A 124,831-nucleotide genomic window follows, 5' to 3' on the forward strand; every position below is an offset into this window, starting at 1 on the left:
AATGACAAGACCATGAAATTCTCCCCGGAAGAAAGGTCAAAAAAGAAATCACAGTGAGGGACTAGCTCAAAACAGATTTAAGCAATAGATCTGAGTAAGAATTGAGAACAACAATCCAAAAACTACTAGCTGGACTTGAGAATTATATAGAGAAACACTCGCTATAGAAATAAAGACTGAAAATTAGGCTGAAATAAAAAATATAACTGATACATAAAACTAACTAGATATAATCACAAGGAAGATTGAAGAAGCAAAGGGAGAATAGGTGATATAGAAAATTATGGAAAATAATGAAGCCAAAAGAAGAGAGAAAGGAAACTATCACAAAGGGACTCTTAGGGATCTCAGCGATTCCACCAGTGAAATACCATATCATAGGAGTCCCAAAAGAAGAGCAACAGGGGAAAAGTGCAGAAGGTTTATTTGAACAAATTACAGCTGAGAACTTCCCTGATCTGGGGAAGGAAACAGGCTATGAAGCACAGATAACTCTCCTCAAAAATCAACAGAAATAGGGCAACATCATGACATATCATAGTGAAACTTGCAAAATACAAAGATGAAGAGAGAATTCTGAAAGCAGCTGGGGACAAAAGGCCCTGCAACCCCAACAGGAGATGCATAAGTTTAGCAACAGACCTGTCCACTGAAACTTAGCAGGCCAGAAGAAAGTGGCAGGAAATATTCAAAAGCCTAAATGGGAAAAAAATAAGCAGCCAAATATGCAGCAAAGCTGTCACACAGAATAGGAGAGAAAAAGAGTTTCCAATATTAAAAAAAAAAAAAAAAAAAACACAACTAAAGGAGTTTATGAACACTAAACCAGCTCTGCAAGAATAACAGTAAAAATTATTTTTAGAAAAATAGTAAAAATGTTACCGGCCAGCTACATTAAAGGAGACATTAAAAAATGATTTCAGGGGGCGCCTGGGTGCCTCAGTGGGTTAAAGCCTCTGCCTTCGGCTCAGGTCATGATCCCAGGGTTCTGGGATCGAGCCCCGCATCTGGCTCTCTGCTTAGCAGGGAGCCTGCTTCCTCTTCCCTCTCTCTCTCTGCCTGCCTCTCTGCCTACTTGTGATCTCTATCTGTCAAATAAAATAAATAAAATCTTTAAAAAAAAAAATGATTTCAGGCTAGAGAATTTGATCCCAGGTAGAAACACAGACATGAAAGAAGGAATAGGAAAGAATAAATGAAATGATCCTATGAATAAATGATCCTATGAACAAATGAAAGAACAAAAACAAATGAAATGAATCTAACTATAAAAGCAAAGGCGTGTGGGGTTTAAAATGCATATGTAACAAAAATATTTGCCAATAACACATAAATCAGATGAGATGTAAATGGGCTCAAAGTATGTTAAGGTCCTAAGAAGTATGTTAAGGTCCTAAGATTGTCAGCTAAAAGGTAAAAGTATCAGTTAACATTAGCTTTCCAAATCATAGGATTCAATGCAGCCCCTCTCAATCTAAGTCTCAGCTGCCTTTTTTTGTGGAAATCAAATCAAGCTGATTTTGAAATTCATGCAGAGATACTCAGATTAGCCAGAGCAACTAGGAAGAAGAACAAAGTTGGAAGGCTAACCTGTCTGATTTTGAGACTTTATCATGAAGTGACAGTGATCAAAACAAGACAATGGAATGAAGACAGACAAGCTCAATGGAACAGAATAGAGTCCAGAAAAGCTCACATACATATGAACTGAGTTTTTAAAACACAATGTGCCAAACTAATGCCTTGGAGAAAGGATGGTCTTTTCAATGATCCTGAAACAACTGGATATCCATTCGAGCAAAATTCTTGCATACATACCTCAAACTCAAAAATCAATCATAGAACCAAACACTCAATCTAGAGGAAATCCTAAAAGAATATGTGACATTGGATTAAGCAAAAATGTCTTAAATATGACATCAAAAGAATATAGAAGAAACAAAAATTGGTAAATCAGACTTCAAAATGAAATACTCCTGTTCTTTGTTGAAAGAATGAAAAGACAACCCACAGGATGGAGGAAGAGCTTTACAAAGACTATTCGAAAAGAATTTGTAGTCAGAAAACATGAAGAACACTCAGAACAAAGAAATAAGAAAATCTAATTTTTAAGATCAGCTAAAGATTCAGATAGACACTTCAGCAATGAAGATCTACAAGTAGCAAAAAAGCATATGAAAAGATGGTCAACATGATTAGTCATTAGAGAAATGAAAAACCACAGGACACCACTGGGGACCCCTGCGTTGCTCTCTGTGGAGAAACTGGAACTCTCATACTCTACTGGCAGGAATGAAAAGTAGTAGGACTGCTTTGGAGAATAATTGGTCATCTTCTTAAAAAGTTACACACCAGGGCGACTGGGTGGCTCAGTGGGTTAAAGCCTCTGCCTTCGGCTCAGGTCCTGACTGAGCCCCACATCAGGCTCTCTACTCAGCAGGGAGCCTGCCTCCCTCTCTCTCTGTCTCTGCCTGCCTCTCTGCCTATTTGAGACCTCTGTCTGTCAAATAAATCAATCTTAAAAAAAAAAAAGTTACACACCTATAATATAATCTAGCCATTCATTCTTATCTCTCCAAGAGAAAGGGAAATATTGGTCTATATAAGAATATGTACATGAACACTTTAGAATAGGTTTTTGGAAATAGATAAAAATTGGTGGGGTGTTCAGTCTGTTATGTGTCTGCCTTCAGCTTGGATCATGATCCGGGGGGTTCTGGGATCAAGTCCCGCTCTGGGCTCCCTGCTCAGCTGGGAATATGCTAATCCCTCTCACTCTGCTGTATTCTCTTACTCGTCCCTCTCTCACACTCATGTCTCCCTCTCAGTCGTCTCTCAGATAAATAAAATCTCTATTAAAAATTTTAAAAGGAAATAGCTAAAAACTGGAAACCACCTGAGTGTCCATCTCCGGGTAAATGGACAAGTAAGAAATGCCATCTATAGTGACAGAAAACAAATCATTGGTTGCTTGGTGTTGGGGAGTGGTGGAGGAAGTACAAAGGGACAGGAGGACACTTTCAGGGATGGAGATGTTAACTTGACTGTGGTCATGGTTTCACAAGTATATTCACAGGGCAATATTTATTAGGTTCTAAAACTAAATGTGTGCATTATTTAGGTCGATCATACCTCAAAGTTTTGAGGTTTTGGAGGGTTGCTTTGTTGTTTGGGGGGGGCTGTCTTGTTTTGCTTTTAACTGCATGGAGCCACCATTATTGACTATTAAATGGGAGATCATTGAAATCTGACAGAACCCCAGAGACGAGACTGCAGAAATAGGAACTCAGGTAAAGAGCAGCCTCTACAAAGAAAGATTTGATGCTAATGATCAAAACTGACACTAATGATCAAAATTACAGATGCACCTACAGATGCACTCAGACTTGCAATGTTACTTCTAGGAACTCATCCTGTAAAAGAACTTAAATACACGTGAAAATATATTATTTATTGAAGCATTGTCTCCATTAGCAAATAGAAATAACTTCAATGTCAATGGGGTCTAATTAAAATTAAATGAACTAGAGTAAAATCCTAGAACACAATGTACCTTTAATAAGGGAAGAGACTTTATGTAATGGGAAGAGCTCCAGGATAATTCTTTCAAAGAAAGGTATAAAAGACTACTTAAATTGCTAGAAGTGATACATAAATTCAGCAAATCGCAGGATATAAAAATCAATGCACAGAAATCAGTTCCATTTCTATACACTAACAATGAGGCAGAAGAAAGAAATCAAGCAATTAATCCTTTCTGCAACTGCACCAAAAACCATAAAATACCTAGGAATAAACCTAACCAAAGAGGTAAAGTATCTGTACTCTGTAAACTGAAGAACACTTACAAGAGAAATTGAGGAAGACACAAAGATATGGAAAAGCGTTCCATGCTCATGGATTGGAAGAACAAATATTGTTAAAATGTCTTTGCTACCCAAAGCAATCAGCATTTTTCATAGAGCTAGAATAAACAATCCCAAATTTGTATGGAATCAGAGAAGACTCAATAAGACCCCACGAATAATGTTAAAAAGAAAACCAAAGCTGGATGCACCACCCATCCAGACTTCAAGCTCTATTACAAAGCTGGAATCATCAAGACGGTATGGTACTGGCACAAAAAAAGACACATAGATCAATGGAACAGACTAGAGAACCCAGAAATGGGCCCTCAAATCTAAGGTCAACTAATCTTTGACAAAGCAGGAAAGGATACCTAATGGGAAAAAAAGACGTTTTCTTCGACAAATGGTGTGGGGAAAATTGGACAGCAACATGAAGAACAAAACTAGAGCACTTTTTTACATCATACACAAAAATAAACTCAATATGGATGAAAGACCTAAATGTGAGACAGGAATCCATCAAAATCCTACAGAAAAACACAGCAACTTCTCTCTAGACATGTCTCCAAAGACAAGGGAGACAAAAGCAAAAATGAACTATTGGGATTTTATCAAGATAAAAAGTTTTTCAAAAATATGTATTTTAGTAATGACTATTGCTTCATTGCTTTTATTAATTTATTTATTTATTTATTTGACAGAGATATAGAGAGAGCACAAATAGGCAGAGCAGCAGGCAGAGGGAATGGGAGAAGCAGGCTCTCCAGAGCAGGGAGCCCAATGCAGTTCTCAGTCCCAGGACCCTGGGATCATGACCTTGTGCCACAAAGGCAGCCACTTAACCAACTGAGCCACCCAGATGCCCTAAGATAAAAAGCTTTTGCACAGTAAAGGAAGCAGTCAACAAAAATAAAAGTCAACCTATGGAATGGGAGAAGATATTTGCAAATAACATATCAGATAAAGGGCTGGTATCCAAAATCTATAAAGAACTTATCAAACTCAACACCCAAAGGACAAGTAATCCAATCAAGAAATGAGTAGAAGACATAAACAGACATTTCTCCAAAGACATACAAATGGCCAACAGACCCATGAAAAAAATGCTCTACATCACTCAGCATCAGGGAAATACAAATCAAAACCACAATGAGATACCACATCACACCTGTCAGAATGGCTAAAATTAACCTATCAGGAAATGACAGATGTTGGTGAGGACTCAGAGAAAGGGGAACCCTCTTGCACCACTGATGGGAGTGCAAACTGGTGCAACCACTCTGGAAAACGATATGAAGGTACTTCAAAATGTTAAAAATAGAGCTATGACCCAGCAATTGCACTCCTAGGTATTTATCCAGAGGATACAAATACAGTGATTTGAAGAGGCACATGCACCCCAATGTTCATAGCAGCAATGTCCACAATAGCTCAACTATGAAAAGAGCCTAGATGTTCATCAACAAATGAATCAATAAAGATATGAAATACACACACATACAGTGGAATATTACTCAGCCATCAAAAAAATGAAATCTTGCCATTTGCTATGATGTGGATGGAATGAGAGGTATTATGCTAAGCAAAATAAGTCAAAGAAAGACATACCATATGATTTCACTGATACATGGAATTTAAGAAAACAGATGAACATAGGGGAAGGGAAGGAAAATAAGAAAAACAGAGGGAGACAAACCAATAGAGACTCTTAATCACAGGAAACAAACTGAGGGTTGCTGGAGGGGAGGTGGGTGAGGGTATGGGGTAACTGGGTGATGGACATTAAGGAGGGCACTTGAGTAGCACCTGGGTGACTCAGTTGGTAGTGTCTGACTTAGGTTCAGGTCATGGTCTCAGGGTCCTGGGGTTGAGCCCCACACTGGGTTCCATGCTCAGCAAGAGTCTGCTTCTCCCGCTCTCCCATTCTCTGCTTGTGCTCTTCCTCTCAGATAAAATCTTTTTAAAAAGGGGTCACTTGAAGTAATGAACACTGGATATTGTATGCAAGTAATGAATCACTAAGATCTACTTCTGAAACTAATACAGTATATGTAAAATTGAATTTAAATTCTAAAAATAAATAAAATAAAAGACAGGTGTTAAGGGTGCATGGGTGGCTCAGTCAATTAAGCATCTGACTCCTGGTTTGGGCTCAGGTCATGATCAAGGTCATGGGATCCAGCCTCTGCATTGAGCTCCATGCTCCGTGCAGAATCTGTTTGGGATCTTTCCCCACTTCTCATCTCCCTCTGCTCCTCTCTCTCTCCCTGCTCGCACTCTCAAAAATAAATGAAATCTTAAAAAAAAAAAAAAAAAAAAAAGACCAATGTAGAACAGGACACATAATATACTACCAGGTAAAGCGAGCAATAGTGAGAAAGAATGAGAAGGAAGACTAGTCACAGAGAAGATGGTATTTGTAAATAACAAAACATTCCTTTCTGTGAAGAGACAAAAGCTAAAAGGGAAAAGTGGTAAAAGACATTTTTATAAGCAAGGATATCCAAATGGCCAATAAAGATGAAAATGGATTCATCCTTATTAGTAATCAGGGAAGTGCAATTAAGGTCAGCATGAGATGCCATGACAGAGCTGCTGAATGGCTAAATTTGAAAGACTGGTAATAACCAAGTGTTTCCGCAATGTGAAGTTAACAAGTCACCTGCTGGTTGGACTATACACTGGTATGGCCCCCCAGTAGTCTGGCAGCATCTACTGAAACTCAAGACAGTCATGCTCTGACCCAGCAGTTCCACTGCCAGGCATATAAGCAACAGAAATATGTATATGTGTTAACCAAGACACATGTACAAAAATATTTCTAGGAACCTTGTCTTCACTGTCCCTGTAAGTCTTACACACCCATTCACCATGTGTATGGAAGGAGCATCCCACCCCAGCAAACAATTCTCCAGCACCAGCTGGGTGTCCTACAATTCAACTCCTTCTGATGTCAGGGAGCCCTCTTGCTCAACTATAGATCTCAATAGCTAAAACCAAAAATAGAGAAGACTGTTAAACTCATGCTGTAACTAAAACCCATTGTGCTTATTTCTTATCACACTTTGAGGTACTGATGAAGGCATTTTGCAAGGACTGGAATATTCCAACCGCCAGATCAGAAAAGCCCTGATGGCAACAGAATGCCTAGAAGGTCACACCCCGATGAAACCCATTCCCTGCCCAAGGATCATGGGCTGAACATACCCTGACCCCTCCCCGTGATCACTGCTCCCTGCCTGCTCTCTTGCAGGTACCCCCCAGCCTCTTTACAAAACTCTAGGTGTCTATCCTGTGGGCAGAGAGGTTGGTGTTAAGACTTGAAGTCCGCCGCCTCCTCTGGTGGCTGGCACCCAAAATTTCTCCCTTTCACTTTTCCAGGCCCTTGTCTCTTGAGTTATTGGCTTCTCTTGTGAGTTTACCTGAGCTTGTTGGGGCAACATTGTTGGCAAACCCAGCCAGGAGCCGTGCCCTCAATTTGTCCAGTCCTCCATGGGAGTGTTTGGCCTTGGCAATGCACCAGAACTCCCCTGTTCATTTTTGGAATTAGTGGATCATTCGGTAACACTGACACTATCTTCCCAGGGTTAGATTACAGAGGTTAAGTGCCCAGGCCCACAAGATTAGATGGGAGGTTCCCACTACCTTATCTTTGGGTTTAATTTTTTTTTCAAGTTTCTTTTTTGGGTGGGGAGGGGGTTGATTAATTTGCGGAATGGGCTTACGTAACTCAGGAAACTCATTTACTCACTAGATTACTGGTTCGCTACAAAGGATATTAGAAGGGTACAAATCAATGGTCATGTCAACAGACACATAGGGTGGAGCCCAAACAGAAGAGTTTCTGTCCTTACGGAGTTTGGGGCTCAACACAGTGGCATATGAAGGGTTGTGTTTCCCCAACCCAGAAGTTTGCTGAACCCCGTTTGTTTTTGTTTTTCTTAATGGAGGCTTCATTACATAAGCATGATTGGTCAAGTCATTGGCCACTGAGGATTAATTCAACTTCTACTCCCCTACTTGGCAATCAAGGGAGTGGGGCTGAAAGTTCCAACCCTCTACTCAGGATTGGTTCTCCTGTCACCCAGCTCCCCTCTTTCAGTGCTTTGCAAATACCACCGCATTAATAAACCCCACTGTGGTAGAAAGGGGCTTATTATGAACAATAAGACACTTATTTCACCTTTATGGATCTGAAGTGACTTCAAGAACTAAGGACAGGGGTGCCTGGGTGGCTCAGTGGGTTAAAGCCTCTGCCTTTGGCTCAGGTCATGATCCCAGGGTCCTGGGATTGAGCCCCACGTCAGGCTCTCTGCTCAGCAGGGAGCCTGCTTTCCCCTTCTCTCTCTCTGCCTGCCTTCCTGCCTGCTTGTCATCTCTCTCAAATAAATAAATAAAATCTTAAAAAAAAAAAAAAAACTAAGGACAAAACAATAACAACAAATATAACAAAGGATGTGCCTATCACTTAGGAAGTTCGAAGTGTTTTAGGAGCTTTGTGCCAGAACCTGAGACGAAGACCAAATATTTAGGAGAAACACTTTTTTTGTCATCCGAACAACCAAATACTAGTTATAAATCCTATTATCACAGCCCCAAACTGGAAACCACCCAAATATTCACCAACAGTAGAATGGATATGTAAATTGTAGCATCTTTACAAAATCCCCTACCTGGCAATGGAAATGAATCACAGCTATGCATATGTATGAGTCTAAGCAAAGAAATGCATTACAAGAAGTCTGTAGATGACCAATCCAAGAACGTGACAACCACCAACATTTACAGATGCGTATCTAGGTGGTCAAACTATACAGCAAGGCAGTGATCATTCTAATAATCAGGACAGTGGTCATCTTTCCAGGAGAAGTAGTGATGAACACAGGGCAGTGTTCTAGGTCTTGACCTGGAGGATGGGGTCAGTGTTCACTTTAGGATTTATTTAAGCAAAGCGTTAGGTGGTCTGTTCTTTTCTACATGTGCCATGTTTGAGTGTAGATATATTTAGGGTGTACAGTGAGAAATCCTACTGCAACCCACCCTTTTCCTGTGCCACCCACTTCCCATACCCTCAGATGGGAAACTACTTTTATTAGTTTCCTATACATCTTTCCTTAAATTTTTAAATGCATATAAAAGAACACAGTATACATCCTTCTTATCTCCCTTTTACACAAGGTAAAAATCTATTGCTATTCTCCACCTGGATATTTGTTGAATTTTGTCTTTTAGTTCCAAGTTCGTCTTTCCATAAAAATCTACAACTGCATAGTTTTCCACTGTATCTATGCACCATGGCTAATCCTCTACTGAGGGACATTCAGGTTGTTTCTAATCTTTCACTATTAAAAAAATGCTACAGTGAATAACTTTGCATGTACATAATCTCCTACAAGCACACAGATTCCATAGGATGAAGCCCCAGAATTGAACAGCTGTAACAAAGTATGTGCATTTGTAACCTTGGGATCCTCAATACGAAACCAATTTGCACTTCCACCAGCCATGTACAGAAATGCCTATTTCCAGACAGCCTTGCCAACAGGTGTTCAACCTAGCATTTTGGGCCAATCGGTCATCTCCGCATAGTGTTATGTGTAAAGTTGAGCCCCAACTTCCCCTATGGTTAAGGGCCATTTTTGTTTCCTTTCTGTGAACTGTTGGTTCACCCATCTTTCGAGTTTGTTTTCCTTTTAGTTTCAAGTTCTCTCCATATTGGTACATTAGCCCTTTACACTTACTCGGTGCTAGGTACTGTGGCTCTTTCCCTTGGGTTGCCCCCCTTTTTTTTAAATTTGAGAGAGAGAGAGAGAGAGGCAGAGACAAAGTTGACAGGACAGTGAGGCGAGAGTCTCACGGTCGCATGGCCCAGGCTTGTGTCCAGAGCAGTGAGTGTCATCAACTGATGCCTTGGATCAAGGTCCTTCTTCCCTGCAGATTAGTTTATCAAACCAAAGGTGTTGGCCGAACTGGGTCAACATGCCTTTCCCGTAATTGTATTCTAGCATTTCCTGTCAATGCAAATATCCTCCTTCTGGGCCTCCCCCTGCCCTCCCCACCCCTTTTACTTACTGCACAAACCACAGGTCACAGAATGGGAACACTGGTTACAGGAATTCCCAACCCCACCCTCTTCTTCTGGGACTTCTCATTGGCTTTGGATCAAGTCCACATTCCTTTTCTTGACACATTCAAGATCCTACCAAACTGCCTTTCTGATTTCATCACTAACTCACCTGAACTTCTTAGCCCATTGTGCTCCTCACCACCCCAAATACTCTTGCCATTTTCCCACCTCCATGCATTAATGCCATTCCTGAATTGCCATCCTTTCCCATTAAGACCTGGTCTTTGGCGGCGCCTGGGTGGCTCAGTCAGTTAAGCATCTGCCTTCAGCTCAAGTCATGATCTCAGGATCCTGGGATCGAGCCCCCACATTGGGCTCCCTGATCAGCAGGAAACCTGCTTCTCCCTCTCCCTCTTGTGTGCGCTCTAACATTCTCTCTCAGTCAACAAATATATTTTTTTCAATAAATAAATATTTAAAAAAATACCTGGTCTTGGGACACCTGGGTGGCTCAGTTGGTTAAGCAGCTGCCTTCGGCTCAGGTCATGATCCCAGCGTCCTGGGATCGAGTCCCACATCGGGCTCCTTGCTCCGCAGGGAGCCTGCTTCTCCCTCTGACTCTGCCTTCCACTCTGTCTGCCTGTACTCGCTCTCTCTCTCTCTCTCTTACAAATAAATAAATAAAATCTTTAAAAAAAAAAAAATACCTGGTCTTTGAGGTGGGAAGATGGTGGGGAAGACCCCACTTGCATGGGCCAAGTCTCCAAGATTAGAATGGAGGGGTGGGAGTCAAGATGGCAGAGAAGTAGTAGACTGGTAGCAGATCAGCTAGCATCATCAGGTAGCAGATCAGCTAGATAGTTTATCAAACCATTCTGAACACCTACAAATCCAACAGGAGATCGAAGAGAAGAAGAGCAGCAATTCTAGAAACAGAAAATCGACCACTTTCTGAAAGGTAGGACCCACAGAGAAGTGACTCCAATGCTACGGGAAGATAGACAATGGAGGGAGGGGCCGGTTCCAAGCAAGTGGCGGAGGAATGGAGCACAAAATCAGGACTTTTAAAAGTCTGCTCCACTGAAGGACATCGCTCCAGAGGCTAAACTGGGGTGAAGCCCACGTGGGGAAAATGTGGCCTCAGGTCCCACAGCACCACAGAAGGATCAGGTATTAGAGTAGGGAAGCCAGCTACAGAGACAAAGCCAAGGAGTGAGCTCTCAACTCGGGGTTGAACCGTAATCCATGACACAAACCACTGCTCTGTGAGTGGAGTCCCCACAAGATCTGGGGAGAACCCCCCAGAAGAGCTCAAGGATTTGCAGGGTTTGGAGACTCCAGGCGGAGCTGTGTGCCAGAGACAGAGATGCTTAGTCACAGGCTGGGTGAGCTCAGAGCGCAGCCAGAGGCCAGGGAGATGGGAGTGATTGAGCGCTTTTCTCTGAGGGCGCACTGAGGAGTGGGGTCCCGAGCTCTTGGCTCTTCCGGGTCAGAGATTGGGAGGCTGCCATTTTCATTCTCGTCCTCTGGAACTCTACGGAAAGCATTCAAGGAACAAAAGTTCCCGAAAGCGAACCGAACCCAAGTGGATTATTTAGCCTTGCCCCTGGTAAAGGCAGTACAAGTCCACCTGGGGCAAAGACACTTGAGAATCACTACAACAGGCCCCTCCCCCAGAAGATCAACAATAAATCTAGGCAAGACCAAGTTCACGTATAAGAAGAACAGTGGAATTCCAGAGAAGGAGAAAGCAAAGCATGGAATTCATGGCTTTCTGCCCACGAATCTTTAGTCTTGCAAAGTTAATTTTGTTTATTTTTTCTCTTCTGCTAACTTTTTTTTAACTATTATCCTTTCCTCTTTTAACGTTTTTAAACTAGTTTATCTTAACAATACCTTTCATAAAGCAAAAAAACTTTTTTGAACCTTCATTATTATAGTCATATTTTATCCTTCATTGTATCTAACTTTATTTTCTGTATACACATAGGGCTTTTTCTTCTAAAATATTTGGGGTACAATTTCTTCTAATAGATAAAATATACCCTAAATCTAGCACCAGGCTTGTTCTGGCCTCCAGCCCAAGCTAATTCTCTCCACTTTCTTTTTCTTTATTCTCCCAACGAACTTACCTTATCAACTCCTTTTTTAGAAATTTAGAAATTACAACTCCTTTTTTAGAAATAAATTCTTTTTCATTTTTATACCCATATTCCATCCCTCATTGTGTTTACCCTTATATATGTTTTTCATTCTTTAAAATTTTGGGAGGTAGTTTCGTCTAAGAGACCAAAATACTCCCAAAATTAAGTGGGTGACACTGTTCTAGTCACCAGTCTAATATATATATATATATATATATATATATATAATTTTTTCTTTTTTGTATTTATTTGTTTTCTTTTTTTATTTTTCTTTCTTTTTTTATTCTTTTATTTTCTTTTTTCTTTTTTTCTTTTTTTAATTTTATTTGTTTTCTTTTTTTAATTTTTTTTTCGGAACTTCTTTTTAACCACTTTCTCACCCTCTCCCATGATGGGGTGGGTCTCTTCTGATTTGGTTAAAGCACACTTTACTGGGGTCTTTGCCACCCTTTTAGTATTTTATTTGCTCCTTCATATATTCTTTTTTTTTTTAAGATTTTGTTTATTTATTTATTTGACAGACAGAGATCACAAGTAGGCAGAGAGGCAGGCAGAGAGAGAGGAGGAAGCAGGCTCTCTGCTGAGCAGAGAGCCTGATGTGGGGCTCAATCCCAGGACTCTGGGATCATGACCTGAGCCAAAGGCAGAGGCTTTAACCCACTGAGCCACCCAGGCGCCCCTCCTTCATATATTCTTATCTGGACAAAATGACAAGGCTGAAAAACTCACCACACCAAAAAAAAAAAAACCAAAAAAACCATGAAAAACAATAACAAAAACAAACAAACAACAACAACAACAACAACAACAACAAAAAAAAAAAAAAAAAAAAAAAAAACAAGAGGCAGTACCGAAGGCTAGGGACGGAATCAATATGGACATCGGTATTATGTCAGATCTAGAGTTCAGAATGATGATTCTCAAGGTTCTAGCCAGGCTCAAAAAAGGTATGGAAGATATTAGAGAAACCTTGTCTGGAGAAATAAAAGTCCTTCCTGGAGAAATAAAAAAACTAAAATCTAACCAAGTTAAAATCAAAAAAGCTATTAATGAGGTGCAATCTGAGGCACCTCAGTAATGAGGCTCTTACTGCTAGGATCAATGAGGCAGAAGAAAGAATTAGTGACATAGAAGACTAAATGAAAGAGAATAAAGGAGCTGAGCAAAAGAGACAAACAACTACTGGACCACACGGAGAGAATTCGAGAGATAAGTAATACCAGAAGACAAAAACAGTAGGATAATTGGGATTCCAGAAGAAGAAGAAAGAGAGAGGGGAGCAGAAGGTATATTGTAGAGAATTATTGGAGAGAATTTCCCTAATATGGCAAGGGGAACAAGCATCAAAATCCAGCAGGTGCAGACAACGCCCCTCAAAATCAATAAGAATAGGTCCACACCCCATCATCTAATAGTAAAATTTACAAATCTTAGGGACAAAGAAAATCCTGAAAGCAGCCCAGGATAAAAAGTCTGTAACATACAATGATAAAAATATTAGATTGGCAGCGGACTAATCCACAGAGACCTGGCAGGCCATAAAGAGCTGGGATGATATATTCAGAGCACTAAACAAGAAAAACATGCAGCCAAGAATACAGTATCCAGCTAGGCTATCATTGAAAATAGAAGGAGAGATAAAAAGCTTCCAGGACAAACAAACACTGAAAGAATTTGCAAACACTAAACCAGTTCTACAGGAAATATCGAAAGGGGTCCTCTAAGCAAAGAGAGAGCCTAAAAGAAGTAGATCAGAAAGGAACAGAGACAATATACAGTAACAGTCACCTTACAGGCAATACAATGGCACTAAATTCGTATCTCAATAGTTTCCCTGAATGTAAATGGGCTAAATGCCCAAATCAAAAGAAACAGGGTATCAGAATGGATAAAAAAAAAACAAAACCCATCAATATACTGCCTACAAGAAACTCATTTTAGACCTGAAGACACCTCCAGATTTAAAGTGAACGGATGGAAAACAATTTACCATGCTAATGGACATCAGAAGAAAGCTGGGGTGGCAATCCTTAGATCAATTAGATTTTAAGCCAAAGACTATAATAAGAGATAAGGAAGGATACTATGTCATACTCAAAGGGTCTGTCCAACAAGAAGATCTAACAATTTTAAGTATCTATGCCCCTAACGTGGGAGCAGCCAACTATATAAACCAATTAATAACAAAATTAAAGAAACATATTGACAATAATACAATAATAGTAGGGGACTTTAACACTCCCCCTCACTGAAATGGACAGATCATCCAAGCAAAAGATCAACAAGGAAATAAAGGCCTTAAATGACTCACTGAACCAGATAGACATCACAGATATATTCAGAGCATTCCATCCCAAAGCAACAGAATACACATTCTTCTCCAGTGCACATGGAACATTCTCCAGAATAGATCACATCCTGGGTCATAAATCAGGTCTCAACCAGCATCAAAAGATTGGGATCATTCCCTGTATATTTTCAGACCACAATGCTCTGAAGCTAGAACTCAAGCACAAGAAGAAATTTGGAAAGAACCCAAATACATGGAGACTAAACAGCATCCTTCTAAAAAATGAATGGGTCAACCAGGAAATTAAAGAAGAATTGAAAAAATTCATGGAAACAAATGATAATGAAAACACAATTCTTCAAAATCTGTGGGACACAGCAAAGGCGGTCCTGAGAAGAAAATATATAACAATACAAACCTTTCTCAAGAAACAAGAAAGGTCTCAAATACACAACCTAACCCTACACCTAAAGGAGCTGGAGAAAGAACAACAAAAAAAGCCAAATCCAGCAAGAGAAGATAAATCATAAAGATCAGAGCCAAAATCAATGAAATAGAACCCCCCCCAAAAAAACCCAACAGAACAAATCAACAAAACTAAGAGATGGTTCTTTGAAAGAATTAATAAGATTGATAAACCCCTGGCCAGACTTATCAAAAAGAAAAGAGAAAGGACCCAAATAAATAAAAATAAAATCATGAATGAAAGAGGAGAGATCACAACTAACACCAAAGAAATACAGACAAATATAAGAACATACTATGAGCAACTCTACACCAACAAATTTGACAATCTGGAAGAAATGGATGCATTCCTAGAGACATATAAACTACCAAAACTGAACCAGGAAGTAACAGAAAACCTGAACAGACCCATAACCAGTAAGGAGATTGAAACAGTCATCAAAAATCTCCAAACAGGGGCGCCTGGGTCGCTCAGTGGGTTAAGCCACTGCCTTCGGCTCAGGTCATGATCTCGGGGCCCTGGGATCGAGTCCGGCATCGGGCTCTCTGCTCAGCAGGGAGCCTGCGTCCCTCTCTCTCTCTCTTCCTGCCTGTCTACCCGTGATCTCTCTCTGTCAAATAAATAAAATCTTAAAAAAAAAAAAAATCTCCAAACAAACAAAAGCCCAGGGCCAGATGGCTTCCCAGGGGAATTCTACCAAACATTTAAAGAAGAATTAATTCCTATTCTCCTGAAGCTGTTCCAAAAAATAGAAATGGAAGGAAAACTTCCAAACTCAAACTCATTTTATCAGGCCAGCATCACCTTGCTCCCAAAACCAGACAAGGATCCCATCAAAAAAGAGAACTACAGATCAATATCCTTGAGGAATACAGATGCAAAAATTCTCACCAAAATACTAGCCAATAGGATTCAACAGTACATTAAAAGGATTATTTACCACGACCAAGTGAGATTTATTCCAGGACTGCAAGGTTGGTTCAACATCCGCAAATCAATGTGATACAACACATTAATAAAAGAAAGAACAAGAACCATAGAATACTCTCAATAGATGCTGAAAAAGCATTTGACAAAGTACAGCATCCCTTCCTGATCAAAACTCTTCAAAGTGTAGGGATAGAGGGCACATACCTCAATATTATCAAAGCCATCTATGAAAAACCCACCGTAAATTATCATTCTCAGTGGAGAAAAACTGAGAGCTTTTCCACTAAGGTCAGGAACACAGCAGGGATGTCCATTATCACCACTGCTAGTCAACATACTACTAGAAGTCCTAGCCTCAGCAATCAGACAACAAAAAGAAATTAAAAGCATCCAAATCAACAAAGAAGAAGTCAAACTATCACTCTTTGCAGATGACATATTATATGTGGAAAACCCAAAAGACTCCACTCCAAATCTGCTAGAACTTGTACAGGAATTCAGTAAAGTGTCAGGATATAAAATCAGTGCACAGAAATCAGTTGCATTTCTTTACACCAACAAGACAGAAGAAAGAGAAATTAAGGAGCCCATCCTATTTATAATTGCACCCAAAACCATAAGATACCTAGGAATAAACCTAACCAAAGAGGCAAAGAATCTGGGTGCCTGGGTGGCTCAGTGGGTTAAGCCGCTGCCTTCGGCTCAGGTCATGATCTCAGGGTCCTGGGATCGAGTCCCGCATCTCTGCTGAGCAGAGAGCCTGCTTCCTCCTCTCTCTCTCTTTCTCTCTCTCTCTGCTTGCCTCTCTGCCTACTTGTGATCTCTCTCTGTCAAATAAAAAGAAAGAGGCAAAGAATCTATACTCAGAAAACTATATATTACTCATGGAAGAAATTGGGGAAGACACAAAGAAATGGAAAAATGGGGGCTCCTGGGGGGCTCAGTGGGTTAAATCCTCTGCCTTCGGCTCAGGCCATGATCTCGAGGTCCTGGGATTGAGTCCTGCATCGGGCTCTCTGCTCAGCAGGGAGCCTGCTTCCCTTCTTCTCTTTCTGCCTGCCTCTCTGCCTACTTGTGATCTCTGTCTGTCAAATAAATAAATAAAATCTTTAAAAAATAAAAATAAAAAAATTTTAAAAAAAGAAATGGAAAAATGTTCCATGCTCCTGGATTGGAAAAACAAATATTGTGAAAATGTCCATGCTACCTAAAGCAATAAACACATTTAATGAAAGCCCTATCAAAATCCCACCCATTTTTTTTCAAAGAAATGGAACAAATAATCCTAACATTTATATGGAACCAGGAAAGACCTTGAATAGCCAAAGAAATATTGAAAATGAAAGCCAAAGTTGGTGGCATCACAATTCTGGACTTCAAGCTCTATTATAAAGCTGTCATCATCAAGACAGTATGGTACTGGCACAAACACAGACACATAGATCAATGGAACAGAATAGAGAGCCCAGAAATAGACCCTCAACTCTATGGTCAACTAATCTTCGACAAAGCAGAAAAGAATGTCCAATGGAAAAAAGACAGCCTCTTCAATAAATGGTGTTGGGAAAATTGGACAGCCACATGCAGAAAAATGAAATTGGACCATTTCCTTACACCACACATGAAAAGAGACTCAAAATGGATGAAGGACCTCAGTGTGAGAAAGGAATCCATCAAAATCCTTGAGGCAGTAACTTCTTTGACCTCAGCCTCAGCAACATCTTCCTAGGAACATCGCCAAAGGCAAGGGAAGCAAGGGCAAAAATGAACTATTGGGACTTCATCAAGATCAAAAGCTTTTGGGGACGCCTGGGTGGCTCAGTTGGTTAAGCAGCTGCCTTCGGCTCAGGTCATGATCCCAGCATCCTGGGATCGAGTCCCACATCGGGCTCCTTGCTCCACAGGGAGCCTGCTTCTCCCTCTGACTCTGCCTTCCACTCTGTCTGCCTGTGCTCGCTCTTGCTCGCTCTCTCTCTGACAAATAAATAAATAAAATCTTTAAAAAAAAAAAAAAAAGATCAAAAGCTTTTGCATAGCAAAGGAAACAGTTAACAAAACCAAAAGACAACTGACAGAATGGGAGAATATATTTGCAAATGACATATCAGATAAAGGGCTAGTATCCAAAATCTATAAAGAGCTTAGCAAACTCAAAGAACAAATAATCCAGTCAAGAAATGGGCAGAGGACATGAACAGACATTTCTGCAAAGAAGACATCCAAATGGCCAAAAGACACATGAAAAAATGTTCCACATCTCTCAGCATCAGGGCAATACAAATCAAAACCACAATGAGATACCTCCTCACACCAGTCAGAATGGCTAAAATTAACAAGTCAGGAAATGACAGATGCTGGCGAGGATGCAGAGAAAGGGGAATCCTCCTACACTGTTGGTGGGAATACAAGCTGGTGCAACCACTCTGGAAAACAGCATGGAGGTTCCTCAAAATGTTGAAAATAGAGCTACCTTATGACCCAGCAATTACACTACTTGGTATTTATCCTGAAGATACAAGCATAGTGATCTGAAGGGGCACATGTACCCTAATGTTTAGAGCAGCAATGTCCACAATAGCCAAATTATGGAAAGAATCTAGATGTCCATCAATAGATGAATGGATAAAGAAGATGCGGTATATATATATATATATATATATATATATGCAATGGAATACCATGCAGCCATCAAAAGAAATGAAATCTTGCCATTTGCAACAACGTGGATGGAACTAGAGGGTATTATGCTGAGTGAAATAAGTCAATCAGAGAAAGACAACTATCATATGATCTCCCTGATATGAGGAAGTGGAGATGCAAAGTGTGAGGCTTAAGGGGTAGGAAAAGAATAAATGGAAAAAGATGGGATTGGGAGGTAGATAAACCATTAGAAACTCTTAATGTCACAAAAGAAACTGAAGGTGGTGGGGTCATGGACATTGGGGAGGGTATGTGCTATGGTGAGTGCTGTGAAGTGTGTAAACCTGGCGATTCACAGACCTGTACCCCTGGGGCTAATAATACATTATATGTTTATTAAAAATTTTTTTTAAAAAGGAATGCTTTTGGAGACCAGATACATGTCTTGCTCAGTCATCATGGTGGTCTGGGATCAGATCCCATCCATGTAGCAAGGACTCTATTATGGACACCTTTAAAGTATTTTGTGCAATTGGGTAAAAATTCCAGAGCAGTAAAGGGAATGGCCTACTATCACACGACAGAGCAAGACCACAGCTAAGATAGCAGAGCTGGAAAGGAAGATTGGCTCCCCTGACTTCTAGCCTGAAAGATTGGTCTGTTTCTCCTGCTATGAGGAATTAAAAAATTGAGCACCTAAAATGCATGCATGTATCTTCATTAGGATTCTATTTTATTTTTTTAAAGATTTTATTTATTTGACAGACAGAGATCACAAGTAGGCAGAGGCAGGCAGAGAGAGAGAGGAGGAAACAGGCTCCCCGCTGAGCAGAGAGCCCGATGTGGGGCTCGATCCCAAGACCCTGGGATCATGACCTGAGCCGAAGGCAGAGGCTTTAACCCACTGAGGCACCCAGGTGCCCCAGGATTCTATTTTAAAGAGTAAAAAATTAAAATAGCCATGAATACATTATGGTACTTCCAGACTATAACAGATTAGGAAGTCATGAGAACATTTTAACAGTAATCTGGAGTTTAAAAAATGAAGCAGAGCATAGAGGAAGACAGCCTGGAAAAACAGCCATGACATGTGGTCAGTGAAGACAGGTGTAGGAGAATAGGACTAACAATTCATCTTTTTAAAAAAAAAAAAATTTTCATTTATTTATTTGAGAGAGAGAGAGAGAGCATGAGAAGGGAGAAGGTCAGAGGGAGACGCAGACTCCCCATGGAGCTGGGAGCCCAATACAGGACTCAATCCCAGGACTCTGGGATCATGACCTGAGCCGAAGGCAGTCGCTTAACTAACAAGCCACCCAGGCGCCCTAATAATTCATCTTTATAAGAAAGTCACATATTTTCACACATAGACACACTGAAACGCCTGGAAAGACAGATATACGTGGTTAGTGGTGTGTCACTGCATTAAAAGAATTAGGTGGAAAATTTTATTTTATATACACATGTAGTGTACATATATATGTGTTATAATGAACACAATTTTTACAATCAGAAAGTTAGGACCCAATTTTGAAATACAAAACCTGTATGAAAAGGGAAGAACTTCTTTGCCAGGTGTGCCCTTCACTTTTGCTAAGGTAGGCCATCCTCGCCAGCAGTCTTACCCTACCGAGGAAAGGACAAATAGAAATTCAAATGGGGCTGGGGGAAGTGGGGGTTGTCCCTGGGTGGCTCAGGAAGTTAAGCCTTTCCGCTCAGGTCATTTCAGGATCCTGGGATCGAGCCCCACATTGGGCTCTCTGCTCAACAGGAAGCCTGCTTCTCTCTCTCTCTCTCTCTCTCTCTCTCTGTCTGCCTCTCTGCCTACTTGTGATCTGTCAAATAAATAAATAAAAATCTTAAAAAAAAAAAAAGGAAATTCAAATGGGAAGTGGCTCAGGACTGTGACTATTGCAGTCACTCTAAGGGATCTCCAACCTTACAGCTTAACTGCTCCCCTAATGTCAGAGTTTTTCCAGTAAGAAACCTAGCAAGTAGATAAGATAAAAAGCAGATTATTTACTGACAGGAATGGGTGGATGGCCATCAGGAGAGGCCCCAGATTTCCCCATGTGGCTCCTTGATAGTCTGAGAGCCCATCCCGCACTATATTGGGAACAAGTGAACTTGCTTTCTGTTCCTCTCACTCCTAATGCTCTTGATTAAAATTGAAGGAAGAAAGGGGTCAGAAAACCTAGACCCAGTACTTATCCTTGCTTGCAAAACACAGGGCTAGTCTCTGGGAACTGGAGTTTTCCCATGAAATGAGAAAATGACACTAACTCTATCTCCCAAGATTCAGATCTTATTTTAAATAGATTTAAATTTTAAATTTATTTAAATTAAATTTAAATATAAACAATACAAATTTAAATTTATTAAACATATTAAATATTAATATATTTGTTATATATTATATATTATAATGTATGTGATATTGATTATTAATATTAAATATAGATTTGAATTTATTTAAAATAGGGTACATCTAGGAGTGCCTGGCTGGCTCAGTCAGGGGAGGGTGAGACTCCTGGGGTTTGTGAGTTCAAGTGCCATGCTGGGTGTAGAGATTATTGAAAAATGTTTTTAAATAATGTTTAATAATTTTAATAAATTTTAAATAATTTTTAAAATAAGATACATCCATAGCTTGGAATTCTGTGGAGACAATAAAAAGAAAGGGGATATATCCCATGTAGGAGTATGGCAAGGACACCAAGAATCAATCAGGAAGCAAAGAAATACAGAGCAAAACATGTTGTGCTGACCCTGCTTGGGTGGAGAAGTTCCATGGTCTCATGTGCTGGAGACCTTATCCACGGACTGAGAGACAAGGCAGAGAGGAGCAAGGAGTCTCATCTTTCACTTTCATACCAATTGGTTCTGTCTGATTTCTAGGTTATCTTGTGCATTACTTTGCTTAAAGTAAAATGGATAATGGTATCTGTATCTATGTCATGAGTGAGTTGAAAATAAAGCCATCAAAAACAACAACAACAACAACAACAAAAACCCAAGGGCACCTGGGTGGCTCAGTGGGTTAAGCCTCTGCCTTTGGCTCTCAGGTCATGATCTCAGGGTCCTGGGATCAAGCCCCAGATCAGGCTCTCTGCTCAGCGGGGAACCTGCTTCCCCCTCTCTCTGCCTGCCTCTCTGCCTACTTGTGATCTCTGTCAAATAAATAAATAAGATCTTTAAAAAAAAAAAAAGTCTGTATAAGTAAGACACTGCTACAGAATATAACACAATTCACCAATAGTACTTTCATCATTCCAAATAGAACCAAACATCCATTTATTGAAATCTATTCTTTTTTTTAAAAGATTTTATGGCTCAGGTCATGATCCCAGAGTCTCAGGATCAAGTCCTGCATCAGGCTCCCAGCTCCATGGGGAGTCTGCTTCTCCCTCTGACCTCCACTCTTATGCTCTCTCTCGCTCTCTCACTCTCAAATTAAAACAAAACAAACAAAAACAACAACAACAACAACAACAAAAACTTTAAAATTAAATGAGAGCCACCCAATTTAGCACTTTCACCATTAGATGGTTTGGAAACAGCAGACCAGCCATCATCCAAGGGTGCCCTGAAGGTCACAGAGAGCTTGCCTGACCTCTCTGCATGACCACCTTCAGGCCACGCCACCTTCTAATGGGGCTCCCTGCTTCTGGCTTTGACCCTGGCTATTCTCCATACAGCAGTTACAGGGAACATAAAACAGGTATGTCACTCCTCTGCTCATGACAGGTGCCAACTCAGCCAACGCCAAATCCCTTACAAGGCCCAATAAGGCCTCACATAACCTGCCTCCCCCAATAGTTCTCAACACATTTCTCTGCCCCTCTTAGGAGCCATAGGTCTCTTAGCCGTTCCTGGGACACCCACATCCCCCTCCCCCACGGCCTTTATACTCGTCTGTATCATGCCCTGAGCCTCATCCTTGCCTCTCTGCATGGCTCTCTGCTTTAGGACTCAAACATCACCTTTTTTAAAATTTAAATTCAATTAATTAACATAGGTTACTGTTTCAGGGTATGGGTCTGTGATTCATCATTCTTATAGAATACCTAGTGCTCATTATATCACATGCCCTCCCCAATGTCCATCACCCAGTTACCCCATCCCCCCACTCTCCCCTCCCCTCCAGCAACCCTCAGTTTATTTCCTAAGATTAACAGTCTCTTATGGTTTGTCTCCCTCTCTAGTTTCATCTTGTTTCATTTTTTTCCTCTTCTCAGGGGAACCTTTGCTGGTCACCCACTTTCAGATTACAACCACACGCACCCACACACACCCACACACCACCTCCTCCCCTCTCCTGATTTACCTCCATCGTCCTTTTCTTTTTCTTTTTTTTTTTTTTTAAAGATTTTTTATTTATTTATTTGACAGAGATCACAAGTAGGCAGAGGCAGGCAGAGAGAGAGGAAGGGAAGCAGGCCCCCCGCTGAGCAGAGAGCCCAGATGTGGGACTCGATCCCAGGACCCTGAGATCATGACCCGAGCCGAAGGCAGTGGCTTAACCCACTGAGCCACCCAGGCGCCCTCCATCGTCCTTTTCAACACAGACTGCATTTATGGTCTCTCCCCACTGCACCATTTGCTCACTACTGTGTCCCCAGGCCCTACAACAGTATGTGGCACACAGAAGGTGCTGGATAAATATGTACTGGATTCTGGCCCCAGGGAGCTAGAATATAGAGTTGAAGGAGTTTATTTAGGTACCTGCCTGAAGAAAAGGTAGATAGGTATGATGGCAGAAAAAGAAACCAAGGTCCCACTTTGCCGTGGCTTGTGGTCTCCAAGGATTCCTGAGGCATACAGATTCTAACACTCCCACAAGGACTTCTTTTAATGTTTTACCATTTAATAGCTCTGTTCTGATTAATGTTACTTGTCTGTGACAACTGTAAACACCCCACCCAAGATATACGTTAGCAATCCTTTTTCAAACATATGGGCCACCAGTATCTTAACAGTACCCCTCCAGGTCCTGGAAGTCTTGCTTCCAAATCCCTTAACTAAAAAGTATATAATCCATCACTCCTCACAATCTCAGGGCAGTGCTTTCTGCCCACAGGTTCCATTCCCAAGCTAAAATAAAAGCACCGTTTTGCACGTAAAAGATCTCAAGAATTCTTTCTTGATAATTCTCTCATGGCCCCACACCATTTTGGTGTCCAACATGGGGCCGGTGTTCCCATCTTTGAACCTCGGTACAAACTTTGTGAATTACACCTCCCTCCTTCTCTCCATTTGCTTTCGTTCCAGGGGCTTTTCAAGTGCAGTCTTATTAGAACACCTTCGTGTCGATAGCTCGGGTGGCAATCCTCTAGCTGGTGGCTAGTCCGTGGGGAGAAATAAAAGCCTGCCTTTGGTCTAGAAGCTAGTACACTGGCTGCGATGGTAAGGAGACCCACAAACTTGATGCTCTATTCCTATTCTTATAAAAATTGGCCTTTCTTGGGCACCGGACAAGCACGTAATAAGACAGCTGCCAATCGCCAAGACTCCTGTATGAGATCCCCTCCTCATCCCTGGTCTGGCTGCTTCTGGCTATGAGGTCTCTGCTCAGAGCTAGCTCAAACCAATGCCTGATTGGGGCACCTGGGTGGGTCAGTGGGTTAAGCCTCTGCCTTCAACTCAGGTCATGGTCTCAGGGTCCTGGGATCAAGACCCGCATCCGGCTCTCTGCTCAGCAGGGAGCCTGCTTCTCCCTCTCTCTGCCTGCCTCTCTGCCTACTTGTGATCTCTGTCAAATAAACAAATAAAATCTTAAAAACAAAAACAAAACACCAATGCCTGATTGAATTAACATCCAACCAGGGACCAGCTCCTAGGGAAGCTGGCTGTAAAGACTACAGGTGTTGGAATGTTTAGACGATGGTGGATTTCTAGCTTTACTTTCTCGTCAGTGTACCCTCTTGATTACTTGAATTACAACAGTAATTTCCCCTTGTAAAACTTCCCTAGTATTTTTCATGGGTTAAAAATCAGCAGGTCCTTCTCAGCAGGACACAGTATTTCGGCACAGTATTTGCCAGCACACATACATGGTCTAGAATGCAATGGAGAAGTTGGAGGTCGCTGGCATCCCTCCTCCAGGGCTAGACTGTGTTCACAGCCATTTCATTTGAGGGGTGCCTTCAGTTGCTTCGAAACTAGGCATCCCTGGGGCGCCTGGGTGGCTCAGTGGGTTAAGCCGCTGCCTTCGGCTCAGGTCATGATCTCAGGGTCCTGGGATCGAGTCCCGCATCGGGCTCTCTGCTCGGCAGGGAGCCTGCTTCCTCCTCTCCTCTCTCTGCCTGCCTCTCTGCCTACTTGTGATCTCTCTCTGTCAAATAAATAAATTAAAAATCTTTAAAAAAAAAAAAAAAAAGAAAGAAACTAGGCATCCCTGACCTAACCTGTGTGGGTGCCACCTAGGAGGCAGGGCTAAGGCTGGGGCAAGGGGCATTTTCTTGGTAATGAACCTTCTTCAGCTCCCAAGGACTGTCCTTTGGGATGCCTTTTGACCCACTGGAAACAATTCAGATTGCCAGATTTAAGGGAAAAAAAGAGGACTCATTTTCTTCTGTAACACTGCATGGCCTCAGTATTCCTTAGGAGAGGAGGAAAAGTGGCCCCCTAATGCAGCATGAAGCGTCAATATAGCAGTTCGAGTTCTTCTGCAGGAAACAGGGCAAGGCCTTCACGGCCCTAAAGCAGGATTCGAAGTACGGGCCTCTTGCAGAGTATGTCTGGCCATTAACCAGGCTAATGAACTCCAACATACTGGTTGAGGATTACCTAAATCAGCCTCTTCACAGACCCAGATTACTTTTTTTTTTTAAATTAAAGATTTTATTTATTTGTCAGAGAGCAAGTGAGTACATGCTTGGGGAGAAGCAGGCTTCCTACTGAGCAAGGAGCCTGATGTGGGACTCAATCCCAGGACCCTGGGATCATCATCTGAACTGAAGGCAGACACTTAACCAACTGAACCACCCAGATGTCCCGACCCAGGTTACTTTTGTTCTTGGTGGGATCTTCCCCTTGTGCATTTCCCAGCTTAATGGTTATGACAATTAGAGCGAGTTGTCTATGGTTAGTCTGCCTCGGGATAGGGACTTTAAGGAATGTTCCCAAGCCGCTGCCAAAACTTTTGTTTTGGGGAAGTTCCCAGTTTCCCCCAGCCAGACATGGATTGCCAATTTGTTATCGTTGCTGCTGGAAAAAGAATGTGTGTCCACTGGACTGTCCAAGCTGAGAAGCCTTAGGACCAGGACCCATCGGCCGCCCATCGGCCGCAATCCTTGCTGTAGGCACCTCCCCTCCCCTGCCTCCACCTTGCTCCTTCAGATTCTGTGCCACCTTGTGTGCAGCTTGCATGATGATCTCCTAGGCCATCCTTGGGGTCTCCAGCCCTATCAGCTCTTGCTCCTCACCATCAAGGAGCAAAGAACACCCCCTTCCTGGACCTGAACTGCCCACTTCAGATCTCCCCATTGGTGCTCCAGGTGTAAATGGACTAGGAAGAACAAACTGACAGACTTTGAGTGGCACAGGTGCAATATATTTCTATATGAAAATGAATGAGTTTGTTTTAATGTTAACAACTCCAAAGACCTATCTTAACTACAAAACTTTTATTCTACCAAGGTTTACTAAAAGTCAAAGAAGCTCATGTTAGTTCTTGCAATTTGTTAACACAAGATGGCTTAAAATGATGGTTAATTTGGTCTCAGACTTTCACAGGTAACTGTAAAAGTTGTCAAAATCTTTGGTGGCCTGAAAGTTTGAAGTTTTACTTGGATGATGGGTTGGATGGAATTCATTGGGTATCTAAGTCTTTGCCTAATGAGAAAAGATACGAATTACTTAATGTAAGATCTTAATGTAAGATTTATCTGCTTTGGGTTTCCCACTGCAGAGAAGCAGATACTGAGGTCCATTGGTAAACATGCTTTATGGTTTGTCAAAAGACTGTACTAAAGGGAAAACCTGTTTTTAGAAATTATAAAGTTTATGAACTTGCAATCTAAAGAATTCTGATATAACCATTTACAATTACTACTTAGAAATCTTAGTCTCCTGGGAAAACTAAGGTTTAAATTTCTAATAAGTGTAATTAAGACTGACGGAAATAAAAGCAACTCTGTATACAAAATGTGTTTTTAATAAGACTTAAGGAATGGGAATAAGCTTTGTTGAGCAGGAAAAAGTAAAATTTTTTTTGAAAAAGTAAATTCTGTCCTAAAATGAGACTGGTTGTTTAGCTGGAAAAAAATAAAGGCTTAGGACAAAATCTGAATGCAGAATTCTAAAGATTTATATGTGGTCTGTGTAGAGCGAGGCAAAAGGGCCCACAAAGACTGAGCTGAATGCAAACAGCCTCATTAAGTGACCCACCTGGAAATAGCCGTAGGGCCTAACGGACCAATCACAACCAGGCACAGTGCCTAAGATTGCCCCCCCACACACCGAAAAAGCGGGGGAGGGGGAATTCCATACATCCCCATACTACCTCCCCCTGCCCCTCACCGCTGCCTCCCCACAGGCATGTTCTCCTTTGCTGTCCTGCCCGTTACTCCCCTGAGGTGTAGTCAATCAACTTCTCCCGTTTGTTCTGCCTTGGGTGAATGCTTTCACCACCCAGGCTGCCAGCCTGACCTGATCAGAGCTCCCCACATTCGCTTGCCCCCCCCCCAACCAACTGGGACTTACCACAGTCAGGACGAAGGGTGAAATAAGTGGATTTTAAAAGTACACTGGAAGGAGATTCAAATTCTGCTTTACTCTCTGGTAAAAAAACCAAGTTTTCTTGGATTGTTGATTGGCACTTGGTAAGAAATTGTAAAAGGTATTTTTCTTTTGTCACCCAGAGAACTTAAGTTTCTATGTTTTGGGGTGCCTGGGTGGCTCAGTGGGTTAAAGCGTCTGCCTTCAGCTCAGGTCATGATCTCAGGGTCCTAGGATGGAGCCCCGCATCAGGCTCTCTGCTCAGCAGGGAGCCTGCTTCTCCCCCTCTCTCTCTCTGCCTGCCTCTCTGCCTACTTGTGATCTCTGTCAAATAAAATTTTTTTAAAAATTGTTTTTAATTAAACCTCTCTGTTTTGTCTTTATCAGGTCTTCAATTACTTAAAATTTCAGGGGACCTGGGTGGCTCAGTCAGTTAAACGACTCTTGATTTCTGCTCAGGTTATGAGATCAAGCCCCACATCAGGCTCTATGCCAGGCCTGCTTAAGATTCTCCCTCCCTCTCCTTCTGCCCCTTCCCCTTCCCCTCATTTTCTGCCCCCCCCCAAAAAAGTAAAAGTTAAAAACTTCAATATTAAAGGAGCTAAGTTTAAAAAAAAAAAAAAAGGAGCTAGGTTTTGCTAACAGCTATATAACCCATTTGCCTTTGGAATCTTATTGTCACCTTGGTTAAATAACTAAGATTTTATAATGATCTATAATCCTATTCAGGCATGTACTTTTAAACTTGGAGGGTTTTAACAAACTTCAGATATTTGGTTTGTAAATAAAGTCTTGACTAATTAGGTTTATTTTATAATTAAGCTACTTGAAAAGTACTGTCAAACAAGTAAGACTTAGTTTGTATTGTATAGGTAAAGGCTATAACAGTTCTAGAAAATACATTAAATTCTTTAAGTTTTGATATACCCCGGTAGGAGGTCATCACTTGATATTCTGATTATTGAACTGTTACATGCTACAGAAATAACCAGATTTCCTTGCCAGTTAGATTATAATGAGCTTTTATATCAGATCTTTAACTGTGGCCATTTTTTGAGCCTTTGCTCATTTCATTATTGTTCTGATGCTCTTGCAAAATGTGTGGTCTTCAAGGAGATTCTGCAGAAGAACTTCTGACAATGTGGGTATTTGATATCTTTAAGATCATAAGATGAAGCTGAATAAAAACTTTACAGAACTAGTGGGGAAAACTGCATTCAGACAAAGTAATAACAACATGGGACACAATAAATTGAAAAAGAATTTTTTTTAAATTCTGATTTGAAATATTGTTGGTTTTCTAATATTTGCTCTTCCAGATTAAGTACGCTTTCATCTAAAGATATGTAGAATATACAGAAAATATGGTAAAATATTCCTTTGTGGACAAATTGAAACATTTAACTTTTCTCCCTACCTGAACCCTCTGAACTCAGAAACTCTGAGTATTCTTGCTTCCATGGCTATAGGAGTTATTGCTTAAGTTCAATAGGAGTCTGTTCTCCTCATAACAGGATAGTACTGGAGACCTTGGTTTCTTTACCAAGAATGGAAGGCCTTTGAGAGACGTGCATAGACTCAGACAAGACCAGACAGCTTTAAGGAATTAAGGTGGACTCTGGAACCTATAGAGCCCCTTGGAACTGTTGGCCCGATACCTTCCTTACAGAGTTCCCAGCAGCCTCACCAGGTGAGTAAAGAATGTCCCATCCTGGCAGGTTCATGAACCTCAGGATATTTGGGAGACCTTGAGAAGAATTCACCCAATGTTTTGCTGGGTTCCCCACCCCACCCCCCACCAAGGTCTCTACAGTGCCCAAATGCCTTCACTGCCATACCTTCAAGCCAAGAGAGGCTCCTTCCTACTCCAGGAGACTGTCAAGATGAACTCTAGATCCAGCAGTTCTAAACTGACCAACGTTGACCCGTAAGGACCTCTCTATGCCCCTACTCAGCAGGAAGAAGTTACAAAGAGAAGACTGACCAACCTTAGCAACCTTCAAGATTTCAGGATCAAAGTTGTTGGGGGAAAGGGGAACAATTTGGGGGGGGGGGGGGAGAAAGGAACAAAGGCCAGACTTTGCTAAGGCTCCTAGTCTCCAGCAAGGATTCTGAAGGGATACAGATTCTAACACTCTATCATTCCCAGAAGGACTTCAATGTTTTACCACTATAGCTTTGCTCTGGTTACAGCTACTTCCTTCTGATAACCATAAATGCACCCCCTACCCCAACACAGGTCAGCAGGATCTTTCAAACATATGGCCCACGGATGCAAAGCTGAAAGGTCTCAAGACTAATGGCTCCCTAGACAGTAGTCAGTCACCTTAACGGCAGCTAACCCATCAAGGTCCTCAGAGCCTGGCTTCCAAATTCCTTAGAGAATTACACGATCCCCCAACCCCCAACTAAAAAGCATATAATCAATGACTCTTCACTCAATGACTCTTCACTCTTTCTGCTCACAGGTCCTGTCCCCATGCTCTCATGAAAGCACCTTTCTAGCACTGAAAGGGTCTCAAGTGTTCTTTCTGGACCATTCATGCACAGCCCCGCTTCAGGTGGGCTACCCACTCCTCGAAGGTGCTTTTTAATATCAGAGGGGTGTGCGTGTTAAGGAAAGCAGGAAGAGAACAAGCCAGAAGAGATGATCATTCACTTACACAGACAAGAATTTATGGGCAGGCATGAGTCATGCAGTCATTAATTGTCATAAAGGGCTTCAAAGCTGTCATGCCAAGTTCAGGGACAAGTGCACACAAAGTCAATACAAGTGGTAGAATAGATACTAGAGTAAAGCAAGCAAAGTTAAACATTGACTCCACATGTGTGGTAAATCTTCAAAGTTGCAAGACAGGAGGTATCCCCTGGGTAGATGGAGTCAGAGTAGAAGCAGTTATCACCTCTCCTAAGGCCACCAGGGTTCATCCCTACTGTCGGTTCCCAGCTGGTGGCTCGGGCACATGGTTGTATTTGTCCAGACCACGAACAGGAAATCCCTGAGAAGGGACCAGAGGGAGGGCCACTAAGTCAGTGAGTGACTCTTATTGGGGGTAGTACAGCTGGTCACTGTGGGGCAGGACCCCCACATCATGTACACACCAGGAGCAGGAAAAAGGCCCCTTTGACACCTCGGACACCCATGTAGGACAAGCTGCACTTCCTCTAACACACCAGGCATAGTGCCTGTTTAGCCGGGTCATTGCAGGAGGTTCTGTGTATTGCTGGAGGTCTGACCTTCTACAATAAGAGATGGAATCTAGTTCTTTTTTTATAGAAGTTATTTTTTTAAATATTTTATTTATTTGACAGAGAGAGTGAGATCACAAGTAGGCAGAGAGGCAGGCAGAGGGAGAGGGAAAAACAGGCTCCCCACTGAGCAAGGAGCCCAATACAGGGCTTGATCCAAGGACCCTGAGATCATGACCTGAGCCAAAGGCAGACACTTAACCCCCGGAGCCACCCAGGTGCCCCTGGAATCTAACTCTTTTTTTTTTTTTTTCTTTAAGATTTTATTTATTTGACAGAGAGAGATCACAGTAGACAGAGGCAGGCAGAGGGAGAGAGAGAGAGAGAAGCAGGCTCCCTGCTGAGCAGAGAGCTCGATGCGGGACTCGATCCCAGGACCCTGAGATCATGACCTGAGCCACCCAGGCGCCCCTGGTATCTAACTCTTGAAGAGCTATTTCATTTTGCTTTAGGAAGAGCACTGTCCTGCTCTTAGCACCTTTTCCAAATCTCCTCTGTAGCCTCTACCCTCCCTTCCTGGTAGATCCAAATGTATTTCTCTCCCAGTCTCCAGTTGGAGGATGATGGTTGGGGTTGGGGTGGGGGGATGGAAATAATGGTTTCTTCTAGATGGGTTTAATTTGGGGAAGCCTAAGTTAGTGTTCATTTCTTTGCTTATACCCATGCTTATCCTAAGAACTGGTATATAAAATCTAACAAAAAATAGGAATGAGTAAGAAAGCATCTGCAAAGGAAGGACAGGACATAAGATGGAATCGGGAATGCATATCTCAGGCCTTTAATAAAGTTACAAATCAACTTTAAATCTTTCAACTGGGGAGGAGGGAGGAAACCACAGAATGAGTAACATGAATCCTAGGGTCTGATTCAAAAAATATAACAGGGGGCGCCTGACTGGCTCAGGTCATGATCTCAGGGTCCTGGGATAAAGCCCTGCCTCAGACTCTCTGCTCAGCGGAGGTCTGCTTCTCCCTCTTACTCTCTATCAGTGCTCTCCAGCTCACTCTCAAATAAAATCTTCAAAAAATAAACTTGAGAAACACAGACCTGACAGGAGCAAGATTTCTACAGATATGCAGTACATGCATGAGGTCTCAACAAGTTTGGATTTTTTTTAAATATTTCATTTATTTGGGGATGGGGAAGAGCAAGGGGGAAGGAAGAAGGACCAGCAGACTCCGCACTGCGCACAGAGCCAGATGTGGGGCTCGATCTCACGACCCTGAGATCATGATCCGAGCTGAAACCAAGAATTGGATGTTCAACCAACCAAGCCACCCAGGCACCTCTCAACAAAGTCTTTAGAACGGACAAAATGACAGTTTCACAGGAATAATTAGGAGAGCCCTCAAGGAAAACCAAGGCTTCTCTCCACAGAGGCTCGACACCCGTGGACAGCAATTCTAACAAGTCCAGGCTCCAGACCTGTGCTAGGCTGGCACACCCAGTCTTGGCCCCAGAGAGGGGTTTGGATTGGGGGCAAAGCAGGAGTGGGAGAAAGATAGTTTTTGTGATGTTACTGCAGTTTTTTTCAAGTTCAAGCCCTTTGAACTTGGGCTTGAGTTCAAGTTCTCAAGGAGAACTTGGGAATTTGAACTCAAGGAGGTCTGGAGGTCTGGGACTCAATTCCCCACCCTCTATTGTTTTTTCCTCCAGTGGTTTCATATATTTATGTTGCATAACCGGCCCAAAGGCATGGCCTTGGAGACCCGGTCATTCATTTACTCATATCAACAGATATTTTCCAGCACCTTTTAAATTTGGCACCATTCTCCGCAAGCAAGCAAATAATCTATCCTGCCTCAGGAAACTTAAGATCCTTGTGGAAATGAAGAGGCAACAGGTAATAAGGGGCCTATCAGAGGGGTAAGGGGAATGGAAATTAAGGGGGGATGAAGTGCCAGAGGGAGGAAAAAAAAATCTATGGGATTGCCAGGAAAGTCCTGAGGAAAAAAAAAAAAATCACATTTGAGGGCGCCTGGGTGGCTCAGTGGGTTAAGCCACTGCCTTCGGCTCAGGTCATGATCTCAGGGTCCTGGGATCGAGTCCCACATTGGGCTCTCTGCTCAGTGGGGAGCCTGCTTCTCTCTTTCTCTCTCTCTGTCAAATAAATAAAATCTTAAAAAAAAAAATTACATTTGAGTAAGGACCAGAAAGAAGGAAGCTGTGGCTATCTGGGGGAACAGTAAGTACAACGGCCCTGAGGTAGGGAGAGGCTTGCCTCGGAGGACTGCCACACAAGCTAAGGGGAAGAGAGCAAAAAGCACAGGTGAGCTAAGTAGCTCTAAAGAGAGAAAAAATGGTCAAAGGGCAGGGCAGAAAACACAGGACCTGTAAGATCATTGTAGATATTTCAGAGGAAAAATCCTCCAAGGGGAGGGTTTGGAGGGGAGAAATGACATCACCTAAGTACTAGGCCTGCTCGAAGGCCTTGCTGGAGATCAGCTAAGAGGCCATTACAATCATTCCCCCTCCCCCCGATTTAGAAAAATAGTTGTAGCTTCTTCAAGAAGTTTCCTATAAATAGAGTTTCTTAGAGACTTTGTGGTGGGATCCCTGGCAAATAGCAGCAGTGTTCAGAGTGCCCCGGTGGGATTTAGTGGTCAGCAGAGCTGAGAGCATGAACCGAAGAACCATGCCAAGAATGGTCCCTGAGGAGACAGGGACTCCTCCCCTTCTGAGGTGAAGGAAGAAAGCCCTCAGATGCCAGTCGGATTCACCTGAAGGGGACGGACATCCCCAGGAGGAGGGCTGGAAAACATGCAAGTGACAGGTACAAGGGAATTTTCATCTCAGTCCAAAAAAAAAAAAAGGTATTTGGAACACTTTACTTTGAGCAAAGTTACTTCCTGGTGAGCCCTCCAAGACAAATGAGCAGCAAAACCAACTGGAAGGTAACTGAACGCAAAGACCGGCTTCCTAGAAATAGAAGAACCAGCTCAAAAAAAAAAAAAAAAAAAGTAAAAACCAGAGAGTCCTGAATGGGTCAGGGGCCAGGAGAACAATAGCCTTTTGTCAGTTCTGAAAGGGACTGGTTCCTGGTGTCCCAGCAGTTCCCCAAGGCTCCTGAGCAGGAAGTGCCCCTCCCCGCCCCCAGGGGAGGAGGGCTCCGACCTGAGGTGGAAGAAGCTCCCAGCAACCCCCACCTCTGGCTCTTGCTGGGTGGGTAATCTAGGGCCAGCCAGGTCTCCTCTGTGAGTCAGCTTCTCACTTCTAAATTTAGCATTTTATGAGGATTAAACGAGGAGATAAAGGTGAGGGACCTGGCTTGTTTCACAGTAGGGAGTCACTCAGTTGGTGTGGCTTCCCTTGGCCTTCTCCCCCCTCCCCCACAGGTCCCCCAGTCAGGAAAACCAAGGCAAGCTCCCAGGCCAGCTCCCCCCACCCCATTGCTGCTGCACATCTGACTGCTTTTCCTTCTGGCTCGCCTTTCCACAAGCTGGCTCAGGTTGTCTGAAGCTCCGCACCTGCCCCTGCCCCTCACAGCCTCTGTGCACTGCCATTACCTCAAAACACAGCCCAGGAAGAAAGCCCTGGGTGAGCCTCCCTGACAGGGGCAAGAAAAGCTCCTGAGGCCCCGCCCGGCTAAGCACTCACACATACAGGCTCCTGGAAACCCTGCACAATGGTTTCTCTGAAGGTCTGACTCTACCCAATAAAGAAATTGCAACGTTGCCTAAGGGGACTGTGCACATCCAGAAAGATCCAGGAAGAGTTCTCCCAGGTGTTTGATATAGGAAGGGAAGTCTGCTCAGGATGAAAGGACGTGACCAGCCCAAGGTCTCCATCTGGTCTATAGGGGACCTAGGAAAGAGGACGCTGGACCCGGTGGTCCAGACAACCTGCAGCAGGGTGGAAACTGTCAAGAGTCTGGGGAGCCAGCAGGCACAGAAGACAGACAGACGGACACACACACGTGGGAACAGAGTCATACAAAAGGAAGCCCAAGAAGGAAAATCTAAAAAGTCACACTCTGACCTATGGAGCCACCCAGGGCCCAGGCCTCCTCATCCCAGCACCCCCCGCCCCTGGCATGGGGGTGAGGGGTCCTTCGGTGTCTTGTAAATTCACAGGCATGTGTCCTCACAATGACCTCACACTGGTTAAAATAACTGGACCCTAGTCCTTCCACACAAGAGAGTAAAGGGGCTACTGCTCCCCTCTGCCCTTTCCAGAGAACTGTTTCTGTCTAAAGGACCCGTACCAGGAAACCCGAATCCCAGCCTCTCTCCTCTGGCTGGTGCAGGATAAACACCCTCCCATAGTTCTCAGCCTCAGCACTGGTTTTCTCGCTCCTCCGAGCCCACCTGTCTCCTGACTACACCTCATTGCCTCGTATCAAATCACAGCACGACCTAGAAGGGAACTTGGGAGCCTGAGAACTTTGGAGTTGACTCCACTGGATTTCAGGGCTTCCAAAATATCCTCCCCTACAACCCTGCAGAAGATACAGGTCTCCCCTATGCGGGCGTCTCCCCGCATGAAGTTAGTTTTTGTCAGTTTCAATCAATCCAAGACTGTGTACCTGTTGCTCAGAACGTGTCCCATTTCAGCTCCGTGGGCGCTGACTACGCCCCCAAGTGACCCGACAATCTTGCGCCTTCAACTGTACAGACGCCGAATTTCAGGGTAACAAGGGAGCTTACAAGTCATTGACTTTACAGCGCTTGAATCCCTCTGATCAGGGGATGGTGTCCTCCTTGACAAGACAAGAAGCATAGCCCATGTCTTCCTCGATGAATGGAAACGAGTCCTCCAGAACAACCGGCCCATCCTTTGGCACTCAGAAAACAGCAGCTGCCTCCCTCACCCCTTCCTGGGGGTGGCCCTCCAAGGTCAAGACGCTTACCTGCCTTCTTCCCATTCTCGTCCCAGCTAAACATCTCCAATCCCTCCATGGGGCTAACAGGCTACTGCGTGGAATCCCCTGACCAGGCTCCCCGCACTCCCTTAAATACGCAAGGGGCTCTCCGTGCTTTCCACACCCTCCTGTGCATAAAAATCACCTGGGCTCTCATCCCTCCCTGAGGGGCTGGGTGGGGCCCAGGAGGCCACAAGCTTAACAAGCTCCAGATGCTGCGCTGCAGCTGGCCACCACTTTGACGAGTAAGACTTCCACTTGGGATGGACTCTCTGCTCCTGTACTCAGAATCACCCCCAGCTTATGAGAGATGTGACTCTTGGGCCCCATCCAGACACCCTGAATCAGAGTCTGCATTTTAACAGGACCCGCAAGTTTATAGTATCCCCCTTTAAAGTTAAAAAAAATAAGCCGGCAATCATGGCTACTTATTAGAATCACCTGGGAACCTGGAAAACAATCCCATGACCCAGCAGCACCCCAGACCAATGATGGGATCCAGGCATCAGCAGTGTTCTGGTTTTGGTTTTCCTCAAAGGCTTATTTATTTGAGACAGAGAAGGAGAGCATGAGGACAGGGAAGAGCAGGGGGAAGGACTCCCTAGCAGACTCCCCACCAAGCACGTGGGGCTCCATCTCTCGACCTGATATCACGACCTGAGTGGAAAGCAACAGAGACTCCACAGGACTGAGCTTCCAGGAAGCCCCCCAGGGGCCCCCCAAGCATCAGAGTTTTAAAGCTCCCCAAGTGTTTGCAATATGCAGCCAGGGTCCAGAGTCCTGCCCCAGAGCATTTAACACGTAGGCTTACCCTTGAGACCTCCCCCAGAGAAAGGCAAGGATGTGCTATTACCTTTAGCTCCTCTGGTCATGGCCGGAGGTCCTGGTCGGTCTTGGCCACCATCCATTGCACTGGCCCCTTGTGGGGCAACACAGAGCAGTGGTTAGGAGCTCTATTTCGGAGTCAGCTAAACCAGGATTTGAATTCTGATTCTAATGCTTATTAGCTGTGTGACCCCAGAAAACCTACCTCATTTCTCAGCCTTATTCTCTCACGGATAGAGTGGAGCTGAGATTAGTAACTACCTCCTAAAGTCCTGGTGAGGGTTGAATTAAATGAGAAAATGCATACACCAGGGATGCCTGGGTGGCTCAGTTGGTTGGATGACTGCCCGTGATCCCGGAGTCCTGGGATCGAGTCCTGCATCGGGCTCCCAGCTCCACGGGGAGTCTGCTTCTCTCTCTGACCTTCTCCTCGCTCATGTTCTCTCTCACTGTCTCTCTCTCTCTCTCAAATAAATAAATAAAATCTTAAAAAAAAAAAAAAAAGAAAGAAAAAGAAAATGCATACACCCTTCCCAGCACCGCGGGACGTCCTCGGCAATGGTTAGTTGCCCTTATTAACCTTGACGCTGAAACCCCGGGACGTTTTTCATGAGCGGCTGCTGAGCCCCCACGCAGACGCGCTGTATCCACTGAGGTTTCCATTTGTAAGAGATTCCAGTTGAATTGATTCTGGCTTAACCCAGGCAGAAAAGAAGTTATTAGAAGGCTGTGCCCAACACTCAGCACGGGGATGGGGCCAGTGCCAGGGACATCGGCAGGAAACTCTCGAGTGCTGTCGGGTGAATGGGACAGGCCTTCGAGCACCGTGCACCCCTCAACTCCGGCTTCAGATTTCCAGGCCAGAGTCTGAGCTGCTCAGCGGGGTTGTTTGCCCCTTGGTGGGAGGAGGGGCTCTGTGAATAACACCCCCAACAGGACCTCTGGGAAGGGGCTAGTACTCCAGAGAAACCAGAGGCTGTCCCCTAAAAGGAGGAGGAGCCCGGCCAGCCGTCCACTTCAGCCCACCTGTGTTTTGCACGCAAAGGCAGGACCACACATTCATTCTCATTGCATTTTTAAGCGGGAGTTTTTATTTCTTGGAGTGCTTTTTTAATGATGACTTCATTGAGATGCAAGGTCCTGGTCGGATTCTAGAGGGCCTAAGTGAGGGTTTGGGAGGTGCTGATTTACCAGCAGGGGCCTGGGGCATGCACAAAGGTGCTGCTCAGTCTGGGACTTCTTGGTGGATGTGGGGATGGGTGCCGAGCTTGACGGGGGCAACGTATTCTCCCTAGTCCTTTTTGGAAAGCAGAAACCTCACTGGATACTTCAAACAGGGAATTTACTACAGGGAATGGGCCACCCAGGCTGCGTGGCAATGGGGCGCGGCCAAGGGACGGTGAGACGGTTCAGCGGGTATAGCAGAGGAAGCCTTTACTCACCACGTAGCTGGGGGGACAAAGCGTTAGCAACCAGATGGACCCCGAATGCCTGAATTATATGTAGCTTTATTTTCTAGAAATGGTGAGATGTAGGTAAATTCTTCTGCCAGTATCTACCTGGCTCTGCCTTCTCTCTGTCAGGTCTTTGGTTCTCAGCAAGGCATTTTCTGGCCATCCTGTTTCCACGCATCCACCCCGCACCCGGACTCCCCACCCTGTGCCCTTGCTGTATCTTCCTCCAAAGTTCTTACCATCGTCTGATATACTTGGTATTTTCTTGCTGGCTTATCCCCTCTCCCCACCCCACCTCACCCTGGAATTAAAATCCCATAAAGGTATAAATTTTGGTCTGTTTCATGCACTGCCACGGCCCAGCCCGTGCAGAGGTGGTACTAAATCACTATTATGGTTACAGTGTGTCTATCATTACTACCGTACTTACTGCCCTGCCAATCCCACTTCTAACTTCTCCAGCACTCTGTTTTCTGTTCCAGAAAATGAGAGAATTGAGATCCAGTGCCTCCAAGGGCCTTTCCACTGAGGGGTTCCTTGGTTGTGGGTTCTTCCTACGGAAACAAATTCCCTGGGGGTTTCTAATCCCGTCCACATGGGGGTAGCAAAGGCCAGTGGATCCCGGGAGCAGGCCCAGTGGTGCCCAACATTGGCACTCCCCTTCCTCATCTCAAAGAGGAGTCGGATCTTTTTATCTGTGTCTCAAACTAGTTCCAGAAAGAATTAAGTCACAAGTTGAAAATTAAATGAAGCATGGCAATTAGGGATAAAAACAGACCAGAGACTATCTATTTAAAGCAATCAGACACTCTGGAGATAAGCTCATTACAATAACTGAGCCCTGAATTTAGTTCCAACTTTTCTACACATCTGGGCAGCGCAGCAATTAGGGTGAGGGAAATGGGGCACCCTCTTCAAATGCTAAATGTAAGGGGGGGGAGCAGTCAAAATCTTGTCATCAAGACAAATATGTCAGTGCAGTATTTCTAAAAATCTGTCTTCACACACACAAAAACTCTGGAATGAACAAAACGTCAAAAATTTAAAATTACATGCGGCTTGTACTTAGGAGCACAGCTTCCCGTTTGGCCTCAGTTCTATGATGGCTCTGCATGATATGATTGAAATTTTGTTCATCATGCATTATTTTGGCATTAATTTTGATCTTAAAAATACTGTGTTAACACATTATCTTAATTACAGAGTTTTTGGCATCCCTTTTAATTTTCCAAGACAAGTGCGTCATTTTGCCTCACCCTAGTCCCAGGCCTGATGGGTCCCTCTCACTAGGGAGCCTCAGAATCACTCAAGAGGTTTCCCTGGACAACAACACTTTGCCAGGCACATGTCTTGAATGTCCTGATGCGAACCTGACAGACTTGCAACACACAGTGCCCCCCCGTAGCTCTTCCCCATCCTTCTCAACACAGTACCCCCAGAAGCAACATCTGCTGATCAGAACCAGCAGGTAGGACAAAACCTTATAAAGACCTGAAAAATCATCGTGAACAGGGACAACTGACACAAGATTGCAGGGATGAGACACAGGAAAGTTTCTGGTCCAAATCCCATTCTAGGCTGACAGACAAAGGTACAGAGTTTGGACAGAGTCATCCGTTGAAAGAGCCAGGAACTCGAGACCAGAGCTGTCAGATAAAACTTTCTGCGGTAATAGGAACGTTCTGTATTTGTGAGGGGCAAGACCATAACCCCTAACTACGTGTGGGTCTTGAGCACTTGAAATGTGGCTAGAGCAACTGAGGAACTGATTTCTTAAATTTATTTAATTCTGATTCTATTTAAATTTAAGTGAGCTACTGTATTACAGTGTGGTTCTAGATCAGCGATTCTCAAATTTAACCTGCAGCAGAATCATCAGCAGGACTTGTTAAAGCTGATTGCTGAGCTCATCTGAGTTCCAGAGTCAGGAAGCCTGCATGGAGCAGTCAGCTTACATTTCTAATAAGCCGCCAGGTAGTGCTGATCCTTCCAGTCTGGGGACACTCTGGGAACCACTGAGCTAAACAGTATTCTGCTTCCAAACTATTGTTAGATATTGAACAAATCATCTTAAGTGTAGGTGTTGACTTTCTTGAAGCAAAATGGCAGCCTAGACTTTGATATGGATATGGATTCAAATCCCTGCTCCTCTGTTAAGTAGCTATATGAGCTTTGTTTCATTTCCAGCTTCTATATTCAGGTGACCCTTGAACAGTGCAGGGGATTAGGGACACCAACAACCATCCCCCACTTCCCCTACATAGTCAAAAGTCTGCATTTAACATTTGACTTCCCCAAAACTTAACTATTAATAGCCTGCTGTTGACCAGAAGCCTTACTGATAACATAGTCAATTAACACCTGTTTTGTAAATTATATGTATCATATACTGTATTCTTACAACAAAGTAAGCTAGAAAAAAGAAAATTTTATTAAGAAAACCATAAGAGAAAATACATTTACAGTACTGTATTTATAAAAAAAATCCACATGTAAGTGGGCCTGTGCAGTTCAAATCTGTTAGTCAAGAGTCAACTGTAATATTAGTTAACATTCAACTTCTCCCTCTCTGTTCCATCCACAAAATGGAAATAATAGTACACACCAAACAGGATAATTACAAAGATTAAATGGGATAGGGTATATATGCCATTCAGTATAAGTTCAGATCATGTCCTGCTCAGAAGATGTATTAAATGAGATTATATGTGTGAACATGTAATTTGTAGCACAAGAAATACACATTTCATTCTGTCAAGATTACTCAGTGCCGGGGGTGTCTGGATGACTCAGTTGGTTAAGCTTCTGCCTTCAGCTCAGGTCATGATCCCAGGGTCTTGGGATCGAGCCCCGCATCCGGCTCCCTGCTCAGCCGGGAGACTGCATCTCCCTCTCCCTCTGCCTGACCCTCCCCTGCTTGTGCGCTCTCTCTCTCTGTCAAATAAATGTATAGACTATTTAAAAAGAAAAAAAAAAAGATTACCAGTGCTAGTGCATCAGTTTCCTACTGCTGCATACAATAAATTGCCCCCAAATGTAGCAATTTAAAATAACAAATACTTATTATCTCACAGTTTCTTTGGGTCAGACGTGTGGGCATGGCTTTGTCAGGTACCTCTGACTTAACATCTCTCAGGAGGGTACAGTAAAGCTCCCAGGGCTGCAGTCTCATTTGAAGGCTTAACTGGACAGCCAAGGAATCCATTTCTCTTGTTTTGTTCTGTTGTTTGTAAGACATGTATATTTTGGGGCAGCGAGGTAGCTCAGTTGGTTGAGCATCCGACTCTTGATTTCGGCTCAGGTCATGATCTCAGGGTCATGGGATGGAGCCCTGTGCCAGGCTCCATGCTCTGTGGGGAGCCTGCTTCTCTCTCTCTCTCCCTCCGCCCCCCCAACTCACTTGCTCTCTCTCTCAAATAATCTTTTTTAAAAATGAAAAATAAATAAAAATGGTTAAATTAGTAAAAAGTCCATATATTTTTTTAAAAGACTTATTTATTTGAGAGAGAGAGAGAGACTGGGGGAGGGGCAGGAGAGAGAGCCCTAAGCAGACTCCCCACTGAGTACAGAGCCCATCACAGGGCTCAGTCCTACGACCCTGAGATCATGACCTAAGCCGAAACCAAGAGTCATATGTTTAACCGACTGAGTCACCAGGCGCCCCTAGTTTAACCATTTAAGATTTATGTATTTTAGAGAGAGAGAGAGCACACGGAGGGGAGGGGCAGAGGGAGAGAAAGTCTTAAGCAGACTCCCCCTGAGCACAGAGCTCAACACAGGGCTCCATCCCACAACCCTGAGATCACAACCTGAAACGAAACCAAGAGTTGGACACTTAACCAACTAAACCACCCAGGCATCCCTTACCATTTTTAAATTTATAGTTCTGTGTCATTAAGTACATTAAGTGCATTAAGTACACTCTCATTGTTTGCAACCATCACCACCATCAAAACTTTTCCCTTTTCTCTAGCTGAAACTCTGTATCCATTCAGTACTAGCTCCCCACCCCCACCGGACCCCCAAGCTCTTGGCAACTATCATGCTACTCTGTTTCTATGAATTTGACTCTTCTATATACCTCATACAAGTGGAATCATACAACATTTGTCTTTTTGTGACTTATTTCACTGAACAAAATGTCCTCAAGATTCATCCATGCTTTAGCATGTGTTGGAATTTCTTCCCTTGTTATGGCTGCATAGTATTCCATAGTACATATATAAGTTTGCTTATTCATTGCTTCCTCCTTCTGGGTCTGATCCCACCCATCACAGCCCTCTCAAAACTGGCCCCTCAGTGGATGCTCCTTCTCCCAGGCTTAGTCCTGTGGAAGCCATGCTTGCTCCAGGGATGGGCCTGAGTAGCCTGAGGATTTGCCCAGAGCTTTCCCACATTCAGGGACTGTCTCCATTCTGGTCCTGTCCACTTATCTCTCCATCCAGGCTCTACTGCTCTTCTGTACCTCAGGCTGGGATACCACTTTCATTTATGGGATATCATAAATGATCCCAGCAGGTAATGGGATGCTTTGAGCCAAAACATGGACCACACTTCCCACCCATATACTTGCTATGTTACACCACCAATACCTCCTCTCCCATATTCCATATTTGACCACTTAATACCCAATACCGTATTAACTACTTCAACGTTTCAAAAATTATAACCTAGCTGCCTCTTTTAAACAATTCTAATTTCCATTCTGCAGATGAGAAAACTGAGATTCAGAAAGGTTAAGAGAACAGCCTGAGGTCACACAGCTAGAGGAGGACAGTGACAGAACCCCATCTAGTTCCCACTGAGTTTCCAGGATGTTGAGTGGTTTGTGGGTTTTTTCAGGCTGAGAGCCAGGTGGGATAAGCATAGTTTAAAGGGAATTGTTCTTCTGTTCTGCTCTGCAGTCACCCAGCATAACTCATCTCCCAGGACACAGAACCGTAGTCTATTGCGTAGGACAGCCCAAGCACAGGGATTGAAATGCCTGGGACCACTCAGTCCTGTGGCACCAACCAGCCCCAACAATAAACCAGAGGTCTTCTGACCCAAGGGAAGCTACTGAGATGCCTCTCATAGGTGTTTGGAACTGGGACATTAAAGAGCAAAGGGGCTCTGATGGTGGAAAGTCCCATAGAGATGGGGCTGCAGGTGGTGGCCTAGTGAGTGAGTTATGCCGGAAGTAAGGATGTATCTTTAGAGGTAGGATAGTGGCGTACCGGTTAGATGCCTGGACTGTGGAAGTAGGCTGCCTGGTGTGAATCCTGAATGCCACGTATTAGCTGCAGGATTTGGGGCAAGTTGCCCAACCTTTAGGTGACCCACTTTTCTCATCTGCAAAACAGGCGAGTGAACAGTACTTCCTGCTACAATGAAACAAGTGAACACACATCGCAGCACAGGTGCACAGCACACCCTAGCAACTGCCAGCTGGCAGGAGCCCAGAGGTGGGAAGGCACCGCAGCCTCGGAGACCCCAGACGGAGCAGCTCCCCGTGACTTTCCAGTTCCCAGCAGGTTGCCTCACACTCAAATACTTTCAAATTTAAAAATCGTACACCGCGTGGATTTGGAAATTTTACTTTTTTTATTGCAAATTTCTGGTGAAGGAAAGAACACGGAAGCTGATCGTCATTTAGGCTTTGGTCCTAAGAGTCCACTGGGGCTCAGTGCCTTCCAGCCTCAGTGGCCTTCGAATCCCCGGAGGGCCTTGGATGCCTATGGATGCCTGGGTCCCACCTCCCAGAGGTTGCGGCTCTGCTGGCCGAGGGGGCAGCCCGGGCATCAGTAGCTCTGCGAGTTCCCCGGGGCATTCCAGCACGTTGCCAGGCTGGAGAACCCCTGCCAGAGCTCCTGACAGGAGGTGAGCAGCATCGGGAGCACCTGAGCAATCTCAGCGGACAGCCAGCCGTCACCTGTATACATCAGCCCTCCACCTGAGGCCAGTTGGCCCCCTGGCCCCCTCTCCCCAGGCGGCCCACGTGCGGACCCTTCCTCCTCCCGGGACCATGGAAGAGGGAAGGGGTGTAATGCTCGGCGCTGTGGCTTGTGCTTCAACAGGGAAAACGGTACCAGATGTGCTTACTCTGTCACAAAAAGAAATTCACTTTCTGATTGCAAAAGAGCATTCCCCTTTGTTTTTTTCACTGTTAAGTGGAAATCATCTTCCTATATAGAGATGCAAGGAATTGTGACAAAGTTAAGGAACTACGTGTTGGATGACATATTCCTTATAGGATTTCTCAGGTCCAAATTTTAAAAGAATTTTTGTCCAGCCACTGAAGTTGTAAAATACTATTACTTTAGCAGCATATTTTATATGGGTAAACAGTAATAGCCAGTTACATGTTTCATTTATGATTTATCCTAAAAATAGAAAATACTTTAATTTTCCTGAGTCCTTGGCAAACAAAAACAATTTTTTAAAAAATTCTTTAAAGAATTGTTTTCTTTTTCCTGGGCACCCTCACAGTTTAGAACAGTGTGTGTCTCACCATTGGTTTGTACGAACACAGGTGAACAATTTCACTGGCGCCAATTTTCAATGACTAATCAAATATGGCGATTGAAAAGAAAACACCCATCATCTACAAAGCTGCTCAAAATGAAAGTTTCTTGACAGTGTTATAAATGCAATATCAATTTGATTCTCTGTCCATACAAAAGTATGAATTTCTATTTCATTAATAATACTGAACAACTAATGTCTTAACAGTGATAAAATTTTTAGAACATTTAAAAATTACATAGGATCCCATTTTTACATCATAATTCTGATGTATTATCATGCCTTCTATTTTGTCCGTAAAACTTTTAGAGGATACAGTGCATTGACGTGGTAAAACCAAGGCACAGGATACAGTTACAAGAAGTATATATAAACCTTAGTTTAGCACTTTGTGCCAATTTTGGAAACATTTAGAGGAGATCATAAAGCCTGAAAAATTCTCACATCCTATTATGATTTACAATTAATTGTGCAATAAACAGACTATTAACCACCATTCCATTACTAAATATATGGCTATCACTATACAGGCTGTAGGCAATTGAAAAAAGTTTCCAATATTAAAACCTGGTATAAGTAGGTGGTTGATGTGGATATTGTGCCTTGTATTAGCTAGATAATTGTCTTAAGTTTCCATTTTAATTTGCAATGTATATGGCAGTTATCAATCTTTAAGCTATCTTCATTACATAAATGGTGGTGTGGGGGGGGGGTGGTTCTCCAAAAATTAAATCCCTTCTCCCTACAAAAGACAGAAGATTTACAAGAAGGAAACCATGTAAGAAATGCACAGATAACATTAATAAAATCCAAATATGGACTAAAGGGTTGAATTCTAATCTACCAGGACATTCTCTTAATTTAGGGTGAGGAGCTAACACATTCCTGTGACAATTCATTAGTTTCTTAATTAAAAAAAAATCACCATGACATTTTTCAAAATAGTAAAGTCTTGGCTAGAGCGTCAAGCATTGAAGGAAAGTCGTTAAGTCTTTTCATTCATAAAATGAAGAGGGACAAAAGCCTTTCCAAATCTAGGGGCTGGGAGGCTATTCCATTGAATTTAGGGAAATGAAATAGAGTGGCAAAAATTGTACTTAATACTTTTAAAGGAAGTGTTTTCGAGACTTAAGGTAAACATTTAGACCCATGAAAACACATTGCTTGGCACATGCACGCCATGAATAGAACACTTCTGAAGGCAGTGACCGCCTGGCCACGGCGGCACCTGGCTCTCGCCCCACCAGCAAAACCACTTCTGAGGTCTTTGTCCCAGCTCCCCTCACATGGGGGGCTCTGGCTTCTGCATCTGCTGGATTTGCTTCTGTAGCTGGTCCTTGTCCAACTTCATCTTGGCTTCAAGAACTTGCCTGAGGGATCCTATGCTTTCATAGATGGCCGTAAACCCTTTAAGAAGAGGTAAATTTTGCAAGAGTTAATATTAAAAAACAATGTTGTGTCAAATTTTACAGCATATAGTAATAGCTGATTTGGGCAAAAATTATCAATAGATGCTAAGACTATTGGAGTAAAAGTTTGAGAGGGAACAGGATAGTTACACAGGTTTATAGTATCTCCCTACAGATTGCTTTCTAATTACAAAGCAGGGAGGGAACTATTACAACGGAGAAATCTGGCAGGTACCACTTTAACCAAGGTTATCAAAGCTAACTTCACCAATACCAGGAGAAACCAACATCACGTACCCCTGATAAGGTTCCCTGATAAGTGAGGGACACCCTGCTTCTGTGGCATTTCTGTCAAAATGCACTCCCTGAAACTAATAAAGAGGAAGCAAACAGGCCCAAACTGACATCCCACAAAATACTGGCCTGGATTCTTTAATGACGTAACATCACTGAGGAACTGATCCATATTAAAATACACTAAATAAAGAAATATGACAATTGTCTATGCTGTATAATTCTGGAATAGAACCTAGACCAGGGAAGGTCTGCTATAATGGAAACAACAGTGAAAGTTGAATATTGAAAAATTTTTCATCAATATTTCACTGGACTATAGTTATTTAAGAGAATGGCCCTGTCCTAAGGGCATATAGATTGAAATAATAAAGGAGTAAAAAGGCATCGTAACTTCTGCAACTTATTCCCAAAGGACCTAGGGAAAAAAATTGTATTTACACACACACACGTGCGCGCGCACGCTCTCATCACCCAATGAGATAAAGAAAATTTCCAAAATGTTAACAATTGGTTAGTCTCTATGAAAGATGAATAGTTTTTGGACTATTGTTACAGTTTTTCTAAATTTGAAATAATTTCAAAATCAAAAGCAAAATAAAAAAATTCCCCACTCAAAAAGCATTTCGTATTATTCTGTATTTCTATGGGTTTTTAAAATACATTTTAAAAGGGCACATCTTCATTAGTAAATTTAGAATTTTCTCTCAGGGGCACCTGGGTAGCTCAGTTGATTGGTTGAGGGTCCAATTCTGGATTTCAGCTCAGGTCACGATCTCAGGGTCTTGGGCTCAAGCCCTATGCCGGGCTCCATGCTCAGCACTGAGCCTCTCCCTCAGCCCCTCCCACTCATGGTCTCATGCTCACTCTCTCTCTCTCTAAAAATAAATAAATCTTTAGGAGGAAAGGAACAATTTTCTCTCAGAAAATATTCTCTATTGACAATTCATGTCATAAAAGGAATAAATATTACTTATTAAAAATAACATTCTATTGAATAGAAAGATACAACATGTAAAAGAGTAGGTGAAAAATGTATGGTATGAGCTTTTACTTGAAAAAGCACATATATAGTATAAAATGACATATATAAAGATGACCCCTGGGTGAGAGAAATTATGAGGGTTTCAAAAAATATTTTGTGCTTTCTTATTTCCTATTAAGAAAACAAGAAATACTGTTTTTGGAGTAGGAAAAAGTAAATCTTTTTATTTTTAAAAAGTTTATCTGCCCTTCTGATTAGGTGAATGTTAACCACCTCAATGGCATGTTGAATAGAAGGGAATGAACCCCCCCAAGGAATGATGTGAAGTTAAAAACTGATGAAATACTCATGTACCATATTCTAATAGCCCCAAAGACAAAGAAAAAAATTCATTTTGATCTTCACAAGTTCAATGAATAAATTGAGCTGTGACTTCTACTTTTTTCTTTTTAAGATTTTATTTATTCATTTGTCAGAGAGAGAGGGTGTGCAAGCAGTAGGAGTGGCAGGCTCCCCACCGTGCAGGGATCCTGATTCAGGGCTTGATCCCAGGACCCTGAGATTATGACCTGAGTGGAAGGTAGACGTTTAACCAACTGAGCCACCCAGGTACCTCTGTGACTTCTACTTAAAATAAAATAATAAACTTTTGGTAGTGACAACAAAACTATTCTTGGGATAACGAACTACGTTTATTTCCATGTGGGCCAAAGTAGACTCTGCAGAAGAAAATTATGGAATCTTAGAACTGGAAGGAGCTAGAAGATAACGCAGCACTCCTCATCACACTGTAAGACTGTCTTGTCTTTCCTGACCATAACCAAACAGCTTCCACTTGGACATGTTCAGTCACAAAGAGCTCTCAGGCTTACAAGGCCACCAGTGTCTTTTTAGGACCCATGACCTGAGGATACTCCTGCCTCATGCTGAGTTAGAACATGTCTTCAAGTAACTTCCCCATATTGGTTCCAGGACTGTATTCCTAAGCTCACAGTGTAAGCCAGTCTAACCAGTCCTTTATACGTGACAGTACTAGAGACCTGGAAATCAGCTTTACAACTTTCTTCTAAACAAATGTGAATTAATGGGCCCTGTTGACTTTGGAGAGGAGGAAAATCATTCGCTGCCATGGTAGCATGCTGCCCACATTAAGCCTTCAAAAGCCACGTCAAGATAGAGGTTCATTTCTGAGACATAATAATCCTGGCTATGAACAGAAACGAACCCGCAGATGGCACGAAAGAAAGTGCACATCAGCTGCAAACTGAGCAATGTTCATTTGTGTGCCCGTCCCTCGTGGTGGCTTTCTATGTATTTAGAGCTGAAACAACGCTTTAATTCAGTACAGCACAGCTACTTAGAAAATCACCTAAGGACATCTCACTGTGATTACTGTTAGCTGGGATCACAGGTAGTTGATGGGGGCACTCATTACCTGGTTTTCAGATCCCACTGAGAATAACCCATGAGTGGGAGTCCAAGATGGCAGAGGAGTAGGAGACCATAGTTTCGTCTGGTCCCAGGAATTCAGCTAGATAGCTCTCAAAACATTCTGAACACCTGTGAACTCAACCAGAGAGCTAAGAAAAGAATACCTGCAACTCTACAAATAGAAAAGGGACCACTTTCTGCAAGGTAGGAGGTGCAGAGAAATGAATCCAAGGCAGTATGTGGGAAGATAACTGCGGGGGTTGGGAGCCTCTATCAGCCAACTACCGGCAAGTGATACAGCAGCAGAGCACAAAATGGGAACTTTTAGAAGTCTGTTCCGGTGAGGGACATCCCTGCCTGAAAAGCACTCAGGAGGGGAAGTGCGATGGGATCCTAGGTGGGGTGGTGTGGTCTTATGATCCCCGGGGTCACAGGAAGACCAGGAGAGCCCGAGAGTGGCAGAGCTCCCAGACATCAGAGCAGGGTTGAAATCGGGAAGTTGAAATCAGGAAGCCCAGGAATGGGCTCCCAGTTCAGGGTTGCCATAAACCATGAACTGTGGCATAGTTGGGTGACTGCTCTCCAAGCACAGGCTCAGGGAGCAGCAAATAGAGATGAGACCCCTATTCCTTCACTGGGAGAGGCAGTGCAGGTGCGTGCATAAGAGTTTGCCAGGCTTGGAGACCAGAAATGGATTCATGTGCCTGAGACAGAAACGCTCAGTCACAGGCTGAGTAAGCACAGAGAGCAGGGAGAGGGAAGTGACCGGACTGCTTTTCCCTGAGGGCGCACTGAGGAGTGGGGCCCTGAGCTTCTGGTTACAGGGCTGGTGACTGGGAGGCTGCCATATTCATTCTCATCCTCCAAAGGATGAAAGCCTTTAGGAAACAAAAGCCATAGAGAGTAAACAGGAGCAGATTTCTTAGCCTGGCCCCCTGGCAACAGTGGTACAAAGACACCTGAGAATCAGCACAACAGGCCCCTCCTCCAGAAGATCTGCAGGAACATCTGGCTAAAACCAAGTTTACATACCATAGAGAACTGCAAAACTCCAGCGCTAGGAGAATATAGCATATAGAATTCATTATTTTTTCCCCACGATTCTTTAGTCTCTCAATATTAATTTTTTTCTCTTTTTCAATTAATTCCTTATTTTTTAAAGGATTTTATTTATTTATTTGTCAGAAAGAGCAAGCACAAATGGGGAAGAGGTGGCGGCAGGCAGAGGGAGAAGCAGGCTCCATGCTGAGCAAGGAGGCCAATGTGGAACTCAGTCCCAGGACTCTGGGATTATGACCTGAATCGAAGGCAGACACTTAACCAACTGAGCCACCTAGGCACCCCCTACCAATTTCTTATTTTATCAACTCGTTTTTTAAAATATTTTTTATTTTCATTTTTACAGTTATATTTTATCCTTTCATTGTATTTTATTTTTATCTCTGTGTGTGTGTGTGTGTGTGTATATATATATATATATATATATATATATATATATAATTTTTTTCTTTCTTTCTTTCCAATTTTGGGATGCAGTTTCTTCTAACAGACCAAAATACACCCAGAATCTAGTGTATGGCTCTGTTCTCTTCACTGACTGATCATATTCTCTCTTTCTTTTTCTTTCTTTTTTGTTAAAGTCTTTTTGCATTTTCATCTTTACAATTACATTCTATCCTTTAAATATATTTAATCTTATTTTTGTAAGTATATAAGTTCTTTCTTTACAAGTTTGGGATGTAGTTTCTTCTAATAAACCAATCAAAATACACTCAGGATCTAGTGTAGTGCTCTGTTCTGTTCACCTGTCTGATTATATCCTTTTTAAGAATTTTCTTCTTTTCAGTTTTGGGTCTCTTCTCATTTATTTAGTGTATATTTCTCTTGGGTTGTTGTTGCCATTTTAGTATTTTTTTCTCACATTCATCTGTTCATCTCTACACAGAACAACAAGACGGAAACACTCATCTCAAAAAAGAGAACAAGAGGCAGTACTGACTGCCAGGGATCTAATCAGTATGGATACAAATGAAATGTCGGAAATAGAGTTCAGAATAATGGTTATAAAGATACTAGTTTTAAAAAAGCAAAGAAGACACTAGAGAATCCCTTTCTGAAGAAATAAAAGAACTAATCTAAAAAATAGAAATCAAAAAGGCAATCCTTATGCCAGACAAATTAGAATTTTTTTCCCTAAAGATTTTATTTATTTGTCAGAGAGAGATAGAAAGACAGAGAGAGCACAGGCAGGGGGAGAGGCAGGCAGAAGAAGCAGGCTCTCCACTGAGTAATGAGCCCAATGCAGGACTCGATCCCAGGACCCTGGGATCATGACCTGAGCTGAAGCCAGACATGTAACCAACTGAGCCACCCAGGTGTCCCCAGACAAATTAGATTTTGAACTGAAGACTGTAATAAGAGATGAGGAGAGACACTATGTCATAATTTAAGCATCTATCCAACAAGAAGATCTAACAATTGTAAATATTTATGCCCCTAACATGGGGGTAGCCAATTACATAAACCAATTAATAACAAAATTAAAGAAACACATAGATAATAATACAGTAATAGTAGGGGACTTTAATAGCCCATTCACTGCAATAAACAAATCATCTAAGCAGATGATCAACAAGGAAACAACAGCTTTGAATAATACACTGGACCAGATGGACATCACAGATATATTCAGAGAATTCTACCCTAAAGCAACAGAATATACATTCTTCTCGAGTGCACAGGAAACACTCTCCAGAATAGATCAGATCCTGGGTCACAAATCAGGTCTCAAGTGGTACGCAAAGACTGGGATCATTCCCTGCATATTTTTGGACCACAATGCTTTCAAACTGGAACTCAGCCACAAGAGGAAAGTTGGAAAGAACTCAAATACATGGAGGCTAAAGAGCATCCTACTAAAGAATAAATGGGTCAACCAGGAAATTAAAGAAGAACTGAAAAAATTCATGGAAACAAATGAAAATGAAAACAGAATTGTTCAAAACCTTTGGGCTGCAGCAAAGCTGGTTCTAAGAGGGAAGTATATGGCAATATAAGCCTTTCTCAAGAAACAAGAAAGATCCCAAATACACAAGTTAATCTTACACCTAAAAGAGCTGGAGAAAGAACAGTAAATAAAACCTAAACCCAGCAGGAGAAAAGAATTAATAAAGATTAGAGCAGAAATCAATGAAATAGAAGCCAAAAAAAGAGTAGAACAGATCAATGAAACGAGGAGCTGGTTCTTTGAAAGAATAAGATTGATAACCCCCTGCTAGACTTACTAAAAAGAAAAGAGACAAGACCCAAGTAAATAAAATCATGAATGAAAGAGGAGAGATCACAACCAACACTGAAGAAATACAATTATAAGTTGAAAAAAGTTGAAAATAGAGCTACATATGACTCAGCAATTGTACTACTGAGTATTTACTCCAAAGATAACAAATGTAGTGATCCAAAGGGGCACGTGTGCCCCAATGTTTATAGCAGTAATGTCCACAATAGCCAAACTATGGAAAGAGCCCAAATGTCCACTGACAGATGAATGGATAAAGAAGATACACACACACACACACACACACACACACACACTAGAATACTACTCAGCCCTCAAAAAAAATGAAATCTTGCCATCTGCAATGATATGGATGGAATTAGAGGGTATTACTCCAAGCAAAATAAGTCAATCAGAAAAAGACAATTATCATATGAGCTCACTGTTATGTGGATCTCACTGACATGATCTCACTCATCTCAAAAAAAATGAACATGGGGAAGAAAAGAACAAATAAAATAAGATGAAATTAGAGAGGGAGACCAACCATAAAAGACTCTTAATCATCGGAAACAAACAAGGTTGCTGGAGGGGGGTGGGGGTTGGAGGATGGGGTAACTGGATGATGGACACTAAGGAGGACATGTGATGTAATGAGCACTTTATATTATAGAAAAATGATGAATCACTGACTTCTACCTCTGAAACTAATAATATATCATATGTTAACTAATTGAATCTAAATAAAAAAACATTTTTAAAAAAGAATAAAGACTAACAATTTTTAAAAAGGAGAGAAAAGAAAAGAAAATAGCCCATGAGAGCCATCTGCTTTTTGGCCTACCAGCATCAACTTCTGCTTTCATTTCCTTCATGTCCTCATTCATCTGTAACTCCAGCTTGCTGATGCGCCCATGCACTTTCTCTTCTTCCTGTTTTGTTCTCTGCACTTCCATATTCTTCTTCTGACTTTCTTCTATTTTGTCAAGTCTGGCTGACATCTGGCTGAGCTTCTTCTCCATGTCCCTTTCGCTGGCTCCCTGAGATCCATGAGAAGAATTGCACTTGGTTATTCCAAAGGGAAAGTCTATCCTGTACCTGCATCAGTCATAGCATCATTTAACAATAATCTGCAGGGAAGAGGATCACAAAGGTGGCTTGTTGCTTGCTCAACCATCCATTCTCCTGTTTCCTTAACAGACCCCTGATTTTCAGCTGATTGTAAGCTCATCCGGAATTAAGACTACATTCTCTGCTGTCTCCTGAGTTTAGTTTGGCCATAAAGATGAAGTTCTGGCCAATGAGATATAAGTATAAGGGTGTGTGGCAGCTTCTAGGAAAAGCTAAAAGGCAGCTGAGGCCTATCCTTATCCCTTTTGGCTTCCTTCTGTTCCTGGAATTCAGATGTAATGGCTGGAGCACTAGTGGCCACATTGAACTATGAGAACAAGGGTCACTCTCTAGAATTGGCAGAGTTGAGCCAGAATAATCATGGATTGCTGAGGAATGATAAGCTACCACATCAGTCCTGCATTCCCTATCCCCAGATAGCTTTTATGTGAAAGAGAAATATGATGCTGTCTTATTAAAGCTACTATTATCCTGGGGTTTACTGTTAGTTATTAACCAATCCACATGTAAAAATAAACAGTTATCCAAAGACCACAGAAGCCCAAAAATGTAATAGTATGAATCTAAGTAAATCAACCATTAGATCTGATAATATATGGGAGAACACTTAAAGAAATATTTGAAATATTAAATATTTTCTTTTCTTTCCAACATGCCTGGTTTTTATGAGAATCTGCATCTGTGGGTAAGCTTTGGAGGTCAAGACTATAAACAGAGCTGTAAGTGGACTACTGCATGACCTAGCTCTCTTGATGTTGTATAATGCAGTCTACTTGGAGAGCAACTCAGCCCTGAGAAACAGCAGAGTCAGACATGGAAATTGCTCCAGATGCTTATGCTTCATCCAAGTCCAATAGAAGGAAGCAGAGCAAGAAAAGAGGAGGGAGAGGAAGATGGTCAGGCTGAATCACCAAACCAAAAAAATATTTGCTGCCAAAAACCAGTTTCAGAGCTTCTGAATACTCTACAAGCAAGGCTTTCCTGATGGCTTTTGATCAGTACTGCAAGCCTTCATTCTCTGAGAGAGTGGGGCAAAAATAGAAGGAAAATGGAGGGGGAAAAGGGTAGATTTTGTTGACATGCTATCCATGACTCTGCATTCTGTGGTTATAGGGTGACAGAGGGGCTGAGCGGGAGAAACCTAGTCGACACTGTGTTTTCCAGATCATGAAATTCAACCAAAGTAGAATGAAGTTTGTAGTTAGTTTTACTTAGAAATGCAGGTGGTCAATTTGGTTCAGGAAGGTCTTGACTTAAATTCACCTTAGCTGAAAGTGCTGAAATTTTCTACTTTGCCTTTATTAACCAAAACAAGCCCAAGTGCTCTCTTTATAACAAACATAGAAAAAGAAAGGATTCTAAGGCAAGAAACAACTGAGCAGCTTAATGTGGTGCTAAATCAATCAATGCTAAGTTGGTATGGATTATTCACAAACATTGCAGGTCTCCACGAGTAACTTTACTATATTATGCCATACATCAATACCTACACTGTTTTCCTTAACGACCAAGGAAAGCTGATCAATTTTCTGTAAAAGTTCTTTCTCTATCCGTTCTTGTTCCTGTTGCAACCAATTCCGTGCAGATAAAATCTCATTACTGAGTTCCTCGATCGTACCTTTAAATCTAAAATAAGAAAATCAGCAGGTTAGACGTAAAACAACCATAAAATTACAACATACAACTTCAGTCTCTATCAAACTTCTCAGAAATATGTCAGCATGAACCTTGGCTCCCTCAGAATTACAAGCTTCCCTTCCCTTTCGAATTGCCCTTAGCACTAAATTGGGGGTAGAGTAGGTGGGGGGCAGGGAAGGAGGATACAACAGACACGTACCTGATAATACTTCCTACTGCTGAAGACCTGATGGGGAGGGTGTGGAGGTGTCAGAGTGACACACAGCCACACCAAGTGCTCATTTTTGCCTTCCCAGGGTGCCCGGTGCTCTTGGCTCAGAAGACACACTTCCAGCCTCCTCTTTCCCTGGGCTCTTCCACCTTCTCCCTGTTCTCTCCCAGGACTAGAGCCTGACTGCCTTTCTCTAGAATGTTCTCCAAATTGCTCTTGCCCCATAGAGATATTTCCTAATTTAAACCAAAAAAGCAAACTGAAAGGAAAAAAAAAAAAAAACCAACCACCCTCCATTCCTCTGGTCCTCATCCTTTCCAAATAATACTCCATGCTTGCTAATTTCCCTTCATTACTTTTGTATTCATTTTTTATGAAATGGAATAAAAGTAGGAAAGAACACATGACTTAAATAATAACAGTAATAATAAAATGGACACCGTGGCAGAAGAACCTAATTATCTGCTCTACCTGTTTTCCTCTTCTTTCCTATTAAGACATCCTCAGATGTCTGGCTGACCAAAGACCATGTCCCCAGCCTCTTTTGCAGCTACGTGTGGCCATGTGACCAGCTTCAGCAATGGGACACATGTAAGAGTGGCAGGTACAACTTCCAGGGCCATGCCACTATAAAAAAAGCTTCTTGGGCCTTATCTGGGCAGAAAGCCAACCCCCAGTCCCATGCAACTGTGGAGCTCAGCCTGCAGCCCTGCCTGACCATGAAGACCGGCCAGAGAGCATCACGACTTTAATGCATTCATTATTCTAACAGTGTTCTGATGTGGTCTTTAGAGTGCCTCTATATAAGATCACACCATCTGTAAATGGGGATAATTTTCCCATTTTCTGATTTGGATGCCTTTTATTCCTTTTTCTTGCCTAAGTGCCCAGCTAAGATCTCCAGTACTGTGTTCAACATGAGTGGGGAGAGTGAACATCCCCACCTTGTTCCTGATTTTAGAGAAGCTTTCAGCTTTTCTCTGCTGAGTAGATTATTATTTATGGGCTTGTCATATATGCCCTTTATTATGTCAAAATACATTCTTCCTATAACCAATTCGTTGGAAGTCTTTATCACAAAAAGGATATCAAATTTTGTCAAATGCCTTTTCCACATTATTGAGATAATCGTGATTTTTCTAATCCTTCATTCTGTCAATGTAGTAGTGTATCACATTTACTGATTTGCCTATATCAAACCATCCAAACCAAGTGGATAAATGCCACTTGATCATGGTGTAAGATCCTTTTAATTTGCTGTTGAATTTGGTTCATTAGCATTTTGTTCAGAATTTTTACATCTGTGTTCATCACGGATATTGGCCTGTCCTTGGTACCATGGTAATGCAGGATTTATAAAATGAGTTTAGAAGTGTTTCTTCCCCTTTAATTTTTTGGAAGTGTTTGAGAATGGTTGGTATTAATTCTGCTTTAAATTTTGGTAGTATTCATCCTTGAAGCCTTCTGGTCCTGGGCTTTTCTTTGTTGGGAAGTTTTGGACTGTGACTCAATCTCCTTACTTGTTATTAGTCTGTTCAGATTTTCTTTTTCTTCTGATTCTGTCTTGATAGGTTTTATGTCTCCAGGAATTTATCCATTTCTTCTAGCTCTCCAATTTGTTGGCATATGATTGTTAATGGTAGTCTCTTATGATCGTTTGTATTTCTGTGCTATCAGTTATAATGTCTCCTCTTTCATTTGTAATTTTATTTGAGTCTTCTTTTTTTTTTTTCTCCTCGGTTAGTCTGCCTAAAGGTTTTTCAATGTGGTATATCTTTTTTTTTTTTTTTAAGATTTTACTTTTATTTATTTGACAGAGAGAGAGAGAGATCACAAGTAGGCAGAGAGGCAGGAGGGGAGGTGGGGAGCAGGTTCCCTGTTGAGCAGAGAGCCCAATGCAGGGCTCGATCCCAGGACCCTGAGATCATGACCTGCATCAAAGGCAGAGGCTTAACCCACTAAGCCACCCAGGCGCCCCCAATGTGGTGTATCTTTAAAAAAATAAATCCAACAATTAGTTTATTTTCCCATTGTTTTTCTTTTTTCTTTTTTTAAAAGATCTTATTTATCTATTTGACAGAGAGAGAGAGAGAAAGAAAGAGAGATCACAAGTAGGCAGAGCAGCAGACAAAGAAAGAGGGGAAAGCAGGCTCCCCGCTGAGCAGAGAGCCCGATGTAGGACTCGATCTCAGGACCCTGAGATCATGACCTGAGCCGATGGCAGAGACTTAACCTACTGAGCCCCCCAGGTGCCCCATCCCATTGTTTTTCTATTGTTTTCTATGCTCTATTCATTTAATTTTGGCCTAATCTTTATTATTTCCTTCCTCCTTTGTTCTTAGTTTGTTCTTTGTTTTCTAATTCCTTGAGGTATAAATTTATGTTGCTTATTCAAGATCTTTCCTTTTTCTTAATGTAGGCATTTATTACTGCAAACTTTCCTCATAAAAGTGCTTTGGCTGCATCCCATAATTATTTCAATTACTTCAAGATTTTCTGAATTTCCCTTGTGATTTTCTTTGAGCCATCTGTTGTTCAGGAGTGTGTTGTTTGATTTCCACATATTTGTGAAATTTCCAATTTTCCTCCTATTACTGATTTCTAGTTTCATGCCATTGTAGTCAAAAAAAGATACTTGATATGATTTTGATCTTCTTTAATTTATTTAAGACTTGTTTTGTCAGGAGCGCCTGGGTGACTCAGTCAGTTAAGCATCTGCCTTCAGTTCAGGTCATGATTCCAGGGTCCTGGGATCAAAGTCGGCATCATCGGGCTCCCTGCTCAGTAGGAAGCCTGCTTCTTCCTTTCCCTCTGCCTGCTGCTCCACCTGCTTGTGCTTTCTTTCTGTCAAATAAATAAATAAAATCTTAAAAAAAAAAAAAAAGACTGGTTTTGTGACCTAAAATATGATCTATCCTAGAGAGTATTCTATGGGCACTTAAGAGGAATTTGTATTCTGCTACTGTTGGATAGAAAGTTCTACATGTCTATTAGGTTTCTAGTTGGACAGGGCTTCTGCTTCTGCTCTAAGGTCAGGGGGTGGGGGGAAACACTGGCTGGGCTTGGCAGTCAGATGGGCCTACTAGCTGGGCTCTACATTTAAGCAGGGCTGCTGGGCTACGCTACATGATCAAACAGAGCCACTAACTGCACTGGGCAATGACCTCTGGTTGGCTGAGGTCTCAGACTGTGTTCCCTGGCCGGCAGTGCTTCTATTTGGACTCCATGATTACGGGCTGTAGGCTGAGCTCTGCAACTGCACCTGATCCAGTGGGATCCCAAGCTATACCTCCTAGACAGATGTTGCTACTGGCTAGCCTCCAAGTTCAGTTGGCTTCATGATCAGACAGGGCCTCAGGCCATGCTCCACAACTAGGCAGGCTGCTGGCTGTGCTGCACTATGGAGGGAGGTTACTGGCCAGGCTCCCTGGTCAGGTGGAGCCAGTAGCTGCTGTGCCTCACGGTGGGTGGGGCTGGTGGCTGTGTTTTGCGATTGTCTGGGCTTCATGGTTAGGTAAGGCCCCAGTCTACGTTCTGTTTTGGGGAGGAATTATTGGCTGGGTTCCCTGCTTGAGCAAGGCTGCAGGCAATGCTCAACAAAGTAAGTGGGTGTAGTGGGCTCCACTTGCTGGGTGGGGCTGTAGGCTGGGTTCTGCAGCTGGAAAGTACTGTAGGGTGGGCTCCAAGGCCGCCTGGGGTCACAATGCAGGCTCCCTAATCTGGCGGGGCCAGAGGTTACAACTTTTATTTTCAATGATCATATTTTCTAGAAGTTCTTTTTGTTTGTTTTCAATTCTGGCGGACTACTTTTGATCATCTCTTATTCCTTAGTCACACTTTTCAAAAGGGGTGTGTGTGTGTGTACTCACAATACATATACACAACATACAAATGTCTATACATACACATACACTTATTTTATCCAATAATTCCCATAATGCCATATTTAGATGTCTGTCTGCATCCACTTTTTCCTGTTTCTTCTGACTCTATCTCTTATGTGGCTTTTTTCCTTCCTTTGTTTTACAATTTCTGATTACACACTTGTATTCCTTAGAACTTCACCTGTTTGTGGGAAGCCTCGAACACTGAATTTTCCATTTGCTTACACCATGCATCTCAGGCCACCGCTAAACAGGATTATGCTGAGATTATATTATCCACTGTGGTTTTCTTCAAGCTGCTTGGGTAATGGGAATTCTAGCTCTAAATCAACATAAAGGTGGTATTGTGGGGGCAGCTGGCTGGCTCTGTCAGTAAAACATATGACTCTTGATCTCGGGGTTGTGAATTCAAGCCCTGTTGGGCGTAGAGCTTATTTTAAAAATAAACAAATATTATAAATAAATAAAGGCTGAATTGTGGTCCTAAAGTTTCAAGGAATATCTTTTATACCTCTACCCAGAGCCAAGATTTAGACAGGTGAGTTTCCTTAGGCTCCCTTCCTGGAATGGGCTTTTTCCCTAGTTCACCCAAACAGGGGTTTACCTTTTGGGTCCCCAATCTGAACTTCTGCCCCAGGCTTTGTCCCCTCTCCCCTCTGAACAGCCTTTTGTTTCTAGACTTCCAGACTTTAAATTGTAGGAAGAAAAATAAAGATGTTCATTTCTGCTGACTAGTAATATCTCCTAAGGAAGTAATTTGGAGAGGAAAAAATACCAAGATGTTTATTTTTTTCCTCTGTGATGGAAGGAAGAGGACTGAAGAGATTTTTTCTGTACTTGGCAAGCTTGTAGGATCTATGAGAAGTGGTGACATAACTCAACGATTATATAAATACAGATAATTAGAGGAAAAGAAACATGCTTTCCATATGAGAATTCCTGTTAACTCAGCAACAGCCCTGAAACAGCATTAAGTATGGTACAATGAGATGTAAGAACCAGGAAGAGGAATGATTTAAAATTTCCACATGTCTCTAACACAGTTCTACCCTGAAATCATCTTTAAAAAATAAATATTGAGTCAAATACATACACACACATATACAAACACACATATAGTGACTACTGGCTCTGCTTTAGCAGGAAAATGCCAAGCTCAGGAAAATTCATGATAGGAAAAGATGGTTTTGTGACTGAGCAGAAGGGCAGATGATGAGTTTCCCCACGGGCAAGAACAGTTTAAAGCATCACTGTAACAAAATGGGAAAGTATAACCCATTATAGGGTGTCAATGGGCTAGGTCACAATCACCCTAGTGCACACCTCTCCCAATTAACTACCGCAACCATGCCCCCAGCTGATGTCCCCATCTCTGCTTTGGCCAGATCCATTCTCCAGTTGCCACCAAGACCATTTAAAGATAGGATATAAATCTTATTCTCTCACCCCATCTGCCTCAAACCCTCCAGCTCCTTATAGCGCTCAAGTCAGACACCAAGGTCCTGGATGTGGCTACAAGGCCGGGCCAGAGGCCCGCCTCCTCCCCAGGCTCCACTTCCTCTCCCTCCCTGTTCCAGCCACCAGGGGCCAGCCTGCAGCTGCTTGGGTGCCGCAGCCCTCACTCCCCTGTGTTCTCACCTCCCTCCACCTAGTGAATTCCATTCATTCTCCAGCTCTTACTTCAAGCACTGCCTTCAGAGGAAGGAGGCCCCGCCCCCAGGCCTCTGTTCTTCACTCTCAGGGCGCCACTGTTTCAGCTTCCTGTGGCTGTGGTGACTAACTACCACAAACTTGGTGGCTTACCCTTTCATAGCTCTGGAGGTCAGAGGTCTAAAATCAGTTTCACTGGACTAAAGTCGAGGTGCAAGCAGGGCTGGTTCCTTCCGGAAGCTCTCAGGAGAATCGCTGTCTTGCCATTTTTTCAGCTGCTGGTGGCTGCCTGTGTTTTGTGGCTTGTGGTCCCTTCCTTATCTCCAAAGCGCCTCACCCCCCTCTCTTCCTCCATCATGCTGTGCTCTTCTCTCATGACTCTGCCCCTCCTGCCTCCCTCTTACAGACACTTGGGGGTTACATCGGGTCTCCTTGGTAACCCACGGTAAGTACCCATCCCAACATCCTTAATCACATCTGCAAAGTCCCTTTTTGCCAGATAAGGTAACATATTCACAGGGACTAGGACATGGTGATATTTGGGGACTATTATGCAGCCTACCACAACCATGTGCCTTTCCTTCAAAGCAATGATCACCATTAGTAGTAATACAGCTCACACTCCCTCAAGTCATTATTTGATGAATGCTCATCCACTCCCTAGACTACAAGCTCCACAGGATAGGATCTCCTCTACAAAGATAAGAACAGAGTCTGTTCTTAATTTCTGGATGCTCAGCACCTAGGCCAGCACTCAAGATATATTTACTGCATGACAAGACAGATTATAAGCCAACTGCTAAAAACAATAATGCATGTAAAGTGGCAATATGCTACAAGGAAATTTTTCCTCTTAACTTTCATGACTGTTTTCACTTTGTTTTGTGCAATAAATAAAAGTGAAGATGGAAAAAACTGTGCTATGGAATAGGCTTCCCAAGAACTTCAACCCCCAAAGAAGTCTGTTAGTTGACTACTTACTTTGTATCCAGAAGTTGAAGCTGGTGGTTACTGTCTCTGTGGGACATCTTCAGTTTGGTGCTTTGCTCTGATATTGACAAGTCCACTCTGTTCAAAAGCTGAGAAATCTGGGAAAGAAGCTTTGCTTGTAATATCACATCTAATCTTTTCAGAGGTAACCTCAGATAGCATTTAATAAGCTACATTCTAGTCCATGACATTAAGGTTCAATATAATTTACTCAATTAATTTAGAAGCTCACCTTGTCTTTCCACTTCCATTTTCTATCATGCACACTCATCAAAAATCAGGACCAGGAGCACTGCCAAAATATTCATTAGGCTCTCAGTACTTAACTTTATAGTTCTCTGATAAGCAAGCCTACTTCCTCCCCGGGACCACTATGCCCATCTGCTGACAAAAAAATACAGTGTTTTGTTTTGTTTTGTTACCCTGGAATTTCTACCACAAACGTGGCTGCTAGTCATAGAGAACGGAACTCTTGTCACTTACAAACACCATCAAGGTCCCAGATTTACAGAGTGCCTGGGTAGCTCAGCCGGTTAAGCATCTGCCTTCAGCTCAGGTCATGATCCTAGGGTCCTGGGAGGGGGCCCTGCATTGGGCTCCCTGCTTAGCAGGGAGTGTGCTTCTCCCTCTCCCTCTGCCTGCTGCTCTGCCTACTTGTGCTCTCTATCTCTGTCAAATAAATAAATAAAATCTTAAAAAAAAAAAAAGTCCAGATTTACCTCCATATCAATTCAAGTCTCCAGAAGATTTTGTAAATTATATCCCTCCAACTCCTGTTTTTCATGACTTACCTCTTTCCCTTGTCTTTCTACTAAAATTTAATATAAAACTAGTCCTATATGACATGCATTTAGTTGCTGCAAAAGTTATGATGTTCTATGTTCCTTACTTAGAAATTCATGGAACAAGTATTTATTGGACCTAGAACAAAGGAAAAGTATGCCTCTTTTTATAGATTTCTATATGGATTTTACTTGGCATGGCTACTGGGAAGCTTAGTATTTCCTAAGCATTTATTTCTTAATGTGATAATTCTGTCCTCACTCATTCTGTGAAAAAAAATTGTTGGACTTGTTTTGTTGTAGGTTGTTTTTTTTTTTTTCATAGACTTACAAAATCTGTGTTTTTCACATAAGTAGATTTAGAGCTTCCTTGGATACATTTTGGACACAACCACTTTGAATCCAATAAGTTGACCAGATGCCTCATTTCACTGGAATGGTCTCTTTAACCATGAGGCAAGTCCTAGAAAATAGGCCCCTTCACGGCAAAGGGAAACTTTTAAGTGGCCAAAAAACAAACTGAAAAGCCAACAGTTTTGCTTAATGAACTTGATCTGTGGATTTCAAGGTGGAATAGTCTAAGATTCATCAGCCAGCCTACCTTCTAGCTTTGTCTGAATCCTTTTCCACGAAGGACTGTGGTGAGGTAGCACACAGCATGAGTAACTACTTCCTGAACCCAAACTTGGGACATGTGGCATATAAAAGAAAGCCCAATCACTTACCTATGTAAGAACTGGTTTTGGAGCTATAATTTGGAATTTCTGGAATATGCTCATTGTTTTAGGAATGGGGGGAAAGAATCTTTGCAAGTAGGACCTTACCAAAACCTCTCGGTGCTTTGCTTGCCATACCCATGAAGGGCCACTGTAGTGAGAGAGAGGGAGGAAGAAGTAAGGAAAAACACGCACATTCCGGGCACCCTGGCTGGTTTCTCAACACCATGTTATTCTCAGCTAAGAACAAATTACCTATTTTTAAAAGGCTACCTGGAATCGGCCATACCTGTCCCTCTGCATCTTTGATTTTTGTTTCCAAGATAAGTTTGGCAGCTTGCTGTTCTTTGTTCAAGTGCTGGAGCCCCTCGTAAGTTGTTTTGTGCTCTGCAGAGAGTCTGGCTATGCTGGCGTCACATCTGTCCAGGCAAACAACAAAGCTAACTCTTATTAAAGTTTAAAAACAAGCACTGAAGCTTCTTGACACATTGGAAAATGCACGACCCCACTCCAAGAAACTGTACTATGACTCATCCTTTTCCATAGACGTTCACAGGAATATAGAGAGCTGCCCTCATGATGGCTTTTAAGTTAAACCACAGAGATGTTGCTTAATAAGAGTAGGGATGAAGCCATCCAAGCAACAAAGGCTTTTACAACACCCACGAGTATGAAAGTGTGTGCAATGAGAGCCCGATGACGAAAGGCTAATATAACGTGCCAGATATGGCCCGTCCCTCTTTGGTGCCATCCCCCTCCTTTCAAGTGCTTTGGGTGTTCTTTGGATCTCAGAGGCAACTTCTACCACATCTGAAAGTATTGCTGCTAACCTCTACCACCTTGCCCATGTGGCTGTCTGCTCTGAGTGGCACCAGAGCAGGAGAAGCCTGTGCGGCAGGTCCCAGCTGCAGTGGAGCTGCTCTGCTCCTTGGGCCTGACAACCTGGTAGTTTCGACGGTGCTCAGAGTATCTGCAGCAGGGAAGCTCTGTTGGTGACCTCCGTCAAACCCTACTAGGAGAGTCAACAGGATAGCCCCCTGGGAATATGCGGCAAAGTCATGCCCTGTTCCAACCCACCCAGCCTGCTCACGAAGTAGCTGGTGGCTTGCTGCTGAGCTCTGGTAGAAACTACATGCCAAGGCACAGACATTAAGTGACCATGCAATCTAGTCAGTCCATCACGGGCACCCAGCTATAAAGGGAGGCATATGAACAGCACGCCATCTTCAAAGGGAGGTATACCGAGACATCAGGCTTCAACAGGTCCCAAAGACATAAGTAAATTGCATGAGCCCAGACTCCTGTGGCATATACTCTTGCTACTGCCAGCCTTCCGCCAACTCACACATATGGCCTCTTGAGGAGTTTCTGAGCACCGGGTAGACCGAAGAAGGAAAACGCAGGCCTAGTTGATGGAAGGTGCCAATAGCTGACACCTTCCAGAAGAAGACTGCTGACACCTCAAAGCCCACTCAGGAGTGGCCCTCAAGGGTATCAAGGAAGGGAAACCCTCACAGTTGGCAGAAGTTCAAACAATGTACCTGAGGATTTATTTTGCCTAGAATAAAACATAGCCAGACATTCACAAGCATTAGCTAATGGTGAGAGCCGTAGAAGACAGACACTGGTGACAAAGGAAAAGGGTTCTATAAATGGATTGCTCAGAACTGACAGAGCATTTCTGCTTCTTGTGAATGGTCTCTGTATCAAAGGGGCAGATGTCCACAAACTGTACTTCCAAACAACCTTGCCAGCTGGGTTCTGATTCAGATCCGGCCAGTGAGAGGCACTTGTCCCCCTCCCCGCCAGCAGGCACTGGGGGGACACCTGCTAAACTGCCCATGTGAGGTTTACAGTCACCTCCAGGCACACACCTACAAATCACTTACTTCCATGTTACACACAGCTAATATTATCAATGGCTCCTTGCTGTGATTCTTATACATGCTACTTTCCTGGGAGTCAATAGCTGTTTCCTTTCTGTTGCTTCCCCAAATTTGCCAATGGTTTTATAAACTCTAATTTCCTGGATTAAACCCCTTCCTGCTAAAATACTTAGAATGAAGAAGATGGGGCCGGGAAGGGAGACAAACCATAAGAGACTCTTATTCTTAGGAAACAAACTGAGGGTTGCTGGGGGGTGGGGAGGAGGAATAGGGTGTCTGGGTTGTGGACATTGGGGAGGGTATGTGCTATGGTGAGTGCTGTGAAGTGTGTAAACCTGGCGATTCACAGACCTGTACCCCTGAAGCAAATAATACATTATATGTTAATAAAATAAATAAATAAATAAAAATAAAATAAAATACTTAGAATGGTTTCTGTTTTCTTGACCAAACCTTGATGCATATATATAGCCATTAAAATTTCAAAAGGAAGAAAACAAAATATTAACCAACCTTCTCTGGATGTGTGATTTAAAAAAAAAATATTCATTCTTTTCTAAATTGTACTTTTCTGCAGTAAGTATATATAATTTTATGATCAGAAAAACAATTATACAAAGAAAATATTTCTTTTTTTTTTTTTAATTTTATTTATTTATCAGAGAGAGAGGGGAAGAGAGCGAGCACAGGCAGACAGAATGGCAGACAGAGGCAGAGGGAGAAGCAGGCTCCCTGCTAAGCAAGGAGCCCAATGTGGGACTTGATCCCAGGATGCTGGGATCATGACCCGAGCCGAAGGCAGCTGCTTAACCAACTGAGCCACCCAGGCATCTCCAAAGAAAATATTTCAATCAACAGCCATGTACAAAGAATGCATTACAATTACTCGGAACAGGGACGCCTGGGTGGCTCAGTTGGTTAAGCAGCTGCCTTCGGCTCGGGTCATGATCCCATCGTCCTGGGATCAAGTCCCACATCGGGCTCCTTGCTCGACAGGGAGCCTGCTTCTCCCTCTGCCTCTGCCTACCACTCTGTCTGCTTGTGCTCATTCTCGCTCTTCTCTCTCTCTCTCTGACAAATAAATAAAATCTTTAAAAAAAAAAAAAAAACAATTACACGGAACATGCACTATCCTACCATCTTTCCCTGGGCTCCCCATGAAGCAAAAATGAGGCTGGGGCATGAGGAACCCAGAGCTAGAGAAATGTAGGTAGAGTCACTGTCATGAAAATGAGGTCAGGTTCAGGGCAATACACAGGAGAAGTTGAGAGGCTGGAGGTGGAACCCCAATCCATAATTCATTCCTTCAGTCAATAAGTATTTGTAGAATGACTACTATTTGTCACATGCTAATTATACAAAATGAGGACATGGTGCAAATTTTTTTTTCTTCAGTACACATACCACACAACCTAGAAACAATTTTTTTTTAAAGATTTTATTTATTTATTTGACAGACGGAGATCTCAAGTAGGGAGAGAGACAGGCAGAGAGAGAGAGAAAGGAGGAAGCAGGCTCCTCAATGAGCAGAAAGCCTGAAGCGGGGCTCGATCCCAAGACCCTGGGATCATGGCCTGAGCTGAAGGCAGAGGCTTTAACCCACTGAGCCACCCAGTGCCCCACACAACCCAGAAATTTTAAAAAAAGATTCTCATGTCACTACCATGATAATGTTACTCAACTTATGTGTGTATTTTTCTATTATTGATGGAGATCTTATCTGACATTCTGTTCTTGTTCATTATACTGCAACTCAGACATAGAACTCAGAAGACCAGGAACTTGCTGAACAAGTTACTATAAATACACAGACTGAAGAACAAGCCTGTGACCACTCACAGTCAGTAAATCAGCAGTCTGAGATCTTCCTAAAAGCCCTGGGAATGTATTCTTTAAGATGTATATCTGCACTGGGGCCTCAATGAGGTTTATAAACTGTTCCCTATATAACTTAGATACTGAAAAGGATCCCACTCACTAAATCATATAAAGTATTTGCAGTCAACTATCAAAACTAGCATATTAATTGATAAAGGTTAAAGTATATATCCCTCTAGAAGTTTGAAAAATAAAATGTCGATCTATAGCTTATAAGCCTCAATAAAGATTAGAGGGCATGCTAGTACTTGGCTGGGCTTTCTAATAAACTGTAAGATTAACCAATTTACTAATCATTTTGTACTGAAATGTTGCAAATAAAAACTACTACCTGCTCTGTCAGTGAAACATGGTAAACTGAACACATGCCCTCATTTTGCCTCCCTCCTGAAAACCCATTAAGATGACTCCAGATGAATAAAAAAGGTATAAACCCAAAAGGACAAAAAAGAATGGGAGGGGAAAAAAAGTCTGGGAGAAAGCAGAAAACAGACAGATGGTGCAGAAGATGGAGCAAAGCGTATGTTTTGCTACAGCTGGTGCTAGAAGCTTAAAGGGCTCCAGACCTGAAAATGAGTAGATGTAAGAAGAAGTTTTAGTTTCCAGAGGGCACGCGGGGTAAGAACAGGCTCCCCTCGTGACAGAACACAGGAACCAGGGTAACCAAAACCAGAGACTTGAGTGGGGCTCCACCAGCCACGGAAAGCTCAAAAAACCCAAATATACAAAGAAACAAAACAAACAAAAAACCTGGATCAAATGAGTTGAAAAGAAATGTGTTTAAGATACTGAAAAAAAAATCAAATAATAATATCTATTAAGAGAACTCTAAACTATTAAACAAAAGAAGGCAGAAAGGGAAGAAAAACAAGTGGATAAGAGAAAAATGAGAGAGCCTAGAAGTAAACCACAGCGTCTTCAGACCTGACGAACTCTGACTGGACATGACTGAAGGGAGAGTCAGTGAGTCAGGACCCAGTAGCAAGGAGTTCACTCAGAAGGCAGCAAAGACAGAGAGTCAAAACATGGGAAAATTGCTAAGAGACAAGGAGGACAAATAAAAAGATGTTAACATAAGTGACAGAGGTGTTGAGAAGTCCCTAAAGATGGAAATAGAGAGAATGACCTAAGGGGTGAGTGCTGACAGTTTTCTAAAACTGAAGAAAAACATGAGTTTTCAAGTGTTCAGTGAATACAAAGTGGCATAAATAAAGTAAATAGGGCATATGAAATTCTAATAACCCATTACAGAGAAAATCTTAAAAGCCACCAGATTCTGAAGACAGGTAACCTACCAAGGACCTACTGTAAGACTGATAGTCCACAGTACGTATCATAAGACAGCAGATATGGGGCATCTGGGTGGCTCAATGAGTTAAGCCTCTGCCTTCAGCTCAGGTCATGGTTTCAAGGTCCTGGGATCAAGCCCCACATTGGGCTCTCTGCTCAGTGGGGAGCTTGCTTCCCCCTCTCTCTCTGCCTGCCTCTCTGCCTGCTTGTGATCTCTCTCTCTGTCAAATAAATAAATAAAATCTTAAAAAAAAAAAAAAAGACGACAGTAAATACCATAATGGCAAATGCAAAATAAATGCAAATGCAAAATAAAGACAGAGACACTTTTAGACTTGCATAGATTAAGAAATGCATTGCCCACAAACCCTAACCTGAAAGAGTCACTAAATCATTTCTTTCATTAGAAAGAAAAGAGAGTGTATCCAGGAATGCCTGGCTGGCTCACTTGGTAAAGTGTGTGACTTTTGATCTTTGGATTGTAAATCTAAACCCCACATTGGGTATAGAGATTAAAAATAAAATCTTTAAAAAAAAAAAAAAAAAGCATCCAGAGAAGAGAGTGGGATGCACAAAACAATGGTGAACAAACTGAAATTACTGGTAAATTTAATATACTGCATATGCCGAAGAAAGTAAGCTACCAGAACAATTATTCCAACCTTAAAAGTCTTTTCTTGGTACTGACTCACATTTACCTGAAGTTGAACAACTTGTTTAACTCATTTTGTTAAAATGCCATAATCCTTTTTAGAAGTAACAGAAAAAAATTAATGGGACAAATTTTTTTTGTAAATATTGACTTAAATACTTAAAATATTTTTAAATATGTTAAACAATCTGAAAAAATTGCATTTATATCTTTTATATATAATGCATTTATATGTAAATGCATTATATATATATGCATTTATATCTTTTCAGTATTCATAGTACAATATAGACAATTAAGCAATAATTATGCCTTGTTCTTCTGTTTTGGAAATCTTTTTGAATGTGAATGCCCAATATTAGAGAAAGTTTGTAGAATCAAGGTATATCACACAGTACTGGCAGAAAAATCAATTTTATAAGCTTTCCAAAACAGAAATATATTTCCCTGTGCCTTTCGATTTGGTGTTCAGTGAATACAAAGTAGGATAAGTAAAAAGATTTTAGATATTAACCCCAAAGAAACAAAACTGAGGGGATAAAAAGGCAAACTAAGTATAATTCTGTATCTGTATAAATTCCTATGGTTTAACTTGCTACTATTCTAGAATATAAACTAAAAGTCCTTGAAAATGTCCCAGAAGAAAAAAAAATGCCCCCAAAGTGTTGTTTCCTATCCTCTAACTTCCAGCATCATCTCACACATCTCTGTCCCTTTTTCCCCCCTTCATCCATATACACCGATTATATTCCAGGGCTTTGAACTTATCTCACTCCTTCCCACTTCAAGGTCTTGACCCATGCTGTTCTCTGTCTAGAATGTTCATCCCTGACCTCTTCACTTGGTTAGTTACTGTCCATCCCTCAGAGCTAAACGCACAAGTCACTTCCTTAAGGAAGCCTTCCCAGAGCCCCCAGAGATCAGGCACACACCAATTACACACTTTGGGAATGCCCCACTTACGTCTTTTGCTGAACTTCTTGTAATTAAAACTTTTTATGATAGTTATTATTTTGGAACTCCAACTTTTGTTTCATAATATAGTCTCATTATCGGTCCATGCCTGGCTCACTTTATTCAGTTAATTATTTTTAATAACTGCACCCATGAAAGTAAGCATTTTGAATCTTGTGTCATCATTCCCTTGTTTTCCTATTAAGAAAATTAACTACAAGCCATGAAAGAGATTTTGAACCATAGAGGTTACCAGAAGGGAGGTGGGGGGAGGGTGTGAAATAGGTGATGGGGATGACAGAGGGTCCTTGTGATGAGCACCAGGTGATGTATGGAATTGCTGAATCACTGTATTGTACACCTGAAACTAACATAACACAGTGTGTTAACTACTGAAATTTAATTGGAATTAAAATTAAGTGGAATTTTTTAAAAAGACAATTAATTATATATACATACTTAAGTACATATATATGTAAATCGTATATTAATATATCTTCCCACCTTAAGTACACATTGACAGATTGAAAGAGAAGAATATCTGACTTGGACAGATGCAAAAAACACTTGAGAAAACCCAATACAAATTCATAGATTCTTAATGAATTAGGCATGTAGAAAAACTTAATCTGATAAATCTATGTTTAAGGAAAAAGACAAAAAAAATACTAGAGCAAGGGCACCTGGCTGGCTCAGTCAGTCGAGTGAGCAACTCTTGGTTTCAGCTTGATTCCTGATCTCAGGGTCCTGGGATCCAGCCCCAGGTCAGGCTCCACACTCAGTGTGGAGCATTATTAAGCCTAAGCATGGAGCCTGCGTGGGATTCCCTCTCTCCCTCTGCCCCTCCCCACTGCTTGTGCATTCTCTCTCTCTTTAAAATAAATAAGTAAACTTTAAAACTTAAAAGAACAAAAAACTAGAGCAATTACCATTCCAAATGGAGAAACATAGAAGAATTCCATTAAAGTAAAAACCCAGAGGAAGATGCCCCCAATCACAACTTAACACTGTGTTGGAGGGTTTAGCCATTGCAAAATGACAGGAAAAAGAAACGAAGGATACAAGGATAAAAAAACAAAAAATAAAATTGTCATTATTTATAGATGACATTTCTATAGAAAACTCCAAATAACTAAAAATAAATTATTCAAATCATAAGTAAAATTAAATAATTGTTTTACAGTAAGTTTGATGTCTGCCTCCCCTACTAGACAGAATACAAACTGCAAGCAAGAGGGACAATATCTGCCCTTTTCATCACAAAACCCTAGTGACCAGTACATTGCTTTGCATGTAGGAGAGGCTCAATAAATATTACTGAATGAATGAACATAAAGATATTTACTATAAACCACAGACTGTGCAAGATCCTTGATACATACTACTTCATTTCATCTTCACAAATCATCTCCATTTCACAAATGATGATTAAAAACAATACCTAATATAGTTCTTTTTTTCTTTTTTGAGTTCTTAATTTTTTATCATGTATTATTTAAATCTTATTTGGGGTTATCCGAGGTTTAAACATACCACGAAATAAAAAAAGATATTATAGAAAGGCTTTATTTTCCAATCCAGAAACAGCTTTCTGGTTAGAAACTGTCAGGTATTGCTACATCAGACCAGTTTTATTATCTCTGCAAAGCTGTTCGAGGGACAGACTAAGTTTGAAAAGTTATTTAGAAAGGCCTTGAAATTATCCTGATGCTCATGGCTCACTAATTTTCACGAGCTATAGCTTGGCTTCAATACTATTTCTCACTTGGAAACACAAATACTACAACATAAATTTCTATTAACACCAAGCAGTAGTTACATAGATTAAATTATGGTACCCCCATGTAGCACAACACGCCATATCCAAGGAAGCAGTATGTTAGATCTATGTGTATACTGGAAGAAAGCCCACAATATATTGCTATATAGGAGCACAGAAGTTGCATCATCATCATAATATATCACTTTGTAAAATTAAAATCACACTGTTAAGTAATTGTTATGCGCAAATCATACTACTATGATGATAAGTTATTATCTTGTAACTATGTATGAGAAAAGTCTGAAAGGACAGACAGCAAGCTGCTAACATTAGTTACCTGTAAGGAGTACAACAGAGAAAAGGGCTAGTGAGTTTTCATTTTTATGTTATATATTTCATAGTGTTTCTGACTGTTTATTACCAGCACATTTCACTTTTTTTTTTAAGATTTTATTTATTTATTTGACAGACAGAGATCACAAGTAGGCAGAGAGGCAGGCAGAGAGAGAGGGGGAAGCAGGCTCCCTGTTGAGCAGAGAGCCTGATGCGGGGCTCGATCCTAGGACCCTGGGCTCATGACCTGATCTGAAGGCAGAGACTTAACCCACTGAGCCACCCAGGTGCCCTGTCGCTTCTATACTTTTATAAGTAAGGGGACAAAACCGATCGTGGGGGAGTATGCAGGGTATGATACCAAAGCCTGCCAACAGAAAACACGCACAATGGAATCAACTCTGGTTTTCTTAGGTTAAAAACAAAGTTATCCTTGCTCTCAAATATTTCAGGAAAAAAAACTTACATATGAAAGAATAATAGAGTAAATGAAACAAAATGTTAACACTTGTGAATCTTGCAAATTTTCTGTAGGTTTCAAATTATTTCAAAATAAATAAATAGATAAATGCTACAAAAGGGGGAAACTATATAGTTATTTTGGCTAATATTGAATTAAAAGCATAATTTCTGTCTTTTCCCAAAAAACACTCATAAAAAACAGCCTCAGGGTTCTAAATATAACTGTGTGCATGCCTCAGAAGCTTTTGTTAAACAAGAATTCACAATGAAACTGACGAGTTGCCCTTGCCCTATTTTATCCCAAGTTTATATTATAGATGAGCCAATAATGTAGTCATTACAAAATTTCCCTTTTCAGGTCTTTAGATGTAGCTGTCTCCCAGGTGCAGTTCTCAATTGTGGCCATTGTGTGGCAGAGTAACTTTACATCTGGTAATCAGATCAATGATGGGGACATGGTCAGAAGCCCAAGAGTCCTAGAGGTCTAGCAACAGACTGACCAGGCAACGTGCTTAAGCAGAATGTTTCTTATAGTTTGTGACATGGTGGCATAGTGCACCAAAGGCAGTGACATTTAAAACATTAAGTTGTTCACATTCCATATTATAATTACCTATATATAATAATTCATATATATATATATATATATATATATATATATGTGTGTGTGTATATATATATATACACACACACACACAGCTAAGCCCTTAAAGGCAGGCAACAATTTAATTGAATCAGAGCACAGGGCAATTTCTATCACGGGGCATCGTCAAAAACAGTAGAGAGGCACCTGGGTGGCACAGTCGGTTAAGTGTCCGACTCTTGGTTTCAGCTCAGGTCATGATCAGGGTTGTGAGACCGAGTCCTGAATCAGGCTCTACACTCAGCGTCGAGTCTGCTTAAGAGTCTCTCTCCCTCTACCTGAGCCCCTTCTGCTCGTTCTCTCTCCCCTACCTCAGTAAGAAGATAAATAAGGAAATCTTTAAACACAAACAAACAGTAGAACAATTTACCAGCAATTAATGGAGCCTAAGATCTAGGTGTGATATCTGCAGAGGCCACCAGCTTAATAAAAGATCGGGGGGGTGGGGGGGTGGGGAAGAAAATAAATAAATAAATAATCGACCGATCAGGGAAAGAGTCAAAGAGAGTCTTGCTAAAACCACTGTCCTCACAAGGTGACTGAGCACCAGACCCTTCATATTCCAGGGGAAACAGACATCACTAGAATAACCCAGCCAAGTCACTAAACAAATCAACAACAACAAAAGCAAATGGGGGTAAGGGCTGTCAGTATTCAGGATTGCTGTGCTAGAATACCTAAAAAGTCCAGTCTTCAATAAAAAGTTATGAGACACACAAAAACACCAGAAAATGTGAACTAAACACAGGATAAAAGCAGGAAAAGAAACGGCCAGTGAGAGGAAACAGGTGTCAGATTTAATAGACACAGACTTCAAGGCAGCCATAATAAATGCAGGATGATCAAAGAAATAGAGAAAACATGCTTGAAGAAGTAAAGGGAGCTATAATGATAATGTCTCATCAAATAGAGAGTATCAACAAAGAGACAGAAGTAATTTTTTTAAAGGACCAAATGGACCCAATCAAGAAAGTGAAAAGAAAGCCCTCGGAAAGGGGTAAAACTTCTTCAGCTATCTGGTAAGAGAACTGAATCTAGAATAAAGAACTTCTACTGCTCAATAATAAGAAGACAATTAATCCACTTAAAAATGGGCAAAGGATCTTCCAAAAACAGTTCTCCAAGGAAGACTTGCAAATGACCAATAAACATGCTGAATGATGTTCAGCACCATTAGTCACTAGGGAAATGCAAATCAAAACCACATTCCCACCCATGAGGTTGGCTCTAATCAGAGACAGACAAGTGTTGGTGAGGAAGCAGAGAGATCAGAGCCCCCACATAGGGCTGCTGACACCATAAAATGGTGCAGCCAATTTTGGAAAACAGTCTGACCTGTTCCTCAAAAAGTTAAATACAGGTGCACCTGCGTGGCTCAGCAGATGGTCTGCCTTCTGCTCAGGTCATGATACCTGGGTCCTGGGATCGAGCACCATGTCAGGCTCTCTGCTGGGTGGGGAGTCTTCTTCTCCATCCTCCCCACCCCCTAACTTGTGCCCTCTCTCATCTCTTTCTCAAATAAATAAATAAAATCTTTTTTAAAAAGGTTAAATATAGAGTCACCACATTATACAACAATTACACTCTTAGGTATATATATCCAAAAGAAATGAAAACATATGGCCACACAGAAACTTGTATATGAATGTTGGTGGCAGCATTATTTATAAGAGCCTAAGATTTTTAATCTGATGATGTCCAATTTATTTTTTCCTAGCACCTGGACTTGCTTACCTTGAGGGAACTTGGTTATCTGCCTCTGTGTGCAGCCACTTCTCCTCTAAGGCTCTGATGCCAGGAAAACAGACCTTGTAGGGGAAAGTGGAAGTGGCCACTGAGCACTAGAAAAAATGATTCAGCAGGCCAAGTAACAGACCAGCTGCTCCAGTGGGAATGTGAATGCTGAACTCCCTTAGCTTCACTTCAGGAGGGAACGGGAAACCCTCTGAGAAAGTCCTGTTCAGAGGGTTCCACTCTTAGTGGGGTAAGGGTGTCTCTCCCCTCCACACAGAAGCATGGGGGAAGCTGCAGGTCCTCCTTCCTATCATGGTGTGGCCTCACCCATGGATCCACAAACACTGGAAAATAAAACCTGAAACAAGATAGCAGACTAGTAATTGAAGACGACCACTTAAAAAGTTCATATCCCTGAGGCATCTGGGTGGGAGAGTCGGTTGAGCATCCGACTCTTGGCTTTGGCTCTGGTCCTGCTCTCAGAATCGTGAGATAAAGCCCTGTGCCGAGCCCTACATGGGGCTCTGCACTTAGCACGGAGTCTGCTTAAGATTCTCTCTCCCTCTCCCTCTTCCCCTCCCCTTGCTCACCCGTGCTTTCTCTCACTTTCTCTCTCTCTCAAATGAATAAATAAATCTTAAAAAGAAAAAGTTTAGGGGTGCCCGGGTGGTTCAGTCAGTTAAGACTTCACCTTTGGCTCGGTCATGGCCCCAGGGTCCTGGAATCAAGTCCCGCATCGGGCTCCCTGCTTGCAGGGAACATGCCTCTCCCTTTCCCTCTGCCACCGCCCACCCCCCAAACTGCTTGTGCTCTCTCTCTCTGTCTCAAGTAAATAAACAAAAAAAATCTTAAAAAAAAAAAACGGGGGGCGCCTGGGTGGCTCAGTGGGTTAAGCCTCTGCCTTTGGCTCAGGTCATGATCTCAGGGTCCTGGGATCGAGTCCCGCATCGGGCTCTCTGCTCAGCAGGGAGCCTGCTTCCTCCTCTCTCTCTCTGCCTACTTGTAATCTCTCTCTGTCAAATAAATAAATAAATCTTTAAAAAAAAAAAAAAGTTATACTCTTCCAATTCAATGCAAGAAAGCCAAAACTTCGCCAACAAATTTCTTTCTCAGAAGCTGATTTCAACAAACAGTCTCATTAGCATTCCAGGGGAAAGACTAGTAGAACCACAGAAAAAGGAAAAATAGGGGGTTTTCATAACAAATGTTCATGATTGTTTCAGAGTAAATAAAGTATTTATTACAGAGAAGGAACCTACTGGGTAGAGAAGTTAGTAAGAAACTGCATAGGAAGAATGTAAAATTCCTGAAAATATTTCAAGGTCATCTCTCGATTTTTTAATTGGAACCAGCTTCATGAGTCTATTTTCATGGCTGCTGCCCTTGTGATAATAAGTGCTCCCGCAGGTTATGTGTTCACTCCACGCCACGCCCTATGCTAGGCCTCGTCCATATGTTACTCCACTTAATCTTCATCTGCAGCTAAAGTGCACACACAGGTCCTCAAGAGTTTTCCAGAAATCCCTGCTCTGCTCTGTAGCTCTGAAGCCCTTCTAACTCCTCACTCTTCTGGGAGGTGTTGCAGAACGGGGTTGCTTTTAAGCCAATTTCCACACAAAGGATTCAAGTTTTTCAGTCCTATTACAGGGGTTTTCTAGATTACTGATTCATCCAAACAAATATTAATTATCTACTGTTTTCCAGAGACTGCTCTATGCATACACATTACAAAAATAAAAGATGTGGTACTCGCCCCAAGACGGTAAAGAAAACAGAGAGATTCAATAGAACAAAATGCTAGGGGAGCTCAGGAGAGTGGGCAATCACGGAAGACTTCCTGAAGGAGGTGATATTTGAGCTGAACTTTAAAGGCTGACTAGACATTAGAAAAAAGAGGGGAAAGGTATGCTGAGTGCAAGAACAGCATGTGCAAAGATACACAGATAGGAGAGCATGGCCCAGTCAGGAAATAACAAATAGCAGATCACTGCTGAAAGGTACTGCTGAAAGGTATCTTAAGAGAGATAAGGAGGTCAGTGGGGTTCATCACCAAGGGCCATGCTAATTAGACTGGAGCTGACTCAAATGAGAATAGAAAACCACACAACTAGGCCTACATCCAATTCACAGTTCTATGCTATGAGACTGATGTTCACCCACCAGACCCAGACACACACGCCCCACATTCAAGGTTCTTCACGTGCTGTCTGCACGAATACCCCCGACACCGCCTCCTCTACTCCATACAGGCTTTGGATCTTATGGGTCCTGATCTTTTTTCCATCCAACCCTTTACAGACCACCTGCATTTTCACCTCAGCCTGATTTGAAATGCTGATTGGCTCCTCAGCTCCCGTGTAGACTTGTACTTGATGCTTAACAGCAGCAGAGGGCAGAAGAGGCCCATGAATATTTTCGAGATCCTGCATTTCCAACAAGTTCTCGGGTGACTCCAGGGCTGCTGGTCCACAGAGCACGCTTTCAGTTGTGGAACAGCCTATTGCATACTATCTGAGGTCAAAGATCTCTTTTTCTAAATTTCTAATCTGTGGCAGACCAATATTTTCAGAAAATACAATAAAAATAAATTACAAGGAAAATTAAAATTTTAAGAGACACACAAAATAGAAGTCTCAACTTTGTCTTATTGAAGTCAATAAATATAATATTTCGAAGGCCAAATTACACAGGTCGGCTGTGCTCTCCCATCATTTCCTTCCCCAAACACAACTCCAATTGCAGCAACATAAGAAATCATGGCATGCTCATAATCAGGTGTAAGCTCTACCTGAGATTATACTGGCAAAGGAGGGGCAGTACTAGAAGAATGCAAAGAATTTGCTCCGGGGCTTTGTGAATATATACTTTGTGAAATGGAGCTGACGTAAGACAGCTTTTGACAGACAGAGTCCCACACACCTGACCACCTACCTTGCCACTCTTCCCCGCAGGTCTCCCAAACCTGAGAGCTGACGCATCTCCAAGGTCTTTAAGGCGGAATTCGTTCCGTAGCTGATGTTGTCCCGGGCCCGGATCTGCTCCTGCAGTACCTGAGCGACACAAAAAACCACCAAGAAGGTTGTCTGAGATGTACGTGCTGCCACAAAAGCATTTTCTATTTTTTCAAAAATAAGACCATTTAACTCCATTCATAAGAGGCTTCTTTTTAACAGCCACGGGATATATGTGTGTACAGAGAACCAGGGGCTGAGAGAGACCTCAGAGCTCTCACACAGACCCAGTCCCTTCATCTGCTACTAAAAACCCTGAGACTTGGGGCACCTGGGTGGCTCAGTTGGTTAAGCGTCTACCTTCGGCTCCAGTCATGATCCCAGAGTCCTGGAATTGAGCCCCGCATCAGGCTCCCTGCTGCACCTCCCCCTCCTTCAGCCACTCCTTTTGCTTATGCTCTCTTGCTCTCTCAAAGAAATAAATAACATCTTTAAAAAAAAACAAAAACAAAAAACCTGAGACTTGGATGTCAGGTGACTTGGTGGAGCCCACCACCCCCCAACTCCCCCCTGCTGCTGCAGGATGGGGCAAAGCTTAGTCAGACCCTGGACATTTGCTCTATAGTTCAGAGCTGTTTCTACCACCCCAGGCTGTATTTCAATAGTCATTGCTTCAAGTGAACACTCCCTAATCTACCAAGAAGCAATAAATGAAGAGCAAGCAGAGACAGGGATGGGCAGGGGTTGTCAGACCAAAAGTCCAAATTCAGCTCCTCTCACTGTGTGGCGATCCTGGGCAAGTGTGCGAAGTTCTAGCTTCCTTTTCCTCATTGGTTCATAGTAATGGTGATTGTACTCTTCAGAGCACGTTGAACGTTACATGAGCTAATGCATAGGAAGCACTTGCAATGCCCAGCGTGTCCCAAAGACAGCAAATGCTTATCTCCTTCTAGTACTTATCTGAGAACAGTACTGGTGCTGCAAAGGCAGAATGGTGTCTCTTAGATAAGCATTAAATGAAAGGAGAGCTGCTTGAAGACCCGGTGGCCCAGCGGACATCCATGCTGGGAATGCCTCTAAGGAGTGGCGGCAATGCAGATGGGGAGGTCACCCTGTTGTTTACTGAGCATGGACCAGAAAGAGGAGCCTGTGCTGCCCTGCACAGTGCCATGTGCCAAAGCAAATCCATGCTCTCGGGAGCCCCGTGTGACAGGCCAGGACCGAGGTTACAAGCAGCTGCTCTGCTACAAAGTCCCACGGACGGCAAGTGACCAGCCAGCACTGACCCAGCAACCCGGCTTCAGAACCCACACTGTAACACAGGCTGCCTTGCTGCCCGCCCAGAATAGGAAAGAGATTGGACTGAAGCATGACAGACAGACAGACGGACAGACTGGAGAACCCGAGTCCTAGGTCACAGGAGACCTCACAAAAGCACAGGTTACATCCGACATTTCTTCTGTTTCCTTGTTCTTTCATGCATGCCTTCCTTCCTGTCTCCCCTTCTCCACTTTTATTCCGCCCCTCACGCCGCCCTCACCGCCACCACCCTCCTTCCCCTTTGCAAAGAAGCTCTTGATTTCTTGTATCTCTTCCCTTTCAACCATTTAATCATGTTCATCTACTTGACTAATGTCAGCTTCATATTTTTACATTCTTCTTGCTTCCTTTTGGGTCTACTCGCTCTTCTAGAAATTTCCCAAGATGAGCATTGAGTTCCTTTATTTAGATGATGTCTTCCCTCAGAATGAAGACTTGACTTAGAACAGTATTTGCTGGGTCCTCGGGTTGGTTGTGAAGTGCTTTCCTTCTTTCGGTTTTCAGCTCTGAATTCCTCTTTGATCTGAAGATATTGAGGTATCTAAGGATTGGAGTTGTGTTTTTTCATTGTCAAGCAGTTAAGTTTTTTGGTCATTTTTCTCACTTATTTCTACATTACTGGCTGAGAATCAAAAATATGGTCTGTGATATATTTAATTTTTTAATATATTAGAATTTGCTTTGTGGCACATGTTATTAAATGTTGCACGCAAAAAAACTGAAGGAACAAACGGTTCAATGTTGTCTGTTAGACTGAGTTTGCTGATTCCACTACTCACTCTCTCTAGATTTTATTTATTTTTGGTAGATCTCTCCATCTGTGAAAGACAGTTTATGAATTCTCCCCTTGTAAAATATTTTCATCAAGTTCTCCTTACATTTTTAACACTTTTCATTTTATGTCTTTAGCTGCCATCTTATTTGGCACATTCAGATTTGTGATCAAAGTGGCCTGACCATTACACGATCACCTTCTCTTCTGATGTAGTGCTGTTTCTTCTCGCCTAATATTAACATTGCAACGACGCTGTGTAAATAATAGGCAAACACTTGCTTGGTCTAACTGTACGCCGGGCACTATTCTGCACGCTGTAGGTATGTTCACCCATTTAATTCTCACATAGTACCCCCTGAAGCAGGTACCATTATTAACCCCATTTCATAGGAGGTGAAATCTCTAAGATATTAAGTAGCTTGCCCAAAGCCACCGACAGTAAGGATCTGAACTGGGATTTGAACTGGGGACTCTGGCTCCACAGACTGCTGTCAATCATAACACTGCCCTTGGCTTGTGTTTTCCTTCAACATTTCATCTCACTTTATATAGACAATTTATGTTGCTTCTTGTTGCTTCCTCACTCCTTTTCTTTATTTTGACCAGCTTAATCAGGTTACCATTCATCGTCCTCCCTCCCCCTGTGAACTGGGGAATGTTCGTGGCCATTGCTATTCCACGAGTGGCTCCCTTCCCTTCCCCACATCCATACCCACACGTGTCCACCCCAGGCTCTGCTCCTGCGCCGCTCCCCTCTCCTCCGCCTGAGACGCTCAGCACACCTCACGCCCACCCTCCTTCACCCTCCAACCCAGATGGCTTATTGGGAAGGATTTTACTTTTCTTCCCCAACTCAGCTTTGCTAAAATAACTCGGGACTTCTAGTTGGGTTATAATTAGAATTTTCCTTGTAAAATGTCGCTTCTATTTCAACAATTTTTTCTCTTTCTTTCAGTGCTTCTGTTACCCAGTCCCAGGCTTCCTTCAATATCCATTTACATGAAATACTACAGGTCTTGTGGATCACTGACGACCTTTGTGCTTCTCCTTTTCATTTTCTCCTACCTTAGGGTCTCTGTGTAGACTCCCTAACACTTTCCTCAGATCAGGCGTTTGGAGGAAGACTGAATTCCTGCCAAGTTGACAACCTTCCTTCTCTCACCCTGGAGGGTGGGAATCAATTGAAAGGGTATGGAATTCTTGACTTCAAGGCCTTTCCTCCCAGTGAACTTAGAGGCTGACCAGTCTGGTGCTTTCTCCTCTGTACATTTCTCAGATCCTTATACTCAGAAGCTTGTAAGATTTTGTTCTTCTATTTTGGAGTTCAGTTTTACCAGGATGTAGCTAATTGTGGATTTTTTTTTTTTTTTAATTTCAATTCTACCTGGAAGTCAGTGAAATCTTCAACCTGTAGTCTCAGATTATTCTCCTATGTAGCTATTGTTTCTTCTCCAGCTGTTTCTTTGTCTCCTTCTGGAACTCCATTATTCACATGCCCTAGATCTGTCCCCTGGTCTTCTATCTTTCCCCTCATGGTTTCTCTCTCTTTGTATTTGACTCTGATGTTCCAGCATCTCTTCTACTGTGCCTTGTGGGCAACTAATTCAATTCATGAAAGTAATCATCCACTGGCTTTGTAAAAATTTAAGTTCGAGGGAGAAACTTTATGCTGTACCCAGATCTCCTAAGCGTCCTGTGTTAGTCAGCTGGGGCTACAAGAACAAAATGCTGCAGACTGAGTGGCCTATGAACCACAAAGATCTATTCGAAGTTCTAAGACTGGGAAATCTGGTCTGTTCCGGGGGGATGGGTGGGGAGTCCTTTCCTTGGCTTGCAGATGGCTGTGTGCTTTCCTTCTCACTGTGTCCTCACAGTGGAAAAACAAAGCACATGAGCGAACAAACAAATAAAAAGCAGAAATAGACCCATAAGTAAAGACCAAACTGATGGTTGCCACCGGGGAGGGGTGGGGGATGGGCAAACGGGGATGAAGGGAAGCGGGAGGCACAGGCTTCCAGGTACAGAATGAGGATGTCAGGAAAATAAAAAGGCACAGCCTTGGGAATACAGTCAATGACACTGTAATAGCACTGCGTGGGGATAGTGGGTAGCCACACTTGTGGTGCGCACAGCACAACATAGAGACTTGGGCACAGATGTATCTAAGTTGTTTCTGTGCTGCCTTTTCTCAACTATTCTTTTTTAAGTATGCAGACAACTGCACTTACATACATTTTGGATTTTCAAACTCCCTGGTAAAAAGCAGAAATTAGCAATGGGAGGCCTTTGTGTCTTCCTTATTGGAAACCAGTTGGAGCCTGTATAGATGAGAGTAACAGTAATATGGAATATATCACTGAAAGAAATTTGGAACTGCTAGACCTGTTATTTGCTATAGTTTCCAGCTTTTTCTGAATGAAGAAAGCTCTATTAAGAAGAATGCAAACCAGCTACAATACCTGTGAATGACAAAACGTTAGTCATCTGAACACATTCTTGTAAGAAAACTTCATATCTGACTAATCTGGTTCTGACACTCTCCCACTGATGAAAAGGCGCTGGTGTTCCCTTTTCATAGGAAGTAACACTTATTCGTTACAGTTTATATAAAGTATCTTTTATATGTAATACTCAAGACCAGGGGTTCTTAAGTATCTTTAGGGCGCATAAGAATCCCCAGGTGGCAGGGCACCTGGGTGGCTCAGTGGGTTAAAGCCTCTGCCTTCGGCTTGGGTCATGATCCCAGGGTTCTGGGATCAAGCCCTACATCGGGCTCTCTGCTCAGCACTGAGCCTGCTTACCCTCACTCCCCCACCTGCCTCTCTGCCTACTTGTGATCTCTGTCTGTCAAATAAATAAGTAAAATCTTTAAAAAAAAAAAAAAAAAAAAGAATCCCCAGGTGGCTTTTTAAATACACAAATCCCCTGGACCCAACTGCCAGAGAGCCAAAGCTAGGGTGTGGGCCCAGAAAGGCAGAAGTTCAGGCCCACAGACCCCTGGAGGTACGCTGCATGAGATGCCATAGAAATGACAAAGGTGGGATGCCTGGGTGGCTTAGTTGGTTAAGGGCCTGCCTTTGGCTGTGGTCATGATCCCAGAGTCCTGAGATCGAGCACATCGGGCTCCCTGCTCAGCGGAGAGACTGCTTCTCCCTCTCCCTCTGCCTGCTGCTCTGCCTACTTGTGTTCTCTATATCTCTGACAAATAAATAAACAAAATCTTGAAAGGAAAAATGGCAAAGGCTATAACCAATCTTACTTCGTCTGAGCTGTCTCTCAATCAAGAAATCACTAAGCAAATAAAATGAACAGCAACCCACAAAACGGTGTTAAAAATAATTAACACAGGTTTTAAAAGGTTCGATCTTTCTAGTAAACAAAGAAACAGAAAATAAAAGTCATACTGCGATTGAAAATTCACCACTGTAGTGTGCTGATAATGGGGGACACTCTGCAAGTGTGGGGACAGGGGGTCTATGGAAAATCTGTGTTTTCTGCTCAATTTTGCTGTGAACTTAAACTTCTTCTAATAAAATCAACTGAAAATTAAGACTTAAAAAATCATATCGTTTCTCTTTTGTTAAAAAAGTAAATACTTTTAATTTATAATACTAAAATGTATGTCAAGATTAAAAATGTACAGTTGGCCCTTCCTGATACATCTTTCTAGGACATCATCCATCCAAACAGATGCACAATGTTCATAATGTTTGATCCAGGGACTCTAGCTCCTGAAATTAATCTTAAAGGAAATAATAACAAAGCTGACAAAAATGGATACACAAAGCTATCTTCCTAGTAAGATATACCTAGTATTTTCTAAGGTATCTATATATTATTACACAAGAAATTCATGGAAAATGTTTAAAAATAAGAGAAAATGTGTACAACTTAATATCAAACAAAAAGAAAGGGTAATATTATAAATTAATTAAATAATTTTTTAAAAATAAATTAAATATATTAAAGGGTAATAATATAAAAATAAATATACAGCACAATTCCAGCAGTATACAAAATACATAAAATAACAGAATACTAACGTGTTGCTATTCTCTAAAGGGGGACTATGTTTGCTTCCTCTTTTTTATATTTTCCACAAAGGCCTTACATTGTTTCTATAACCAGCAAAAAAGTGTGTGTGTGTGTGTGTGTGTGTGTGTGTTTTAATACTAAAAATAAGAAAAGCCCATTTAACTTTCACAATCCCTAAGCAGATGAATAAGATATTGTATTAGAAGTGCTTTCTTTGAATAATATGGAAAAGAATCACATCAAAACTTAATGCAATATTCATGTTACTGAAAAGTTACGTAAAAATAGAAGGTATCAGAGAATTCTCTGATGAAGCCTTGGAAAAACAAACCCGCTCTACAGCCAGTAATGTTCCCTAATATGTCATTTTGGAACAATGTATCAAAGTGATGCATTTACTTTAAAAAAGTTACATTCCTACTCTATCATGGACATTGCATTATTGTCAGTCCAACTCAAGAGAATTTTTTTTTAAGATTTTATTTATTTATTTGACAGAGAGAGAGAGATAGCAAGAGAGGGCACAAGCAGGGGGAGCAGCAGGCAGAGGGAAAGGGAGAAGCAAGCCTGTTACTGAGTAAGGAGAGGGATGTGTGGCTCAATCCCAGGACTGGGGGATCATGACCTGAGCCAAAGGCAGATGTTTAACCAAATGAACCACTCAGGTGTCCCAAGAGACTATTTTTTTACGTGTCCATCATGTGCTGTGCCCCAGGCCTGCCTTCAGGGAGGGAGCTCAGTGGGGCAACAGCAGACTGTAGAGTGATAAGCCCATAGAATAAAACCACACAGTAATGTTTCACAGAGTAAAGAGACACTTGGAAAAAGTGATTCCCAAGTCTTCATTTATTTATTCTAAGATATGACCTATCTTTACAAAATCTCCCTTCGCAAAGACAATAGGAAATGGCACTCCCCTATGAGTGCCGCCGCACTACACCTCACTGTCTACCCAAAAGTGATATCGATCCAGGCCCACCCCCAGCCCTCGCCCACCTGGAGAAGCTAATATTGCCTAGGAACGGCCTGGAAAGAAACAGCTCTGCTTGTTTCTCCTCCAGCTCTTCCCAGGTTTGTGAGGACTTGGAAAAGAAAGTGTAAGTCCAGTATCACCCAGAGAGAGGCCCAGCTACAACAGGGCCGGCCTCATAAGACAGTATCCTCTACATGCCTTTTCATCTTCACAACAGGACTTAAAACTTCACAGAGCTCCAGCTTCACATCAAACTGTGTTCTGGGCATTTCCATGTGGACATACAAGGGAGGGGCCCCTAAAATTTGCCACATCCTAAACAAAGTCTCTCTGCCTCCTATGTACCAGAAGTCCTGTCAGGTCTACCTCCAAAACAGATCCAGAACCCACCCACTTCTCCCCATCTCTACTGTGACTCCCCTCATCCTAAACACCTTGGCCCTCTCCTGCCATGGCAGCCCCAACCCATCTCCCTGCCTCCATTCTTGCTCCCCATAACCCCTTCTTCATTTTTTTTTTTTTAAAGATTTTATTTATTTATCTGACAGAGAGAGATCACAAGTAGACAAAGAGGCAGGCAGCAAGAGAGGAGGAAGCATGCCCCCCACTGAGCAGAGAGTCCAATGTGGGGCTTGATCCGAGGACCCTGGGATCATGACCTGAGCTGAAGGCAGAGGCTTTAGCCCACTGAGCCACCCAGGTGCCCCCCCCATAACCCCTTCTCCATGCAGTAGCCAGAGTGATCTTTTTTTTTTTAAGGTTTTTATTTATTTATTTATTTGTCAGAGTAAGAGAGAGTGCACAAGCAGGCAGAGCGGCAGGCCGAGGCAGAGGGAATAGCAGGCTCCCCACTGAGCAAGGAGCCCGATGTGGGACTCGATCCCAGGATCCCGGGATCATGACCCAAGATGAAGGCAGCAGCTCAACCGACTGAACCACCCAGGTGTCCCAGAAAGTGATCTTTTTGAAACACAAATCAGTCTGTAAGCAACAGGAGGGCAAGGGGTTTTATCTGTTTCATTCACTAATGTTTCCCCAGCACCAAGTGTTTGAATTAAGTTCATTTGCTTAAAATTAAATAATGGCTCCCCATTTCCAAACTCCAAACTCCCCATCATAACTTCTAAGGCTAAAGATCTGGTCCTATTCCCACACACCCCACCCACATGCCTCACTCATTCCACGGCACTCCAATCCCATTGGTCCTTTTTCTGCTCAGCAAATATGCCAAGTTTCTTTCTGCTTATGGCCTTGGTATATGCAGCTTCCTCTCTCTGGAATGTACTCTGCCCTGTGTGTCTCTTCCCCGCCACCCCGCCACCTTGGCTTGGCTGGCCCCTTCCATGACTTAAATCTCAGTTCACACGTTGCCTAACCCACCCTCTTCCTGAAAGAGCCCCACAAACACTCTCCTCTATATTATCTTACCAGAGCACCGGACTGAGGCTGAAATTACCTTGGTTACTTAGTGTTTACTGGCTGTAAACCCTACTACTAGAATGTGCAGCAGGCCTGAGAGCAGGGCCTTGCCTGTCTAGTCACTACTAGAGCCCCAGTGCTCCTAACAATGCCTGGCTCCCAACAGAGATCGATTAACTTAGCTCTGTGTTCTAGGACTTGGTCTTCCACATTCAAGTCTTAGAGATTATATTTAGCCAGTGCCCAGAGGTGATTAGGTCCTCAAAGATGGACTCGAACAAGCTCAAATGTATTCGTGGCAAAGGCACACAGCGGAACAACAATTTTTTTTATTAACACTGAAAAACCTCTATCAGCAGAACTGAACAAATACTCAAACTGCATTCAATTCACTGTCTTCTCCCCCTAGTGTCAAGTCACATCACAAACCAAATCCAGTGGGTAGACTTAAAACAAAACGATTTTTGATAGTGGGATGATTAATCATATGTCAAGTTGACCAAGCCAAGGGACGCTCAGATCCAGTCCTTTGAGAGCCATGATAGAAGAGAAAGGAGGAGGAAGGGGGCATTCCTATCCTGCCTGAGCAGGGAAATCCATCTTCTGCCCTTAGCACTTTCGTGCTCAGGACTTCAGACTTGGACTCAAGTCTGCACTATCAGCTCTCTGGCTCGCAGGCCTCAGGACTATACCACCGGTTATCTTGGGTCTCCAGCTTGCAGATGGCAGATGGTAGGACTTCTCAGCCTCCATAACCATGTGAGCCAATACCTAATAATAAATAAGTAAACAAGCCATTGGTTCTGTTTCTCTGGGGAACCCTGACTAATACAGATGATAACATGAAAATCCCTCTGCTGATAAACCTGTTCCAATGGGACAAAAACACAGCTGCAGGCTGAAATTCCCTGTTTAGCCAAAACATATGAAGTCTGGCTGGCTAGACTCTCTGCTGACAGTGTCAGGTGCACACTGAACCAAGCTCCCATCTGTGCATCCAACTACCCATTAACATGACTGTCTACACCTCTGCTGTGACATGCTGATAAGGTCCACCTGCAAATTACTAAACTAACAAAGTATGTGCAGTCAAATCAATAGGTGAGGGCTTGACACAGTTCCCCATAACCTCACTAGGTCAAAGCCACCCCAAGCCAGACACACAATGAAGCCTAAGCACATGGAAACCAGGAGTATGTCTGCTGATTTCAACCAGCAAGGGAGCACAGCCTGGTTCCCCAAAGTCTAAAGACAGTGAAAACCTTCAGCAGACATGGGGGTCTCAACCACTTCCCAAGCCACCCAAGTGGCATTGAAGGGGAAGCTTACCAGCAACAAAAGAGCCATGGACTGCTTATCAGGAGTCAGCCTCCGGAGATTGAGAAAAGCTTAAATTAAAGACAGTATGGATAATCTAGACATGTATAATTCATAGTTGACCACATTGCCTCTTCTAAATTTATAATGATGACAATTATCTGTGGAATGTTTCCAAGGAATAAATAATTGATAACATACTCCACATCATAAGGCAAACTGTCAGTGGAGACAATGGGTGGGGATGCATTAAAACAATAGATTCTTTCATTTGACATTTATCAAGCACCTACTGTGTACTAGCACACAAGAGTCCTCTGTTTTGACACTGGACTCTGCTGACCAAATAAGGGCAATAACTACAGGGTTTTGGAAGGGCCAGGATCCCCAGAACCTTTGATTATGAAACATCTTTTGAGCTCCTACTATGCGCTAGACCATAGAAAAATGAAGATTCAGTTCTAGCTCTTGAGGATCACACAGTCTGTGGTTGGACAAGACACTTTACTTTTCTTCCTGTGTGCTGTGATTAGAGCTACATGACAGAAAATCAGGAAGACTTATCAAGGTAAGTTCACCAAGATACAGTATTAAGATATCTCAATCTGAAGAGCTCTATTAGGAATCTGGAGATGCCTACAGCTTTAGTTTTGTGATACAAAATCATCTATAGGGACAGATTTTAACAAAACAAATACCCAGTAAAACTTTATTTATTGAACTAAAAAACAAATGTAAACCAGTAATAAGAATAATTTTCAAATCAGGCAATTCACTGAAGAAATTCATTAAGAATCTAAAGACAAGGGGTCACTTAGGTGGCTCAGTCCCGTAAGCGTCTGACTCTTGATCTGGGCTCCGGTCATGATCTCAGGGTCCTGGGATCCAGCCCCACATCAGGGATCCAGCCCCACATTGGGCATTATGCTCAGCGGGGACTCTGCCTGAGAGTCTCTCTGTCGCTCTCCCTTTGCCCCTCCTCCCATGTTCCTTCTCTTTATCTCTCTCTCTCTCTCACTCACTCTAAAATAAATTTTTAAAATCTTGAAAAGAAAAAAAGGAATTTAAAGACAAGGGGCACCCAGTGACTCAGTAAGGCATGTGACTCTTGATCTTGGGGTTGTGTGTTCAAGTCCCACATTGGGCACAGAGTCTACTTAAAAAAAAAAAAAAAAGAAAAAGAGGGGCACCTGGGTGGCTCAGTGGGTTAAAGCTCTGCCTTCACCTCAGGTCATGATCCCAGGGTCCTGGGATCGAGCCCCATGTTGGACTCTCTGGTCCTGGGATCGAGCCCCATGTTGGACTCTCTGCTCCGTGGGGAGCCTGCTTCCTCCTCTCTCTCTTTCTGCCTGCCTCTCTGCCTACTAGTGATCTCTGTCAAATAAATAAATAAAATCTTGAAAAAAAAAAAAGAATCTACAGACAAAAATACATCTCTCACATAATTTAAATACTGTTTGAATATCTTCACACCTCTTTTCTTTAAATATGCAAATATTGCCTTTGCATAATACCCACCATCCGAATTTTATACTACTTATACATAAAGACTTCCTTTTAGTACTTTTTAAATTTCAATCTACACCACGGTTTTACTTTAACAAATTTTGGCTACAATGTGGCAGTTCTGATATCTCATCAAGCCTCCTAATTTTAGTTATGTTTGGGTAAACATGCTTAGGCTTATAATATATGTAAAACCATATAATTAGTGTTTCATACTGGAGTCTATTAAATTTCCAAACTTCCTTCTGTTACTTTATAATGATATATAGTTATTACCAGTTATAAAAAGTAAATGCTCATACATGCAAAGTACATTTTTATCAGAATCAGATTTTACTCAGTTTTTCCTCTCTAAAACGGAAATCATCTTTTCATTTGCAAACCACAAATCCAAAAATATATGTAAATGGAAAAGAGTGCTGTCTGGCTCTGGCAAGAATAATCATTACATACAACGTGTTTCAGATGGGAAAACAGCAGAATTGAAATAACTTTAAAACTCACTACATTGGAAAGTGCTCAAAAATCACATTTTAAAAACACACCTTAAGAAAAATAATTAGCAAAAGCCTACAGGACTGACAACTGGATTCGTAGCGATGTTTGCTAATAACTAAAATGGAGCAGTTTAATGAACTTGCATCAAAGGAATGATGGGGCGGGAGAGAACTCAGTGAGAACTAAAGCTAGAATGATCTATTTTCATGAAGAAATTCTTCCTGAAGGGACAAAGATACTTAGAAAGCAAAGGATGGCTGAAAATCTCCCTGTAATATTTGAGAGTTGGCCACCTAAGATCAGAGTTCTAGAAGAGCTTCCAAGAGGCAAAGTAGAAAAGAAAAGCAGCACATTTTTGGATTTTAACAATCTGGGTTTAGTCTCAGCACTGCTACTGCCTGGCCTTGTTATCTCAGACAAGTCCTTTCACTTCCCTGGACCTTGGATGTCTTATATGAGAAGGCTGCAGTCTGTAAAGATGACCTCAGGGTCTCTCCTTCTCTTTCTGCTACCAGCATATCTGCAACTAGCTTCACTATGAATTGGGTATTTATTCACTTAATAAGCATTCATGGCATTTTGCTCCAAACACTGTGCTGGACAATGCATAGATGAATCAGACAAGGTTTCTTTCTTTCTGAGGAGTTAACAAGCTACTGGGCAAACAGACTAGTAAAGAAACAATGCCAGTCCTATTCGGTAAATGCTGTGGTAACAGCAGCAAGTGCTGGGTGCTCAGGATACCTTAAGGGAAAGGGAATTCAAGGCAAAGGAGAAGCTGGCAGGGAGGTCTTCCTGTAATAAAAAAAAAAAAAAAAAAAAAAACTATTAAATAGCATTTAGGGCTCCACTGAGCTTGGAGATTCTATGGTTCTGATCACTGGATTAGTACATAGCATCTACCAAAGAGGAAATTATTCCCCAGCCCCATAGTTGCAGCCAAAGCACTATCACCTTTTAACGATGACAGCAAAAATTAAGGCCAGGGTTTTCTTAGGATTTTTTTTCCTCCTTTTTTTTTTTTTTTTAAGTTTTTAAATTTATTTTTTTAAGTAAGCTCTACTTACTTAAGGTAGAGGCTTAACATGAGGCTTGAACTCACAACCCCAAGATCAAGAGTCACATGCTCCACTGAATGAGTTAGCCAGGTGCCCCAAGTCCCAAATTTTCTTTCCTTTTTTTTTTTTTTTTTTTTTAGAGATTTTATTTATTTATTTGACAGAGATCACAGCTAGATGGAGAGTCAGGCAGAGAGAAAGAGGAGAAAGCAGGCTTCCTGCTGAGCAGAGAGCCTGATGTGAGGCTCGATCCCAGGACCCTGAGATCATGACCTGAGTTGAAGGCAGAGGCTTAACCCACTGAGCCACCCAGGCACCCCAAGTCCTGGATTTTCTAAGGGTGCAGTTACATTCTATGCTTTTACCTAAGAACAGTACTGCCAGAATAGTATGGCTGCAGTCTCCAGTCTGCCCGCCACCCACATGAGCAAAGGGAAGTTAGCTAAGTACCTCCAGGGAAAAGTGGGGCATGGAAAGGATGGAGAGGTCACAGTATTTTCTGACATGAAACATAGGGGTGTTTGTATTTGTTTATGAAACACTTCTTTGCATCGGTTAAGGGAATGGGAATGTGAGAATCATGATTTATCCCTAACTGTTTTGATCTGTCTCCCTCTCTAGACTTGAGTACAGCAAGAACATTAGCCCCCTAATATATCTCTACCCCTTTCCAAAATTGAAATCCTTAAGTTAGGGTTCCTCAATCTAGTAAAGATGCCAACTTGGGGATGGCAAGTCATTCAGCCTCTGGGATAAAACTGCTTTAGCACACAAAAAGAAAACTGGAAAGATGACTCTAAACACCAACACCACCTTCCAAAAACATGTATATTATCTACAGTGATCTTTTAAAATTCCTACACTCGGGGCGCCTGGGTGGCTCAGTGGGTTAAGCCGCTGCCTTCGGCTCAGGTCATGATCTCGGGGTCCTGGGATCGAGTTCCGCATCGGGCTCTCTGCTCAGCAGGGAGCCTGCTTCCTTCTCTCTCTCTCTCTCTGCCTCCCTCTCAGTGTACTTGTAATTTCTCTCTGTCAAATAAATAAATAAAATCTTAAAAAAAAATAAAATAAAATAAAATAAAATAAAATTCCTACACTCTTCTGATATCACTTGAGTTCTTTGGTTGCAAGCAATGGAAACCTGACTCTGGGCTAAGAGGAAAAGATGGAACTTACTGGAATGATTCAGGGAGGGAGGCACATGACCAACAGGGCAGCTGGGGATGCAGACTGAAAGGGACTTAAAAGGTGTTCCCTAGAGTTCGGGCGGCAGGAACATTGGCCAGTGTCCTGCAGGCACAGGGGCTGCAGGGAAGATGCTCCAAGCATTCCCACTCCTTGGATCGCTCAGCTCAGGTTTCAGGATCCAGGGAGTGAGAGTCTCAGTGCTCTGGAATCATTTATGTGTTCCAATCCTCTCAGCTAAAAAGGTGATATGGCACCTGATGAATAGCTACCCAATCTGTAACCAATGGAAGAAAGGTAAACACCAAAAGGAACACAAGTTTTTGTAACTGAAAGAGATTGGAGGAGCACCTGAATGGCTCAGTTGGTTGAGTAAATGACTCTTGACTTCAGCTCAGGTCATGATCTCAGGGTCATGAGATGGAGCACCATGTCGGGCTCTGAGCTGGGCATGGAGCCTGCTTAAGATTCTCTCTCTTCCTCTCCCTCTGCCCCTCCCCTTCCCTCTCCCCTTCTCTTAAAAAAAAGAAAAAGAGAAAGAAAGAAACAAGAAGAAAAAGAAAGACAGGAAAGAAAAGAAATTGGAATCGATACTGTCAGTCATCAAAACAATAAAGATCCACTACATCCCCTGAATAACAAACACATAAATCTTTTCTTTAAACATCATAAGATACATAGACATTTTAGAACCCTGAAGACATGTATTTTAATTAGGGTACAATTTCTAGTGAAACCCTGTCTTTGTAAAGGTATGTGAGAATCTCAATGAACAGTGAAAGTTGGTAACCATGTGGTACACCAGAACCTCACTTAGGTATAAGCTAAGTGAGAATTACCACTCAAAAATAAATAAATAAATAAAAATTTAACTATCCACACAGTAGCCATCAAAGAGTTGGGATAGCTATATTAATATCAGACAAAATTGAATTTAAGATAAGAAATATTACCATATATAAAGAAATATACTATATATACTATAAAGAAAGACATTTTATTTTATTTATTTGTGAGAGAGAGAGAGCGTGCGCACACAAGGGAAGGGCTGAGAGAAATGCAGGGCTCTATCCCAGGATTCTGGGATCATGACCTGAGCCAAAAGCAGATGTTTAACCGACTGAGCCACCCAGGTTCCCTGAAAGAGAGACATTTCATAATGATGAAAAGGCCAATATATCATTTTGAATGTATATGTACTGAAAAACAGAACCTTAAAATGCTTGAAGCAAAAACTAACAGAATTAAAAGTAGAAAAAGATAATTCAACAGCTGGATAATTAAATAATAAATTATAATAAAGATAATTTAAGCTGGAGACTTAAATAATTGAATAACAATTAACAATTAAATAACAAGAGTCAATAAACTTAGGAGATCGAAAAGTATATAAAAAGTATGTTCTCCACCTACATGGAATTAAATTAGAGCCCCAAAATAGAAATAAGTTTTGGGAAATCCCAACCTCTGGAAATTAAACAACAGACTTATAAATAACACACAAGCCAAAAATAAAGTCACAAAAATATTTTCAACCAAATAAAAACAAAAATACAATATACCAAAATTCATGGGAAGCAACTAAAGCAGTGCTTAGAGGATACGGTATAGCCTTAAACACCATTATCAGAAGAGACCAAAGATCTCAAACCAATTACCTAAGCTTCCACCTTAAGAAACAAGAAAAAGAAAAGCAAACTAAATAAAAGCAAGCAGGAAAAAAGGACATCATATGGAGGTGAAACCAATGAAACAGAAAACGAAAAAGCAAGAGAAAAAATGAAAACAGAGTTGGTTCTCTGCAATGATTAATGACTTAATCTGGTGAAGACAGCAATTCTCCCCAAATTGGTTTATACATTCAAAGCAATTTCTATCAAAATCTCAATACGCTTGCAACTTAGAAAGAGATTTACTTTCATCAGTTTGTCTCAAAGAACTCTTCCACACTTAAATTTTTTCATAATTATATAATAATTAAAGTAATTATATAATCATAAAATTTTCCAGTAAGCTTTTCTATAGAAAACAAGCTGATCCTAAAATTTATATGAAAAATGCAAATGCCCTAGAAAAGCCAAAACAATTCTGAAAAGGAAAACAAAGTTGAAGGCCTACAGTACCTGATTTCAAAATGTACTATAAAGGTAGAAATGAATTAAGGCAGTGTGGTATTGGGATAGGAAAACGGGATCTAGAAAGAAACCCTTATATTTGGGGACGCCTGGGTGGCTCAGTTGGTTGGGCAGCTGCCTTCAGCTCAGGTCATGATCCTGGGATCAAGTCCCACATCGGGGGTCCTTGCTCGGCAGGGAGCCTGCTTCTCTCTCTGCCTCTGCCTGCCATTCTGTCTGCCTGTGCTCGCTTGCTCGCTCTCTCTCTCTCTCTCTCTGACAAATAAATAAATAAATAAAATCTTTAAAAAAAAAAAAGAAACCCTTATACTTTATGGTCAATTGATTTTCGACAAAGGGACAAATGGGAAACTTCTCCTTGGGCATCTATATGGGGGAAAAGTTAACTTAGACCTTTACTTCACTTTTTACATGAAGATAAACTCAAAAGAGATCACAGACCTAAATGTAAGAACTAAAACTAATACTTCAGAAGAACACATAGGAAAAAATCTTTGATCATGGGTTAAGCAAACAGTTCTTAAGACACAACACCAAAAGTAAAAACCATAAAAGAAAAAACTGGTAAGCTGGACTTTATTAAAATAAAAAAATGTACTTCAAAAGATACCATTAGGAAAATGAAAATACAAGCCACAGAATAGGAGAAAGTACTTGCAAATCACATATATGATAAGGGATTTATATCTAGCCTATCTTAAGAACTTTTACAACTCAGTAATATGACAAATAACCTAATTTAAAAATAGGTTCTGATACATGCTACAACATTAAGCTAACTGAAATAACCCAAACACAAAAGAACAAATACTGTGTGATTCCACATGTTTGACATACCTAAGATAGGCAAATTCATAGAGACAGAAAGTAGAAAGAAAGTAGAACCGAGGTTCTACTCTGAGACAGGTGTGGAATGGGGAGTTATGGTGTGGAATGGGGAGTTATTGTTTAGTGGGACACTGTTTCTGTTTCGGATGATTAAAAAGTTCAGGAAGTGGCTTGTGGCGATGGTTGTACACAATTGTATACTTAATGGCTAAAATGGTAAATATCTCACCACGATTTTAAAAATAATTTTTAAAAATGGGCAGAAGACTGGGTACATTTCACCAAAGCAGACATGCAAATGACCACTACGTACATGAAAAGGTGCTCAGCATCTTTAGTCACTGGGGAGACACAAATTAAACTACAGTGAAATACCATTGCACAGTGGCTGGAATGACTGTAATCCAAGAGACAGAATACCCAATGTTGATAAGGATGTGGACAAACAAGAAATCTCATACATTGCTGATAGGATTGTAAAATGTGTATAGCCACTTTAGAAAATTATTTGGCTATGTTAAAAAATTAAACATAAACAGGGCGCCTGGGTGGCTCAATGTATTGAGCATCTGCCTTTTGCTCAGGTCGTGATCTCAGGGTCCTCGGATCGAACCACACATCAGGCTCCCTGCTCAGGGGAAAGCCTGCTTCTCCTTCTCCCCCTGCCACTCCCCCTGCTTGTGTTCTCTCCCTCTCTGTGTCAAATAAATAAATAAAATCTTAAAAAAAAAAAAGGTTAAACATAAGCTTACTTTTTAAAATATTATTTATTTATTCTTTTAAGATTTTATTTATTTATTTGACAGAAAGAGACACAAGAGAGGGAACATAAGCAGGAGGAGAGAAAGAGAGAGAAGCAGGCTTCCCACTGAGCAGGGAGCCTGATGTGGGGCTCAATCCCAGGACCCTGAGATCATGACCTGAGCCGAGGGCAGATGCCCAAAGATGGAGCCACCCAGGAGCCCCAAACAAAGTTTACTTTAAGACCCAGGAATTCCACTCCTAGCAATTTGCCCAAGAGAAATGAAAACATGTCCACCCAGGCTTGTACACAAGTGTTCATTTATAGCAGCTTTACTTGTAATAGTTAAGACCTGGAGACAATCCAGGTGTCCATCAATTAATGAACAGATACGCAAGATGTGGTATAGCCACACAATAGGATATTTCTCAGAAAGAAACAAAAGATAAGCTACAGGCACACCTTAATTTACTGTGCTTCCCAGATACTATGTTTTTTTTTTTTTTTTTTACAAACGGCAGATCTGTGGCACCCTGCATTAAGCATTAAGATCTCTGCCATTTTTCTTTTATTTTTTTTTATTTTTTAGAAGATTTTATTTATTTATTGGACAGGCAGAGATCACAAGTAGGCAGAGATGCAGTCAGAGAGATGGGGGGGAAGCAGGCTCCCTGCTGAGCAGAGAGCCCAACTCGGGGCTCGATCCCAGGACCCTAGGATCATGACCTGAGCCGAAGGCAGAGGCTTAACCCACTGAGCCACCCAGGCGCCCTCTGCCATTTTTCTAACAGCATTTGTTCACTTCATGTTTCTACGTCACATTCTGGTAATTCTCACAATATTTCAAACTTTCTCATTATTACTGTATTTGTTATGGTGATCTGTGATTTTTGGCACCCCACAAACTGCACTCATGTAAGATAGTGAACTTAATCATTAAACGTGTGTGTGCTCTGACCGCTCCACCAACCAGCCATTCCTCCATCTCTCTCCCTCTCCTCGGGCTCCCCTGTTCCCTGAGACGCGACCGTACTGAAATTAGTCCAGCGAATAACCCTGCAATGGCCACGAAGTGTTCAAGTAAAAGGAAGAGTCGCACATGTCTCACTCCATTTTTTATTTTTTTATTTTTATTTTTTTTTTTAAAGATTTTATTTATTTATTTGTCAGAGAGAGAGCGCGAGCGAAAGCGAGCACAGGCAGACAGAGTGGAAGGCAGAGTCAGAGGGAGAAGCAGGCTCCCTGCGGAGCAAGGAGCCCGATGTGGGACTCGATCCCAGGACGCTGGGATCATGACCTGAGCGAAGGCAGCTGCTTAACCAACTGAGCCACCCAGGCGACCCTTTTATTTTCTTTTAAATTTATTTATTTGCAAGATAGAGAGAGAGCGAGCATGAGTGGGGGTCAGGGGGCAGAAGGAGATGGAGAGAGAATCCTAAGCAGACTCCACAATGAGTGTGGAGCCCAGTGCGGGGTTGGATCTCATAACCATGAGACCAGGACTTGAACCCAAACCACGAGTCAGGCACTTAACCAACCATGCTACCCAGGTGTCCCACACGTCTCTCCTTTTAAATCAAAAGCTAGAAATGATTAAGCTCGGTAAGGAAGGCATGCTGAAAGCCAAGACGGGCTAAAAGCTAGGTCTCCTGGGTCAAACAGTTAACCAAGTCGTGAACAGAAAGGAAAAGTTTTTGAAGGAAATTACAAGGGCTACTCCAGTGAATGCACAAATGGTAAGAAAGACAAACAGACTTGTTGCTGCTGATACAGAGAAAGTTTTAGTGGTCTGGACAGAAGATTAAATCAGCCACAGCACTCCCGTAAACCAAAGCCTAATCCAGAGCAAGGCCCTAACTCTCTTTAAATCTGTGAAGACTGAGAGGTGAGGATGCTGCTGAAGAAAAATCTGAAGCTAGCAGAGACTGGTTCATGAGGTTTTTGTTGTTTTTTTTTTTTTTTTTAAAGATTTTATTTGTTTATTTGACAGACAGAGATCACAACTAGGCAGAGAGGCAGGCAGGGAGAGAGGGTGGGAACGCAGGCTCCCTACCGAGCAGAGAGTCCAATGCAGGGCTCGATTCCAGGACCCTGGGATCACAACCCAAGCCAAAGGCAGAGGCTTTAACACACTGAGCGACCCAGGAGCCCCTGATTCATGAGGTTTAAGGAAGGAAGCTGTTTCCGTAATACAAAATGCAAAGAAGCAACACTGCTGATACAGAGGCTATAGCCAGTTATGCAGAAGGATCTAGTTAAGATGATGAATGGAGATGGTTACACTAAAGCAACAGATTTTCAGTATAAATGAAACAGCTTCCATTGGAAGAAGATGCCATCTAGGACAGGAAAAGTCAATGCCTGGCTTCAAGGCTTCAATGGACAGGCTGACTGTCTTGTTAGGAGCTAAGAGAGCTGGTGACCTGCGGTTGAAGCCAGTGCTCATTGACCGTTCTGAAAATCCTAGGGCCCTTAATCTATTCTGCCTGTGCTCTCTGTCAGTGGAACAAAGCCTGGATGACAGCACACCCTTTTACAACATGGTTTATTGAGTATTTTGAACCCATTGTTGAGATCTGCTGCTCAGAAAAAAAGATCCCTTTCCAAAGCTTGCTGCTCATGGACAGTGCACCTGGTCACTCAAGAGTTCTGAAGGGGACAGACCATGAGATTAGTGTTGTTTTCACGCCTGCTCACACAATACCCTTTCTGCATCCATGGATCAAGGAGCACATTTAACTTTCAAGTCATATTATTTAAGAAACACATTTCACAGAACTAGAGCTACCATGAAGAGTGATGCCTTCTGGAAGTCCCTCTGGGAAGGGTTCCCCGTTCTACATGCTGTTAAGGACATTTGTGTTTATGGGAAGAGGTCAGAATATCAACATTAGCAGGAGTTTGGAAGAAGTTGATTGCAACCCCCATGGATGACTTTGAGGGGTTCAGGACTTCAGGGGAGGAAGTAACTGCAGATGTGGTAGAAACAGCAAGAGAACTGGAATTAGAAGTGGAGCCTGCAGAGGGGACTGAGTTGCTGCTGTCTCATGACAAAGCATGAAAAGCTGCTTCTTATGGAAGTGCAAAGAAAGTGGTTTCTTGAGATGGCATCTACTCTTAGTAAAGACGCTGTGAAGACTCTTGAAATGACAACAAAACATTTAGAATATTACATAAACCTAATGGATAAAACTTTAGAAAGAAGTTTCACTGTGGGTAAAATAGTATCAACACCATCGTGTGTATGGAGAAACTATTCATAAAATGAGAACCAATCAATGCAGCAAACTCTATCACTGTCTTTGTTTTTTTTTTAGATTTATTTATTTATTTATTTGACAGACAGAGATCACAAGTAGGCAGAGAGAGGGGGAAGCAGGCTCCTTGCCAAGCAGAGAGCCCAATGCGGGGCTCAATCCCAGAACCCTGGGATCATGACCTGAGCCGAAGGCAGAGGCTTTAACCGACTGAGCCACCCAGGTGCCCCATCACTGTCTTATTTTTAAGAACTTGCCACAGCCACCCCAACTTCAAAAACCCCCACCCCAATCAGTCAGTGGCCATCCACCTCGAGGCAAGACCCTCTAGCAGCAAAATGATTATGACTCACTGGAAGATCAGATGATGGTTACCAGTTTTTAGCAATAAAGTATTTTATTTATTTATTTATTTTAATTTTTTTTTTCAACAGCAATAAAGTGGCTTTTGTTTTTTAAGATTGTTTATCTGAGAGAGAGAGAGAGAGAGAGAAAGCGCACATAAGGAGGGAGAGAGAGAGGGATGAGCTGAGCAGGGAGCCCAACGTGGGTCTCGATCTTAGGACCCTGAGATCATGACTGAGCCTGAGGCAGATGCTTAACCAACTGAGCCACCCAGGCTCCCCAATAAAGTGTTTTTAAATTTAGGTATGTGCATTTTCTTGACATAATGCTTCTGTATGCTTTATGGATTACAGTTACAGTATAGTATAAACATAACGTTTATATGCACTGGGAAACCAAAACACTCATTTGACTTGTTGTATTGCAATATTTGCTTTATCATGGTGATCCGGAGCCAAACCTGTCATATCTCGGAGGTTTAACTGCACTGATACAGGCTAGAACATGGCTGAACTTCATAAATGTTATACTAGGTGAAAAAAGCCAGTTGCAAAAGACTCCATGTTATAAGACTCCATTTATACGGAATGTCCAGAAAAGACACAATTAGAGACAGAAAGCAGATGAGTGGTTGCCTGGGCCCTGAGGAGAAGTGGGGATTGACTGAACACAGATCTATACAAATATTGAGGGTGATGGAAATGTTCTATGACTGAATCATGTTGATGGTTGCACAGTTCTATAAATTTTCTAAAAATACTAAATTATATACTTACACTGGGTGGATTTTTGTGCCTTATAACTTATACCTCAATAGAACCATTAAAAGTAAATAAACACAATCTGATGCTGAAAATTTCAGGAAGCATAACTCAGATACAATCTCTCTGACTTGAATCAAAGGTTCTCCTTAATCTATCCACATTCCTCTTCCTTATATATTTAAAAATAACAGGTGAAGGACATTACCAGTGTTCAGAGCCTAAATGATCTTAAGCTCCTGAAAAAAACTGTGTGGTCCCTGTGACTGTTCAAAAAACAGTAGTAGGGGCGCCTGGGTGGCTCAGTGGGTTAAGCCGCTGCCTTCGGCTCAGGTCATGATCCCAGGGTCCTGGGATCGAGCCCCGCATCGGGCTCTCTGCTCAGCAGGGAGCCTGCTTCCTCCTCTCTCTCTGCCTGCCTCTCTGCCAGCTTGTGATCTCTCTCTGTCAAATAAATAAATAAAAAATCTTTAAAAAAAAAAACACAAAAAAAAAACAGCAGTAGATTTAGATATCTTAAAAATTTTGACCATATTGGCCTTTTACTGGGCTCATTTCAGAGAAAAAAAATAAATAAAGCAATAAAAGGAAAGTCTGAGAAGCAAGTCAAATCCCAAAATTGTTTGAGTAATAAACCATATTATGTATAATCATTATGGCCTAGAAACATTTAATCTGAAGCAGCAAAGGCTGACTTAGTAATTGACTTAATAGCTGTCTTCAATGATACGAAGGGTTTCACGGAGAAACTATTTGACTGGATCTTCTCTCTCTCTATTGAGAGCCAAACAAAACAAAGTGATTTAATAGTCAGCAAGGTAAATTTAGATTAAACATAAATAACACTGACAGTAACTGCTATCAAATACTGAAATAAATTTAATTAGGATATTTGCTCAAGCTGTTTCCTTGGTGATCACTAGAACACACAGACAGAAAGCTCTGGTCTGAACGTATTACTTGCCTGGGCGGCAGGAAGTCGACTTGCTGACCCCAGGCCCCCACGCGGGGAGGAGCAGGTCTGGGCAGAAGGCAGGCAGCCACCCTGACTCTCCCACACCTCACTCACCTCAATATCCCGATTGAGCTGCTTCACAATGGCAGTTATGTTTCTGATGTGCTCCTCCAAGAAGAGCCTGGCCAAGCGGTCGCCGCCCCCTTTGTTCTGCATTTTCTGCAAACTGCTAACAATGTCGTCCTTAATCCGGAAGGCGTGCTCCACAAGGGCCGCGGTTGTCTTCTCGTGACAGAGGATCCTATCTTCCAGTTGTTCCACGAGGCTTACAGATGAGTAGGGTGCCATGGTCAGGGACTGGCTGTGTCGGGGCATGGTTCTAACTCGCCTGTGGAAGGGAGCCACATTGCAAGGTTGTTCACTGGGAAAAAGTCATTTTCAAAAAGCCAGATTCAAGACTGCCCAGAGAAGTAAATGCAAATTCTCTCGCCCTACAAGCTAAATGGGGCTTGAGGCAGGGTTTCTGCCACAAGTTTTCTTGGTGAGCCGGGCATCTTGAAACAATCATACTCAGAGTCTTAACCGTCTGGGTAGCAGGCTGGATGACCTCCAAAAGCAAGAGGCTGGTAGAACTGGGCATGCTGACATGTGCCCAATTCCAATCCAAGCTTATGGAGACCAAGCTTATCAGGACGTCTGGGTCGCTCAGTTGGTTAAGCATCTCAACTCTTGATTTCAGCTCAGGTCATGATCTCAGAGTCCTGAGATCAAGCCCCGCGTTGGGCTCCCCACTGAGTAGGGAGCCTGCTTCTTTCTCTTTCTCTCCACCCCGGTCCCGCCCCCCTTCCCTCCCTACTTTCTGCTCACACATGCGCATGCTCTCTCTCTCTCTCTCTCTCTCTCTCAAATAAATAAATCTTTTAAAAAAAAAATCTATAAAGATCAAGCATATTCACAAAGTCTCCTGACATGCCCTCCTCCCCCATTCCCCTACAGCAGTTCTTTAACATAATAACGAACTCTGAATGCCTACAAGGGTCAGGCAGGTGACCTAAATGAATCATGCCCATCACATGGGGGGGACTTAGAAGACCCCGGAAAGGGCACTCCTCCACTAAAGGCAGCTACAATTTTCTTCCATCCACGAGTGACCATCTGGGAATGCAGGTCTATTTTTTCAGATTATGTCATATTTTTTTTAAAAAGCTGGAAATTCATACTTGTATGTGAAATCACCTGATTTTCAAATGTTAATGAGTCATTTAAAAAGTATTTAAGACAATGCAGGCCAAACAGTGTACTTCCATGAGCCAATTCTGGTCTATGGACCCTCAATCTGCAACTTGATTTAAAAGGGTTAGTGGGACATTAGCCCTCAAGTCTCCAGAGTTGCATTTTCCTAGGGACCAGAAGTACAGCTGTACTGTAAGGTTATTATGAAGTCTCCACTTCTCACTGTCACTGAGCAGATCCTACAAATTGGATGCTGGAGAGGGATGCAACTGTACTTCTCTTGCCCTTGAACAAAATCATCCCTGGGTAACGTAACAGCCACAAAATTTCATTTATAATAACCATCACACCCACTAGCAGCCCTCATGGGATTGGTGGAAAGGAAAAGTATACCTTAGATGCATATTTTCCATATATTATACCTTTCCTCAGTGACGAGAGAAGGAAATGCAGTGTTCCGTTGGGCCATTTTCTTTTTAATAATTTACATCTGTTGAAAAAATAATCATTAAATTATTTAACAGTTTATATCTGGAATTGAAATGACATCTAAACCTTATTATTAAGTCACTAAGTGGATTGTAAATTATGCTGACACACCGATCCGTTATATTATTAAATGTCTTATGTCCTATACATGAAATGAACAGTAAATGTTCCAAATAGGGAGAAAAGAATCAAGCAAAATCAAAATTAATACTGCCAAGCCTTGCTAGATAGATCACTGGGGACTGTTAAGCAGATTTTCTTGAAACTTCCTACCCTCCCACCCTGTAACTGCATTTTAAGCTTGAGAAACCACTTTTACACAAATGAGATAGTTTCTTTCCTTTTTTTTTTTTTTTAAGATCTTATTTATTTATTTGAGAGAGAGAGAGTGAGAGAGAGCATGAGAGGGGAGAAGGTCAGAGGGAGAAGCAGACTCCCCATGGAGTGGGAGCCCGATGAGGGATTCGATCCCAGGACTCTGGAATCACGACCGGAGCTGAAGGCAGTTAGTTGCTTACCCAACTGAGTCACCCAGGCGCCCACAAGACAGTTTCTTTAAAGGCTTTATTCAATCATGTCAGGCAGGAAACTACCTTAGTAAATTTGATCGCATCAACTTTAGCAAATTCCATAGCAAATTAAGAGAGCACTTACTTCTAAATTAATCATAAATCAAAAAATACATCATCAATTGGATCTAATTTGGAGGAGCCTATCTATCTATGAAGAGAATGTAATTGATATTCCTTAAAACTTTTTTTTAATAAGATATCATCATTCATATTATATCTTGCCTGTAAGGAACATTTGGCCATCCTAACACATTAGAAATTTGAGCAAAACTGGAGAGTTTTTAAAATATTTTGTTACTTAGGTTTCTCAATACTGCTGTTAATTGCCTTAAAACAATGAATGCCTAGTAACTGTGATCTGATTCAGTAATTAGTTCTCATTTAGATGCTGGATTCAGAGAGCATTTCTGATTGAAACCATTGTTTTGGCATCAACTCTTCCAGTGTCTTATTTTTAGAGTTTCAAAATGTGAACATTTCATTTTCCTAGACAAAGAACTTTGAATTCAAACAAATTACATTTAAGAAAAAAAGTGATTCATGCCAAACAAGTGATGATGCCAAAGGAGATCTTCAGCTCTTAAGATAATCATCTCTGTCATTAAGACTACATGAAATCAGGCCAATGTGGAAATGTTAAGATTTAGAATCATAGAATCTTTACCATTTTAAATTTGTAATGTACCTTAATTGAGATATTAATCTATGGAATAGCCCAATCTAAGAAACATTTATCTGGCATCTATGATGCAGCTGAGTAACCTAAATATATACAACAAAATCCGGACCCCTCAGGGACTTCACAGCCTACAGAGAAAGAGAGATATCTAAGCCAACCATGAAGCAATGGGATAAATGGCTATGAACAAAAACACACAGGGAGGGAAAAAGGAGAGGCTTTACTTTCCCCTGGGTAGGAAAGAGAGCTAGGAGGAGAGGAACTAATGAAAATGAGTAGGATTCCCCAAAGTACAGAATAGAGAGATTGTTCTACACCTTCTTTCCTGAAGACTCCACCATCACATCTACCTTCTATGCTCTCAGCACACTCTGGCCTAACCCATTCTTCAACCGCACGCGGTGCCACTCTAGCTAATGCTAACCCTCCCCATTGCCACTCCACCCACCACTGTCCTTGAAGATGTCCTTAACTCTTCTACCTTCACACCTTTGTCTGTGAGCTCTATGGGAAACACTCTTCTCTCTGCCTCCGGAGAAAACTCCTATTCATCCCTTAAGGCCCCTCTGCCCTTCAGTTCAATAAAAGAGCTCCCTCGTTTGTATTTCTTCAGCACTTTACTCGGTATGTTTTTATAGTACCTATTACACTCTATTATTTTTAGCTATTTAATAGTCTGTCTCCCTTACTGAACTACATGCTCCTTCAGGGCATATTTCAAATCTTAATGGACACAGAGCTGACCTAGAACTCTCCATATGTGTCTGTTAACGGGAGCGTGACTTACATCCCAGTATCAGAAACTGGAGTAATGAAGGCATTAGAGAGTGTTTAGTTAAAAAGTATAGTTCTTTACTGAGACTGCACCCGAACAGCCACTCAATATAATATTTGTAAAAGAATGGACACTTTTGGAACCCCCTTCTCTGAAGGTCATTTCATCCTTCTAGAATTTTCCTGCCTGAGCTAAAGAAGCCCAGCCACATCAACTTGCTGGAAAAGGAGTCTATCCACCACTCTGGCTGAGATTGCTTTTCAGTAACAAACCTATAACAAAGCACTATGCACTCTCTAGGACAGGAAATGTCACATGGCATGAGGTCACAACACACACTGTGGTCTGTTCAGAACTGGTGCCCTCTTCAAGAAATGTGGTGGGATATAGCAGCAATGTCCACAATAGCCAAACTATGGAAAGAACTTAGGTGTCCGTCAACAGATGAATGGATCAAGAAGATGTGGTATATATACACAGTGGAATATTATGCAGCCATCAAAAGAAATGAAATCTTGCCATTTGCGACAACATGGATGGAACTAGAGCGTATCATGCTTAGTGAAATAAGTCAAGCGGAGAAAGACAACTATCATATGATCTCCCTGATACGAGGAAGTGGTGATGCAACATGGGGGCTTAAATGGGTAGGAGAAGAATAAATGAAACAAGATGGGATTGGGAGGGAGACAAACCATAAGTGACTCTTAATCTCACAAAACAGAGGGTTGCTGGGGGGAGGGGGCTTGGGAGAAGGGATGTGGGTTATGGACATTGGGGAGGGTATGTGCTTTGGTGAGTGCTGTGAAGTGTGTAAACCTGGCGATTCACAGACCTGTACCCCTGGGGATAAAAATATATATTTATAAAGAATAAAAAATTAAAAAAAAAAAAAGAAATGTGGTGGGAATTTGTTTGTGAGCTTGCTTGGTTGGTTAGTGTTGTGATTCTTTATCAGACAATGGGACCTATATTACAAAGAAATAAGGATTAAAATAAATAAGTCACTGGGTTAAATAACTTCTCAAAGATCATTTCCAGATCTTCCCATTGTCAATTCTGGCCGACCTGCCTGTGGTCATCCGTTCCTGCACTTTTATAAATCTGAGCTCTAGAACTACAAGTGGTACTACAACATTATTAGGCAGATCTAGACTATCTACTGGTCTGACTCTGTTGTGTTTTGCTGATATAATATTAATCCCCAGCTTATGAGTTTAAAAAACTTGGGAAAATTAGAGGAAGGGACAGGTAAGCAAAGCAAGGAGAGAAGAGTTGAAAGAAATGTAAAAAAGTAAAAACCACAACGTCCAATATCAATAGAGTTTGGGAGTTCACAAAAGAGTAAAGGAAAATGCTCTTATCTAAGCCAAAATAATTAATTGTGATTATGAGGATTCTCATTAGATTTTTATAAGTAAGATGACACTAAGGGCACCTAGGTGGCTCAGGTGGTTAAGCATCTGCTCTTGATTTTGGCTCAGGTCATTATATCCAGGGGGTATCCAGAGCCCGGCTTTGGGCTCTGCACTCAGTGGGAAGTCTGCTTGGATTCTCTCTCTCCCTCTGTCCCCTCCCTGCTCTCTAAAATAAATACATCTTTTGAAAAATAAAGTAAGATGACACTGGGTAGAAATACCTCCAGTATCATCAAATGTGAAATGACACATGATTTTTGCTAATGGCAGTTTTAACTTTCAGAAAAATTCAATGTCAATCATGTAAAAATTAAGTTAGTTTTTCATTTTACTATCAAAATACAGTACTGATGGGTTCTGCTAGGTGTCAGAATTTAAAAAAAAAAATAGGCAAAGCACTTATGAATAAAGTGGTTGTAATCTGGTGGTAGGGGGAAAAGTCTATTTTCTCATAGTTAAAAATAAAGGGAAAGGAGAGAGAGCAGAGAACAGCGGAAGGTGTGCCTAGAAAGACAGGTGGGTGGGAATCGTGCTCTAACGTAGCTCTGTCCCACGCTCAGGGCTTAGACTCCATCCTGGGCAGCGCTGGGGCAGACGGGTGACTGGACCAGGGCTGGGAACGGGAAAGGCAAGCTGAGGGAGGGTCAGAAGCTAGGAGAGGTCCCAGGACCAGGAACTCCGCTGGGGAGGGCAGGGCCTGGGGAGGAGCTTCTGCCTTCCTCTCTCCTCCCTCTTGCTTTTCCCACTGCTCTGGCCTCTCCACTTCTTTTTCCTACACCTCAGGGCTCCCCCTGCATTTTCCTTTGCCCCTTCCATTTTCTTAGCCGGGCATTCCCACGGTCCATTCTCCTTCCCCCTCCTGACTGTGCTCTCCCCGCCTCTCCTCCTCCCACTTTGTGCAGCCGCAGGTACACTTGTCCAGCACTGGAAAGCACTGTGAGGTCAGTGAGGTCAGAAAGACCCTTATTTGAAGGCTGGCTTCCCAGCTGTGATCTTAGCAGGCTGGCCTTAGCTTGTTGGCCTGGGGACCTCATACATAATAGCTGCTCACTCTCAACAAGTGCTAACCCCTGTCCGACACTCCGGAGCATACTCTCGGGCATTCGTCGAATTCATCCTCACACTTGGAGAAGGAATGCTATTACCATCACCGTTTACACAGCAGAAACAGACTTAGAAAGGTTCAGGAACTGGCCCAACCACACGCAGGGATTTGAACTTGGGCCTCTGCCTCTTCCTCTGCCTCTTCCTCACCCAGGCATTACTCCACAGGAGGACTACAGGGAATCGACAACCCTGTCTGGCCTTAGGGCACTCCAAAAGCTCCCAGGAAGGGCTGGTTCCTTTCCTTTCCCTGGCAAATGCACATATGATAGAAAACACATCTCTTTTTAAAAATAACACGTTAGGGATGCCTGGGTGGCTCAGTGGGTTGAAGCCTCTGCCTTCAGCTCAGGTCATGATCCCAGAGTCCTGGGATGGAGCCCCACATCAGGCTCTCTGCTCAGCATGGAGCCTGCTTCCCTTCTTCTCTCTCTGCCTACTTGTGATCTCTGTCTTTCAAATAAATAAATAAAATATTTTTTTAAAAATTAAATTAAATTAAAATAACATCTTGTATAAATGGTCCAGCAAATAGTACCCATTTGTTTAAGGAGGTATCCTATGGTTTCCTGGGTGGCACTAGTGGGGAAATGATGGGCATCTGCTTTAACCCTTTCATTTGGCCAAGGCTATTCCACTGGTGAGGGTACAGCTACAGTGAATGAAGTCTTGCTGTCACTCGTGTTTTTCAATTAGGCACACATGTGCAAAGAACAATTTGCAACACACATCTTTGTATGAGGAAATTTGAAACATTTTAAGAAACACCTTTTCTTAAACTGAAAAATGCTTTCTGTGATTAAAATTTAAGCTCTACATAAAGACATAAAGAACAAAGTGAAAATTAAGCCTCAGAAATTGATGTTAATGTATTGATTTACATTTTTTTTTAAAGATCTCTCCCCAGGATACATTTTCCTTTTTGAAAAAAATAAAGTCATACTCTATAGCATGTGTGCCCTGCATTCCCTAATCGGCACTGTATCATGAACATCTTTCCATATATAAAGACACATCATGATTTTTAATGCCAGCATAATATTACAGTGAACGGATATACCAAATTGTTAGGCAGCCCCTTACTGATGAACATTTACACAGAAATGTTATTTTAAATCATGATTTAGTTCAAATTTTTGGTCTCAATTTTCCTTTCCTTTCCTTTCTTTTATGAGATAATGCAGGTAGTATAAAAATTTGAGGGGCAGAGGGCAAGCTACTTCCAAAATTGAGGTTAAAGTGAGACTCTAGGGGATCCGGGTGGCTCTTTTGGTTAAGCATTTACCTTCAGCTCAGGTCATAATGCCAGGGTCCTGGGACTGAGCCCCATGTCAGGCTCCATGCTTAGCTGGGAACCTGCTTCTCCCTCTCCCTCTGCCTGCTGCTCTCCCTGCTTGTGGTTTCTCTCTCTCTCTCTCTCTCTCTCTCTTTCAAATAAATAAATAAATAAAGTGCGACTCTGACAATGAAGTCTAAAGAATCAAGAAGGGATGAAATCAGCAGATCTGTAAGAACAATCCAAGATACTGCTAACACTCACAAGTAAAACAGAGCAAGCGGTCATCACATTTGTGATTACTGGTTCAAGGTCAGTCTTTGGCTCTATACTGTGGGCTCCATGAAGAGCTGAATTGTCCACAGCTTTATTCTAAGCACCTGGCACACTGATGATCAATGAATATTTACTGGATCAATGAATCTCAAGGACAGATGACAGAAATGAAGACATTTCCTAATGTTGACTTTAATCAACTGAATTATATTCTGACTAGAGAATGAATGCGCAACCAGAAAGAGGGATGGTATACACAGCATATCCAGTAAAAGCAGAGTTTAAAGAGGAAAAATTTATCAGTGTTTCCAGCAACGTGAGAATCTGGGGCCGCAGGAAGGGTTCTGTGATGGAGAGGGATGTATTAAGTTCTCATGGTCCAAGGCCATTAGCCCCCAAGGTATTCCTGCTCACTCCTCTTGCCCTGAGCCCAAATTCACCAAGCGTATCATTTAGCCTCCTGTGTGGATGTGTGTAAAAGTAGAACATGCGAGAAGCAGCACAAGCCCCAGTCTGCCAGCTACTTTTCTCACTGTGATGGGAACCAGACTTGTGTGAGTCTGTCTCCCAAATCTGTCTCTGATTGCCATAGCAGTGCTAAACATCGAAACCTGAGACGTGAAACTTGACACTGAAACATGAGGATCCCAACATGGTACCTGCTGCGGGGGACAGACTAGTATGTAAGGTAGCCCCCATGATCTCTGCCTCCTGGAGTCCATATCTGTGTGATCCCCTCCCCTTGAATGTGGTGGTACGTATGACTTGCTCCTAACCCACAGAATACGGCAGAGACCAGTCAAGTGGCAGTCCCCTGTCCTCAGTCGGCAGCTGTAGTCACCCGGGATTCTGATACCAAATCACACAGGAAGTAGTTCTGCTCACTGCGATGAGATTATTGATTTTATAATCTAATGTTTAAGTCTTTTACTAAATTTCTAAATGGTTATTTTACTTTTAAAGAATCTCAATAAATACATTAAAGAAAGAATAAGAAATTTAACAAGTTTTTTACTAACATTGTAGAAACAAATCATAAAATAAATCTAATTTGCCACAAGAGATCAGATTGCAAGGGATGCCATTTCACCCCGTCAGAATGGCAAAAATCAAGCGTGGCAAGATCGGGTATTGACGGGAATATATATGGAACACGAGGAACACCAGATGGGAATGTGAATCAGTACCACTCCTCTGGAAGGCAATCTTCAGTATCTAGTAAAGCTGAAGATGTGCAAACTCCGTGACCCAATGATTCCACTGCTAAGAAATAAAACAAAACCAAAAAAGCCCTCTCAAACATGTTCACAAAGAGACATTTACAAGAATACTCAAGGCAGCATTATTTCTAAGAGCAAAAAAGTAGGTGGTGGCTGGGGGGGTGTGCATTGAACACCCATCATCAGGCAAAAGGATGAATAAAGCGTGACACATTCATGCAATGAAGAACCACCCATTGTGGAGATAAATGGATTAGTGTTACAAGTCTCAATGTGAATGAATCTCACAAATACATTGTCAAAAAGCAAGCTGAAGAAGCATATGGACACCTAATGATCTTTTTATAAAGGTTTAAAATATGTCAAGTTAATATGCCAAATCTGTAATATTGAAAGACGAGCATGGAAGACACCAGATCAGAGTCATATTTGTCTCTGAGTGACAGAGGGATCAGACATATGGATACAGACACTTCCAACTAAATGTATGATGTTTTACTTCTTAATTTTTCATTGTATCATTAAAAAAAAATTACTTCTTTCCACCTCTACTTAAAAATAAACAAACAGGGGTGCCTGGGTGGCTCAGTCGGTTAAGCATCCGCCTCCAGCTCAGATCAGGATCCCAGGGTCCTGGGATCAAGTCCCACATCCTTGCTCAGCGGGGAGCCTGCTTCTCCCTCTGCCGGCTGCTCCCCCTGCTTGTGCTCTCTCGCTCTCACTCTCGCTCTCTCTCACTCACTCTTTAAAATATTTAAAACAAACAAATAATCATGTAAAGACTATGAAGTGGAAGGAAGTCAAAGTGTTAGTCTCCCCAGCACACACACTCAGAACTCAATCTTGCCCTAGACTTTCTGAGGACCGTGAAATGAGAACAGTAACTAATCTTCATCAGATCCCTGGCCCTAAGGCATTTCATCCATACTTAACATGTGATCTTATCTAAATGTTAATATTTCTATAAATGGCTATTGGTTAAGTGTCCAACCATAAAAGAGCAGTTAATTAAACCACAGCACATCCACTCAAGAGAATATCAAAAACCATTTAAAATAATGGTTACAAAGACTATGAAGTAACATAAAAAAATTTATATGCCAGCTATAATGCTAAGTTTCTTTTAAAGAATAAGATTTGAAAAAGGATTTATAGCACTATATAAAACCATAATCAGAGCCTGGAAACCAGAGCTTTGCTCCTCGGCACCACAGTATAGATGGTACAAACATTTTAACTTGAGTTTAAAAGACAGGCCAATTTTTTAAGGTCTCCCTCTGCCATACTCCCCTCTCTTTCTACTCTTCCTCCCCAAGGTGAGGAGCTCACTTGACCCTGGGCCTATGGAGGTGGATGGAACCGTCAAACAAGGAAACTACTACCCGTCTGTGAGCACTGGCCATGCTTTTTTTTTAGATTTTATTTATTTATATGTCAGAGAGAGAGGCAACACAAGCAGGGGAGTGGAAGAAGGTGAGGGAAAAGCAGGCTTCCCACTGAGCTGAAAGCCCAATGTGGGGCTTGATCCTAGGACCCCAGGATCATGACCCCAACAGAAGGCAGACCCTTAACGACTGAGCCACTCAAGCACCCCAGCACAGGCCACCCTTATCTGCCTTCCTCCCATCTCTGAACTGACCCACCACAGGGCTCTGCCTCCATGAATGGACTCCTCCTTGAGTGCCAAACTGCTGGCACTGCTCTGTGATGTGAATAGCTGGTATCTAGGCAAATCATTTGTTTTCAGTACAAGGAGGAGGAAGAAGGCCATGCAACTGTGGCCAGGGATGACTAATTCCAAAGCCAAAGTATTAGATTGATAAAAATGGCCGAAAAGATACCACTGATAACAGCAGGAGCCTTCCATAAATCAATCACAGGGCTCAGATTGAGAGAATGCCACCACATTATGTGCAAAGAAAATAAAACAGCACAAACGGCGCAAATAAGTCTTATAAAACACTCTGCCTTCTTCTTAATAGACCAGCTCCCTCTCCCTAAACCTGGACAGCATTTGGGTGAATAGACGAGCCATCCTTGCAAGAAATGTACTGAGCTGGCACATTTGAGCATGGAAATGGCATTATGGTTATGAGGTGGATCTGGAGAAATCTGGGTAAGTCACCAAAGGAGGGAATGTTATAAGGCCTTACACAGCGTCTAAGACACTGGGTGTCCTCATATCAAAATATCCTTCTCTGGACACCTTAGGTCAATGGCGAATTAATCTTACCTGACACACCTGGACATTTCTTTCCAATTCTACAATACTCCAGCAACCCATAAGTCCCTCAACTGTCCTGAGCAGAGTAGAGCAGGGGTTCCAGTACTAGAAGTACTATTATAATAATATTTTCTTAAAACAACATAAAGACATAAATCAAAATATAAATAGTGGCATTAGGTACATTTTTATTCCACTTTTCCTTATTTTGAAAATACTTTAATAAGAATATTGTTTTCACAATGACAAAAATCTAAATACAAACTTCTTGAGGAAAAGAAAGCGCCAATGAGCAAAAACAAAACAAAACAAAATAAAAAAACCAGAAACTGCCCATGTATAGTTATCAAAATCAAGAGACAAGCCTGATTCTGGGTTTAAAGGTTATGCTATAGTTCAGGTAAAATAAGTTTTACAGGCTTTTTTTTTTCCTCCTGTGTTTAAAAACAGGTAACACAAGATTTATCATCTTTAAAAAATGTAAGTGTGCACTACAGTAGTGGTAACTTTCTATCTCTAGAAATCTAGTTCTAGAAATCTTTATATCTAGAGTTCTAGAAGATATAAAGATCTATATCTAGAGATATAAAGATCTCTAGAACTTTTTCATCTTCCCAAACTAAAACTCTATACTCATCAAACAACAGCTCCTGGTTTCCTGTGAATGATTCCCCAAGCCCCATTCCCCTGTGGGCACATCATGAAGCTTGAGCCCAGTACGCTCGCTGAAGCTTTCATCAGAGCCCTGGATTGCCCTTACGTTGGGACTCAGGTGTTGCACACAGGTCCAATGGCTGCCATTGGTGGGAGCCCCCAGCATGGCATCCCAAAAGTCTCATGTCCCTCCACAGGACAGCGCGAGTCCCTCCACAGGGTCCCAAGGCAACTATCTCTAATGCCTTTTGTGAAAATGACCTTAATTCTACTTTGCAAAACTTGTTCTCCTTCCCCTCTGTTGAGGGGGAAAGTGGCTGTATTTCTGACCCATTAAAACCAAACAAACAGGGGCGCCTGGGTGGCTCAGTGGGTTAAAGCCTCTGCCTTCGGCTCAGGTCATGATCCTGGGGTCCTGGAATTGAGCCCCGAGTTGGGCTCCCTGCTCAGCGGGGAGCCTGCTTCCCCCCACTCTCTCTCTGCCTGCCTCTCTGCCTACTTGTGATCTCTGTCTGTCAAATAAATAAATAAATATTAAAAAAAAAAAACAACAACAACCAACCAACAAACCAAAACCAAACAAACATTAAAACCTTCCAAATGCTCAAAACATTGATTGTGGCTGCCAGCAAGTGCAAGGCTCACTAAATAACTGAGGCAATCCGGAAAATCTGTAACATATATGTGGCCTCTGGTCCAGATGGGAATGGATTGGAATCATACAAACCCCTAGAACCCAAGGAATGGCCACCGGTATGGCTTTAACCCATTCTCCCACCTTAGAACGATGTTAACGTTTTTAGGTGAACCTTGCAAAAACAGATTGGTTTTTGTTCCCATCTATTAATAACAGCCATTTTTGAAATGCTATTTAAATCTTCTATTGTTATTTGAACTTTTCATGGATTATGTCTCTCCAGCTGAGCTACTTTGGGGCCGTAGGGACACCCTACCATCAGCACCTGTAACCCCTGTGAAGCCCAGCACAGCACCTCTTCACAGACACTCGGAAATATTTGCTCATTGGCTTGTTCTTCTAATTTGGTAAGGCCCATCGTTTTAATTACTGAGTTGCTCTGCCCAGATGACAGAGCGATGGCTGACTCAAGATCCCCTCCAGCTGTGAGCCTGGCAGACTCCTTTAGGCTGCCCTGCAGTGCGCACGGGCACCCACACCAAAAAGAAGTGTCTTAATATTACTTTAGGGTGTTTTATTATGCTCAACAGCTATATTTGGCAACTTTCTTTCTAGCATTAGAGAAGACACATTACTGAATGTTAAAAAGGGAACCTGACAAAGGCAACAGCTAGAACAGAAAAAAAATATATTACTAAAGGCTGGTGTAAACTTTCTACCTACTAAATTACCTACACCCCCAGATGCACCAAGGACCGCTGGAAGACAGGCATGACTGTGTCTGTAGACAGAATTTGGGTTCTATCCTACATGCATCTCTGAAAAGCTAAGAATGTGGCCATGGGAGAAAGATCCAGCCTCCAGCTTCTGCCCTTTCTCTCACACACAGCAGGAGGGGGCTGGACTTCTCTGCTGAACACAAGAGTCTATGAGAGACTCTTTTATTTGGAGTAACAACTTGACTTCAGTGCATTAATTTTATAACTATTTTGGAGAGAGCAGGGGAGGACTCCTGTGCTCTTCCAGAGATAATTAAAAATGTGGAAAAAAGAAATCTGAAATCAACAAAAAAAACAAGCTGAAGTCACCAGGGGTTTCTGAATAACATCTTCCCGGTTAAACAATTTTAAGAATTCCATAATGTGAAAGCAACCCCCACACATTCTCTCCCACATAAACACGCTTTGTATGTAAGCCCCACTCGGCTAAGCAGCAGAATCTCTTGCCTTCGCTTCTGTAGCTACTTTTGCCAGAGAAGATGTCATCTGCACAAAAGCATTCTCTTAAGAATGAGAAGAAAGCTGACCACCGGCCAGCAAGCACAGGCACGCCTTGAGCCGAAATACTGTCATTCCAACAATCTCAACAGCTCACCACCCGACGATCTGATGACTGACTTCAAATACCAATTTTGCTTTAGCAGAGACTGAGAAATTCAGGCCTTTTGGTGTCTGTCAACCAGCACATTCCCAGGAACTTTCCTGGTGGGCCAGAAAGGTAACCGAATAAACCATTTTATAATCTCTGCTATGTTTTTAAAATACCAAGAGCCACTGAGTCATGGTGGGGGCTGGGGAAGGAATCAACAGAAGACCACTGAAGAGTAAAAACAAAAACAAAAACACTCTTTTATCTTTTTTCACCTGCTTTTATATTTAAAATTCATGGAACCTAAAACCACACCCAACAAATCAAAAAGGAAAATAATGCAGACAGAGAAAGGGATGAAAGCAGAAGAGTTATTAAGAGAAAGGAACGGGCAGAAGGAGAAACAAGGGAGAAAGGGGGCAGGAGTGAAGGCGGAAAGGCAGTGCCGTGGGCCAGGCGTGGAGGGAGAGGCAGCCAGACAATGAAGAGGAGAGAAACAGGTGGTCCGAGGGCTCCCAGGGAGGATGGGAGCCTGAGAAACTGCTTCTCACACATGCAGCTGCTCATTTGGGGTGTGAAGGAATAGATGGGCCATTTTTAATATGCTATGTTAGCTTTTTCTACTCTCTTTTTTTAATCAAATGTGCCATTTCTTTGTCTTGACACATACACACCAGGTTCAGGTGTCATTAGGGGAAAATCACTTACTCCACTTACAACATGTTAGTACCTTTTCAAATTACCTGTCGGTTTGCTAAAAGGCCCTATTTTGAACCCCCCATCTACCTGACTCCCAGAGCAAGGCATGGGGCTCCCACCCACCATCACGTACCAGATGCTAGCAGACAACTCTAAGATCACTCTGCGCAGTTCGCGAAATGATTTCATCAAGGAAATGAGTCCAGTCAGCAAATACTCATTGAGCCTCGACAGTGCTGAACGAGACAAAGCTCCTACTCCAGAGCTTCACGCCGACAGGGAAGAGTAGAGAGGCTGGTACCTGCTGTGTGAGGGGCACAAACCAGGCCTCACCGTTGGGCAAAGGCAGGACCAGTGCCAACTGTTGGGCATTCAAAAGGGATGAGTTAAGGAAACACAGGGCAGCAGGAGAAAGTGTGGAGGGAGGGCAAAGTAGAGGAAGCCTTGCCTTGTGGAAATTCCCAGCGCAGGGGCTCCTGGTGGAGGGCCGCTGGGATCGTGGGCAGAGGGAGGCGGTAGGAACAGAAAGGAAGCAGAGCAGTTGAGGGAGACCTTGCAGGGAGCACCTCAACGCTCAGCGGTCAGCTGCATGTGGGAGGGTGGCGAAGAGAAGTGAGAATGAGCCGCGGGACCAAGCGCGGGTCACAGAGGACGGTGACAGGCATGGAAATCATTAGCGAAGGCAGTGAGAGGGGCACACTGTTGCCCTGTGGGATGCCTTCCGAAATCCACCGTGAGAAGCTCCAGGCAAACCCCAGTTAAAGGACACCATACAAAATATCAGTCTGTCCCCTTCCAAAGCGTCAAGTCCGAGGACAACAAGTCCAAGGACAACTGAGGAACCATCCAGACGAAAGGAGATTAAAGAGGCATGACAACAAACACAGCTAAAGATTTAAAGATTTGTTCCTCCTCTTCTACTATGAAGGACCTTATTAGGGCTACTAGGGACATGCGAGTAAGGTCTGTAGATTAGACAACAGTATGGAATCAATGGCAATGTCTCAATTTTGGACTCTCGTTATGCAAGCAATGTCTTTGTTTTATGTTTTTTTTTTAATTTTATTGTAAAGATTTTATTTATTTATTTGACAGAGAGAGATCACAAGTAGGCAGGGAGGCAGGCAGAGAGAGAGGAGGAAGCAGGCTCCCCGCTGAGCAGAGAGCCCAATGTGGGGCACCATCCCAGGACCCTGAGATCATGACCTGAGCGGAAGGCAAAGGCTTAACCCACTAAGCCACCCAGGTGCCCTGAAATGTCCTGTTTTTTAGGAAACAACACTGAAGTACTGGGGGAGGTAGGTAAAGGGGCATTATGTCTACAGCTTAACTCTGAAAAGGCTCTGAAAAACTACAACAACATTTGTATGTGTGCATGCATGAGTGTGTGTGTGTGTGTGTGTGCGCGCGCGCATGTCTATGTGTGTGGAGAGAGAGCACGAAAGAGAAGGATAAAGCAAGTGGGGCAAATAGTTAATATTTGTAGAATTTGGGTTAAAGATGCAAATTATTTAAGTTATTCTTTTTTTTTTAAAGATTTTATTTATTTATTTGACAGAGAAAGATCACAAGTAGGCAGAGAGAGAGAAGGGGGAAGCAGGCTCCCTGCTGAGCAGAGAGCCCGATGTGGGGCTCGATCCCAGGACCCTGAGATCATGACCTGAGCCGAAGGCAGAGGCTTTAACCCACTGAGCCACCCAGGCGCCCCTATTTAAGTTATTCTTGCAACTCTTCCATAAATCTGCATTATTTCATAATAAAAAGTTAAAAAGGGGAAAGTGAGTTAAGGAAGCCATGACAAGGAGCTGTTTAGAGACCAAACAGTTGGGCTTCTGGGTATCAGATTCTGAATGGGATTTGGGAGAGGGTAGGCTCAAAATGCAGCTCTGAAGGCCTCTGGAGGCGTAGGGAAAGCCTGGTGAAAGTAGGCTCTCCGGTCAGAGTGCCAGGATTCCTTTCTCAGGTCTGCCCCTTCACAACCAGTCACTGACTTAGGTTATTTTCATTTCTCTCTCCTCCAAGTTCTTCACCTGCACAACAGGAATGATGGGAGTATGTGCCCCACAGACGTGGAAGGGGATGAAAGGACAGGGTACGGGTCAGTCGCGACGCCCAGCAATGCCCAGGACAACCACCCAATGACAACTAACATCAGCCGCAAGGTGAGTTGACAGCTGGGACAGGGAGAAGGCAGGAGGTCAGCAGAGGAAGAGAAGAACGCCAAGAACAGGACCCCCCAGAATCCCACGTCCGGAAGTCTGGGGGAAACAGGAGGTAAAGAGGATTGAGCTGCTGGTGGATAACCAGTGACACGGAGACAAGGGAAGAGAGAGATCCAGGCAGCAGGCGGCAGGGCAGATCAAGGAGGGAAAGACAGAAACAGGCCTCAGCTCTGCCACCAGGACACCACTGCGGGAGCTCCACAAGAAAGCAGTTTCAGCACAAAGGTGAGGGTGGGGCCAGACAAATGAGTGGGCAGTCGGAGGAGGGAAACCCAGAAGACAGCAGAACCCGGCAGCAGGGTGCACACGACACAGCCAGACACTGGAGCCTTTGCCCTAAGTGCTCTTGAAATGAATTTAAAATTAACAAAAACCTGGGCCACCTGGGGGCTCAGTTGGTTAAGGTTAAGGTGTCTGCCTTCGGCTCAAGTCACAACCTCAGGGTCCTGGGATTCAGCCTCACATCCGGTTACCTGCTCAGTGGGGAGTCTACTTACCCCTCTCCCTTTGCCTCTGCCCCTACTAATGTGCGCACGCTCGCGCTCTCTCTCTTTCTGCCGTAAATAAATAAAAAATCTTAATAAAAATTAACAAAAACTGGAAATTGTGCTCCTCGGTCACATTAGCCACATTTCACATGCTCAGTAGTCACACTGTGGCCAGTGACAATCACACTGGACAGCGCAGGTACAAGATATTTCCAACATCACAGAAAGTTCTAGTGGACAGAGTTGGGGCTCTAGCAGTTTCTTTTATTATGAGAAAGATGACTTGCACATACGGTGGGGTGAGAGTTGGGCAGAGTAAGGAGGGACCAAAAAAGCTGAAGAGAGGGAATAACCGACAAAGCAAGCGCTCTCATGAGGTAAGAAGGAAGGGCAGAAGTCCAGAGAATGGAGAGTGTGCAGTATATATGGGTTAATTATGGGGAGGGGACTTGTTTTTGCCTCACAGAAAGAGGAAATAAAGAAGGACAAAGATGGGTAAAGAGAAATGTTTGGGGGGAGCCTGAGTGGCTCAGTCAGTTAAATGTCTGCCTTAGACTCAGGTCATGATCCTGAGCCCTGGGATCGAGCCCCTTAGTGGGCTCCCTGCTCAGCAGGGAGTCTGCTTCTCCCTCTGCCCCTCACCTTGCTTGTGCTCTCTCTCTCTCCAATAAATAAATAAAATCTTTAAAAAAAAAAGAAAGAAAGAAAAATGTATGGGGTGGTAAGGTAGGTACAATGACAGCTTATATGGAGGCAGAGGGCAGTAAACCAGGATGTGGACATCCTTCATCTCTTAGTGAAAAGGGGCTGCTGAAAGGAAACTGACTGGAAGTGTAAGAAATGGGAAGATCTGGCACAACCTCTAAAGGAATGCAGTCGTGAGTTAATAAAAGATGGATTTTTTTTTTTCCATAGAAAAGCAAGACCTAGGTGTAATTAGAGCCAGCATAAATTTGCAGTGGAACCAGTCCACAGGTCTTTGTGACTTTCTCCTGGATAACTTGGCAGGCTGGGAAAAGAAAAAGTAGATAATGAGGGTGATTTTGGATTGAGGACTGGAATATGAGAAGCTCAATATGTTAAGAATAAAGATTCCAGGATTCCAGACAGAACAGAAATGGCTGGCAACATCTAGACTCCAAGCGGAGAAACGGAGCCATAAGGGGATTGGAACAGCAAGCAATTAAGGGACCAGAGTCCTCAATAATGGTTAAAATCCTGTGCTGTAAGTAGAAAGAATCAGCTGAGCAGACTAAAGTCCAGATCTTGAAGGTAGAAAAAATTCTCCAAACGAAACAAACCCAAAATGCAAGTGGTTGACGTTAAGTGGACATTAAGGCCATAGGAGTTGAAGACCCTGAGGAACTTCAAGGTCAATGAGTTAACAGAGCCTCAATATAAACCTCAATGTCATGGGCAAGAGACAAGGTAGAGAAGAGAACCAAGCCAGTTGCTCGTGTTTATCTGTCTGTTACTTTTTTGTAGCATCAAGGGAAGTTCTTGCCAAACTGGGGTATACATCAGAATCACCCACAGAACTCAGTTTTCTCTCCCCATCTTCCTTCCTCCTCCTTCTTCTTTTTGGGTTTGTTTTTAAAATAAGGATTTGTAGGTCTTGCCCATTTTGATGATTCTCATTTGGTGTGTTTGAGAGAGTCTAAAGTGCCACATTTTTTTCACAATACTCTGGGTCATTCTAAGAAACCACCAGGTTTAGCAAGCACTGATCCAGAACATAAGAAGGAGGGTATAGGGCATTGAGCAGACAGCATGACCTTGTGAACAGAAGACTTTGTTAGTGAACGGGTTAATGGTTTGGAGGTAGCACTGAGAAGCAGGAAATCCAATCCCTGCTCCGGTGAGACCGAGACAGGAGAGGGCTATTCTGAGAGAAACTGTTCACTCAGGCTCTGGTGCTAGGGGAGGGACGGAAGATAGGCTCAGCTGCAGAAAAATGAAAATTCAGGAGTATCGCTGTAGGATGTGAGAAACAAGAGACTGAAAGGCAGGTTTGGAGACACAAAGGCCAGTGGCCTAGAGAGAGAGAAAGTGGACTAGTTTGTCCCTGAGGTTCCCAAGTGTAATGAAGTATGATTCACTAAAGATTTGTATGGCTTAGTGGCTGAATTCCTGCAGCAAGGATTTTTCTGTCTGAATGCTATCAGATTTTTAACACGTAAACCATTAGAGATTATTAAACCATCAGGTAAACAAGCTTACAGAAGCTTATTCATTAACACTGAAAATGTCTTCCCAGCCCACATTTTTATACAGATGAAATCAGATTGGAATGAACATTAAGGATTTAGAGCAGAAAGCCAGAAGAGGCAACCCCAAGGACCTATGAGAGGGACAGGGTACTTTCTCCTTCCCCTCTTCTTGGAAGAGGGAAGTTTATGTACTGAGAATATACAAAGGGGCCTGAGTGTCTTTTTAGCACCAGCCAGTGCTAAAAATAGAAAAGGTGTCACAGCTTACTGGGTCTCAGAGGTACCTTCCTCCCAATACACACACTCCATGACAAGGCCCCCACCGGAACACAGTGGGCAAACCCTAGGGATGGTTCTCAGTAAAGAATCTATTTACTTTCACAAACCCAACTATTTAAAGAGCAAGCTGCAAATGTTTGCCCCTGCTTCCCAGAGAGCTGCACTCCTGTGGACTCAAATCATTCTAGCGTTATTTCTGGTTACTCCTATGAAATAATTCCTATCACTGACATACACAGACTTTAAGATGAGAGCGTGAGCACAGCCGGGCACGCGCACACGCGCGCGCGCAGAAACACACACACACACACACACACAACCTCGTGCATACTGAAGAAATGACTCACTTAATTTGCTGCTGCCTGCCACTGTTGGGTTTTGATTTTACCTGTTCAAATACAAAGTTTCCTATGAGATTAACTACAGGAAAGAACAACTCGGGAGGATTAACCCTGATTTTGTTCCTGACTTTTAGAGCACCCAAGAGGTTTCAACCTGGGCATCTTGAGAAGGCACTCTCTGGGCCACCCACGGTTTTCTGTCCATTATCTTCCATAAAACGACAACATTTCTTGCCACTTTGAGAGCCAATTAATGGAAACCCCTTGTCTAACAAACATGATTGAGTCCTGTAGATCCTGTTCCTGCAGAACCCTACTTTGGGACCCTTTCTCAGCTTACAGTGCAAGGGAACAACAGCACTGTGGAACCGCAAAGAGCCCAAGCCTCTCCCTTCAATGAGAAAGGGGTGGGGGGAGGCAGAGAGGTTAACCTGTCCAAGGTCACTCAGCTCTGAGTAGTGGGACGGCTGACTTACCACCACCCCCTGGCAATATGTGCAGCACCCCAGCTCCCCCAGACAGTCCCTCCCGGCTTCTGTTGGTTTGCTAGCACGCAACTCCCCCCGGCCCCCGCAGAAATGCAATGCCAGTTGCGTTCCGTGCCCAACTTCATCCCCTCGCGTCAGCATGCAGTTAACCCTCTCGCCGGCAGCACGTCACATGGGCCACGCGCAGCTCTCTCTCTGCCCCCCAAGCCTATCTCCCCGGCGGCTGCCCCAAGGTCACCGGCCGTCCCAGGGAGCTCCCGCCGCCGGGGAGCGGAGCCCGTCCGACCGGGGGGGGGCCCGGGGCGCGGCACTCACCGGCGCGGGGGGCGGGCGCGCCGCGGCTGCCCATGTCCTCGCCGGCGCGGCTGGGTGCGGCGGCCGCTGGCGCGGGCTGTGCGGGGCGCCCGGCTGCGGGCCCGCGCCGCGGGGAGCGCCGTCCAATCAGCGCGCGCCTGCCGCCTGGCCCGGCGCGCGGCCCGGCCGGGTTCGCGGCTCTCGGGGGGCGCGAGCCGCCGCGCGCCGCCCGAGCCGCTTCCGGGCGCGTTGCCTGGACGCGGTTGCCGTGGCAGCCCGAGCTGGAGGCTTTCCCCGCGCACCCGCGCCCAGCCTGGCGGCGCCGCCCCTCCTCCCTCCGCGTTCCCACACCCAAAATAGCCTCTCCTCGTCGCTGCTGTTTCCCACAGAGCTCTTATCCAAGCGGCTCGGAGTTGGCGGGCGGGGATTTCGCTTATTGGAAAATAAATCCTGTTGTAGGGCTGGATGACTTGAAGGGAGAGGTGTTGAAATGGTGTCTGATTAGGATAATAGCCATGGTGCTTGCACTGTAATTCTCTCCAGAGCCTTCACATTCCTTATTTACTAAACCTCTTTCCCACAAGAAAGCGTCATTTATCTCCCCTCCACTCCCTTCCAGATCGGGGAGAAGCTATTTTATGAGGCCACCGTCTGCTAAGCTGCTCGCGTGCTGACGCCCCACCTGGGCAGGTGAACTTAGCCTCGAGGCTGCCAGGTGCCCTTTAAAGAATCGCCTTGACGGCCCCCGCTGGGTCCAAGGATTGTGTTGCGCCGCAACAGACACGACGCAAGAAGGAACTGCTGCCACCCCTCTTCTTGACTTCCCCTCCTCCTCCCTTCTCCCTCATTCCTTTCCCAGGGCGTCCTAACTCTTTCCACCTTCCTCTCAATTTTGAGTCTGAGCAGGATGCACAAGCCGATCCACTCAATTTTGCTTCCTCTGGGTGCGCGGGATTTAAACAGAACAGACTTGGGGACCCCCACCTTTCCCCGCCTCGCCGCCTCCGGTTCGTGTCTCTTTCATGCCGCTAGTATTTACCCAGTACATGCATTCTTGTCCGTCTCTCCCACCAGTCCGGGCCCCTCCAACCCCGGGGAACGGAGCATGACGTGATATTAAGACCCTGGGTGGTGGAGTCAGCCTGAGCTGTTTTGGAATCCTCCCTTCGTCAGTTTGGAATCCTGCCTTCGGTGTGGACTTGGGTATTTTGTGGCTGTTTCAACACTTATAAAATGGAATAATACCCCCCCCCAACACACACACACACACACAAAGGGGTAATACATAGTAACACTCATGAATCAACAATATTGGATGTCTTTCCAATACTAGCATCTATGCTTAGCTTTAAGACACAATGGTGAAGAAGAAAAAGACACAGCTCTCTGCTCTCATAGAGCTTACAGCCTGAGACGCAGTAAGAAAAAAAAATCACAGACATATGTGAAACTGCCATCGTGATAAGAAGAGTATATGGCTTTGAGATCTATGATAAGAAGATCTGACTAACAGCATCCCTTTAGGGCTGCAAAGACTCAATGGTTATTGTCTCCTTTCCTTCCCTAGGTTCCCACTGCCTGGCACACAGAATACATTCAGTAAATATATACTGAATTAAATCCTATGTCATAATGATAACAGTATCACTTAGTTTCCCAGTGACTTTCATATGGAACTTGTCACTATGTCGGGAAGGGTGTGAAGATATTACTGGAGAGTGCCCATTCAAACCTGGGACCCACCATCAAAAGTCCTGAGGAAGGTTCACAATGTTTCTTGCCTGTCCTATTGGGTTGCCTTCCAGTGTGTAAGGCACGCATCTCAAATGAACACATGAAAGTTCTCCCTGTCTTACTTCCCCTCTCTGCTTACTTTTCCACTCTCTTTCTTGGTTCCAGCTCCATCCTGCCACTCCTTGTTCCGAGCCTCAGGACACCCACCCCTGGCTTCGTAGGAGGTGGACAGTGGACTCTTGTATTCCTCAGAGTACAGCACCTATAAACCAGGAAAAAACTCCCTGCAGCTGCTTCTGCTGGCCTACAAAGCATAATTTTGATGCTCTTTTGCTGCAAGACTCCCTCACTCTCAAGGGCAAAGAAAGGGAGGGCTGGAAGGGGAAGAGCTCTGGTCGCATATATAAACCCTTCTATTTAGCCTGACTTTAATACCCTTCTTAAAAATCATACCAGGCGGGCGCCTGGGTGGCTCAGTGGGTTAAGCCGCTGCCTTTGGCTCAGGTCATGATCTTGGGGTCCTGGGATCGAGTCCCGCATCGGGCTCTCTGCTCAGCAGGGAGCCTGCTTCCCTTTCTCTCTCTCTCTCTCTCTGCCTGCCTCTCCATCTACTTGTGATTTCTCTCTGTCAATTAAAAAAAAAAAAAATCTTAAAAAAAATAAAAATAAATAAATAAATAAATAAAAATCATACCAGGGGTACCTAGGTAGTGCTGTTGGTTAGGTGTCCACCTTGTTTTTCTTTTTTAGAACAGAGAGACAGAACACACGAGCCATGGGGAGGGGCAGAGGGAGAGGGAAAAGCAGGCTTCCCACTGAGCAAGGAGCCCGATGTGGGGCTCAATGTGGGGCTCAATACCAGGACTCTGGGATCGTGACCTGACCAGAAGGCAGACACTTAATTGACTGAGTCACCCAGCTGCCCAAGTAGGCTACATTTCAAAAAACTATCTATCCAGAATCATTGATAACAGCTCATTACAGGAAATGGATTTTTTTTGCTTTACTTTAATTTAAAGAACTATGATTTGGGATACCTGGATTGTTCAGCCGTTAAGCGTCTGCCTTTGGCTTGGGTCATGATCCCAGTATCCTGGGATTGAGCCCCAAATTGGGCTTCTTGCTCAGTAGGGAGCCTGCTTCTCCCTCTGCCTGCTTGTGCTCTCTCTCTCTCTCTCTCTCTCTCTATCAAATAGATAAAATCTTTAAAAAATAAAAAATCTTTTAAAAAATAAAAAATTTTAGGGGCACCTGGATGGCTCAGTGGGTTGAAGCCTCTGCCTTTGGCTCAGGTCATGATCCCAAGGCCCTGGGATCGAGCCCCGCATCGGGCTCTCTGCTCAGGAGCCTGCTTCCTCCTCTCTCTCTCTGCCTGCCTCTCTGCCTACTTGTGATCTCTGTCAAATAAATAAATAAAACCTTTAAAAAATTAATAAATAAAAAATAAAATCTTAAAGGAAAAAAAGGGAATGGGGATGGTAGTGATGAACCTAAGGGTAGAATTGATTGAGTTAGTTAGTACAAAATGATATATTGTGTTCTCCATTGCTTCATGACTGCAACAGTGTATATAGAAGATTTATTTATTTATTTATTTATTTGACAGATCAGAAGTAGGCAGAGAGGCAGTCAGAGAGAGAGAGAGGTGGAAACAGGCTCCCTGCTGAGCAGAGAGCCCAATGCAGGGCTCGATCCCAGGACTCTGGGATCATGACCCGAGCAGAAGGCAGAGGCTTTAACCTACTGAGCCACCCAGGCGCCCCACAACAGTGTATATAAAAGCAGACTTTTTTCTCCTATCTTGAAAATGTTCACTTGGCACTAGAAACCTATTGATCATATTTCTCATCTTCCCTGTACTGCCAGCTCCTCTAAAAAGCGACCCATGTCTGCTTTTGCATTTGTCCAGCAGTCCATCTTTTCTTTACTGCAGCAATCTCATAATGAAAAATAATTATGGAGATCACCAGTGACCTTCTGTTCACTAAATTTCCTTGGCTTTCTATAGGACTTGTTGCTTTAAACTTTTCTCTGACATTGTCCCCATCCTTCCTCTGGTTTTTCCTCATTGTTTGCTTTGTACGAACCATCTCCTTCTTC

The 124,831-nt window shown here is 42.7% G+C and overlaps 1 protein-coding gene across 3 annotated transcripts; it reads right to left on the reverse strand.

Moving 5' to 3' along the window:
• Positions 1-39,903: 39,903 nt before the first annotated feature.
• On the reverse strand, positions 39,904-121,169 carry FAM81A (family with sequence similarity 81 member A). 3 transcript variants are annotated; one of them, XM_082733777.1, is made up of 9 exons: positions 121,019-121,169; positions 101,678-101,774; positions 100,166-100,439; positions 76,923-77,041; positions 62,687-62,816; positions 60,891-60,997; positions 54,017-54,152; positions 52,240-52,435; positions 39,904-45,406 (listed from the first exon to the last, which is right to left on the reverse strand). In XM_082733777.1, the coding sequence occupies exons 2-9, from the start codon at positions 101,695-101,697 to the stop codon at positions 45,282-45,284; spliced, it is 1,107 nt and encodes a 368-aa protein (XP_082589903.1). In that variant the 5' UTR covers positions 101,698-101,774; positions 121,019-121,169; the 3' UTR covers positions 39,904-45,281. The 3 variants fall into 3 exon arrangements, with proteins under 3 accessions (XP_082589903.1, XP_082589902.1, XP_082589904.1); XM_082733776.1 differs by having other exon boundaries at positions 101,707-101,774; positions 121,019-121,150; XM_082733778.1 differs by lacking the exons at positions 60,891-60,997; positions 62,687-62,816 and having other exon boundaries at positions 101,707-101,774; positions 121,019-121,150.
• Between the last annotated feature and the right edge of the window lie 3,662 nt (positions 121,170-124,831).

This window comes from Mustela nivalis (genome assembly GCF_964662115.1).
Source record: "Mustela nivalis genome assembly, chromosome: 6".
Lineage (NCBI taxonomy): Eukaryota > Metazoa > Chordata > Mammalia > Carnivora > Mustelidae > Mustela > Mustela nivalis.

Bases quoted from the DNA above. Each gene is read 5' to 3' on its own strand.
- FAM81A (XM_082733776.1), bottom strand. From the start codon at position 101,753: ATGGCCCAACGGAACACTGCATTTCCTTCTCTCGTCACTGAGGAAAG. The intron at 62,817-76,922 runs GTAGGTGGTCAG...TTGCCTGGACAG, and splicing joins CTGCGGGGAAGAGTGGCAAG to ATGTGACGCCAGCATAGCCA. The intron at 60,998-62,686 runs GTATGGCCGATT...CTTCTTTCCCAG, and splicing joins TCAAAGATGCAGAGGGACAG to ATTTCTCAGCTTTTGAACAG.